Here is a 144,179-nt window from a genome sequence, read left to right as displayed (position 1 = left end):
TAGCCGGCAGAAATCCACCATTTACGCTGGCTTCAAGTGCCGGCTACTTCACTGACAAAAATATAAATTCAAAGAGAAAAAGATATCTTTTTCAAATGTTTACAGGCAGCCAAGAGACGTATTGTCTAAAAGTACGGTCACGATAAACAAGGGATGAAAAGTCAGTGTTTACCTCGGGCTAAATTTAGTTCACATGAATTCAGGTCACTGATTGGTTGTCTATTTAAAGTCAGAATGCATCGTTTCTTTTCAAAGATAACAAGAGAGACGTTCCTATGGTCATTAAACGATAACAATAGAGACGTTCCGATGGTCATTTACTCGTGGGCTTTTTTTTTTTGGCTTTAAAACGTGAAGACAATCAGATAGGATGATAATCTTATGTTATGGAATAATTATAATATCAGTCAAATTAAAGAATGTGTAGTAGATTATATTGTTCAGAATCTGGAAAACAGTATCTTTTGAAGTTCATTTTTAGCTCACCTGGCCCAAAGGGCCAAGTGAGCTTTTCTCATCACTTGGCGTCTGTCATCGTTAACTTTTACAAAAATCTTCTCCTCTGAAAGTACTGGCCCAAATTTAACTAAACGTGGCCAAAATCATCATTGGGGTATCTTGTTTAAAAATTGTGTCTGGTGATCCGCCAAATCAACCCAGATGGCCGCCATGGCTAAAAATAGAACATGGGGGGAAAAATGTATATTTTGGCTTATAACTCTGAAACCAAAGCATTTAGAGCAAATCTGACAGGGGAACAAATTGTTTATCAGGTCAAGATCTATCTGCCCTGAAATTTTCAGATGAATCAGACAACCCGTTGTTGGGTTGCTGCCCCTGAATTGGTAATTTTAAGGAAATTTTGCTGTTTTTGGTTATTATCTTGAATATTATTATAGATAGAGATAAACTGTAAACAGGAATAATGTTCAGCAAAGTAAGATTTACAAATAAGTCAACATGACGGAAATGGTCAGTTGACCCCTTTAGGAGTTATTGCCCTTTATAGTCAATTTTTAACCATTTTTCGTAAATCTTAGTAATCTTTTACAAAAATCTTCTCCTCTGAAACTACTGGGCCAAATACTTCCAAACTTTAACTGAATGTTCCTTAGGGTATCTAGTTTGTAAATTGTATCCGAAGTTATGATCTATCAACAAACATGGTCGCCATTGCTAAAAATAGAACATAGGGGTCAAATGCAGTTTTTGGCTTATTAACTCAAAAACCAAAGCATTTAGAGCAAATCAGACAACCTGTTGTTGGGTTGCTGCCCCTGAATTGATAATTTTAAGGAAATTTTGCTGTTTTTGTTTATTATCTTGAATATAATTATAGATAGAAATAAACTGTAAACAGCAATAATGTTCAGCAAAGTAAGATCTTCAATTAAGTCAATTTGACCAAAATTGTCAATTGACCCCTTAAGGAGTTATTGCCCTTTAAAGACTTTTTTCACAATTTGTTCATCATGTTGACTTACTTTAAAAAATCTTCTCCTTTGAAACTGCTGTATCAATTTCAGCCAAACTTAGGCTAAATGAGTTTCAGAGTATCTAGTATAAATTTTATATTTTATTTCCTTGTATGTCAAGAAACATAGCTCCTATGGCTAAAATAGAACCTAGGAGAAAATGATTATTTTTTTTGGCTTTTGAAGAAAATAGGACGATCCAAAAAACATTTAAATAAATTGAAAAGCCAAAATAATCATTGATGAGAGATTTAACCAAAAGAATTAAGGTGAGCGATTCAGGCTCTTGAGAGCCTCTTGTTTTGTAAAAATATTGATTACAAATGCTTATCTGCTTTTTTCAAGTGATTGTACTTGCAAGTCTTTACATTAAACAAAAGAAGTTGCATGCCCACTCCCATGGTGGGCCGGTGGACAAAGCAAAATCCGCCCGAGCTGTAGCTGTATATAAGAAATACAACCATGATTTTGAAAAGTAGTTTCGGTCCCTTGACCCAAAATCACATCTGCTCCCATTCTCTTTCTCCCCCTTTCACTTCACACCACACAGGTAGGCACCCTTTTAAAGTTGCTGTGTTGAATAAGTTTTTAAAGCAATTGCTTTTATGCCGTCGCGTATGGCCATCTTTGTGACCCAGATCAAAGACTCCGCCCAGATCAAGCCATAGTATTTTGTTAAACAGGCTCCTGGTCAGTCATTCTTTAACACCTATGTATGTTTTCTAATGCAATACATAGCTTGAAACTTTAAAAAAAAGTTAGTGGATTTAAGAAGTTTCAGAATATGTTCTTGTAGATGTATTTTTGTATTTAAAGGGTCAACCGTTTGACTATCAAATAACATAGAAGTCCGAGTGAAAAAAAGTACATTTTTATAAATGCGATTCCGTTTTCCGCCGTTCGTACGGTGTTTCAACAAAATATGGATTCATTTCAGTTGTTGATTTAGTATTGAAAATTTAACTGAATTATCTCCTAATAAATACGGTTTTTTATGTTTAATTTGTGTTTCTTTAAGAGGTCAGGTGCTCTTGTTCATTCATAAAATTATCGTTCATTCATACATTTATCGTAAAATCAAAATCACTACACAGGTTAATGCGTAGTGTCAAATTATTACCTGTAATCTAAAAATAGACAAACTTTATTTGCGCAAATAATTTAGCGGAACGAAACCCTTGTTGAAAACACATAACAATAAGTTCGTTTTCCTTTTCTGTCAAAACTCCGTAATATTTATCGATCACCTTACTAATGAAATGGACCCGTCCAAACGTAGTAGATGCCAAGTCGGTCCAGATGAAGAGATATTTACAAAATGGAATTTTCTAGTTTATTAATACACAGATTGAAAAAAAGTACGTCTTTTTAAATATCATGATCAAAACTGGGTTTGCATAACAAATGTCAGATGAAACCATTATCCTCGTCTTTTCAGTGAACAAGTCTACTACGTTTGTTGACACTCGACGGTCCACCGTGTTAGCAATTTTATTTCACATGTTTTCGAAATATTAAAGATCATTTTTCGCAATGTTTCCTGAAAATTGATAAATATCAAAGCAACGTAGAGCTGTTTGTTCTTGTTCGTATAATAAAATTGAGAATGGAAATGGGGAATTTGTCAAAGAGACAACAACCCGACCATAGAAAAACATACAACAGCAGAATTAAGGTCACCAACAGGTCTTCAATGCAGCGAAAAATTCCCCCACCCGGAGGCGTCCTTCAGCTGGCCCCTATACAATATATATACTAGTTCAGTGATAACGATTTAATGTCATGTGTGTCTGTGATGACCCCCCTTTTCGGGATTGCATGAGAATTATAGTTATCTCGTACCCACATGCACTTGTTTCTATCCATAAACTATTTATATGGATAATCGACCTTCCTATGGATAGAAACAAGTGCCTGTGCTCGTACCGCATCAGAAGGACACATATCAACTGAGCAATAATGTTTGGAACTTAGTTTTAAAAATGATGACAAAGTAACATTATGAAAATATTTTTATTAAGCTGAAATATACATTTATTCTTTACATGTTTATGTCTTGTAAGATATTTTATTTCTTTCCCGTTTTTTAACATTTGCGTCTGGAATTTGTGTTAATGGTTAAATATAAATTAATAATGAAAATTGTTAAAATTAAATCAATAAAGGAAATTATTGCCAAGGAAGTTACAAACACTACCAGGGGATAATCCATGATGATTTCTTTTTAAGTTATATGTTTCAGCACATGTATATTTGACCCCAACTTTAGCCTGGTAAACGTGTTGTCTCCTTGTGAAATATAAAACATATTAAAAATGACTTTCTGCTAAAGTCTTTTATTTATATAAAGTTAAAACCTTCTTACTTTTAACTAGACAACACTCATGTCAGGTTTAATTCTTGTATATATGTGGATGAAAAATAAAAGTCCCCAAACATTAACATGGCAGCAATTGCTTTTACAGCCTTTAAGGCTTTGATTAATCATGCTTTAGTTTTTTGTTAAGCTTGCCTGCAACTTTAAATTTGTTGCAGAAAACTCGACATAGGGATAGTGATCCAGTGGCGGCGTTAGCTAACTTCTTAAAAGCTTTATATTTTAGAAGGTGAAAGACCTGGATGCTTCATTCTTTGTATATATATGCCTCATGTCACGAAGTTTCCGTCAGTAACATGTCCAATGTCCTTGACCTCATTTTCATGGTTCAGTGACCACTCGAAAAAAAAGTTCAGATTTTTTGTGATGTTGAATTCTCTCTTATTATAAGTAATAGGATAACTACATTTGATATGTGCGTACCATGCAAGGTCCTCATGTCTGTCAGACTGTTTTCACTTGACCTCGACCTCATTTCATGGATCAGTGAACAAGGTTAAGTTTTGGTGGTCAAGTCCATATCTCAGATACTATAAGCAATAGGTCTAGTATATTAGGTGTATGGGAGGACTGTAAGGTGTACATGTCCGACTGGCAGACGCATCTGACCTTGACCTCATTTTCATGGTTCAGTGGTTATAGTTAAATTTTTGTGTTTTGGTCTGTTTTTCTCATACTAAATGCAATAGGTCGTCTATATTTGTTGTATGAAATGATTGTAAGGTGTACATGTCTAGTGGGCAGATGTCATGTGACCTTGACCTCATTTTCATGGTTCAGTGGTCAAAGGTAAGTTTTTGAGTTTTGGTCTTTTTATATTTGGTGTATGGATATATTTTATGATCTTTATGTCAGTTGCGCAGGTTTTATTTGACCTTGACCTCATTTTCACGGTTCATTGCACAGTATTAGGTTTTTGTGTTTTGGTCTATTTTCTTAAACTATAAGTAATAGGTCAACTATATATGTTGTATAGAAGCAGTGTTAGCTGTACATGTCGGCCTGGCATGGTTCATCTGACCTTGACCTCATTTTCAAGGTTTATTTGCATTTGTGTCGTTGTTCTCTTCTTATATTTAATGCGTTTCCCTCGGTTTTAGTTTGTTACACCGATTTTGTTTTTTGTCCATGGATTTATGAGTTTTGAACAGCGGTATACTACTGTTGCCTTTATTTATTGGTCTTTGTTTAGTTATCTTGGTTAATGTTAAGTTTATGAGACAGTTGTAATAAAGCTTTATACTTAGGACTATCAACATAATATCAATGATTAGTATACATGGTATAGAAGGTGAGACATTTCAGCCTGTGCACTCTTGTTTTATAAAATAAAGAAAATACCTTTTTTTTTTATTGATTTGAAATAAGATAAAGTGCACTGCGTACATGTATGTGACATTCTTAAAACCTAAACATATTTTCTTTTGTGAATTATTTTGACAAAATGGATAAAAATTATTCTCATGATGATCAAAGACTCAGTCATTCGTCTCCAAGACTTTTAAGAGAAAGGCAGAAGATTTAAAACGGCTATCAAAATTGTCACAAACTATTAAAGATTTTTTGTTCTAAAAAATCATCAAAAATTTCATTCAAGAAAATGCAAATATTTTGATATATGCATCTAAAAATCATCTACTATTTCAACCGGCATTTAAATAAAAAATTATAATTAAGATAAGAAACAAACAGATCTGAGGGGCAAATGTGTGGGGTGTGAAACAGTGATACATTTGTACATGTTGATGCAGGTGCCACTTAAATCTACAACTACAATGAACTAGACAACATGAATTCCTATAATATTTAAAATTGGTATAGATATAATGACACATTGGTATGATTGTTTTACTAAATGTCCTACAGTCCTACATTTATTGTATCATATATGATGATTTTTTCTGTACCTGTAGTAAAACTATTATCTTCAAGACTTTCAGTTCAAATTCAAAGGTGTTCAGTTCTATTTCTATGCATTCTTAATACTTTCATGATCGGTGATTTTTTTGTTATTTATCTATACATGCTATAAATTTTGTATATAGTCTAATTTTATTATTCTTTAAATTAGGAGGCTATGCGACAGCAGGAGGAGGAGCTGCCCCACCCCCACCACCACCCCAGGGATCTGGAAATTATTCACAATATCAGCAACCAGCTAGTGGATATTCAACTGACAACTATTCATCATCAGGTATAAACATGGCCATGGAGTTTAGAGATTATCATTTTCATTTTCATTAGAGAGTATCATTTTCATTTTGATTAGAGAGTATCATTTTCATTTTGTTTAGAAAAAATCATTTTCATTTTGTTTAGAGAATATTATTTTCATTTTGTTTAGGTTATGAATTAACTTTCTTTATCATGTTTATAATGGTTTTTGAAAATCACCTGCTAAAATAACATTCAAATAACAACTCAAAACAAAATATGCATCTTAATTTTATGGATTGATTATTGTTGGGATCACATTTTATATCTGCATTGTACCATGTGACATCTTCAGGAGCTACATCTTTGTAATACATTTTGTAAACTATGTTTTGCATAATTTATGAATATATATGTTTTAATTTTACATTTGATATACTCTACCATTTTACCCTGTCTCTAATTAGATATAATGTTGTATTAAGGTGGTACCTAAAACTACAGGGAGATAACTCTGTAAAATCAGCTAAACGTTTTAATCACGTTGTGTTGTAAAGGGAATATTAAGCATCCCAATGATCAAAATTAGTGTTTGTCAAACTGCTATGTAACCAGTGTAATTTTTCAGATAAATTGGTTGGTTCAGATGTTCCTTAATTTTTATATTTTTGTCGAAAAGTCATGGTAAATACTTTGTCAAAATTGTATGAAATTTAAATGAGCCAAATTAATTTTAGTTAAAGTGTTGGGTACCACCTTAAGAGGGATGGTATTAATAATTAGGGCTGGTCCAGAAAATACAATGCTAACCTGTGGACAGCAAATTATATTTTTTTCCCATGGGTAGTCAAGTCTTTGACTGATCTTATATATTTCTACAGTACTACAGAAAATAAATGAATTTGCAGTAGTTAGATGATTGAGTTTTTAAATGGCTGATTAATTTATTTTTTAGGATACAATTATTATTCATCTAACCAATACCAAGGACAGCAGCAACCACCACAGCCACCAGTGCCACCCACAACAACACAGAGCCCGTCACAATATTCCACATCAGCAACATCTTACTCAACATCATCATCAGCACCAACAACAACACAGTATTCAACAGCAGCCACACCAACAGACTCACAGTACTCAACATCACAAAGTCAACAGTATTCAACAAGTGGTAGTAACTCACAACCTTACTCTCAGTATAATTATTCTCAATATGGTAATTATACTCCAGAACAATATCAACAGATGTGGGCTAATTATAACCAGTATCAACAAAGCTCAACTACAGGCTATCAACAAGCAGGCCAAACTCAAGCAGTAACGACAAGTAGTACTACTCCTACTCAACAAGCACCTGCCCAGGCTACTGGATACCAGCAACAAAGTCCTGCTAATCCACCCTTACCGACAACGCCCACAACCCCTGGTTACCCACCACCCAGCCCAGCAGGTCAGCCGAGTTCAACACCAGCAGCTGTTCCTACAACCAATGCAAGTACTACACCAACTAGTGGACAACCATACCAACAAGGCACAGGGTATCAAGGATCAAGCTACCCACCAACAAGCTATCAACAGGGAAGTAACTGGTACCAACAGGGACAAGGCAATTATGGGTACCAGTCTAGTTCAGGCTCTGGTTATCAGCAAACCACACAGCAAGGAACAAATCAGCCACCACCACCTCCAGATAAAACAAAAGAACCAACACCAGAAAAAGCTACTTCATCTTATCAAGGATATCAACAGGCAGGAAACAGTTACGGCTATCAACAGTCTGCTCCAGGATACCAGCAGGCAAAAGGCACTGAAAGCTATTCACAGGCAGGAAATTATCAGTCCCAGAGCAGTAGTGGATACCAAACTGCTTCAGCTTCAGGTAATACAGGTTACCAGCAGACACCAGGAGCTTCTGGTTACCAATCAGCACCACCAGTAGCTACAGGATACCAGCAGCCACAAGGTTCCTCTGGATACCAAACAGCTCCAGCCAGTACAGGTTATCAACAGGCTCCAGCTTCATCTGGTTACCAAACTGGACCTGCAAGTACTGGATACCAGCAGCCACCTAGTGGACCTGCAAGTACAGGATACCAACAGTCTCCTAGTGGACCTGCAAGTACTGGATACCAGCAGCCACCTAGTGGACCTGCAAGTACAGGATACCAACAGCCTCCTAGTGGACCTGCCGGTACTGGGTACCAGCCACCTCCTCCAGGACCAACTGGTTACCAAACAGGACAAGGAAGCACTGGATATCAGCAAAGTCAAGGAAGCTCTGGATATCAGCAAGGACAAAGTAACACTGGATATCAGCAAAGTCAAGGAGGAACTGGATACCAACAAGGACCTGGTGGATACCAGCCAGGAGAGGTCAAGGGAAACACAGGATATCAGCAAGGCTCTGATGTCTCTGACTACCAGCAAGGACCTCCTAGTAAACCTCCGTACCAGCAAGGATCTGGTCCTGGAGGCTATAAACAGGACCCTACTGACTATCAGTCCAGTTATCCAAAAGATCCTCAAGGATATGGCACCCAGCCACCAATCAGTGATTACAAGGACAATAGTTCTGGTTACAGGGGTAGCAGTTCAAGTTACCAGCAGGATGCCAGATACCAACAAGGCAGTAACCCACCTGGAAGTAGCTATGACTACCAACAGTCAGGTCCTCCTACTGATTACCAACAAGGACAAAACTGGAACCAAGGTGACACAAAGCCAGGGTCCAGGTGGGGAAGTCAGACTGACACAAAGCTAGCATCTAGATGGGGTGATCAAGGGGAAACAAAGCCAGCGTCAAAATGGGATCAAGTTGATCCAAAGCCAGCGTCTAGATGGGGGAATCAAGGTGATGCAAAGCCAGCATCAAAATGGGATCAAGTTGAACCAAAACCAGCATCCAGATGGGGGAATCAACCACCGGAATCAAATTATGACAAACATGGCCCAAGTCCATCAAATTATCCTCCAGGAAACCAAGGACCAGCAGTACCACCGAGTGCTCAGAAGCCAGGATATGGTGATTATCAACCACCACCACCAGCTAGAGCTACAGGCTTCAAACCAGATAATTTTCCATCTGATGATATGTATGATGATGGTCCACCAGATACAAGTGACAAACCATTTATGACAGGCATGGTCCCTTCACAATATTCAAGAGATGATGATAGATTTGATCGAAGAGGACGGGGAAGAGATTTCAGAGGTGGTCGAGGTGGAAGGGGACGTGGTTATGATGGACCTGATGATCGTGATAGTTTTGGACACAGAGGTGGTGGTCGTGGTGGACGAGGTGGTAGAGATCAAGACGATCGCTTTGATAGAGGCAGAGGCATGGGTGGTGACCGTTTTGCAGGACGTGGTGAAAGAAGGGAATCAGAAGACAGATTTGAAGGTCGAGGCAGAGGAAGAGACTTTGGTGGAGGAGGACGTGGTCGTGGCGGATTTGGACATGATGATGTGGTAAAAGGAGAATTTGATGATAATAGAGGAAGAGGGAAAAGTTTACTTGGTGAGTTTGCAGGTGACAGAGGAAGAGGAAGTGATTTTGGAGAAAACAGAGGGAGAGGTGGAGACTTTTTTGGTGATAACAGGGGAAGAGAAGGCGACCTCATGGGAGATAACAAAGGCAGAGGTGGAGATTTTATGGGAGATGCTAGAGGTAGGGACTTTGGAGATAACAGAGGAAGAGGTGGTTTTGGAGGTGACAGAAGAGGTGACCATAGAGGTGGATTTGGGGGTGACAGAAGAGGTGGTTTTGAAAATGACAGACGAGATGGATTTGAAAATGACAGGAGAGGAGGTTTTGGAGGTGACCACAGAGGTGGGTTTGGAGGTGATAGAAGAGGTGGATTTGACAATGACAGAATGGGTGGATTTGAAAATGATAGGAGAGGTGGATTTAACCCTGACAGGAGAGGTGGATTTGGAGGTGACCGAAGAGGTGGATTTGAAAATGATAGGAGAGGTGGATTTGAAAATGACAGGAGAGGTGGATTTGGAGGTGACAGAAGAGGTGGATTTCATGGTGGAAGAGGGGGCGGAGGAATGAATGAAAGGGAAAGATCTTGGGACAATTCTAGGGACAGAGACAGTTCAAGGGACAGAGAACACTCTAGTTCAGTTAGAGCTTCAAGTAGGTCATTTGGTGGAAGGAAAGACAGTTTTAATGAGAACGAAAATAAGAATAAAATGGACATTGGTAAGGAGGACAGACAAGCTAAACGCAAAACAGAGAATGTGTCTTCTTCTCTTGTTGAAGATAAAAAGTCCCAACCTCCTGTCAAGATAGCTAAAGTTGACCCTCTAAAGCCAGATAAGGATAAGAAAGATGTTAAGGAAGAAAAGCTGGATGACCTGAAGAAAACAGAAGAAGAATTGAAGAAAATAGATGATGAACCAATGGAAAGCAAGGGCAATTATTCGGATATTGATGAAGCAGAACTGGACAAGAAGATTGAAGCCATGAAACAACCATTGTACTGTAAACTCTGTGAAACAAAATTAAACAATGCAACACAAACAAAACAGCATTACGAGGGCAAACCACACATGAAGAAAGTTAGAGCATACAAAAATCAGGCAGCACTGGATGCCACATTGGCAAAAATAGCAGCAAAGAAAACTGGCGTTCCTACTGATGATAAAAAGACTGTTGAAAGTGAAAAAAAGGGGGATGGAGATAAGAAAGCTGATGAAGTCGCTAAAAAAGATGAGAAAGACGAGAAAAAGGATGCTGATACAAAACCAGGGGTATGTCTTGAATTCATTTTGATAAAAGTAATAACTCAAGATTTCAAAGTTTGATTTGGTAAATTGTATGTAAGAAAATAACAGAATATGAATCATAAGACACATAGGGTGGATACAATTCAGACAGCAACTGTTCAATAAAAGACAACAAAAAAGAGCATTGAATGGTCACAGTATTGTTCCAGATGACATCACTGCATCATGCATGTCTTACAAACAGTTTCAAAGATTTAAGAAAATATCAAATTATTTTTAAAAAAAATGGCATTTAATTATTTTAGTTTGATTTAAACCTGTATTGAATTGAGGCTTGTAACCATAATTTCTATATTGACTCTACTGTAAGCCAAAAAATCAGCATAGATAATTAATTAATTGAAGATGTCACCTTTAGTGAGCTAAGGATTTACATCAGATATTACTTATCCAATTCTTTTATAAAAAGTGTTGCCTCACTTGAGGCTGTGGTTGTAAAGAACTGCAATAAAATTGAGAATGGAAATGGGGAATGTGTCAAAGAGACAACAACCCGACCATATAGTAGAATTGGTCTTCCATGCAGCTAGAAACTCCCGCACCCGGAGGCATGCTTCAGCTGGCCCCTAAACAAAAAGGTATACTAGTTCAGTGATAATTGACGTCATACTAAACTCCAAATTATACACAAGAAACTATAATTAAAAATCATACAAGACTTACAAAGGCCAGAGGCTCCTGACTTGGGACAAGCGCAAAATTGCGGCAGGGTTAAACATGTTTTTAGAGATCTCAACCCTCCTATACCTCTAGCCAATGTAGAAAAAACAAACGCACAACAATACGCATTGTATAACTCAGTTTAAGAGAAGGATGAGTCTGATGACAGTACTGAATGTTTTTGTAGGATATAGACTTTCCAGATACTTGTGATATATGTGAGATGGCATTCCAGCACCCCTCAATGGCAGAGGCCCATTTCAAGGGTAAAAATCATAAAAAGAAGATGTTAAAGTTAGAAGGCAAACAAGATGTAGGATTTGAACTTCTTGAGGAAGATGCACCACATATTTCCAAGTAAGAATATTAAAAGAAATGTAGAGACAATAAAATGGTAACTTCTGCCAAATGAAAATGGTTGTAATGTCTCGCACTCAAGAAAATAATGAAGAGCAGAACCCATACTATATACTAAGTAAAGTCAAAATAATGTGGACCATGCAAACTATAAAAAAGAAGATGTGGTATTATTGTCAATGATACAATTCTTCACAAGAGGCCAAATAACACAGAAATAAACAACTATAGATCAATGTACGGCATTCAACAATGAGTAAAGGCCATACCTCATTGTCAACTTTAAAAGGCCCCTAAATGACAAATGTAAAATTTAAAGTCTGGCTGATGTCTGTCTAGTACAAAGCAGGGATTATATATATTCCTATCACATGAACTTGTTCTTGACCAAAATAGGCATTTAATTTGCCACTGAACTTTAAACAGTCATCAATCATAATTTGGATTTTTATGCCCCACCTACGATAGTAGAGGGGCATTATGTTTTCTGGTCTGTTCCTCCGTTCGTCCGTCCGTCTGTGCCTCCGTTCGTCCGTCCGCTTCAGGTTAAAGTTTTTGGTCAAGGTAGTTTTTGAAGAAGTTGAAGTCCAATCAACTTGAAACTTAGTACACTTGTTCCCCATGATATGATCTTTCTAATTTTAATGCCAAATTATAGTTTTGACCCCAATTTCATGGTCCACTGAACATAGAAAATGATAGTGCGAAGTTCAGGTTAAAGTTTTTGGTCAAGGTAGTTTTTGATGAAGTTAAAGTTACATCAACTTGAAACTTAGTACACATGTTCCCTATGATATGATCTTTCTAATTTTAATTCCAAATTAAAGTTTTGACCCAAATTTCACGGTCCACTGAACATAGAAAATGATAGTGCGAGTGGGGCATTCGTGTACTATGGACACATTCTTGTTTAAATATTTATTTTATTAAATAGTCATGTGCAATAAACATATACACTTTGATGCACTATCACAAATTGAAAGTTGATTACCAGTATGGTGTTGATTAAAGTATGATAGAGCACTTTTGACCCCTTGAATTGGAAAATCAAAATGTACATGTACTATAAATCTAGCAAATAACATCATGCAGATTTTTATAAAACGTAAGTCTGTAATTTTATTTTTAAAATTTTGTCTCTTCCAAAAAAAAGAAGAACATGTGGTATGGTTGTCAATGAGACAACTCTCTACAAGAGACCAAATGACATAGGAAATTAACAGCTATACATCACAGTACAGCCTTCAACAATGAGCAAAGCCCATACCTCATAGTTAGCTCTTGTTATATACTAAGAACATTTATTGTTTGTGACAAGTAACCAAATTCACAGTACTCCCATTTTATGAAATGTCTCATAAAATAATCAAGTTTTCTGAAAAATGCCTTTAGAGAAATTTTTTAGAATTGTTTTTGATTAATTTTTGTGGTCTTGTTTTTGTAGGGAAGTAGAAATATTTAAATGTTGTTTATGTAATCATCAGACAATGTTTGAAGACAATATATTTGAACATTTAAATAGTGAAAAGCACAGACAGAAAGCAGGACGTGGTCCTCTGCCTATGTATGGACCTGGTGGGAAAATAACATTGATTAAAGGTAAGGTTATAGTGGTTAGTTACTTAATCCTCTTTCCCCCTCTGCAGGTGTCAATCGAAGAGCTATCTGTAGTGGTAAGGCAAAAGATTTGTTTTTGAACTCAACAATATGTGTAATGCATTGGCATTATTTATTTTCTTGGAGTACACATTTTAGAATATTGATTTTATTGAATAAAATGTTAATGTGTCGTCAATAATGAATGAAATTTGAAGAATCAAAATTATTTTAATTATTAAGTGTCAGAAATAACCATTCCTTGCCCTCTATTATGTGAGGGCCTTACATAAAAAGATAAAATTTGTAGGGTTCAGTGCACTTCTTTTGTGATCCCCCCAAAAAAGAAGAAAATAGTTAATTACAAAAATATTAAGAAAAAACAACAAAAGAACACACCAACACTTCACTCCTTCAAAAACAAACCTGTGATTAAACAACCCTCATGATCAGACCTTAGAAAGATATAGAATTTTATTATAGACAGAGATAAACTGTAAACAGCAATAATGTTCAGCAAAGTAAGATCTACAAATAATTTAACATGACCAAAATTGTCAGTTGATCCCTTAAGGAGTTACTGCCCTTTATAGTAATTTTTTAACAATTTTCATAAATTTTTGTAATATTTTTGTAAATTTTTGTAAATTGTAAATTTTTTGAAAATATTTTTCACTGTAATTACTGGGCCAAGTTCATTATAGATAGAGATAATTGTAGCAACAAGAATGTTCTGTAAAGTAAGATCTACAAACACATCACAATCACCAAAACACAATTTTGTTATGAATTTATCTGTGTCCATTGTTTAATATGCACCAAGGTGAGCAACACAGGCTCTTGAGAGCCTCTAGTTTTTAAATCTGAAATTTAATGATTTATTTTTAGAAGACTTATAGAACTCTAATGGGCTATACATGTTAATGTCAGAGAGAGTAAGACAGTGGATTATTGCTGATGAAATATAACAATGTTATAATCATGGGATAAGAAATAAAACAAATGGTTACCATTCCAGTTACTAAAGACGTTAAAATTCTGATTATAATCTAACAAAACATACTGAGTAAAAAAATCAGCAGACAGTTAAAGGTTTACACAAGGTTTACACTTCACTTTTTCCAAGGACAATTGTTCTGTGTAGATACCTTTTGAATAAACTATAAAAAAAAAAAGATCAATAGATATAGGAAGATGTGATATGAGTGCCAATGAGACAACTCTCCATCCAAATAACAATTTAAACCTTTAAATTTTTTTTTTTATATTCACATTCAAGTTTAAACAATCAACAGATACTGTATGTTTTAAAGAATTTTAAATTATTTTTTAGATGATGGACCAAGTTTGCTTGGCCCAGGTCCACCTTTAGGAGGGCATGGTCATGGCCCAAGACCACCAATAAATAAGGGTCGAAGACCACCATCACTTTTAGATATGGATGAACCACCTCCTAGAGCTCTGTTAGACATGAGACTTAACAGAGGTGGTCCTAGGAGACCTAGTATAGAGCCTGGACCTGGAATGATGGATAACCCTCCATCTAATAGGTCTCCATTGTTTGATGGCCCCCCAAGGCGATTTGATGGACCAAGGGGTCGTGGTGGTTTTGATGGACCTAGAGGTCGTGATGATTTTGATAGACCTAGGGGTCCTCCTGGATTTGATGTACCTAGGGATTTTGATGGGCCAAGAGGCCCTGGGGGCTTTGATGGACCTAGAGGCCCTGGGGGCTTTGATGGACCCAGAGGTCCTGGAGGCTTTGATGGACCAAGAGGTCGTGGTGGCTTTGATAGACATAGAGGACGTGGGGGCTTTGATGGACCAAGGGGACGTGATGATTTTGATAGACCTAGGGGTCCTTTTGGATTTGATGGACCTAGAGACTTTGATGATTTCGATGGGCCGAGGGGTCGTGGGGGTTTTGATGGACCTAGAGGCATGTTTGATATGCCCCATGATAGATTCCGTGAACCATTCAGGGAAAGGCCTCCTTTTGATCTTATGGAAGTGAGCGATGAAGAAGTGGACCGTGACCCAAATCCCTTCAGGAGTTTGGAGAGAAGAGAAAGAAAATCCAGAAACTTTAGAAATGATGATGTGCCATTTGACCGTCGCAATCGTAGAGGTCCAATGGGTCGTAGAAATTCAGCAGATGAAGAAATGTCATGATTCATATTGTAATCACAAACATGTATAGTTGAAATCATTTTACTGTTTATAGTACCATTCATTTAGACATCTGCCATTAACATACATCTCAGGTGACCATTGTCCAAATGTTAACACTGCATTCAAAATGTAAAAAGAACAAAAATAATTTTCTGTTTGAATGGTTGAATTGATATGGGAGGTTTTTCATCTAATCACTTAGAATTTTAATTCAATTTCATGGTTTTATATTTTTGTACAGATTTTTCATGTATGTTTGACATAAACATTGGCCCATTTATTTCCCAGAAAAAGCAGCTGCAGTCATTAAAAGGTTTCATTATCTAAAACACATCTTCATTTGAGCAGTGTTAAAATGGTCACTTCTGTCATGTCAGATATTTTTTTGTTACTGTATTAACATATTTGTCTCTTTCCCACGGAGTATCAAAACATAATTTTATTTCTTTTTATTCATCATTGTTACTAAGTATTGTAGAATTCCTTTGGGATACTATATCATAGTACCCCTCGGATACAAAGTATCCTAGAATTCCTGGGTAGTAGCAAACTATAATTGTCACATTATGAGAGAAATATTTACCAATAAAGCTGGAATAATGTACTCTTAAAGTTGGGATGTAAATTTTGGTTTTCTTCAAACTACAAAATGAACTAGGTAGATAAATGAATCCACCTTATCAGATATAGTTTGGTTTGTCATTACCAGAGATATGAGAACAATGTATTCAAGTAGTTGATTAAAAAGTCAATCTTTCTCATCTGCAATTTGGCTAAATCTGACTCCTTCTACTGGTATGCAGGAGTGCTCTTGATATTAAAGTATGACATCTTTTTTTATTTCTTCATCATCGAACTAGACTGGCATCAAATTACCTCATGTGTATAGATTGTTCTATGGCATTCTCATATTTTCACCCCTTGGTCTGTGGTATGTCTGTTAAATTTATTAAATTACTTTCATAGCCTATATAGTTTTTATGCAAATTTATGGCTATTCAATTAACTTGGATGTAGGAGGGAAGGAAGGGATCTTTAAATTCCATCAACAACAAACATTCTAGGAGTAATTTTACCCTTAATAGTACATTTATTCCAAAAGCCCTTGAGTTCATTTTTAATTCTTTTTCAGTTTTAGTCCATAATTAAGGGCATACGATACAGTATTGAACCTGTATTTACAAGTTGATGAAAATTTGCATATAGGCTATTTTTTACCTCATTAAACCAAATATGTAATAAAAAATATACCTTCATGTGCTACTTTTTGAGTAAAATGAGTTCGAAATTTTGTATATTTGCTCAAAATTCAGATATGTGTCCGTATTTTCTTTTTCGAAAGAAAGACATAACTTTTTTGTTTTAAAAGATAAACACAAAATGGTTTTTGTTAAAATAATCGGTAATTTCTGTATTTTATAAGTATCATTAAAAATTATGCAATTTTTATTCCGAAATAACTCTATATTTATCAAATGTTCATGAATAGAGGAAAAAACATCATTTTTTGCTGCATGTTTATCAAAATAAAAAAAATTGCGCTATTTACAGTTTTATAAAATTTGGGTCACATAATCTCCTTGCAAAATGAAACAAATTGCTGTTTTAAAAAATAGGGGTCCATGCACTCGTTTTCAAGTAAATCAGTTTTAATGATAAAAATCAGTCGAAAAATGCATCTTTTCCCGATATGTCAGAGTTTGATGTCGCGAAAATAACATTTTACGTTAGCAACGTCATTACATTCCCTGTAACTGTATCGTATGCCCTTAAGTCCATAGTACCTTTTTCAAAGTTTTTGTGACCATAATGATGTCAATTATCCAGGTTATTTTTAGGGTTTATTTTGTATTGAGATAGTGGGTGTGTAATAATGGTCAAGGGATATGTTATTTAACTATGTGTAATTTTGAATAATTAATTATCATTACAAATTGAGGAAATTACATCTATTTTGTGTTATATATAGTAACAAAAGAATTCAAGATTTAAAAGTGGGATTTTTGGTGTGTATGTATTGGTTGAATTTACAAAGCTGATAAAAATATTTTTGTTGTTTGGTTTCAACATAGTTGTACATTGTGTTATAATTCTGTTATGATTTTAATTAAGCTGTATTTAATTGATGCGTTATCACAAGTTGATATTTACCTAGTAGGCAGTAGGCTGAAGGAAATATTAATTTAGAAATATCTGTAATGAAGGCATCTTGTATCCTCCAAAGATATGGATATTTATTATTTTTTATGTGACTGAGCCATAATCTTTTTAATGCTTGACCATGTTATGTGTATAATTTTGAATTGTTTCGGTGAATATATGGTTATTTGTAAGAAAGGTATATATATGTGAGACATTAAGAAAGAAATGTTCTTATTATAAGTTTTTTTTACTATTTAAAATAGCACATAACTAAGATGGTTTATCATATGATAAGGGTCATTCATCACCATTTTTTTCATTTTGTTTTTTAATCTTTGTATTTAAATTAAAATTTTAATGAGGTGTAAATCAATGTCTTAAATTTAGTTTGAACCTCCATTTACAGTTTGAACCCAAAATTGTATAGTGCTTAATCATAAGAAACCATAGATGCATGGTTATGTAATATTAAAATTCACTTATTATTTACATGAAAATGAAAGAACATGAGGCAGATACGTGTAAGGCAGTAATCAAAGTATATATATAACGGTGGTAAAAATGATCATTTAACTGGAAAACACTGAATTGAATAAAAATACAACATAAACCTTGAATTTATTTATCAATTATCTCTCAGCTGCAGGTCAATTCTATTTTATTTTAACCAAGAGCAAAGCAACATCATATTGAAGGTACCATTATAAAGATGAATGGTCTTTCTCTTAAACAATATATATTTCCAAGTGTTTGTCTTTCCCTGATTTATGGTTTTTGTTGAGCCTGCAACTTTTGTTGCAGAAAACTCGACATAGGGATACTGATCTGTCGGCGACGGCTAACTTCTTAAAAGCTTTATATTTTAGAAGGTGGAAGACCTGGATGCTTCATACTTTGTATATAGATGCCTCATGTTACAAACTTCCATCAGTCACATGTCCATTGTCCTTCACCTCATTTTCATGGTTCAGTGCACGTGACTACTTCAAAAAAAAGTTAGATTTTTTGTAATGATAAATTCTCTCTCATATGTAATATAATAACTATATTTGGTATGTGCCTTTCTTGCAATGTCCTCATGCTCGTCAGGCAGTTTTCACTTGACCTCAACCTCATTTCATGGATCAGTAAACAAGGTTAATTTTTGGTGGTCAAGTCCATATCTCAGATACTATAAGCAATAGTTCTAGTATATAAGTTGTATGGAAGGACTGTTAGGTGTAAATGTCCAACTGGCAGGTGTCATCTGACCTTAACCTCATTTTCATGGTTCAGTGGTCAAAGTTAATTTTTGAGTTTTGATGTATTTTTCTAATACTATATGCAATAGGTCAACTATATTTGGTGTATGGAAATATTTTATGATCTATATGTCAGTTGTGCAGGGTTTATTTGACCTTGACCTCATTTTCACTGTTCATTGCTAAGTGAATTAAGTATTTGTGTTTTGGTTTGTTTTTCTTAACTTATAAGCAAGAGGTCAACTTTATTTGTTGTATGGAAGAATTGTAAGCTGTACATGTCTGCCTGGCATGGTTCATCTGACCTTGACCTCATTTGCATGGTTCATTGATCAATGTTTAGTTTTCTTGGTTAATGTTGAGTTTATGTGACAGTTGTATTAAAGCTTTATATTTAGGACTATCAACATACATTTGTAATATTGATGATTAGTAAAGAAGGCGAGACATTTCAGCGTGTGAACTCTTTGTTAATTGGATACCTTCTTACTGTTTTTTTTTTTAAGATTTATTTTTCTTTAGATAGTATCTTTTATAATAACCAATAAAGCAACTTTGGTTTAAGTATTTAACATTTTTCAACAGTTCTTGAACATTAGAACATGTTGAAAGAATTATACCTGAAATGACATCTTTCAAGAAAATCGATAAATACATGTATGGTTTATTTTGTGAAATGAACTTTAATCCAGGAAATGGATATCAAAACAAAAGGTTAGAAGCACTTCTTGCCGTTTAATAGAAAAAAAACATTCAATTTTTGTTTCTTAAAAAAGTTGTCTGTCCATTTTGAATTGCTCCATTGTAGGTCATCAATACCATTCTCAAAACTGTGATCTTGAAAATAAAAAGTTATTAAAAACAAAAATTCATGTACCGGTACTGTTTTATTTTCATGTTAAGTGACATCTTAAAAACAATATTGAGTGTACATTTATCTCTGTATAATTAGAAACTGAAATTTATTTGTATGAGCATGTCCTCAAATTTTAATAAATAAACTAATATATTTGTACATTGTTCAAAAATACAAAAAAAAATCTTGAATTTACCAAAATCTGTTTTTTTTTATAGCCGTTTGGTATGAGGAAGTGATTCCTTTTACATATTTGTGCAACTGTAAGTGAAACACAGGACAGGAACAAAATTATGTGTAAAACAGTAAAAGGACACTAACAGTGCAATAAACATTTAAAGTGACACACATTGCCATGGCCAAAAGAAGAGTTATGCTGGAAAGACTAAAGAAGTCCTAACAAATACCACTCAAGTTAGAACAGTTCAAATCCAAACAGATTTGGTGCTTTGGATGGTTATTGGTTTCTGCTTCACCTCATTGCTGTTTTTATTCTAATAATTTTCATTATGTACAATATTGCATCTACCATTTTGTAAAACATGAAAAGTAGGGAAAAAGTTATTTGGATCATTTGCACTAGATGTGGATATTATAGTTTGGTAATTTACATAGTTCCTCAAGTCAGAGACATACCTTAAGCAATAAGAATGATTGATGTTAATCTGTTTGGTAATTAACCTATATTTCTTTGTATATGCAGCATTAACGTCCTGTTTTGTGAGTGTTTTTAGTGTTACCGTCACATAAATACAAATGGGAAGATAAGCTGTGTTTGATAGTGTTTTGTTTATGTAATTGTCACAATAAATACAAATATGGGTAAAACAAGAGTTGTTTGGGTGTGTGTTGTTACTCATAAAATACAAATAAGAAAAGAGATTTCCCACAATAAATAAATATTTATTTTTGTTGAAATGCCCATAGAACATTTGTATACAGTGAGTTGGCAATATTGCTATATCCTCTTTGTTTAATGCTGGTTAATATTATCAACATGGTCTTTATTTTTTAAGATGTATGCAATGTTTTGAGCCCTCCATTGGTTTAAGTTTAGCTATAATGTTAATTTTGTTTGTACCCTGTTATTGGGATTGATAAAACATACGAGAAAGTCAAATATGCCTTACGATGTCACACAGAAAAAAATGCAATCAGAACACTTTTACCTACATTAGCAGGCATAGATCATTGAAAAGAAGTTTCAAACCTGCATTACAAATTCTTCTACATTCTTCAACAAGGGCCATTTTATCGTAAAACTTGTACACTTCTCAGCAAACCTCATGGTCTCATTTCTAGTTATACACTGAGGTATATCATATATTTATATGCAGCTTATTTGATTGAATGATTGTCAATATCTAATTTCAATCTTTCATATTGATACTTGTTAACCATTTTTATGATACACCATTATAAATTGTCATTTAAACCTGATGTAAGATCTCTGTTTTATTGTACAACATTGGTTAATAAAGTGTTGTTATTATATTTTAGTTACTTTGCTTTTCTGTTTATTGGTAAATCAAGACTTGGGATTAAGGAATGGAAGAATAGAAAGTCGCTTAAATTTTCCGAGTTTAGAGTAAATTATTTTGCAACTTCTTTCAAATTTGTTATGGCATACTCATGATCAGTTCATATTGGCATGTTTTATTTTTACATTGAATTTTAGGACTTTTAAGGGTCTCATATTAATGGGAATTCAAAATAATTTTGCTTTTGGGACAGAATCAGTATGCATAATTTGCACCAATGTAAGCTTGTGCTCCGACTTGCAAGTATTTGAAGAAAACTTCAAATGATTTTATTGTTGTGAAAATTGCTGAAGGAACGGTTTGGCAAAAATAACAAACCTTATAATCGAATTTCAATAGCGTTATAATGTAACATTTTTTGGAACTCCACAAGTGATCTCAATTCTTGGTTTATTTTAAAATCACATAAATAAGTGCTAGAAACAATTTCTGACATCACAGTTTATGACAAGAATAACTCATAACCAGGACTCTATATGGCCAGCATCATGATTTTTCACTCGTGTGAAAAATAAGCAGTTATGAACAAATGCAGCAATGTTGTAAAGATTGAGTTCCTTGTAATAACATTGACATTATCAGTCTGGAAGAAATTTACCTTTAATGTTGCTGCTGATTTTGTATTGAAATAGAAGATAAATAAATCTCATCTTGGCTACATTTAAATTTGTTGATCCTTTTATAGGTTTTAATAGTTATCAAAGGTACCAGAATTATATTTTAATATGTCAGACGTGCGTTTCGTCTACATAAGACGCATCAGTGACTCTCAGATCAAAATAGTTATAAAGTCAAACAAGTACAAAGTTGAAGAGCACTGAGGACCCAAATTTCCAAAAAGTTGTGCCAAATACTGCTAAGGCGATATATTCTATTAAACCTGATAACAACGATTTGTCTTTGGTTGTAGAGTGTCGACATCTATATCAATAATTGGCCTGTCAACACTGAAGTTGTTAGTTTAAACCCCTTGTGAGACAGTTGCAATCATGTTGGAATTTTGATTGATGAGGAGTGCCAGTTTTTCTGCCGAATGTTGTTCGTTCTCTTCTGATATTCCGCTTCTTCAAATAAAACTGGCAGCCATAAGACAATAACAATCAAAACCAAGGAGTAAACAAAGACTCACAAAACCAAAGGACATTATCATGAACAGTTATAAATGATAAATAAGAAACAACACGAACTCCACTAAAAACAGCGAGTGAAATCAGGTGCTCCATAAGGGTAAGCATATCCTGCACCGTATACGGCACCTGTCGTGTTATTTCAGTTCAGTTATGATGGAAGGTTATTATGACTGAGGAAGAATATCAGATATGATTTCTGACACACTTTTGTCATAATGGCCAATCAGCTTATGATGGCGACCGTAAAATTTCTATTATGACCTTATTTTGATTGATTCATAGCCCTGTCTTAGCCAAAAGTGTTGAAAGTGGCATTAACCACCAACAAACTGTCATCAAAATATAGGTATATAATTTTAAATATAACAAGGATGATTCCAAGCCAAATATTCTAAATTTGAGAATAGAAGTTTCTTTAATTTGTATGGAAAGATATAGTGGGTGGCTGTATGACTAGGCATGTAATTATAAAGAAATAACATAACAGTACTTCTACTGTTGAACTGTATTAGGAGAGTTAATGATAATCTTCATACCATGAACTGAAAAAACCAACAAGAGCCAGCATTCTCGAACTGACGTGTAGTAAGAGTACTCTCACGTGTGGTAATCTACACACGCAGAACAATTGGTTCTACAATGAAAACCGTGAGAGGATCTTCAGGTTGTGCATGAGTGGAGCAATTGTCACCGCTTCAAAAGGTATGTACATTTCAAAATCGCAACTTTCTAATTTAACTGATCAAAATATTAAAAATCAGAGAATGCTATATGTGTGTTGAATACTTTAACGAAGATGTACATGGAGTTAAACTCCTACAAAATCAGTTGCCCCACGAGAAATTGGCGAAAAAAGTGGCATTTAAATTTTGAAATGGTTCTACCAACAGATAGATCTACAAGTTCAATTTTCTTTCGGACAATGGGTATGCATGTCGTTTTGGGCGGCGTGAACGCTGTCCGAAGTTGATAGACGTCTTAATAAATCTAAAACTACAAATTATCATTATTTCATTTGTCAAGGGATTGGTTCTAATTGAGGACTTTGTGAATGCGAGAGGGGACGTGAAATCATATCTTTATGAAATCAATCCCTTTATATGTCTTCATAAATATATCCAAGCTATGAGTCGTTGATATTGCTTAATAGTTAAATTGTTCATGGAAATAAACATTTTAAGGCAATTCGTTTGTAATGATAGCTTTCATTGGATGCTGACAATTATTTTTAAGGGGTAATTTTCACGTTTTACCGGTCCTTTTCAGAGAACTTAAAAGAAAAAGGTGTCAACAATTTTGTTTTCTTTCTACAAGTAAAACTTAAAATTTACCCTATCTGCATATTTGGAGACAAATTTGCAATTCATTGGTTAGACTGTTTATTTATATAGAAAACTTGGTGTATAAATCAAAATAATTAAATAAATATCAAATTTTGTGTTTTTAGAGTCATTTTTTTTTCACATAAGTCATTTAAGGGGATATAACTCTTTTCGTAAAAAAAAATATACTCGGCTGATATGGAAAATTTTAATTTTTACTTGTAGCAAGAAAACAAAATCATTGGCACCACACTTTATTTCAAAATTCTATTTTATAGTTTTTTTATGCACACAAATGTGTTTTTTCATGTACACTTTAAGGCAATCTCCAACGGCTCAAAGCTTGGATATAAAAATATGACTTCATGTATCCTCACGCATTCACGACGTCTTCAATCAGAACCGATCCCCTCACGCACGAAATAATGAAAATTTGTAGTTTTTGGATTTATTAAGACGTCTATCAACTTCGGACAGCGTTCAAGCCGCCCAAAACGACATTCATACCCATTGACCGAAAAAAAAATGAACTTGTTGATCTGTTGATAGAACCATTTCAAAATTAAAATGTCACTTTTTTCGCCAATTTCTCATGGGACAACTGATTTTGTAGGAGTTTAACTCCATGTACAACAGTAAATGATACATGTATCTCTTCGTTAAAGTATTCACCACAGCATAGCATTCTCCGATTTTCAATTCTTTGATCAGTTAAATTAGAAAGTTGCGATTAAGAAATGTACATATCTTTTGAAGCGGTGGTGATTGGTCCACTCAAGCACAACCGGTAAATCCTTTCACGGTTTTCATTTCAAAACCAATTGTTCTGCGTGTGTAGATTACCAGCCGTGACTCTTTGATTTCAATTCATTATTGTATTTACGTCTCACCTTATCAATACAATCGCAAAATGCATTTTTTTTATATACTTAAGCCAATCTATACAAAATCAGGTTGGAGAATAACAGCTACAATAACATTCAAATACTTAACTTGACAAACATGAATTATATAAGCATTCTAATCATCACTTTGCTTCGCTTTGATATTTACAACTGCTTCATACGTTAATGAAGAAAGATATGCCGGTGAAATAACTATATTTGCTTATGAAACGTCTGATGAATTTACTTACAAATTCTATCATCCAGTGCATGACAACACCATAAACATCAGCAACTTTTATATCATGAAATTTAGACAAGGAAAAATAGTTTCAAATTTACATTCAAAATTGATGGAATATATAAATATAGTCGGAAATGCCTTTGATTTCTAAAATCCTTATAAGGACTTACGAGGTCCATGCAAATCTCGAAAAGTCTATCAAGCATCTAAGTAATATTAGGATTTCATTTACAGAATTCAGAAAAGGCCTGTACCAGGTCAGGAATATACCAGTTGTTATCCATTCGTTTGGTGTGTATAAGCTTTTGATTTTACCATTTGATTAGGGACTTTCCGTTTTGAATTTTACTCGGGAGTTCGGTATTTTTGTAATTTTACTTTTTTGCAATGTTATAGCGTGAACTGTAGTGGAAAAGTAATGGGCATTTAGAACTGTCAGATTTGAAGTTTTTTTTTATTATCAGATACCGTGACTTACACAGGCAGTTTGATATTTTAACCTTGACATATTTTGCATCAAACTGCTGCATTGATTAAAATGTTAAATCGTAAACAAGACCTTCATACAATTTAATCTACATGTACATACAAAAATGAACGTGAAAATGTTAAGTATTTGTTACTATAGAATTTCGGATTGCAGGAGTGGTTTCTTGTGTGTTAATTATTATTCAAAGGCATTCATATCATTCATAGGTATTGTGTAGATTATCATGATTTCCATAGTTAACAGCACAAAATTGTTATCAAATACAAGTAGTTCGTTTGGAAATTGACGCGATTGTCATACAAGTGAGAGGTTTGACGCTATAAAACCAGGTTAAATCCACCATTTTCTACATTTGAAAATGTCTGTACCAAGTCAGGAATATGACAGTTGTTGTCCATTCGTTTGATGTATTTTATCATTTAATTTTGCCATTTGATTATGGACTTTCTGTCTTGAATTTTCCTCGGAGTTTAGTATTTTTAAGACTTTTTTTCTATGTGTTTTGGCGTTTTGTTTTTGTTGCACTTTGGTGTTCCTGTTGTTCCTTTGGTTTCCTCGGTTTTAGTTTGTAACACAGACTTGTTTTCTCTCAATCGACTGATGACTTTTTGAACACTTTTATAGAACTGTTGGCTTAATTTATACATCAATATCTACCTTAAGTTTGATGTTGAATTCAGTAATTGCGAGCGGAAAACTTGTTTATTTCTGCATTGAAATTAAGCGCAGGTATGTTCTGGGATTGTACCTATCTTCTGTTTGTATTTGACTGTATGAAATCTTTTATGACCTACAGTCACAAATTAATATGTATGGCCGTATCTTTTGGTACGAGATTATTTTATTTATGTTATACGTAAAGATATACAGTTATTTTCGAGTTAAGTGCTGTTTCTGTACTGATTGTATTGTATTATCCTTTGTGTGCACGATCTGTCTACTAATGGAAAAAAAAATGTTGAGGTATCAAGAATACAATTAAATAAATTATTCAGATATATTCAGCGTTTTATTTAATTTTCTAAGTTATCCATTGCGGTTTATTCAGTAATGTTCAGACAATTCAGTGTGTGATGTTGATGTGTAAATGGTAAAACTCAACTTCTGAACCGTCCTAACATAAACCGAACACATCTTTAGGCGTTTATATAAGCGACTGCAAGCGAACTTTTTTAATACAGTACTGAATGTATCGCAGTGGTTAAGTCTGATAATCGACTGAAAGATTGAGAATTACTTTCTAATTTACCGTTCACTATATGGCCATATCTTGGTCAAAATGTGCTTATGTCGTATCATCAAGTCGTTTGTTACTCGGAAAGTTATTTGAATGGCAGTCAGATCATTGGTTCGTCAACTAGAAGTATATAGGCATTAGATGATCAAAAGCTTGGCATATTTCATAGAACCCTGCCTAATATTTGTTATACGAGTGTAGCTACATATAAAACCAGATTTAACCCACCCTTTTCTAAGACAATGGTTATACCTAGTTAGGGATATGTCAGTTGTCTGGAATCTTATGTTTTAAATCATATGAAGGGATGAAATCGAAAACTTTTTTTCGGGACAGACCGTCTCTTTTGTGGAATTGCAATTAACATACATGTAGTTGTAAGAAATAATGACCTTGCATTTGTGACGTAAATTCCTAGATAAATATTAAAATCAATTCAAATATCCCTTCTGTTATTAACAGTAACATACATTTATTGTCGAAATGCGCACCTGGTGCAGAAACATTGGTACCATTGATGTTTCAAATCACAACTATGACCACCATTATTCCTTAAAGTCCTAAGAAACCTCAAATTAAAGAAAAAAATAATGCATATGTTTTTTATAACTCAATGGATAGTTTTCATTATTAAACTTATGTACATATACTTTTTTGTGAAGAACATTCTTTAATTTGTTCATATTTCGAAGAAGTTTACTTTATTTTAATTGCTTCCTTCATTCCAGGAAGCAATTCCCCGACATATTTTCCTTATGCAAAGTGACCTCAGTGTGACCCATCTCGTAAAAATCCAGTGATCGCAATACGCATGGATGTCCTTTAAATAAACTATTATCTGAGTGTACATGTTAAACACGTGCTCAATATCCATGCTTTTTGTTGTTTGTTGACAAACAGGTGACAATCGTTAAACTTCGGCTTCAAAACACGAACTTTAATTACCTGCAATATTTTCACAACAACACTGACCGATTGAAAAAAAAATTTACGATTATACAAAATTTATGCGAAAAAAATGATAAAATCGTGAACAGAAGACTATGTTTATGATGTTTGTATGCATTGGTTCAAAAGTTGAAATAACATTATCTTTCACCGGTCAATCGTTTATGACTTTAAGTTATAACCTTATAATAAATAAGTGCACCAAACAGTATGCGGGATTTACTTGGAATTCATACCAAGCAATGGATCGGTAAAGGGGAGGAGATTCAAGGGTAATAGATGAGGTTCTGGGAAGCATATGCTATTTCTCCAGTAGATCTTTATAAGTCAATTTAAAGTTTGATTACTGTAATGACCATATGAACATTAACCAAAATTTGTTATACTATAAACAACATGCAACTAACAAGTCAAAGCAAAACTGATATAAATTGGTACATACCGGAAAACATCAATATCCATTGTATTTCATTTAAATTAACGACGGATATTTTTTTAGGGTAGGGAGCAAACATAATTAGTTGCTTTATGCCCAGGAGTAAGTGTTTCATCCAGATTTATTACAATAACTACATAACAATACTATATCAATTCGATAAATCAAAAGAAGGAGAGAATACCTTGAACAAAGATAAATTGGATAACGTCAGCAATCGTTCCACAATTCACCGACAGACAACATCCATTTTCCTAATCGTCAGTGCGTTATATGTTATATAGCCAACAATACCATACAAGTTTCCATAGATTATGAAAGAGAGGATAGTTTAATCCTCGTTTTACTAAACAGGGGATCAAATATTGTACAAACAAAAAATGATCAATTTTGTGTAACTAAAGGTCAATTTAGATTGCTCGATTTTTCTCTCGCAGAGTAGGCCAGCCAGTAGCAATATTTAGATATTTCAGCTACAATAAGGATACAGTTATAAGAAATCAAATATTTATAAAATATATAATAAATGTATAATAATACATGGTTCTTATATCACTGTCTCCTCAAACAACACATTACCCTGTGTTCTGTAACGTCTTGATGACGACAGATCCGACAAACTCTGGAAAGAACAATGAGGCATTGTGGGATCGTCAGGTTGAAAAAGATGTGCATGCGTCCATGCTGGAGGCATTCCTTCCTCTGCGTCAAATTCATATAAAGGCTTCTGTTCCAGTTCAATAGGGTGAATGATGGTACTACGACGTCTATAACTCAGTTCTGGGGCCACAGACACGACAGAAACACGTTTCCCTAGTAACCAGTGAGTGCAAATTTTCTTTCCATTCTGAAATATTATAACAGAAAGCATTAAAAACAGCTTTAGATATGCTCAAACAATTTAAGTCCAACGTCATTATAATTTATGATTTTTCAGATTACTATTTGATTAAATATCGAGAACCAAATTTCCGTTTGATAAGATTGTGTGAATGTGTATATCATCAGAGAGTAAAAATATAGTCGAAATTGGAAAGACCATTAAAAGCACCTACTTTGTCTAGAACATCTAAAGGATGTTTTTACAAAACAGAAATAATCTAAATATTTGCATTTAGTTTTGCTTAAAAAACAAATTTTAGTCGGGAAAGATAGTACCGACAAACAGGACAGAAAGGTAGTAGAACACAAACTTGAAGCCAAGAAGAAACGAATGGATTTTGTGTATTTAAAGAAGCCGATACACAGTAGTGATCATTCATTGATTAGATACGTAAACAGAGATGTGGCAGTGAAATGATTGGCGACTGTTTGACTTTCAGTAAAGTATAAAGCATCAAATGTAAAATGAAGACAATTGTAGGTCGGTTTCAGAGGTGAATACTCCGTTCCAATAAATTCAACATTACATTACAATATACCTTTAGATCTATATAACCCCTTTTCTGTGTGTTGTAAACTCGATCTCGTGACAATAGTTTGTATGTATTATCACTAATCTGTATTTTGTTTGCTAAAATGAAAAGAAAACTACATAAAAGTATTTGCAGAACATAATACATTTGGATTCATAAACTAAGTAACTAAATACGGTTTTAATGTTTGAACCAATGTCTGAAAATATTTGACCATAGTTGTAAAAAATATATATTACATTGAACTGTAAAATTATATTTTAATATTAATATCTTCATAGCTTTGCCCTTGCAAATATTACATGGTCTATCTCTAAAACAATCTCATTAAAATCTGAATGTGGTTAAAATTTTATCTTTAAAACAACTCTAGATAGTTTGCTAGGTTTGGTCAATTAAAGTTTTTTTAAGTTTACGATGTAAACTTATAGAATAAACATTTTAACACTGAATTTTTAATGCAAAGGGCCTTTAAGGCCACCGTCTTGAATTATTTTCGAGAAATAAATGATATATTGTATAACAATTATATGAGTCATAACTATAGAGAATTGGATATCGTTTGATCTCAACTCCTTATTATTTTTTGACATACAATAAACACAGAAATAAGCCAGTTATAACTTACGAAATGAGGATTTTTGTAGTGTCTGAACCGTTTTCAGTATACCACCATATATACGGAATCTTGTCTTTGGATGTGTTACAATGGAAGCGCAACTTGAATCTATAAAGAAATAATATATACGATAATAAGAACAAACGGTCCTCAAATGAGTATAGAATTCAGATGTCTTAACATGTGTCGTGTCTCATTATTTCAACAAATTTGTTTATGGCTGTTGATATGTGTTCGCTTTTCTAATGCTTTTTGCTTATCATTTTTCTTGATGTCAAATATATATACCTCGAATTGTTATACTGCATGTAAAATCGTGAAAAGGGGCTATTACCATTAAACTTACCCAATGTCATAATTTGGTCCTGATTTAAAACCTTCTATACTGTCAGGTATAAGGCAGTTATCAAGTAGTCCGTTTCTATGTATGTTGGCGTTTGTTTTTATTGTACTTCAGTGTTTCTGTTGCTCCAGTGTTTTCCGCTAATAGTTGATGTGTTTCCGACGGTTAAAGTCGGATTTTTTCTCTTTATGGATTTATAACTTTTGAACAGCGGTATATTACTGTTGCCTTCATTTACCTACATTGATTTTTTTTGCTAGATCCATCGAACAACAAATAATTTGACGCCCAAATTTGGATCCAACCATTCCGATTTCTAAGGTTTGTTTGTTTGTGTTTCCCTGTCTTATGTAATTTGACCTCACGTTAAGCAAATACAAACGAGCATGGCCTAAATACGTGTACAAGTAGAACAAAACAACAATGAAACAGTGCCTACCTGTATGAATACCAATACGCAGGCGTAATTTGCAATCTGGAACACTATCTATCTCTAAATCTCCACATGAAACACTGACATCTAAAGCCATATTGGCTATATGTGACGCATGGTAACATCTTTGCTCTTCTGTAAAACCTTTATGATAAAACAAAATGGTATTATAATTCAAAAGATAAAACCAGGCGAGTTAATTTTCTTGATGAGGAATGAATTTTCTTTTAATGGGATTTAATAAAAGCATATATAAACTTTTTTTCTAAATAAATTTGCTGTTTTGTGATTGTATGCTTCTTTTTTGCTTGCTCTTCATTTCTAAATTGAAATTATATGTCTCACTATCGATATTTTAAATGTAAAACCCTATAAAACACACCAATAAGTATCAACTAATACACATTGAGACAACAAAAAATTACACTGATTATTAAAAAGTCCAAAAATACACATTTAGAAATCAAAATAACAAAATGAGTATTTGTACAATTTTACCCGTCGAAAATCAAGAATTGTGATGCCTTAACAAGGTAACACGTATTTGACCTTTGAAGGTATTTATTCACACGTTGGCCGTTTTTGACCTTCTTGTGTGCTTTACTTCTTCGTGTGCATGTTTTACTCAGACTATGAATAATAACAAATTATTGAAACAAAACAAAATGGTAAACACTTTTTTCATCAATATAATAAAAACAAAAAAAATGAATACCAACTTTAAATTACCTTAAAAAGAAATCATTAGACAAATTTTCTAGGAATGGTATAATAAAGTACTGTTATCAAATTTTTAAGGAGATATTTACGTCTTTCCTATCAATTTTACTCAGTCTGTTTACCGGATCTTTAATCTGCTATGCATTGAGGAAAGTATAAAAGCTACGTGCATTATGTTTTTCATTACTTAAATTTCGTTGAATATGATCTAAATTACATGCAAAATCGTGTAATTCTAAGAAACTGCCGTTCAAGACAAATCAAATTTTAACAATTTCTTAATTTATCATCGAAAAAATACAGGAAAAAAAACTTTGGATGATGAAATTATATCAATAATTTCCAGTTTTTCTTTAACGATAATCTTTTTAAAAATAAATATTAATCAAGTTACCCATATAAGCATTTTATAAATGGTCACCTGAAATGACTGTGTAGGATGAGGTTCCTTTCGAGGCTATGAAAACATCATAGTAAGACGCTCTGTCATCTATCAGTCGTGTCATATATGTCACAACGTTAACAACTTCGTTTGCTGACAAATAGTTTAACAAACGATTAAAGTTTACAATGTCAATCATCATCACTGTGACCTCTTGATAATAGGGGTCATCAAGAGTGATATCCTCGATTCTTCGATGTACATGTTTAGACGAGCTGCATCGCTCTCCGCGTGAATGTCTCATTCTTATGTCTGCAGGTGTTGAATGCCCATAATTAGTACCGTACCATCTATTGTTAGAAATATTTGTTGTTGAAGACTCTCTATGAAATACTTCATCTGAAAGATTCTCATAATCGGGTTCCCTGTAAGATTTTTTCTCTTTGAAATCAAAGTCAAAATCTAAAGACGAAAATAATTGTCTTGGAATTACGTCTGATAAAGTATCCTTGAAAAAATCGTTTTCATAATTGATTTCTTTTTCTAATAGGTTATCACAATATTTCAAGTCGTCTACAAGTTCAAGTTTACATTTATAAACAACAGCGAAAGCAGCTACAATAATAGAGGCAAACAGTACAAGCAAAGTAATCATGGTTAAATATTTCTCAGCTAGATTGACACGTACTTTCTTGATCAGAATTTCCTGGTGAATCATTTCATGAGTAAAAGCTAGTGCTTGAAGAGACACATTGATAGATAGATGATAATCTATCACATCGAAGCATGATTGGTTATTGCTAGGAACAAAACTGTCAATTGACGGATACTTTTTGATAAAGTCATTTACAGCCTCGATGATAACAGTTGTATTATCTGTAAAGTCTTTGAAAAACAAGGAAGACATGTGACCTTTGGCATAATTCAAATATCTGAAAAAAGAATCCGTTCTATCAAACTCTGTATGAAAACGACAACCCATCAGGAGCAAATAATAACATTCACGAAGAAATGTAGATGCTCTGATTCCTGACGCTATTCTAACCAGCGGATCTTCAATTTCAGCAAATACGTCTGATGTTAAACGGTTTACAAGTTTATTAACACGATGATCTATGACAAGGAAAAATAGATCGAAAACAAACAATGTATCTTCATAGTTTAAAGTTCTCATGGTATCGTTATGGCAATTTTCTAATGTTAAAACGGACAAAATAGTTTCATTGGTCAGAAGGTATCCATGGTAATATTCATAGAGATCAGCCACCATGATAATAACTGTTTCTACTTGTTCTTCCGTCATATGACCATGCATTGCAATTTCAAAAAAAGAGTGCAATTTTTCATTCAATCGGTGAATTGTTTGTATATCAGCGTCAACTGTCTGCAGTAATTTTTTACTCTAAAAAAAATACAATGATAATATAATAATGATAATGATAATAATACCGAGAATGATAATAATATTAGATCATAATAGTAATACTAATGATAATGGTAATAATAATAATCATAATCTTGATAATGATAATGCTGATAATGATAATCTTGATAATGATAATAATGATGATGATGACGATAATAATAATGATATTAACTTTAACAATGTTTATGATGATAATGACAACGAACATTACGATAATAATGATGATGATGAAGTATTTAGAAAATCACTTTATGAACAAAAATATGATAGGGAGGATTAAGGGGTCTTGTTAATAGTAAAACGATCGTTGTAGTCAGATTTGCGTTTAGCTGCCAGTAACTGTGAGTACTAAAAAACGTTACTCAGTAAAAAACTATGGTTTGTGTAAAGATACGCTGCCGTGTCCATTCTGTGTTTTCGTTAGATGATTTCTGTTTACATCGTACTGTAACGTAATAATATTATTTTGGTGTTTTTTCAAACATTGCCATATCAGTGGGAGGTTTAGCTAGCAATAAAACTAGATTAAATCCACCATGTTGTACATAAGAAAATGCCTGTACCAATTCAGGAATATAACAGTTGTTATCCATTCGTTTGTGTTTGATTAGAGACTTTCCGCTTTGAATTTTCCTCGATGATCAGTATTTTTGTAATTTTACTTTTTACATCATGTTAGAACTCGATGTTTCGAAGGTAAACAATGAAGTCGTGAAATACAAGTTCCTTTATTATGTTAGTTTCAAATGAAAGAAACATTATGGAATACAAGTACCCGTTTCACTGGAAAAATATTACAGTATCTATTCTTAAATGGAAAAGAACGTTTGTTCGTAACGGAATAAAAGGAAAAGTGTGCTTGTTCCTGGTAGAATAAAGGTAGTGGAATACTTGTTTCAACAGGAACAGGTATTATAGCCTTGTCTAGTATATGTAGGTACCCATTTACTGTGGCATTTCATCTTTCTGACTTTGTCGTTTCTCGGTGGAGTTATTGTATTGAGAGGAATATAACGACTAAATAATTCGGGTAAATCAATCAGTAAAGGAAATTACAAGTAACACACAGCAACTAAAAAGGAGCGAGACAGCGTGCGTCGAAGGATATTTTGCAAAAACAAAATTTGAGTTCAGTATTAAAAAAAGCACTGTCAAAGTCAGACGTCAATAATTATCAGAATGCTAAAAGGTGTTAGCATGGTTAAGTAAAACTTTTCTTTCTCGCTATAATACAAATTGTTGTTTACACATTTTAGGAATTTTGGTCCTTAATGCTCTTCAACTTTGTACTTAATTTGGCTTTTTTTACCTTTTTGGATTCGAGCGTCACTGATGAGTCTTTTGTAGACGAAACGCGCGTCTGGCGTATATACATAATTTAGTCCTGGTATCTATGATGAGTTTATTTGTATGAGTGATATGAGAAATACTTTTTAATAATAAGTTTCCCCTGTAAATATTGATTTATGATTTTAATCGACACACATCGTCTTCACTGATTTTTTTTAAAATTTTTAAAAATACTTTACTTTATACCGATACAGTTACAGGGGAGATAATGACGCTGCTAACGTAAATTGTTATTTTCGCGACGTCAAACTATGACTTATCGGGAAAAGATTCAGTTTTCGAATGATTTTTATCACTCAAACTTATCTAACTTGAAAACGAGTTCATAGACCCCTCTTAAGGGCATACGATACAGTTACAGGGGAGGTAATGACGTTGCTAACGTAAAATGTTATTTTCGCGACGTCAAACTATGACATATCGGGAAAAGATGCATTTTTGGACTGATTTTTATCATTCAAACTGATTTAATTTGAAAACGAGTGCATGGACCCCTATTTTTTAAACGGCAATTTGTTTCATTTTGCAAGGAGATTATGTGACCCAAATTTTATAAAACTGTAAATAGAGGATTTTTTTTAATTTTGATAAACATGCAGCAAAAAATGACGTTTGTTCCTCTTATCATGAACATTTGATAAATATGTGTTATTTCTGAATAAAAATTGCATAATTTTTAATAATACTTATAAAATACAGAAATTACCGATTATTGAACAAAAAACCATTTGTGTTTATCTTTTAAAACAAAAAAGTTATGTCTTTCTTTCGAAAAAGAAAATACGGACACAAATCTGAATTTTGAGCAAATATACAAAATTTCGACCTCATTTTACTCAAAAAGTAGCACATGAAGGTATATTTTTTATTACATATTTGATTTAATCAGGTAAAAAATAGCCTATATGCAAATTTTCATCAACTTGTAAATACAGGTTCAAAACTGTATCGTATGCCCTTAATTGAAATGCCATTAGGTTTGACTACGCGAGAAGACTATGTTTGTCAATTTTCATTTTTTTTTTAAATTTGATAAATATACAGCAGAAAATGATGTTTTTGTACATTCATGAACATCTGATAAATATGAGTTATTTCTGAATAGAAAATGTTTAAATTTTTAGGATACTTATAAAATACAGAAATTACAAATTATTTAACAAAAAAACAATTTGTGTTCATCTTTTAAAACAAAAAAGTTGTGTCTTTCTTTCGGAAGAGAAAATACGGCCACAAATCCGAATTATGAGCAAATATACAAAATTTCGACCTAATTTTACTATAAAAAAAGTTATATTTTTTATTATATATTTGATTTAATCAGGTAAAAAATAGTCTATATAGAAATTTTTATCAAAATGTAAATACGGGATCAAAATTGTATCGTATGCCCTTAAATAAGACACAGATCAGTATGGATAGCATGCTTGGATGTTTGACAGTGTTTTCTGACAAAAGAAGTTCTCTGGTCCCCCCCTAGGGTTCTATATTATTAGTGCTACACATTGACAGTCAACCTGAGCATTAGGAGTGTAGTTTATTTAATATTTAGTATTTTTGGTTCAAGACTGTCATGGAGGAGACACTTATTGCATTGACTACGAAATGATTATGATTAGAATATGTTTCAAATCTTTGATTTGGACACAGTTTGTAGCTAGTACTTACCGTATTAGCTTTTTCAAGGCTATATATACTGATTCCACAGAAATAAAAACCAATTAATACAAAAACAGAATACAGCATGATAAACATTCCGAGTTTAACGATCTTATTTGGCTGTTTATAGGATCTGGATACTGACATTTGCTTTGAAAGCTTTCCTGCAAAGAAGTGTTTTGATTATTTAGATATGCATGAAGCAAAATAAATTCAACAGTATCAATTGTTCATTTCAAACAAAATTTCCAACGACAATTCTTATTTTGAAATATATTCTAATGTCTATAAATTGTTCTATTATGTTGCTTGAAACTGTATTAGAAGGATGGTTTAGCCAGTTGCACACATGATTTATCACAGTTTTTACACTGTCGCGAAAACAGGCATAGTGTAAAAGTTTTGTTTTTATTTTTCGTCGTCCATAAAATGCATAAAACATATGCTTCTAGACGTAAAGCAAACAAAAATCAATTAATCAATCGATCAAGGTTGACCAATTTACGTTTTTTAAACTACAGTGTCCTTTTTTTCAGCTGTGACGTTTTTAAAAGGATTTCTGTTGCAAAGCTGAAACTACAGGAACATATTACATTTCCTTCAATTCGTGGGTACTATTAAATATGACAACTTTAGCACATCATCGAAGACCTTTTCGTGAATGCCAAAATGATGAATACGTGCATGTAACAATGGTTTTCCATTAGTCAATGTCTATTCTCAAGTTATTTCGGTGTTGACATGAATATCAATAATGTGGCCATTTTACAAGTTTCCTGTTTACAAAATTTTGAATCTAAGGATTTTCTTATCCCAGGCAGAGATTACCTTAGCCGTATTTGGCACAACTTTTTGGAAATTTTGAACCCTCAATGCTCTTCAACTTTGAAATTGTTTGGCTTCATAAATATTTTGATATGAGCGTCACTGATGAGTCTTATGTAGACGACACGCGCGTCTGGCGCACTAAATTATAATCATGGTACCTTTGATAACTATTATTAGTTTTAGCCTCGCTCAGTTTTTTCTTTCCTTACAAACTTAAAAATGTATTTATTTTCCACGATACGAACAGTTATTGTACTCACAGGATATTTGTGTTAGTCTTTAATGGTAGAATTATGAATCTTTTACTGTGTTTGTTGTTCTCGTGGTAGCGTGCTCCAGTCAGATGGCGGATATGTAGAGATCGATACCCTATTGGGTCAAACTAAACTTTAATTTCTAACACTATGGAAACATAGAAAATTCTTTTCTTATATTATAAATCTTTCTACCTTTTTATTTGATCAAATAATTAAGAATATCAACATACCTTCAAGTTTGAAGAGAGTATTTTCTAAATCTTTTCTAGTTGTACTTATATCGCTAGCAGCTGTACTGAATTTCTGTAAATGTTGCATCATCTTGAAGCTGTTGACAAAAATTTTAAAAATCAAAAGATGTACAAACTAATAAAACACTATTTCAATTAAGATGTTGTTTTCATTAAATATCATTATATCCATAAGATACAGTAAAATACAAGACGTACAAGTTTTCCAAACTTCTATTGGTTTTATTTGGTCATGTGAACTCAATTTCGTAGATACAATAATTGGGCTAATAGGCTGAATCATAAGGATCTTCCGAGGTACTTTTTATCATTTCTTTTAACAGAATTACCTGAAAAGTGTGAAATCACAAATTTTAAACTGTAGGTCATAAGTTTTTTTAAACCTTGAGCAATGCCGGATGGTTATTGGATAGATTGACAGATTTAATGTTATTCGATATTAATATTGTATCCAAAACACATCTGCATGAAGATTTCTTTTTTTTAAATTAATGTATCTTCAGCATTGTTATAAATTTCAAAAATAGTTATCAAAGGTACCAGGATTATAATTTAGTACGCCAGACGCGCGTTTCGTCTACATAAGACTCATCAGTGACGCTCATATCAAAATATTTATAAAGCCAAACAAGTACAAAGTTGAAGAGCATTGAGGATCCAAAATTCCAAAAAGTTGTGCCAAATACATCTATGGTAATCTATGCCTGGGATGAGAAAATCCTTAGTTTTTCGAAAAATTCAAAGTTTTGTAAACAGGAAATTTATAAAAATGACCACATATTGATATTCATGTCAACACCGAAGTGTTGACTACTGGGCTGGTGATACCCTCGGGGACGAAACGTCCACCAGCAGTGGCATCGACCCAGTGGTGTAAATAGTTATCAAAGGTACCAGGATTATAATTTAGTACGCCAGACGCGCGTTTCGTCTACATAAGACTCGTCGGTGAAGCTCATATCAAAATATTTATATAAAGTCCAAACAAGTACAAAGTTGAAGAGCATTGAGGATCCAAAATTCCAAAAAGTTGTGCCAAATACATCTAAGGTAATAAATCAACTTACATTTATCGTTACAAAACCGAACTGAACAAAATCAAAACAAACGTTCACTCCAGTCAAGTTTGTATTTGTTTATGTGAAGAAAACTCGGTGTGAGGTAAATACAAAACGGAAAAATCAAACGCTCAAACATATTAAACGAATGGATAACAACTGTCATATTCCTAACATGCTACAAGCATTGCCTATGTAGCAATTAGTGGATAAAACCTGGTTTTAAACCTAGCTAAAACTAAACTCAACTTACCTTTCTTGTTACAAAACAGAACTGAACAAAATCAAAACAAACGTCTCCTACAGTCAAGTTGGTATTTGTTTATGCGAAGAAAACTCGGTGTGAGGTAAATACAAACATGGTCAACGTGTTAATGAAACGGCAGATCATATATTGTTTTTGTCACATTTCGTAAATAAGTGATAACTGGACCCATGTTCGTCTTTATATTTCCTCCTCATGATCAAAACCTTTTGGTATCATGAGTAATTTACATTTTCTATTTCTGTCGTTTCTGTAAAATTGAGGTATGTTTAGTTACAAATTAAATGTATAATTAAATTTTTCTGTGAGTTCGGTATTTTTTGTGTTTTACTTTTATTATTCAATTTGTTATTCCTTTTTCAATGTATCTTGACAATTAACGCGGCAAAACGACCGAGCACTAAAATATTTCGTCTTCGAATACCACGAAAATCGGTCAGATTTTTCGTCACAATGTAATATCACGTCTTGTCTATGAAAGTCAGTTACATTCCAATGGCTCTTCTCAATTGAAGTAATATTTCGTTTGGTTCTCTATGCTTGTTTGCAGCAGTGCTATTTGTTCTTTCGTAGAGAAGTATTTTAATTACGAAAAAAATTAGAAAATAAATGAAGAAGAATTGATCACATAAATAATGGTGTCAGATGATGATGAGAAAAAGTAGTGAATAGAACCAAAGATTTGTACAATAAGACTATACAAAACCTTGCCAGAACCAAAGTACCAGTGTATCAAAATTTTAGAAATTTGAAGATATGCCATTTGTTTTAGAAGAGCTTTCAAGTCGCGGTTTAATATTGTAGAAATGACGGTAATGAAGTTATGTTTTATATATATATATTGTGTCCTAAACGTCTCTAATAAATCTTTTTGAAGAATGATGTATACATAATATTGGAAATGATAAACTGTGTTGTTCTTTCAATCTTATTTTGTGTTAGTTTTTTTTTTTGTGTGATTTTTGCGGGGGATTTATTTTCGCAAATTTTTCTGAAGCGAATATAAATCGTCGCGAATAAGTAAAACTTGGATCTCCGCTTAATTTTACTACATCAAATGAATTTGGAAATCGCATAATTAAATCGCAGCAAAGTGGGCTAGAAAACAGCAACACGAAAAATAAAGTATCCGCGAAAAATAAGTTGATTACCTTAGCTGTATTTAGCAAAACTTTTAGGAATTTTGGCCCTCAATACTCTTCAACTACGTACTTTATTTGGCCTTTAGAACTTTTTTGGATTCGAGCGTCACTGATGCGTCTTTTGTAGACCAAACGCGCGTCTGGCGCAAATACAAAATTTCATCCTGGTATCTATGATGAGTTTATTTACAACCACTGGGTCGATGCAACTGCTAGTATTCTGGATCACATACGCAACTATATTTACTATAAAGTTTATTGGATTGAATTTTCAGACATTCATATTTTCCGGAAATAATCTGGACTTTTCCGTATTTTCACTACCGTTTACTTTCTCTTCCTCACCTGTCTATTGCAAATGGATGCCACGACAAATCTGCTCCTGTGGATATTGTGACAAATCACCGTCAAGTACGTTTCAAATCGATTATAAACTGTTAAATATATATACCGTTAATTCCGTTAACTTGAATTCCACGTTTATTCAACAAATACGAACTGTAATTGTTTATTTCTATGAATTGACCTGAGAATTCTACTTTCGTTTTTGACTTGATATTATTACTGCATTGAACATTCATATATTTCTTTCGTACATATTGTAAATATTGTATTTTTATTTCTTTCAGTTTACCAAACAATACACACTCTGTAAAACTCCTGTACCATTTCTGGTGGAATTATAATCTACAATCTTCACACACAAGTTGTTATTCTTTATAATTTGCCGAGATTGCGATACAGTCCCATGGTTATACTAGCTGAGTCAGGCTCAGCATAGTAAATTGACGACAACCTGTCTTTACATATCCAGACAAGGAACGACAACCTAACAACGTTCATACCTTTACACTGACAGTGGACTACATAACTTGTGTGTACTAAGCAGCAACCCAACAACGTTGAGTCAACATGGATCCCAGTCATGTGGAACAACAAGAAGAGATACAGCCCCCAGAGGGAAATGTCCCAGATCTAGAACTATTACAAAATCCGTCTAATACCACACATTTAGATGAAAATCCCGAGACTAGGCGAGTACGGGATCTTACCGAAAAAGGTAAAGGAGCCTACACAGAAAAACGTAACAAGTTCTGTGAGGAACTAGAGGCCCTTTGGTCAGATATAACAACCCAGTTATTGGAAATCACCACACCTCCCAATGAACTTCAGCAAGTCTTAACAATTCAGGACAATCTTGTAAAAGCCTGTACAAACTATCGTAGGCTCACAGACGAATATCTGGACTTCCTAAAAAGGACCAGAACGTTGGACAGTCAAAAAGACATAGACGCATGTAACCTCACATTGGATCTTCGTCTGTCCAAAGTGGAACTGGCCATGGAATCTCTACACGAGCATCGCCTTGCCCTTACTAAGGCTAAATCAACTAAAACAAGGACCTCAGGCTCAAAGGGTAAGAAAACCTCACACAGCGGTAGCTCTAACGTGTCAGGCATGTCAAGTCTAGCACGGAGGAAGCGTGCCAAAGCAGAGGCCGCTAAATCAAAAATAGCCTTTGTTGAACAACATTCACTTATCCTACAACAAGAGGCAATGTTAGAGGAACAAGCCCTGTTCAGACAATCTGAAATGGAACAGGAAGCGGCACGCAAAAAGTCTGAGATGGACCAGGAAGCTGCACGCAAAAGAGCTATATTTGAACAAGAAGCAGCACACAAAAAGTCTGAGATGGACCAGGAAGCTGCACGCAAAAGAGCTATAATTGAACAGGAAGCCACACTTAAAAAGGCCGAAATGGAACAAGAAGCCGCACGTTCAAATGCTAAAATGGAACATGAGGCAGAACAAGAGGCCATACGCAGAAAAGCACAAATCAAACAAGAGGCTGCACGTGTAAGCCGTGAAAAAGTCGAGCTGAAGGCCAAGTTAAACCTTCTAGAAGCACGCAGAGAGGCTGCAGCCGCAGAAGCCGAGGCTCGTATCCTGGAATACGATGACAGTCAAGCGTTTAGCGATCTCCCTGACGAAAAGGAAGACCCGCTCCAGCGTGTGCAAGATTTTGTCAACAAACTTCCTGTATCAACAGCTGTAAAGGAAGTAACAGCACCTCAAAAGAAAAAGCAATTTCCTGTTAAAATTGAGCTGAGCCACGAAGCACCAGCGTTCGTGCCGTCCGCGGCACTGAACTTGCTGTCACAGACATCTGCTGTCTTACCTTCCGATACTAAGTCACCGGAAGTTACCTTTATCCCAGATCTGGGATTAGTAACCGGCATACAAAAATTAGGTCTTTCAGATGAGAGCCCTACTGAACATCAAAAACAGGGTGTTAAAGAAGCGATCCCTGTCTTACGCATAAAACAAGACTTTATAGAAGAGATCCCTGTTTCACACCAAAAACAAGGCATAGTAGAAGAGATCCCTGTTGCACACCAGCAACAAATCAACTTTACATCAGAGATAACTAGATTCCTTTTACGCAAGGACTTGCTTTTCTCCCGATTAACAAGCTTTAACGATCGGGCAGAGTCATTTCATACTTGGAAAGCAAGCTTCAAGAACGTGACTGATGAGTTACAAGTCTCTGACTCAGAACAGATCGATTTACTGATCAAGTGGCTCGGTCCAGAGTCTGCTAAACACGCCATTAGCATAAGAGCGTCGAACGCTAATAATCCTACCATAGGTATACAGAGATTATGGAAGAGGCTTGACGAGCGGTATGGTGCTCCAGAAATGTTGGAAGCCTCTCTCAAGAGTAAACTTGAAAAATTCCCTACCTTAACAAATAAGGACAACGCACGTCTCTACGAACTGTCTGACATTCTATCAGAAATAGAATATCACAAGGAAAATCCCAAGCTGGGATGTTTGCTAGCATATTTTGACTCCTCGTCCGGGATAAATCCTATTGTTGAAAAATTACCGTACGGACTCCAAGAAAAGTGGACCACAAGGGCTACAAGATACAAGGCTAAATATGACGTTGCCTTTCCACCTTTCACAGAATTCTCTGCCTACATCAGGGAAATCAGCAAAACAAAGAACGATCCTGGGTTCATCTTTGGGTCAAAAGTCACACCAAATACAAAAAGTGCTGCGCCAAGGTCTACGCCTTACCCTAGGACTAAAGTTGGTGCTCATAAAACAGCAGTTGAGCAGCAATCTAGAGACGCCAGCAAACAAGGTCTTTGTATTCTGCACAATACAAAGCATTCCTTAAATGAATGTCGAGCGTTCCGAGCCAAGTCAATAGAGGAGCGCAAAGGTCTTTTGAAAGAAAACAATGTATGTTACAAGTGTTGTGATTCTACCACACATAGAAGCCGGGATTGCAATGCAAGCATAAGTTGTAAAGAATGTGGAAGTAAACAACACACTACCGCACTTCACATCACTAGACCACAGCAACCTACAAGTTCGCAGTCTAGCTCGCCTAAGCAAGCCTACGGCGGGGAGCCTATAGAATCGGCTGAAACTAAGGCAACCTCAGTTAACTCTACCTGTACTGAGGTCTGCAAAGATACATATAGTGGGAAATCTTGTGCTAAAATACTTCCTGTGAATGTTTATCACAAAGATAACCAGTACAAAGTTATTCGCATGTACGCCATCATTGATGACCAAAGCAACCGGTCACTAGCATCGCCCGAATTCTTCAATCTTTTCGACGTCAAAGATAAACCGGAAAACTATACTTTATCAACATGCTCCGGCAAAGTAGTCACTTCCGGCAAAAGAGGAAGAGGTTTCGTCATGGAATCAATCAATGGTAATGACAAGTTTGACCTTCCTGTACTGATTGAATGTGATCATATTCCCAATAATAGGGACGAAATACCTACTCCTGAAGTAACAATGCATCACCCTCATTTAAAAGAACTTAGAGGTAGCATTCCACCAATAGAGGAAAATTGCCAAATTCTTCTCTTAATTGGCAGAGACCTTATAGAGGCACACCATGTCCTCGATCAGCGCATAGGACCACCCAGAACTCCATATGCACAACAATTGAAACTTGGTTGGGTAGTGATAGGAGAAACCTGCATTAACAAGCAGCATGTTCCTCTTGAGTTAAATGTCAAAATAACCAACATTTTGCCTACAGGACAACCTTCAACCTTTCAACCATGCACAAGCAAGTTTGACATCCGGGAAAACTACACAGACCCTGTAACGAAAGACCTACAATCGCCACTCTTTGAAAAAACAAGGGACGATGACAAGCCTGGACAGTCATATGAGGACAAAATGTTCATGAAGCAGATGGACAACGAATTTGTAAGAGACTCAGAAGGAAGTTGGGTAGCACCGTTGCCGTTCCGAGTGCCAAGACAGCCATTGCCAAGCAACAGACAACAAGCTCTTCATCGTGCTAATATGTTAGACATCAGTTTGAATAGAAACCCAGTTAAGCGGGAACACTTTCTTACTTTTATGAGTAAGATCCTGGACAATAATCATGCAGAGCTCGCTCCACCATTGCACGAACATGAGGAGTGCTGGTATTTGCCATTGTTTGGTGTTTATCATCCGAAGAAACCCGATCAGATAAGAGGTGTGTTTGATTCTTCCGCCAAATGTAACGGAGTTTCACTTAACAGCGTCCTGCTTACAGGTCCAGACTTGACCAACGATCTCTTGGGAGTACTGCTGCGTTTCAGGAAAGAAATGATCGCAGTAACTGCAGACGTTCAACACATGTTTCACTGCTTCGTTGTCAGAAATGACCACCGTAATTACCTGAGATTTTTATGGCATAAAGACAATGACCTACAGGAGAACCTTGTCGAATACCGCATGAGAGTTCATGTTTTCGGTAATAGTCCGTCACCTGCTGTTGCTACGCTTGGACTCCGAAAAGCAGCTCAAGCATCAGAACAAGAGTTTGGCAGTCACGTGACTAGCTTTGTTACAAGAGACTTCTATGTCGACGACGGTCTTACGTCATGTCCCACTAAAGAGGAAGCTGTTACGCTCATGAAGGACACACAGCAAGCATTAGCAAGATATGGAAACTTACGCCTTCACAAGTTTGCCTCTAATTGTGCGGAAGTTATGTCTGCATTTCATGCCAGTGATTTGGCTTCAAATCTTAAAGATCTAGACTTAGAATGCGATAGCAAACCCCTACAACGTAGTCTTGGTCTCAGCTGGGACGTAAACACTGATAACTTTTTATTTCAATTATCATCAGAAAACAAACCGATCACTCGGAGAGGAATTTTATCAACGATAAACAGTCTCTACGATCCTCTGGGATTTTTGGCTCCGGTGATTATACAAGGGAAACTCCTATTGAGGAAAATAGTATCAGAAACCGTCGATTGGGACCAACCTCTCACTGATGAGACAGCAGATGAGTGGAAATCTTGGAGAGATACTCTAATTGCTATCGAAACATTGCGCATTCCACGTACCTACGTGCCGTATCTGAGCAAAACCGCCACAAAGGAGTTACATGTCTTCTCTGATGCATCAGAAAAAGCCATAGCAGCTGTTGCATATCTACGCACGACCGACAGTAGTGGTGAACCAAACATAGGATTCATTCTTGGGAAAGCTAAAGTTGCACCAACAAGTGGTCATACTATTCCACGCCTTGAACTATCTGCTGCAGTATTAGCAGTCGAGATAACACAGACCATCATGGATAATTTAGATTTACATATAGACACCGTAAAATTCTACACAGACAGTAAAGTAGTCCTAGGCTACATAAGTAACGAGACAAGAAGGTTCTTCATCTATGTCGCCAATCGAGTGGAGAAAATAAGAAAATTTAGCTCTCCAAGTCAATGGAATTATGTACCAACTCACCGTAATCCCGCAGACTCGGGAACAAGGTCCGTACAAGCCCATGAAATTCACAGCAGCGAATGGTTATTAGGACCAAAACAACTTCTTTCCTCAGAACAGAAGAATTTTGAGGATATATACCAGCTAATAGATCCAGAAGAAGATGGAGAAATCCGTGCAACTGTTAATGTTGCAAAAACATTTTCCACACCTGAGCATAAAGGTATCGGAACTGATAGATTCAATCGATTCTCCAACTGGACATCACTTGTGCGAGCGTTAGCCTTTTTGGAACGTTTCTCTCGTTTACACGGGTCAAAACAGGCATCATCAGTGACTTCTGTGGATAGTTTTTCAAATGCCGAAAATTTCATCTTAATATCTGCACAACAGGAAGTTTATGGAGATGAAATAGATTGTATAAAACGTCAGGAACAAATTAATAAGCGGAGCCCGATAGCTAACCTCAATCCGTTTTTGGATGAACGAGGACTATTACGAGTTGGAGGCCGTATTGTAAAATCGGACTTGAACCTCCGTGAAAAGAAACCATTGATCGTCCCTGGACGCAATCATGTAGCAGCATTATTAGTTCGACACTACCACAACAAGATAAAACATCAAGGTCGCCATTTCACAGATGGAGCGATTCGATCCGCAGGATTTTGGATCGTAGGAGCAAAACGCTTAATCTCATCTATTATTCACAAATGTGTGACATGCCGCAAACTCAGAGGAAAAACTGAGTATCAAATCATGTCTGATTTGCCAGAGGACCGTCTTGAACCTTCACCTCCGTTTACTAACGTTGGAATAGACACCTTTGGACCCTGGACAATTGTTTCACGTAAAACACGTGGTGGATACGCCAACTCCAAACGTTGGGCAATTTTATTCACATGCTTAGTGACAAGAGCTATTCACATCGAATTAATCGAGGAAATGAGTTCTTCGGCCTTCATAAACGCCGTCAGGAGATTCGCCGCTATAAGAGGCCAAGTAAAGATTTTCCGATCTGACCGTGGAACAAACTTTATTGGAGCAATCGACGATTTAAAGATTGATTCAATCAACGTTGAAGATGGACCCTTCAAGAACTTTCTGTACAGTTCTGGTACAACTTGGATCTTCAATGCGCCGCATTCGTCCCACATGGGTGGAGCCTGGGAAAGAATGATTGGTATCACCAGAAGAATTCTTGATTCTATGCTTCTAAATGCAGCCGGAAGAAGCCTTACGCATGACGTGCTTAACACACTAATGGCAGAAGTTTCAGCAATAGTGAACTCTAGACCTCTGGTACCGGTATCAACAGATCCAGAGAATCCGTTAATATTAACTCCGGCTATGTTATTGACACAGAAAACTGACTACGTTTTCACTTCAGACCATCTTGGGGAATTCGACAAACGAGATCTCTGTCTTGCCGAATGGAGACGAGTACAGGCTCTGGCCAGTGTTTTCTGGTCCCGTTGGAGGAAGGAGTACCTGCCGTTACTACAACCACGACGAAAATGGACCGAAGATCGCCGTGATCTCATCGAAGGAGACGTCATTCTTCTAAAGGACAAAAACATTTGCCGTACCCAATGGCCCGTTGGAATTATAGTGAACTCATTTAAAAGTTCAGACGAACATGTCCGAAAAGCAGAAGTGCGAGTAATCGTTAATGGAAAAGCCACAACCTACACACGCCCTATCGTGGACATGATTCTTCTCATAGAGAACACACCTGTGTAATTATATGTATATATTTTGGATTAATACAGTGACATTCACATTTGGAATTATACTTTCTGGAATAGTGATATCAGTTAGATTTCAGACGGGGAGTATTCTGGATCACATACGCAACTATATTTACTATAAAGTTTATTGGATTGAATTTTCAGACATTCATATTTTCCGGAAATAATCTGGACTTTTCCGTATTTTCACTACCGTTTACTTTCTCTTCCTCACCTGTCTATTGCAAATGGATGCCACGACAAATCTGCTCCTGTGGATATTGTGACAAATCACCGTCAAGTACGTTTCAAATCGATTATAAACTGTTAAATATATATACCGTTAATTCCGTTAACTTGAATTCCACGTTTATTCAACAAATACGAACTGTAATTGTTTATTTCTATGAATTGACCTGAGAATTCTACTTTCGTTTTTGACTTGATATTATTACTGCATTGAACATTCATATATTTCTTTCGTACATATTGTAAATATTGTATTTTTATTTCTTTCAGTTTACCAAACAATACACACTCTGTAAAACTCCTGTACCATTTCTGGTGGAATTATAATCTACAATCTTCACACACAAGTTGTTATTCTTTATAATTTGCCGAGATTGCGATACAGTCCCATGGTTATACTAGCTGAGTCAGGCTCAGCATAGCTAGTGGAGTTTTAATTCCTCGATGGTATCACCAGCCCAGTAGTCAGCACTTACATTAATAGTCATTGACATAGTCATATTTATATATTTTAAAACTGTTTACAAAACTTTTGAATTTTTGAATTACTAAGGCTTTTCTACCTCAGGAATAGATAACCTTAGCTGTATTTATACATTTATACACAATTTCAGTATTTTTCTGAATAAAAATCAAAATAAAGCATGTTCTGTATATTTTAACACCCCATTTTTCTCTCATCTATTTTTGTTCTCAAATATTTCTCTATTCTAAAATAGTTTTTTGTCCCAGTATCCTGAGGTTATTATGTAAACACAACTCATAACCTCATACGTTTATACACTGAACTGAACTTTAAAAAAAAAATACAATTATCTTAAGGACTGACATTAGGTGATGATTGGCGATAACTTTGTCATACTTATATTGACTCTCTATGAGGTAGCCACAACTGTGAAAGTAAATGGCAGTCGTGTGTGTTACATAGCCAAACTGTAACTATAAGATAACTGATATATTTCTTATTTTCCACAACGAAGTATCTGATGTCTTCTGTACACTTGTTAACCATGTTAACCTTTTAGACATTTTCATAATTCTAGGACCTACGTGTGTATCATGCATAAATATGTGAATTTATCTAATCAAAGTAACACGCAAAATATATTAGTGAGATACCCAGTCAAAGCCATCTAAGAATAAGGTAAGATTATGTTGAAGGTATCATCCGAAACACGTGTCTTGGCTACAGGAAAAACAGAAAGATTTGCCAGACGGATAATTGACATGTCAAGCACGTGAAAATGCTTGCTAAGTCTATATTTTTTAGTGTGTCTTTCTATGTTGTGATGTTACACTATAGTATTGTTTCAGATATTAGGGAGAAGGCCTAGTTTGGTACCATTTGATATAGGAAGATGTGGTGTGAGTGCCAATGAGAAAACTATCCATCCAAATAACAATTTATAAAAGTAAACCATTATAGGTCAATGTACGGCCTTCAACACGGAGCCTTGGCTCACACCGAACAACAAGCTATAAAGGGCCCCAAAATTACTAGTGTAAAACCATCCAAACGGGAAAAACAACGGTCTAATCTATATAAAAAACGAGAAACGAGAAACACGTATAAATTACATAAACAAACGACGACTACAGTACATCAGATTCCTGACTTAGGACTGGTGCAAACATTTGCAGCGGGATTAAACGTTTTAATGGTATCAAACCTCTTCCCTTTTTCTGAAACCATAGTATAACATCACAACATAGAAAACACACGTTAAAATATCAATTGGAAGGCTTAACTCAATCAAAAAACGTAAATTAATCACTATGAACGAATAAATTTGATACGTTTAATCCCGCTGCAATTGTTTGCACCTGTCCTAAGTTAGTAATCTAATGTTCAGTAGTTGTCGTTTGTTGATGTGGTTCATAAGTGTTTCTCGTTTTTTATATAGATTAGACTGTTAGTTTTCCCATTTGAATGGTTTTACACTGAGTATTTTTTGGGCCCTTTATAGCTTACTGTTTAGTGTGAGCCCAGGTTCCGTGTTGAAGACCGTACTTTGACCTGTAATGGTTTACTTTAATTTTATAAATTGTGACTTTGATGGAGAGTTGTCTCATTGGCACTCATACCACATCTTCCTATATCTATTTTCAGAATCATTCTATCATTACCAATGGTCGACTTTTTGGCTATATCTTGCGATCCTGAAGTTCAATTTCCGTTGACAATAATACTCACCATTTAAACTGATCACACCAACGGAAATTTATGAATTTTGTTTTGTCGTATATGATTTATATAAAGCTTTTATATAACAATGTGTTATTTTTTTCTTCAATATATAATCAGCCACATATTCATTGTGTATTGCAAACGACAACCATTGATTTAAAGGATGTTTTGTCTGTGGTAGAAAATTCTTTATGAACAATCTTTAATATTTTACAGAAAATAAGAGCATCATTGATATACGGCATGCACAGGTCATTACACAGTTAAATAAGTATTCACACCCAGTTGCATGATGTAAAGACATATAGATTAACTTAGTCTGATTTTCAAACCTTCATATGCCCATCCCTAACATCAAATCTAAATTGGCACCCACTTACATGATGGGGTCATCGCACTTTTTCATATATAATGTTACGTATATTTAGCTTTTAATTTTGTTTTTGGTTTAAAATAAAGCTATATAGAGAATGGTAAAAGTAGGGGTTTTACTTTTTTATAGTGCATCTGGCAGGAAAAATAACTTGAAACAGAAGTTAGTTGTCGAGTTATACAAATCTAAATTTAAAGGTAGTTCGACTACAAATGTCTCGAGACAAATGCACGATGCATATGTCACGTTATAAATGGCGTTGTAACATTCAATATGATACACTGACATAAATCACGGGTTCATGGGGATCGTGACATTAGCACTTATGATCATTTATGGTACCTTACTTTCCTTTACTCAACTTTATCCATTCCTGTTTAGGATGATTTCTTTTCTTCTGATTTCTGGAAAACCTATAATTAGGAATTCAATATATAAATAGGAAGGTGTGTTATGATTGCCAAATGAGTTTAATAGCCGTGTGATCCAAATGACATGGATGTATTCACCTATAAGTCACTGTTATGACATTCAAAACAAAAAAGCAATAATCATACAGTATAGTCAGATTGTTGTAAAGATGTCCAGTTGCAAATATTACATGATTATAAAAACACTACCATGTTAAGACTGTTAGGGTGATATTTGGATGAACCTTGTGGGGAAACTGACGGTATTGCACACTTAGCGGACGCCAATACATTTGTGTGCATTTGGGAATTAAAAAAAAATACGTTTGCGCGCAGCTTTTGGTTACATTTATTTTACAGGTAAACTCAGGCAAAAATAAAGGAAATATAAATAAAAGTTAAAAAGAACTTGGGCTTTAAGTGTTGAATATAAGAACAATGTAAGAAGATAAGCAAAGAATTTTGCAATTGAATTGTGGTTGACGAAATTCTTTGGTTTGGCATTCGTCGTGATCCTACAACAGTTGGTGATTGTTTTGCAAAGGAAATTTATGAAGATGTTCCGAATGATTAGCGTTGTGTAAAGTTTGCCGACGATCTAGTCGGAACTTACATTTCACCAGAGTCCATAGTTCCTCCGTCCCGGATCCATTCCATTCTCACCATAACATGCATAATGAGCAATTTACCCCGCACATTTATGTAATTTTATGAACAGAACGTTCCGGGTTCACATTATTAGATAGAGCAATTCAGAAAATACTATGATGGAGAAGTAAACAGACTTTCATTTCTCAAAGCCATTGACTTCAAGTTTGCGACACGTACCGACATGTAAAATTATGTACTGTCAGTACTTTTACTTCAGATTAGATGTATGTTTTAACATTTTTATATGAGTGTATATATGTCTTTGCATAATAAAACGAAATTGTACTTTAAAACTATTGAATAGATTAATAAATAAATAAGTATAATTATCTATATTTACCTGAGTTTACCTGTCAAATAAATGCACGCGCGCAAATGTAATCAAAAGCTGCGCGCAAACGTAATGCACAGATGACAATAACGATCTAAATATGACATTCTATGTCTAATCATAGATACCCGAATCAAGTTAGATTATATTTAGGGCCATTATACTGTTAAAAAAATGTACTGTATGTACGTTTATATAAGAAGATGTGGTATGCCCTGGTATGATTGCCAATGAGAATCAATGAGACAACTCGTCCAATTACTGCATATAATAGTACGGGTTACGTTCTTAAAAAACTGACCGGTAAGTTTTTATATTGTGTTTTAATAATTGCAACTGATCGTTACCACAGAAGCTGAATAAAAAAACAGAGATATATTTAATACAATTACAAAGTTACTAAGCTACATGTATTGTAATTATGTGTAACAGAAGTGTCGGGTGGCTTTGTTGATTGAACAAGTGTCCGGCTCATCCGGACATTCAAAGATTCGTTCCATTAGGAATCGGAGCTCTGGCAAATGAGACCTGAGACTACTAGTCATTAGTCACTAGTTATTAGTAGTCTCAGATGAGACCAACAATATATGTTCAGATACTTTAATATTTTAAATAGAATTATTCTTGTATACATGACGAAGCCAAAGGATCATTTATGTAATTAAAATCCACAAGGCCGGTCAACTTGAGAGAGCGGAGCCATGATTTCCGCAGCTCGGATCCTCCTCTTGGTCTAATTCCGACCCTGGACAAAATGATGTGTCTCAGTTTTATAAGTCTATTCTTTTCACAAGTACATCTTAGTAGATATAGTTCATCCATCAGAAATATTCTACAAAATACCCAGTAAGTTGAAGAAACGTCTACAAAATATTCACAAATCGAGGGTTTAAAAACCCGCAATCATTTTAAATTTCAGACAAAACATAAAAAAAATTAAATTGAAGTCGTCCATAGGTATTGATTCTAACCTTTACACTTAAATTTCCAGACAAATTGACACATCATGAAAAATAAAACTTAAGTGGTAAAATGTGAATTCTCAGTTTAAAATGCTACTGTAGAATTCCGTGAATGCTCAGTTTAAAATGCTACTGTAGAATTCCGTGAATGCTCAGTTTAAAATGCCACTGTAGAATTCCGGGCAATTTTAATTTGGGAGGTTGGTAAAAAATATTTCCATTGAATTGGTATTTTGATAGAACTGAGAAAAACATATCTTGAAATGAGTATTGCTTTTAATATATTGTATAAAACAAATGTAACAACGACTCGCCGAATATCATATATTGTATGCCAGTGACATGTCTTGAAAATAAAAAATGAATCCGGAATTGGATTAGTCCGTTGTTGTACTACACTTATTTTGTCTACGGCGCTTCCTGTTTATATTTCTGGTGAAATTGTGCAACACGTGAAAGAGAAAATTATTATTATGGGGAAAAAGAAGAAAGAAGGTAACCTGGGGAAGATGTTGATCAGAGACAGATTTAGTCACAAAAAGCACAGATCTTCAGGGGACCAGTTTGTAAGATTATAGATACTGATGTCATACATTGTTCGATCCTCTCATACTTTATTTTTTTACACAATTTCATGGGTAACACGAATGACCGAATAACACTGTTATTATCCGAATAACATATGTAATGACCGAATAACACTTGAAATTTCAATATTAACACATTTTAGTGACTTTTAAACATAGATTATTGAATAAAATTATATTAGAAGTGTATTTTATAACCTAAAAATGATTTACAGAAAGCAGGTAAGTTAATATTGATCAATATAAATTTATAGATATCGGGGTGTACATCCAAGATGGCGACCAAGGAAATCGCTATGGAAAGAATAAAAGAAAGATTGCATACAATCCCTCAACGTGTTCATTTTAGACCACCAAATGGAGCCCTCACGCCACGTCAAGGCAATGAACAATGTGAGGGTGGGCCTTTTTTAAAGAAAATATGGAATAGTAAACTGTTTAAATTAGCTTTTGTTTTAATTTTAGTTATTAAAAGAAATATTATCTTTTATCATATTATTATATTTTTAATTTAGAAATGGATGTTAACCAAGCCCCTTTAAAACTCTAAAATTATTTTATAACTACTAAGATATCCTGCACAAGGCACGGGCTTATCTGTCATAGTCCGCGAAAATACTTTATTTAGAATTTTTTGTAAAAAATTTATAACTACTAAGATATCCTGCCCAAGGCACGGGCTTATCTAGATCTGTCATAGTATGCGAAAATACTTTATTCAGAATTTATTGTAAAAAATTTATAAATACATAACTACTAAGATATCCTGCACAAGGCACGGGCTTATCTGTCATAGTCCGCGAAAATACTTTATTTAGAATTTTTTGCAAAAAATTTATAACTACTAAGATATCCTGCACAAGACACAGGCTTATCTGTCTTAGTCCGCGAAAATACTTTATTTAGAATTTATTGTAAAAAATTTATAAATACATAACTACTAAGATATCCTGCACAAGGCACGGGCTTATCTGTCATAGTCCGCGAAAATACTTTATTTAGAATTTTTTGTAAAAAATTTATAACTACTAAGATATCCTGCACAAGACACAGGCTTATCTGTCTTAGTCCGCGAAAATACTTTATTTAGAATTTATTGTAAAAAATTTATAAATACATAACTACTAAGATATCCTGCACAAGGCACGGGCTTATCTGTCATAGTCCGCGAAAATACTTTATTTAGAATTTTTTGTAAAAAATTTATAACTACTAAGATATCCTGCACAAGACACGGGGCTTATCTGTCTTAGTCCGCTAAAATACTTTATTTAGAATTGTTAAAAAATATATTCTTCCAGTTCAACCTGAAAACATGCGCAACAAAACTATACATGCATTATGTATCAAGTGTATAAAACAGCAACGGGAAACAATAAAAGAAACACAATACAAATGAATTGCCTAAACAAAACTATATACTTACTTAAACATGTACTTACCAGTATAACTATATAAAAAATGTACACAATGAAATTGAACATGAACAATATAGGAAAATGAACACAATGAAATTGAACATGAACAATAAAGAAAAATGTACACAATACAAATGAACATCATGAACAATACATACTTACTTACCAATGACTGAAGAAGAAAGAAAATAAAAGTAAGTTATCAACATGCAATGGTTAAAAAAGCAGAATTCTAATGAACTGTTTGAGCACACAATATACTTACCAATAAGTAAAACAGAATTAATCAAACAAAGTAATTACAGTATAAATAAAATACAATTAGATAACACAACTCAGTGTTCTCCCCAAGCCCTTAAAGCAATTTAAGTCACAATTTACCCACTGTTGTAATAATAATGTAATACATGTATAGTATTAAATACACAATCAGTCCTTTTACTTTTTGAAGGTTGTTGTTCTCTCGTTGATCTTTCTTTTGCGTTGTCAGATTTTCTTCCCCAATGCTCTCGGCTTTATGACATTCATCCTGCCATCTGTGGATGTAATTACACGCTTATCTGGAGGAATGTAGCTCTTGAATCTCTTGGTCAATCTTTCTCTTTCTGGCACAGTTTTATTTACCCATGATGTTGCTGTTATCTCGAAATGTTTATGTGAATCAGCCACACGGTACTGACCCCTGGACACCAAAGCACGCTGCAAGTCCTTGAATTGTGTTTCCACGATTTCCTGAATGGTCACTATCAAGTCTAGTAACGGTTTTGATTGCCAGTTTATGGCTGATTTCAGCACATGGTTCAGTGATTCGCTGTTGTTGTTGGTCCAGCCTTGGTCAAAGTAACCTGGTGGTGTCGGTCCCTCCCATAACTCACGAATTGTACGTGCTACACGATTGGAGAAATATCGGTGGAACGAAGCTGACAGTTCCTTTGTTCGTTCCTGAATCTGTTCACACTCCACATCGAAACAAATTTCATCATCGGAATGAACTAATCCTTGGTCACCGAAGATGCTGTCAAGTACAGACTCTCTATCTTTCTTGTCGATTCCATCATCTATCATTCTCTGCTTTATATTACCTTTTAAGTGTCGAATGCACAGGATGTGACCAGATTCGGGGAATGCTGTTTTCATCGATTTTACTAATCCTGGTTCCTCGTCCGTACCAAAAAATAGTTGTTCCGTGTCGGCGTCAATTAATTTCACTCTAAGATGATTGAAGAAATTGCTGAAGTATTGCACTCCCGATGAGCATACAGTTCGCAGAGAGATAGTGAACAAAATGATGAAAAGCATAGCTCTTGAAAATCATTTTGTACATTATTTCAAGCCAACTAATGTTTATCGGTGGAATACGAAGCTCGTGACGGGATACATTTCACTGAAGAGGGTTACCGTGCCTTCTTAGTAGCTTTGAGGAAGTCGGTCAGTTGGTTTATTAACAAAGTTAGCAAATGAACTGAAATATTTTCTCAATGACTCCACGTGCAATGTATTTTATTTAAGAAGAAGAATTTTTTTAACATCGAATGACTAGAAGTTCTTACATACTTTTAATTTTAAAATAGAATTTGCCAGAAGAAAGATTTTTTTAACAGGAAAACTCTGACTTTAAATACCTTTTTTTTTTTAAATAATTTAAAATAATTTTTTTTTAAATAATGAAAAATTCTTGGTGAGACATTGAATATTATTACCCTTTCACAGAAAACTAACATAGGATGTACATATTGTATATAGTTGTAAATATTTATTTGTGTTAGACAGTCACAAGCCTGTTTAATGCAGAGTGTCCATACCGTAATATAATTTCATTATCTCTTAATGATTAATTATGTAATGGGCACGTGTCAGTAAACAACAACCTAATTAACAATATAATAGAAGTGTGAGGTAATGATTATTTTGTTTATTGGAACTTATTAACTCATAATCACTATTAAATCATATAATTGGTACAGAACATTTCACTATTAAAACCTATTCAATGTATGAAAATAAAGGAAGGTAGCAATAAAAAAAATACGTAAATACTAATTTTAGAAGAATGTTAATTGAGTTTCCTTTTATTACTTTTATTTCTGATTTTTTAGTAACTTAAATTAAGTAAATTTAATACATTTTAAATGAAATAAGAAATAAATGAAATATAATAAACTTAGTGAAAGATTGTCTTTTTTGAAATTAAATATTTTATTTTATTCTTCTTGTACCATGTTTTGTTCTCTATTAATAATATAAAAACTCAATTTCACATTTATATACCTTATAATAAACGGTATGTCTGAAATATACTTAAAAAAACTACTTACCTTTCTAGGGCCTTGGCCATGTCATACTTGTCTGTAAAGCAGCAGTCCTTACACAGGAACTTTAGAGACACATCTGACCAGGCCAATAACAATGCATCATCCATTGGGACACAAGCACTGTGAACCCAACGATCACAACAACTGCATTGAATGGTGCAATCAACACATTCTTCATCACATTGAACACACGGATATAAAGCCATTTTGAAAATGGAAGACAGCACAAATGTCTTCATGGTTTTTTATACAAAATTATAGTTACTTGTAAAAACATTTATATTCGCCAATGAAAATCTTTAATTTAGTTTTGAGAAAATTTTATTAGAACAAACATACGAATCATCCATTCAGAAGCTTTGTTTTTATTAAAACAATCAAGTATAATAATTTTTTGATTAAATTTGAATTGAATATGTGAAAATTCTTAATTACATTTTATTTAATGTTGAGTAAATTGTTATGAAAAGTAATTAGTGATTGGAGTAATTGCATTGCTTTGATGTACTGGTTAAATTTTCAAATCCTTTCTGAAAAACAATTATTAAACAATTCTCTGTATATACAGTAAATTATTTAATATTATATTTTCATAGCATTTCCCTTTGAAGGCATATGTAATCTTTCTTTTATTTTTATTCTTTCCATACGATTTCCTTGGTCGCCAGCTTGGAAGTACACACCAATATCCATAAATTTATAATGATCAATATTAGCTTACCTGCTTTCTGTAAATCATTTATAGGTTATAAAATACACTTCTAATATAATTTTATTCAATAATCTATGTTTAAAAGTCACTAAAAAGTGTTAATATTGAAATTTCAAGTGTTATTCGGTCATTACATGTGTTATTTGGATAATAACAGTGTTATTCGGTCATTCGAGGTACCGTTATTTCATTGTATGACCCGCTCATGTATTTTTTCAGATTCATTGTACGATCCTCTTAATATGAGGGAGGAATTACTTGTGAATGGGAACGATGATCCCACTGTTGGCTGACCCAACTCGATCCCCTTTAGTGTCATTAAAAGAAGAGGTTATCATGGTTATTGCTGAAGCGTTTGAAATCAACTGTTTATCAGTATTGGAAGACGGGTTGATTACGTTTACATTTGTTAATATAGAGTCTGAATGTATATCCTATGTATAGAATTTCAGAAATACAAGATAATGATTTTCATTGGTTGCAGTCGAAACTTGCTGCATTCATTCAAAAAGCGCCTATAACATGATCATGTGTAAATGTAGAAAGTGTATGTAAATTATTGCCACATGCTTATTGTGCAACAAGTCTTCACATCCCTAAACCTACAACTATATTTAGTTACAATTTGAATCTTTTTAATCAACTAATAGAAGTTTCTGTGTATGTTTCTTGCACAAATGCATGAATGTCAACGTATATTTTCGTTTCCTGCTTTACCGAGTGTGTAGAATCTAGACGCTACCGTGTGTTTACCGCCAAATTGAAGAGTTCAAGTGCTACCATTGGTCAAGAATAATGTATTCGGAATGGGCGTGACTTTAATCTACTGATAGATGGCGTCTTAATCTGCCAAGGATGGAGAGGAGGGAAGTGGACATTTCATTTTTAATGCCCCATTTATGGACATTATGTTTTCTAGCCTGTGCTTTCGCTCGTTTGTTTGTTCGTTCATCCGTCTGTCCCACTTCGGGTAAAAGTTTTTGATCGAGGTAGTTTTTGATGAAGTTGAAAGTCCAATCAACTTGAAACTTAGTTCACATGTTCCCTATGATATGATTACTCCAATTTTAATGCCAAATTAGAGTTTTTACCCCTTTTCATGGTCCATTGAACATAGAAAATGACAGTACGGATGGGGCATCTGTGTTCTAGGGACACATTTTTGTTTTTATCTAAATTTCCATTTGCTGAAAATGTTATTAAATTATGCAATCAGTCATCTCAGTGGTCTATCTTGTTCTCCGGTCAAGTGTATCATTCTACCTGTTCAAGTGATTAGTGATCTTTAGCCAGAGATCCAGTAGGGCTTTAAAACTATAACAAGGAACCTCAACCTTTTGGATTAGAATGCAATAACCTTAGGAGTAAATGATTATAATTGATAAAAAGAAATGGCGGTGGATAAAAGACGAAAACAAATTTGGACTATGGCGGGTATCATTTGACGATGGTGGAAGATAATTTAAAGATGGCAGGATCTTTAAACAGTGGCGAATGATATTTTTATTGGTGGCAGGCCGCCATCATAAAACTGGTCATGTAGATCCCTGACCTATATAATTCTGTGAAAACTATGTTGGGTATATTTCAATTATTTGAGCTAGATGTATTTGTGTCAATGCAATTATCAAATCAAATATATAACACATTCCAAACATACATGGGGCAAATAGTCAATGATAGTGTAAAAACATAATAGATATCTTGAAGTCAATTTTTGAAAATACTTAACTTCCCTAGAAGGTTATACAGGAACAGTATATATATCAAAAGTAGTGCACACATTTTCTTCTTATTGCTCCTTGCTAAAAAATAAAAAAAATTATAAAAATATATCCAGTTGTTAAGAAATTAAGTTGTTGTACACTTAATATTGGTTGGTGTACTTCATAGAAGATTTCATACAGCAAGAAAAGTGTTGCATGATTATTATAAGAAATGATTTTTAAGTTTAATGTTTTATTTGTTTAAGTTACATACTACAGACTTAAATGATGGCTATGAATGGGGAAGACTTAACTTGCAGTCAGTCACAGAACAAAGTAATTTAGATGATTTCCTGGCTACTGCAGAGCTAGCAGGAACTGAATTCTCAGCAGGTAACCAGTATATATTTACTATTTAATGTACACATGATGTATGTTTATATACTGAACAAAAAAAATAAGGACCACCAATAAATATTTTCATTTCAAATACTGATTTCCTGATCTTACCTCACCAAAAAAAAAAATAAACTTATGTAGCATCACATTTTCCATTTTGTCCTTGTGATCCTTGTAAACTAGGGATTTCTAGAATCAGATGTTCCCCTAATTAATCAGACCATATAAAAAAGGAATATGTGGTATGATTGTCAATGAGACAACTCTCTACAAGAGACCAAAATGACACAAAAATTAACAACTATAGGCCACCATATGGCCTTCAATAATGAGCAAAGCCCAGACCGCATAGTCAGCTATAAAAGGCCCCGAAATGACAATGTAAAACAATTCATGCATGAAAACTAACCGCCTTATTTATGTAAAAAAAAAATAAAAAATATGTAACACATAAACAAACGACAACCACTGAATTACAGGCTCCTGATGTACATGTACAAAATTAGTTCTATCAATAATCATATAGGATTTTCAAAAAGCAGCTTGAAAATTTGTGTTATTTTTGTCAAGTATGGAATTGATATAAATGCTAATGAACATGTGAAAAAATACATACATCAGGATGATAAATACATTATGAAACTTTGTGGGTTATAAACAAGCCACCAATACTGTGGCATTATTTTTGTCGAGCCTGCAACTTTTGTTGCAGAAAGCTCGACAAAGGGATAGTGATCTGGCGGCAACGGTGGCTTGGCGGCAGCGGCGTTAGCTGACTTCTTAAAAGGTTTATATTTTAGAAGGTGAAAGACCTGGATGCTTCATACTTTATATATAGATGCCTCATGTTACGAAGTTTCCGTCAGTCACATGTCCAATGTCCTTGACCTCATTTTCATGGTTCAGTGACCACTTGAAAAAAAAGTTCAGAATTTTTGTAATGTTAAATTTCTCTCTTATTATAAGTAATAGGATAACTATATTTGGTATGTGCGTACCTTGCAAGGTCCTCATGCCCGTCAGACAGTTTTCACTTGACCTCGACCTCATTTCATGGATCAGTGAACAAGGTTAAGTTTTGGTGGTCAAGTCCATATCTCAGATACTATAAGCAATAGGGCTAGTATATTTGGTATATGGAAGGACTGGAAGGTGTACATATCCAACTGGCAGGTGTCATCTGACCTTGACCTCATTTTCATGGTTCAGTGGTTATAGTTAAGTTTTTGTGTTTTGGTCTGTTTTTCTCATACTTTATGCAATAGGTCTACTATATTTGTTGTATGGAATGATTGTAAGGTGTACATGTCTAGCGGGCAGATGTCATCTGACCTTGACCTCATTTTCATGGTTCAGTGGTCAAAGTTAAGTTTTTAAGTTTTGGTCTTTTTATCTAATATTATATTCCAAAGGTCAGCTATATTTGGTGTATGGAATTATATTATGATCTATATGTCAGTCCCACAGGTTTTATTTGACCGTGACCTCAATTATATGGTTCATTGCACAGTGTTAAGTTTTTTGTTTTGGTCTATTTTTCTTAAAACTATAAGTAATACATTGTAGGTCAACTATATTTGTTGTATGGAAGTTTTGTTAGCTGTACATGTCTGCCTGGCATGGTTCATCTGACCTTGACCTCATTTTCATGGTTCATTGGTCTTTGTTTAGCTATCTTGGTTAATGTTAAGTTTATGTGACAGTTGTAATAAAGCTTTATACTTAAGACTATCAACATAATATCAATGATTAGTAAAGAAGGCGAGACATTTTAGTGTGTGCACTCTTGTTTACTGTATATTCAGAAATTTATGTAATGTTTTTATAATTGAGAAGATAAGAGTGGTACATGTATAACAGTATAAGATTTGTTCTCTAATGCAATAATTAATGCTTTTTCTGTTATTTAAGCAATCTCAATTATAAGTGCAAGAAAAGTTCTGAATTCAAAGTAATTAAGAGAGTGATAAATATTTCAGGAAGCTGGCAAAAACAAAACTAAGACTTTGCCAACCCTGAGTTAAGCTCAGAATTACCGGCAGTTCAAATTGATCTTAACTTTTATTGCCTATATTTTGTAGAGAAATTAAATGTAAAGTTTATAGACCCAAATAAGAATTCTGGACTACTATCTCATACTGAGCAAGCTAATGTAGAATGTCTTCATGAACAACACAAGGATCTTCTTAGAATCCCAAGAAGGTAAAGTTTAAATGAGATCCAAAATGTTTTATTGGGTATAGATTTCAACTTGTAGAAATACAGTCAAATGTGCTACATGTAGCTGTCTATAGGATATACTTAAATAGTTTTGAGTTTCAAATACAATTACATAGGCTAACCATTTTTGCTAAGATTATTTACAGATGGGAGACAACACACTTCTTCCTTATTATTTTTAATTTTAAGTGGTGAAAGAATTAAATTTCTAGAATCCTCTTAAGTTACATTTTTATGGAAGCTCAATATGTATTTTTCCTAGAGTAATGTTATACAAAATAAGTATGTGTATGTCAAAAAGGACAATTATGAAAAAAACTTCTGCATGCATTTTTTGAAACTTTTAATTTTTAGTAAGGAAAATTTGGCAAACAGAATAGAGCTTTATTCACATCATAAAAATCTAACAGCAGAAGCTACCTTTGAATTTCTAGAAGAAAATTTAAATCACCTTGTAAAGTTTTAACTCCATCTTCATTTTGTTGTTATACTTGTAATACACCGCAAACAAAGGTTGGGGGGGGGATACATGTATATCTGAATAACCCTATTAGTCGGCCTATCCAAAACATTTTCCTGTGTGCGGCACAGGGGCATAACTTTTTTTTACTGCAGAACTCTAATGGAATGGGGTGTGTCATATATATGTACCAAAGTCAGGTCACTCTGATCTCAACCTTGTTCTATTTTTAAGTAAATCCTTTTCAAATTTGTGTCAGGCTCATACATTGTTGTTATAACTTGTTTACAATAACATGTAAGGTCATCATACTTGCCAAGTTGGTATATATATATATATATGCAGTTGGATCATGGGCTGGTAGTGTGTCATATACATAAAGTTAAGTAACTCTGACTTTGACCCCTTTGATATTATACTGAACCTGACACCTATGATGGTAAAACATTGTGACTTTGACCTTTGACACCTATGATCATGATGATGGTAAAACATTGTGACTTTGATCTTTGACACCTATGATGGTATAACATTGTTTGATGTGTAAACAGTGCATAACTTTTGTCCATAGAACTAAGATTACCAACCTTTGTATGCAGAAGCATCATCAGATTTGGATATGTCAAATACCAAATTAACTCTTCTCTGTAGAACTTGCTAAGTGTGCAGATAATTTATGTATCTACACTGCAGGGATGGGTCGATTACTTTAAAATGTAATCAATTAAATTATAATTACTTTGCTAATAAAATGTAATCAATTACATTACAATTACACCCTTTTTCATATGTAATCAATTACATTAGATTACTTTTCTTTAAAGTAATCATGATTACTTTAGATTACTTATGATTACATTGTATAAATGCAATATCAAAATTTTTTTTATAACTTTTTATCCTCACAAAAAAAGCTAAATTTGGTGATTTTTTTAAAAGCCTTAATTTATTCAAAAATTATTTTTAAAAAAGAATTAATAGGCAAGTACAGTGTAACATGTGTAATTTGATAAAAATAGCTATAGACAAGTGTACATGTCCTTTCTCTATGTAAAAGATATAACTTAATTTTTTCTACAAATTTTTAACCAACTGCCTAATTAACAAAAAAGCTGAACAAATAAGGGAAAATTACTTAAGTATAGTTTTATTGTCTGTTGGGACATAATTGACACATCCATTAATGTTTTTACAGGTGTTAATCACTATTTCCATTTTTTTTTACAAACAATAGGTGAGCTTGGGTATTAAAATTTTATTGTCTTAATAACAATATCAATAAAGTAAGAAATGGTTGATTGTCATTATTTGTTTGAAAAATTTTAATACTTGCTCCTATTAATAATTTATAGAATTATTGTCAGGTGAAAACACAAAACAGCTTTGTAACTTAGGATTTCAAGTATATACATTTCTCAACAGTTTATTGTAATAAAAGATATTTTGTATTGATGAAACTCCTGACGTCACCTATTGTTTACTATGCATATTGTTTGTAATATTATGCCATATGTTTACACTGTACATGTACTTGTTTATACTGATCATGATGATTGTCAATAAATGAAATCTGGTTTTAACTTCCATTTTGAATTAAGTGGGCTCATATATTTATGTCGACAATCAAAGTCAAATTGGAACTAAATGTTTTCTGCATTTTAATTTCAATGTAGTTATGTTAAAGTATTGGGTAAACTTATATGAAATTGGAGTTGATATCAGAATTTTTAATCAAGGAAAAAAAATGTTCAAGGCAAATTCTTGTATCATAAGAGCTCAATCTCACAATGAAATATTGGAGAGGCAATTTCCTTTAGTAAACTGTTAACAAAATAAAACACTTGGTTATATAAAGTTTTATATAGATGATACAATTTATCACATGAAACAAGGTCCCATCATTGTGAATATTAGTTTCATGATTTTTCATTCAAGCTTTACATTTTCTTCTTGTCTATCAAAAACTATTTTCATATATATACAAGATTTGTAATCAGCAAGTAATCATATGAATGTAATCTTAAAGTAATCATGATTACACCTGTTTTTTGCAATGTAATCAATTACATTACGATTACCTGTAATCAGAAATGGCATGATTACACTGAAAAATGTAATCGATTACAGCTGATTACGATTACTGATTACGATTACCCCATGCCTGATCTACAGTACATGTATACAAACCTCAGATTTTGTTTTTGAGTCAGTATAAGTCTGTATAATTGACCTATCAGTAACAAATTCTGAGGTTCTAACATAGAGAGGAAATGATTTTCAAAACTCTCAAAATGTCATTGCCTCAATGTTGAATTTCACAGTTGACTAGGATTGTCAATTTTCCTACCAACAGTTAGTTGTTCTCTTTGAGCACCCTGGCTTCCTCCACCAATAAAAACTGACCACAGTGAAATCACACAATGATGATGAAAGTGGCTTGAAACACCAACCATTCAATATGAATGTCACAGCAGCAACTGAAATGCATCTATGCAGGGTATTAATCGCACTGTGTGTGCAGCCCTAGTTGTTTTTACTTTTCAACTTCCCTTCAGTAGCATATCTCGTTATTTTTTATTGGCACTTGTTTATTTTATTTTCTGATTTCCTTACAGTAGGTATTTATCAATGATATTGCGACAGATATTTAAAGTTCAGTAATTTAACAGGTTTTCACATACAATGTTCACATCAAACTTTCACAGTTATAGTTACTAAATTTTTTATTAAACACATTAAAGTACAAGTGTTATTTTTTGTTTTTTTGTTTTTTTTTTTTTAATAAAACTGTTTTCTCTTGTTATTTGATATACCCCGGTAAGAATTGAAATAACATTATAAAAGTATATCTTAGTCTAACAAAGTCAAATACACACTAAGACAGTCATCATCACTGGTAGTTGATTGTGTTGGTGTCTTAGTGTACAGCAGAAAATAATACATGTCAAAGTTTATACAAGTACACGGCTGAGGTATCAAATTAGGAATACATTCTCTAAGAGTGCAGAAAGTGGTGTTAAACATAAAAAAAATCATTCATTGGAAGGAAATATTATGTACTTGCACAATACAATGGACAATGTCCATGGCTTTCAAAGTTCAGTTCCTAACAAATGTTAATCCAGAAAGCCCTTTGAATGAAACATATCTGCAGTTCTTTTTAGGTAAGACTTGGTTGATACTACTGCTGTTGGACTGTTGCCGATCTATTTTAGGTATAATACAAAACTAAGATTCCAACTTCATCAAGCAAATCTAAACTTATATGGATTTGACTATTTTGTTATGGTTCATATTTGTATTTATATGTTCTTGGCTTTCATATAATGTGCTTTTGAAGTTTCTGATGAAGGTAACTCAAGAAAACCTATATGTTCTCACTAAACTTATAAGTGATATTTTTATTGATAAAGAATTTTTTGGCTAAGGCTTCATTAAAAGTGCAACAGATTGTTTTTGTTTTGTTTCAAACTTCATTTTTTTTTAAGGGGCCAGCTGATGGAAGCCTCCGGGTGCGGGAGTTTCTTGCTACATTGAAGACCACTTGGTGGACTTCGGCTGTTATCTGCTCTATGGTCGGGTTGTTGTTGCTTAGACACATTCCCAATTTCCTTTCTGAATTTTATTCATGAAAACAAGTCATGTTATAGACAAATGTTATACATATAGTCACTTTTTATTGTATCAATGCTATGTTGTGCCTTAATTTTCAGATTTTTTTGTAACAATGCTATGTTGTACTATATATTTTTAGACCACCATGGGATATTAATACTTCCCCAGAAGAGTTGGACAGAAGAGAAAAAGCTTCTTTTCTTGACTGGAGGAAATCTCTGTCTGTGTAAGATATTTATTTTGTATTTGAATGTTGTAGAAGGGAGTTTATTGTTTGGCAATCTAGATCAAAACACTCACCAACTTAATAAATTCTAAAGAACCTTATGTTAAGTTTATGAGTATAAGGACAAATTGACACATAAATTATCTCTAAAAAAAATCTTTTTATAACATACACATATATTTCTTCCCTTTCATATACATTTATTTCTTTCCCTGTATACTTTTTTTTATTGCTATTGCAATTGACCAACACTTACAAAATTGGAGTGATTAGAATATTTCTAGCTTATATAAAACTTTATACTTAAAATGTTACTATGGTATGTTCTCAATGACATTCATTATATCAACATGAAGTAAGGCTGATTTAATTACTAAAGAATTGCCAGGACAGTTTGGTCTACAACATACTGCACTAACCATCAACACTGTATAAAACATTAAGTCTTGATTTAGGGTAAATTATTTTGTAAATTAGTTTTAAAGAATTCCCTTTGAAAAAAAGAAAATATAAATTCTATCTGCATTTGCAGCTATTAGATTTATCATGCAGTTAACAGTTTACTAAATTGAACAAATGTATTTGATATTCTAATGTATTTGTAGGTTGTCTGAGGTAGAAGGCATTATCTTAACACCATATGAAAAGAACTTGGATTTCTGGCGACAGTTATGGAGAGTTATTGAGAGAAGGTATTATTGTTTATTTTGTGTGACTCTACATTTTTAAGTTGCTGTGTAATTTAAATTTGTTCTTCAATAGTTAGGGTTTTCCTTGATTTTCCTCAGCATCTGATTATGTTCATCCTAGGTCACATTTAATTTATAACCCCATATAAAAAATTAGAAATCTTTTGAAATTCAAAAAATGACTGCTCCTAAATTAAGAAAATTTTAGGAAACTAAGGAGCCAACTCCCTCCAGAAAAGTTGACCTTTGATGAATTATACTATTTTTTGAAGTCCTTTTGGTCATATATATATTGCTTTTCAATTCTTTTGGTTGTGTATATCAGTACATTTGGTAGGAATACTGATGTCCCTAGTCAATTAAGTTTAGAGTCCAATGCACCTGCCCAGAGCAAGGTCCAAACTCACAACCTCATTGTTGACAGGCTAGTGTTTGCTGAAGATAAACTACCGGTACTTGGACCACTCAGCTGCTGAGGCACCGAAATATTGTTAAACCATATCTATGAAAGTGATCAATTCAAAGAAAATTTTGTTAACCAAGAAAGTTTACAGCAATGCTAAAACTAGTTTTGTCATGCATCTGTATAGTTTTTGCATAACTATTTCGACTTTATAAGATGTTGATTGCTCATGTGCTTATGCAAATTCAGGAAACCCTTCACTGGTTGTATTTATAATAATCTTATAATTTGTTCCCCGGTTTGAGATTATGCTGAGATGGCAGATCTTTACAAGTCCTTGGTAAGATATTATCACAAAGAGTATTTTAAGATATATGTTGTAAATTGAAGTCAAGGCCTGTTATCACCATTCGTCATTGGCTAGCACATTCATTCCTCACATTTGCAAGATTTTTCAAAGTTGATTTAATAGGTATAGAACCACTAATTCAGGCCCAGTCAGAAAGAACAGACAAGAAAGTAGTACATATTTTAAACGAATTAGTTCCTACGCATAGCTGTATCTTTGTCAATAGTGCGTATATTTGGTTAGTTCACAGAACTGTTGTTGAAAGATTTGTTTGAATAATAAAGAAGTATATGAAATTTTGAAAGAAGGGCACATTTGACCTGTTGTTCAGATCAGAAGTTCCTGTTTTTGTACTTTATCAAACTTCCGGAAACCAGTACACTCTAATATGCAATTAAAGATATATGCTGATTTTTTTCAGCACAAGTCAGCATAAGGTATAGTTTTGACAGGAAATAACTGCCACTTTATTTGAACTTGAGATAAAGTAGCCATTAAAGCTTGAAATTGCAGAATTTAACATAGAAAGCAATGGGTCTATGAATTACTGCTTTTATACCAATAACTCAACCCAATGATTTTTTTTTTTTAATTTCACCACTGAAGCTGAAAACAAGTCTTCTACAATCAACAGTAAAATGGTATTTTTCACAGATTCCTGTGCCTGATAAAAACTTTAATTATCATATAAAACTGTTAAATGTCGTCATATTTTTGTTCAATCCTTCAAATCAGAAATATCTCGACTTATATTTCCTTTTGTCTTCATGGATAGTTTTCTCACTGGCAAACATACCACATCTCAATATTTTAAGATAATCATAAAGAAAATTTAGATACATTATGATAAATAAAGTCCTGGCCTGTTTTCATCTTTGTGATGGATATTTTATATTTATGCTAAATTCAGCAGTGATTTTGGGAAAACAAAATTTGTGTCCAGTACAGGAATAAAGGATTAAGAACCATGTGCTTGACATATGTTGAAGACACTGAATGTTGACCTTTAGATGACTTTTCTGATTGACTTTGTTTAAAAGGTTGATGGCTGATTAAACTCCACATCTATTTATTTTCATGCTTTATGATATTAAAACCTCCTTTAGAATATAACTTTTTAAGTACTGTAGATTCAGAAATTATTGCTTGCATTTATTATTGCTATTTTGTCATTACAGACTGAAATGCAATTTCAATTTTTACGATTTTGAGAAAAGTCCTGTATAATTCATATAAAATATTTCAAAATGCAAATTTAAATTATTGGTTCACAAGTTTCCCACATTTTTCGCAATAATAAAAACCTCGCAATAGTTTCTGAATTTACAGTATCTAAATATATTTGCAGAGCACCAATTAGTTTTAAATTCTTTCCCTTGCAAACAAGATATGAAAAATGAGGATAAAAGCCAATTAAATAGCTGCACTTGTGATATATTTGTAATTCCCTCTGATTTCATAACATGAGTTCAATGTACATTTACCTTATCATTTCTTGTCCAGTTTATAATTACTTCTGGTGGATTCTTCAGTGATCACTAGACCATCACCTTTGTGGTTGCGAGTACGAACCAAAATCCTAGTGAGGTGTGTTTGATTTCTTCAGTGATAACTAGGCCATCTCCTTTGTGGTTGTGAGTATGAACCAAAATCCTAGTGAGGTGTGTTTGATTTCTTCAGTGATCACTAGGCCATCTCCTTTGTGGTTGAGAGTATGAACCAAAATCCTTGTGAGGTGTGTTTGATTTCTTCAGTGATCACTAGGCCATCACCTTTGTGGTTGTGAGTATGAACCAAAATCCTAGTGAGGTGTTTGAATTCTTCAGTGATCACTAGGCCAACACCTTTGTGGTTGAGAGTATGAACCAAAATCCTAGTAAGGTGTGTTTGATTTCTTGAGTGATCACGAGGCCATCACTTTTGTGGTTGTGAGTATGACCCAAAATCCTAGTGAGGTGTGTTTGATTTCTTCAGTGATCACTAGGCCATCACCTTTGTAGTTGTGAGTATGAACCACAATCCTAGTGAGGTGTGTTTGATTTCAGGGTTAATTGACTATGTTTCTAGTTCTCTCCTGTCAACGTGGTTACCTTTAACAGCAAATGACTAAAATACAATACTAGTATTAAAGTTTGTTCCTTTTTTGTGTCTATGTAATTGAATCATTATATTTGAATCTGGATTATACTCATTGCATGATGAAAATAATAATCTTAAAAGTAAATAATTTGATATAAGAAGATGTGGTATGAGTGCCAATGAGACAACTCTACATCCAAGTCAAAATTTGTAAAAGTAAACCATTACAGCCTTCTACACAGAACCTTGGCTCACACCGAACACCAGGGGCCTCGGTGGCCGAGTGGTCTGAGTAGTTACTACTGTAATCACTAGCCAGTCACACTGAGGTTGTGAGTTCGAACCCTCATGTGGGTGCACTCGACTTCAATCTTAATTGACTAGGATTGTCAATTTTCCTATTGAAGGTAGGTGGTTTTCTCCAGGCACTCTAGGTTCCTCCAGCAATAAAAACTTGCCGCAACAAAAAAGCCTAAATGCAGTGGTTAAAAGGGGCGTTAAAACACCAAAAATCAAATCAAATCACACCGAACACCAAGCTATAATTTCCCAGTTTTATTTTACTGTGATATCGTTGTACAGATTGTGGATGCCAGGAATCCATTATTGTTTTATTTTACAGTGATATCGTTGTACAGATTGTGGATGCAAGGAACACATTATTGTTTTATTTTACAATGATATCGTTGTACAGATTGTGGATGCAAGGAACACATTATTGTTTTATTTTACAGTGATATCGTTGTACAGATTGTGGATGCCAGGAATCCATTATTGTTTTATTTTACAGTGATATCGTTGTACAGATTGAGGATGCTAGGAACACATTATTGTTTTATTTTACAGTGATATCGTTGTACAGATTGTGGATGCCAGGAATCCATTATTGTTTTATTTTACAGTGATATAGTTGTACAGATTGAGGATGCTAGGAACACATTATTGTTTTATTTTATAGTGATATTGTTGTACAGATTGTGGATGCCAGGAATCCATTATTGTTTTATTTACAGTGACATTGTTGTACAAATTGAGGATGCCAGGAATCCATTATTGTTTTATTTACAGTGACATTGTTGTACAGATTGTGGATGCCAGGAATCCATTATTGTTTTATTTTACAGTGATATCGTTGTACAGATTGAGGATGCTAGGAACACATTATTGTTTTATTTTACAGTGATATCGTTGTACAGATTGTGGATGCCAGGAATCCATTATTGTTTTATTTTACAGTGATATCGTTGTACAGATTGAGGATGCTAGGAACACATTATTGTTTTATTTTACAGTGATATCGTTGTACAGATTGTGGATGCCAGGAATCCATTATTGTTTTATTTTACAGTGATATCGTTGTACAGATTGAGGATGCTAGGAACACATTATTGTTTTATTTTACAGTGATATCGTTGTACAGATTGTGGATGCCAGGAATCCATTATTGTTTTATTTTACAGTGATATCGTTGTACAGATTGAGGATGCTAGGAACACATTATTGTTTTATTTTACAGTGATATCGTTGTACAGATTGTGGATGCCAGGAATCCATTATTGTTTTATTGTGAAGATGTTGCAGCATATGTACAGGAAGTGAACCCTGAAAAGGTCAACTTTTTACTGGTTAATAAAGCTGATCTTCTGACACCAGAGCAGAGGTATAAATAACATTTTATTAAATTAGTAGTTTTTACAGAAATTGGAGCAAAGTACAAATGTTCAATAAGATGTGAACTTTTAAAAGTTAATCCCAAATTAAGGTTTATTAAACATAGAAATGTGATCATGCTGGTGTGACATAGTATTCTTAGAAACATATTATGGTGAACTATAAAAGTCTATAATATATTTACTGCAATATATTTTAAAATGCTAAAGTAATAAAGATTTTTTGAAGGAATGTACAGATCTGTAAACTCTGTCAACTCACTCACAAACTGAATAAAATAAGAAAAATATTGTCCTTATTAATTTTTGCTAAAAATTGAATGGAATTTAATTATATATAGCTTTATTAAGTAAAAAATTAGGCGAAAATGATTTTGCCAAAAAAAAAAAAGAATGCATCCACAGAATGGATATTTCTGAAACTAAAAGTGACATGGTGCATATAAAAACTTTTCATTACACCAAACATCACTTAACTTCACATATCAGTAAATTTCAATTTTGAAATACATAATTTTGTTGTTGTTTGCAGTGCAAGATGAAGCAATATTTTACATTTATGATTACAAATAGTTAATTCAATTCTCTAAATGGTGACTAGAAAAGGTTATTGATACTAAAATAACAATTAAAAAACCGGAATATATAACTTGATTCATTATTATTCATGGAGAAGTAATTTTTATGGGAAATGGGACCCTCAAATTTAAGAGTTCAACAAATTAATATTTTCCATAGTGTTGTAAGCAGAATTTTTAAATCTAAGACAAAATATCTTTAAAAGAATACATTTTTTCTGCAATCCATGAAAAATTAGTGCAATGAACCTATGAAATAAATGAAACAACAGTGCATAGCTTCCAAATATGATGGTCAAATTATACCATTCACATATTACAAATTGATGTATCTAGCTGCTTGTTTTTAGATTCATTGTGTCATCATTTGGTCCTTTCGAAGTAACTGAATACCATATTTTGTCATTTATAGTACGCAATTATGCATAGAACACACCTCTTTTAATCCCCTGAAAACCATGGAAAAAATGTCTCTTCAAAAGAAAAAGTTTAAAAAAATTGGTGAATAAAAGATAAAAAAAAAACTTTCTAAAAGTCTAAAAATTGTAAAAACTACATAAAAAATGTTGGTATCCCATGATTAGTCAGTTATTCATAGTATATTGTTAATATAAACCTTTTTTTTTTTTTGAAGTTTTTATACGACCGCAAAATTTGAAAAATTTTTCGTCGTATATTGCTATCACGTTGGCGTCTGCGTCGTCGTCGTCGTCCGGCGTCCGAATACTTTTAGTTTTCGCACTCTAACTTTAGTAAAAGTGAATGGAAATCTATGAAATTTTAACACAAGGTTTATGACCACAAAAGGAAGGTTGGTATTGATTTTGGGAGTTTTGGTCCCAACATTTTAGGAATTAGGGGCCAAAAAGGGCCCAAATAAGCATTTTCTTGGTTTTCGCACTATAACTTTAGTTTAAGTTAATAGAAATCTATGAAATTTTGACACAAGGTTTATGACCACAAAAGAACGGTTGGGATTGATTTTGGGAGTTTAGGTTTCAACAGTTTAGGAATTAGGGGCTGAAAAAGGGCCCAAATAAGCATTATTCTTGGTTTTCGCACAATAACTTTAGTTTAAGTAAATAGAAATCAATGAAATTTAAACACAATGTTAATGACTACAAAAGGAAGGTTGGTATTGATTTTGGGAGTTTAGGTCCCAACAGTTTAGGAATTAGGGGCCAAAAAGGGACCCAAATAAGCATTTTTCTTGGTTTTCGCACCATAACGTTAGTATAAGTAAATAGAAATCTATGAAATTTAAACACAAGGTTTATGACCATAAAAGGAAGGTTGGTATTGATTTTGGGAGTTTTGGTCCCAACAGAATAAGGGGCCCAAAGGGTCCAAAATTAAACTTTGTTTGATTTCATCAAAATTGAATAATTGGGGTTTTTTGATATGTCAAATCTAACTGTCATGACTGTGTATGTAGATTCTTAACTTTTGGTCCCGTTTTCAAATTGGTCTACATTAAGGTCCAAAGGGTCCAAAATTAAACTTAGTTTGATTTTGACAAAAAATGAATCAGTTAGGTTCTTTGATATGCTGAATCTAAAAATGTACTTAGATTCTTGATTATTGGCCCAGTTTTCAAGTTGGTCCAAATCGGGGTCCAAAATTAAACTTTGTTTGATTTCATCAAAAATTGAATAAATGGGGTTCTTTGATATACCAAATCTAACTGTGTATGTAGATTCTTCATTTTTATGCCCCACCTACGATAGTAGAGGGGCATTATGTTTTCTGGTCTGTGCGTCCGTTCGTCCGTTCGTTCGTCCGTTCGTCCGTTCGTCCGTCTGTCCCGCTTCAGGTTAAAGTTTTTGGTCGAGGTAGTTTTTGATGAAGTTGAAGTCCAATCGACTTCAAACTTGGTACACATGTGCCCTATGATATGATCTTTCTAATTTAAATGCCAAATTAGAGTTTTGACCCCAATTTTACGGTTCACTGAACATAGAAAATGATAGTGCAAATTTCAGGTTAAAGTTTTTGGCTTCAGGTTAAAGTTTTTGGTCAAGGTAGTTTTTGATGAAGTTGAAGTCCAATCAACTTGAAACTTAGTATACATGTGCCCTATGATATGATCTTTCTAATTTAAATGCCAAATTAGAGTTTTGACCCCAATTTTACGGTTCACTGAACATAGAAAATGATAGTGCAAATTTCAGGTTAAAGTTTTTGGCTTCAGGTTAAAGTTTTTGGTCAAGGTAGTTTTTGATGAAGTTGAAGTCCAATCAACTTGAAACTTAGTATACATGTGCCCTATGATATGATCTTTCTAATTTAAATGCCGAATTAGAGTTTTGACCCCAATTTTACGGTTCACTGAACATAGAAAATGATAGTGCAAATTTCAGGTTAAAGTTTTTGGCTTCAGGTTAAAGTTTTTGGTCAAGGTAGTTTTTGATGAAGTTGAAGTCCAATCAACTTGAAACTTAGTATACATGTGCCCTATGATATGATCTTTCTAATTTAAATGCCAAATTAGAGTTTTGACCCCAATTTTACGGTTCACTGAACATAGAAAATGATAGTGCAAATTTCAGGTTAAAGTTTTTGGCTTCAGGTTAAAGTTTTTGGTCAAGGTAGTTTTTGATGAAGTTGAAGTCCAATCAACTTGAAACTTAGTATACATGTGCCCTATGATATGATCTTTCTAATTTAAATGCCAAATTAGAGTTTTGACCCCAATTTTACGGTTCACTGAACATAGAAAATGATAGTGCAAATTTCAGGTTAAAGTTTTTGGTCAAGGTAGTTTTTAATGAAGTTGAAGTCCAATCAACTTGAAACTTAGTATACATGTGCCCTATGATATGATCTTTCTAATTTTAATGCCAAATTAGATTTTTACCCTATTTCACGGTCCATGGAACATGGAAAATGATTGAGTGGGGCATCCGTGTACTTTGGACACATTCTTGTTGGTCCTGTTTTCAAATTGGTCTACACTAAAGTCCAAAGGGTCCAAAATTAAACTTAGTCTGATTTCAACAAAAATTGAAATCTTGGGGTTCTTTGATATGCTGAATCCAAAAATGTACTTAGATTTTTTATTATGGGCCCAGTTTTCAAGTTGGTCCAAATCAGGATCTAAAATTATTATATTAAGTGTTGTGCAATAGCAAGTCTTTTCAATTGCACAATATTGTGAAATAGCAAATTTTTTTTTAATTAGAGTTATCTTTCTTTGTCCAGAATAGTAAGCAAGAAATATCTAATTGCAAAATATTGTGCAATAGCAAGATTTTTTTTTAATTGGAGTTATCTTTCTTTGTCCAGAATCAACTTAAATCTTTGTTATATACAATATACAATGTATATTCACTTTTTACTACCAACTGATAAATTATAATAAATAACATTCAGTGATAACAAGCAGTTTTTTTTACATCTTAATATTTTATGATGTATTTAAATGAGTAGTTATTGTTGCAAACTCCATTAGAAATTTTAATTGAGATTAGTTTTGGAATAAGGGAAAGGGGGATGTGATTAAAAAAATTGGGTTCAATTTTTCTCATTTGAAATTTCATAAATAAAAAAGAAAATTTCTTCAAACATTTTTATGCCCCACCTACGATAGTAGAGGGGCATTATGTTTTCTGGTCTGTGCGTCCATCCGTCCGTCCGTCTGTCCGTTCGTTCGTCCGTCCGTTCGTCCGTCCGTCTGTCCCGCTTCAGGTTAAAGTTTTTGGTCAAGGTAGTTTTTGATGAAGTTTAAGTCCAATCGACTTCAAACTTAGTACACATGTCCCCTATGATATGATCTTTCTAATTTTAATGCCAAATTAGAGTTTTTACCCCAATTTTACGGTCCACTGAACATGGAAAATGATAGTGCGAGTGGGGCATTCGTGTACTGAGGACACATTCTTGTTTTGAGAGGATTAATATTCAACAGCATAGTGAATTGCTCTAAGAGAAAACAAAAATTTTAAGTTCATTAGAACACATTCATTCTGTGTCAGAAACCTATGCTGTGTCAACTATTTAATCACAATCCAAATTTAGAGCTGAATCCAGCTTGAATGTTGTGTCCATACTTGCCCCAACCGTTCAGGGTTCAACCTCTGCGGTCGTATAAAGCTACGCCCTGCGGAGCATCTGGTTTAATTTTTATTTTGTAGGCAAATGTGGTGTGATTACTTCAATGAGAGAAATATCAAGTTAGCATTTTGGTCAGCCTTAGCAGAAACAGACAGACAGAAAGAAAAGGTAACAATTAATACAAAAATATCATATAGAATATGAATTATGACTCATAGAATTATTATAACTCAGTTTATCAGTCAGAGCTCAGACATAAATAAGTCTGAATCTGCTTTTGACTCATAGAGGTCTAAATTTTTAAGTTTTAGGATTTGTCTCCCTTTAATGCAAGACAAAATACGACTTTAATGAGTCAGATATTGTTAAGCAAGAATTTATTGACCAGAATCAAAAAGTTGCAAATATTTGCTTCCTACAAGTCAATAAGTTATCAAAATTGGTTAACTTCAAGACCCACGCATATTTATAAAAAGGTCATGCATCTAAATCAAATAATGACAACATTGAAAGACAATGCTTTGTCTTCTAAAGAAAAATATGAATGAGAGTCTAAAAAATCGGAGATAATGTTTATTAACCTTACAAGGCAACCACCTGGAACCACACTTAATGAGGTAAAACATCTGTGTTTAGTGTGGATGTTCAATTAGATAATTAAATATAGATAGCTCAAGTCCTTGTGAACTCTCAGACAGGTTTATGCTGTCATAGGTGGTGTACTTTGGCCACCAAGTAAAATTAAGTTTTTACATCAACATAAGTAGACCTAAACAAGTCTGTCATTTTTCGACTTAGATAAGTCTAAAATTGAAAACACATTTTTATAATAAATACATGTTTTGACTTCTTTAAGTCAAAAAGAAAAATCGACATGTTTATGTCTGAGCTCTAACTGGTTTATCTAACAAGTAAAATTGAGAATGTAAATGGGGAATGCGTCAAAAAATAAAAAACACACCAAGAAGCAGAAAACAACCCAAGCCCCTCAAAGGGTCTTTAACACATCGAAAAGATCCTGTATCCAAAGGACTAGTCTTTGTTTTGAATTTGTGATTGACAGAGGCAAATCAAAAAATGTACAACATTGTTTGAAGTACACAAATTCATCAATGGCTTAACCTTGTCAGAATTTTGATTTGACATATATCCGTTCTTAAAACTAAAAAAAATCAGATAAATTGTATATTTAATAATTATATGTATGAACAATAGCCAAACTTTTAGCCATACAAAGTAGATACCAATATAACTTGTTATTAGATATAAGAAGATGTGGTATGAGTGCCAATGAGACAACTCTCCATCCAAGTCAGAATTTGTAAAAAGAAAATCATTATAGGTCAAAAAAGTATGGTCTTCAAAATGGAACCTTGGCTCACATCCAACAGCAAGCTATAAAGGGGCCAAAAAATGATTAGTGTAAAAGCGTTCAAACATAAAAACCAATGGTATAATCTATATTCCAGAAAGATGAAGATTCATCAGATGATAACAATTCAGATGCAGATGAAAGTGATGAAGACGATGAAAACATGTCAGATGAAAATGACGAAGATGAAGTTGATGAGGATGACAAAGATACAAATCAAGAAAAAGAAATGTCACATGACATGTCATGTGATATACAGGAACGTCTGCAAGGTGCATCTGTAACAGACTCTGATCACAAACTGTCAGGTGACAGCAAAAGTGAGGACATTAAATCTAAAAGTCAGAAATCAGGAACAGACTATAGTGATGATGCATCAGTAGATGATTGTAGTCATAGAAACCAACATGATATTTTGAATGGAGAAGAACTTTTGAAAATGTTAAGAACCCTTCATAGCAGTACTAAAGCTACTCCAGATCAAACCACTGTTGGAATGGTATTATATTTTTTATTAAATAAGAAGATGTGGTATCATTGCCAATGAAACAACTATCCACCCGAGTTCAAATTATTCCAATTATAGGACACTGTATGGCCTTCAATAATGAAAAAAAAAACAATGCACTATGGTCAGTTATAAATTGCCCAGACATAAAAATGTAAAACAATTTAAACAAGAAAACCAACGACCTAACATATAACAGTAAATGAAAAACAAATCTGACAGACATGAACCAATTAAAACTACTGAACTACAGGCTACTATTTTTGGAGAATGTGTCAGGGTTAAACATGTTTGTAAGTGCTTAACCCTCCCCTAACCTAAGACAGGGGTATATCAGCACAACATAAGAACAAACTGTTAAAATTATTTGCAATTGGCTTAACTCAAAAGATTGGTACGAGGCACAAAAACACTAAAATAAGTGTGCTTGCAGTTACTGAAAGCCAGTTCAAAGCCAATTACAACTAAATAATAAATCATATTAACCCAGATTAAAAGATAAAGCATTACACATTTAATAGATTAGATGTAAAGAAATCATAACATTTTGAGAAATGGAGGATTCCGGATCTTGTACAATGCCAAAATCTAGGTAAACTTGATCAACAGGATCTAGGATCATAAATAGCAATATATATTTAGTCATGTTTTGAAACAGAATCTTACCAATAAAAACAATATTGATTTACATTTTTAAACAATTTATGAAAAAAGTTATGACAGGCAAGAACCAATAACACCAACTGTGTATTTATGTAATTTATGTAATGTCTGTAACTCACAAAAAACATAAAATATGTATTTTGATTTGTTTAAGATTGGTTACCCAAATGTTGGTAAGAGTTCTACAATAAATGCTATACTAAAGATGAAGAAAGTACCGGTATCTGCCACGCCTGGTAGAACTAAACACTTCCAGGTAAGCTTTCCATATACATACAATAAATGCTATACTAAAGATGAAGAAAGTACCTGTATCTGCCACGCCTGGTAGAACTAAACACTTCCAGATAAGCTTTCCATATACATACAATAAATGCTTTACTAAAGATGAAGAAAGTACCGGTATCTGCCACGCCTGGTAGAACTAAACATTTCCAGGTAAGCTTTCTGTATACATACAATAAATGCTTTACTAAAGATGAAGAAAGTACCGGTATCTGCCACGCCTGGTAGGACTAAACACTTCCAGGTAAGCTTTCCATATACATACAATAAATGCTATACTAAAGATGAAGAAAGTACCTGTATCTGCCACGCCTGGTAGGACTAAACATTTCCAGATAAGCTTTCCATATACATACAATAAATGCTTTACTAAAGATGAAGAAAGTACCGGTATCTGCCACGCCTGGTAGGACTAAACACTTCCAGGTAAGCTTTCTGTATAAATACAATAAATGCTATACTAAAGATGAAGAAAGTACCAGTATCTGCCACACCTGGTAGGACTAAACACTTCCAGGTAAGCTTTCTATATAAATACAATAAATGCTATACTAAAAATGAAGAAAGTACCTCTATCTGCCACGCCTGGTAGAACTAAACATTTCCAGTTAAGCTTTCCTTATACATACAATAAATGCTTTACTAAAGATGAAGAAAGTACCGTTATCTGCCACGCCTGCTAGAACTAAACATTTCCAGGTAAGCTTTCCTTATACATACAATAAATGCTTTACTAAAGATGAAGAAAGTACCGTTATCTGCCACGCCTGCTAGAACTAAACATTTCCAGTTAAGCTTTCCATATACATACAATAAATGCTTTACTAAAGATGAAGAAAGTACCTGTATCTGCCACACCGGGTAGGACTAAACATTTCCATGTAAGCCTACCATATACATACAATAAATGCTTTACTAAAGATGAAGAAAGTACCGGTATCTGCCACGCCTGGTAGGACTAAACATTTCCAGATAAGCTTTCCATATACATACAATAAATGCTTTACTAAAGATGAAGAAAGTACCTGTATCTGCCATGCCTGGTAGCACTAAACATTTCCAGGTAAGCCTTCTATATAAATACAAGAAATGCTTTACTAAAGATGAAGAAAGTACCGGTATCTGCCACGCCTGGTAGGACTAAACATTTCCATGTAAGCCTACCATATACATACAATAAATGCTTTACTAAAGATGAAGAAAGTACCGGTATCTGCCACGCCTGGTAGGACTAAACATTTCCAGATAAGCTTTCCATATACATACAATAAATGCTATACTAAAGATGAAGAAAGTACCTGTATCTGCCACGCCTGGTAGAACTAAACACTTCCAGGTAAGCTTTCCATATACATACAATAAATGCTATACTAAAGATGAAGAAAGTACCGGTATCTGCCACGCCTGGTAGAACTAAACATTTCCAGGTAAGCTTTCCATATACATACAATAAATGCTATACTAAAGATGAAGAAAGTACCTGTATCTGCCACGCCTGGTAGAACTAAACACTTCCAGGTAAGCTTTCCATATACATACTGTAGAAGCAATTTGTTCTTGACTTCTAATTGTTGTTCTCTCATGTTTATTACACATCCTGTAAACATAGTTTATGGGGCTTTTTTGGGAACCACCCTTTTTGTTCATCTATCTGAGTGTCAATCTATCCATGTGTCTTGTAAGTGCATTTTACCTAAAAAGCTTGACGGATATAGATGACACTTAAAACGGTTGTAGAACACTACCTGAGCAAATGAATCAAGAAATATTATCCCAGTGCTATATATTAAGGGCATATGTTACAGTTACAGGGGAGGTAATGACATTGCTAACGTAAAATGTTATTTTCGCGACGTCAAACTGTGACATATCGGGGAAAAGATGCATTTTTCGACTGATTTTTATCATTCAAACTGATTAAACTTTTAAACAAGTTCATTGACCCTTCTGTTTAAAAATGACATTCGGTTTGATTACGTATGAAGATTATTTGTACAAAATTTCATGAAGAAGTCAATAATTGATTGATTGATTGATTGCCTCATGTCCAGTGGCAAATATTTCATGCATATTCAGGACGAGAACAAGTTCACAATAAATACAATAGGAAGGTCTTGTCATAATAGAGGCCATCTGGGATGATAGTCAGGGAATATTGGACTGCTACTGGAAAATGAGGGTATTTTGGATAGGGACAGAAATTTTGCCTTGCAACAGGTCACCTACGGACCCCTCAAAGAGTTTTTGCAAAGGTTCTTATCGTGCAAAGAGCGTGGCACTCTCTTTACACGAGGCATTGGATTTATTGTCCCCTTCTGACCGGACTTGACTGCGAACTTGATTATATATTTTCAGACACTGTTTGTAGAGAAGGATCTCACATTGAGTTATTGCCCTTGTTTATATATTTTCAGACACTGTAGAAAAGGATCTTACATTGAGTTATTATCCTTGTTTATATATTTTCAGACACTGTTTGTAGAGAAGGATCTCACATTGAGTTATTGCCCTTGTTTATATATTTTCAGACACTGTTTGTAGAGAAGGATCTCACATTGAGTTATTGCCCTTGTTTATATATTTTCAGACACTGTTTGTACAGAAGGATCTTACATTGAGTTATTGCCCTTGTTTATATATTTTCAGACACTGTGGAGAAGGATTTCACATTGAGTTATTGCCCTTGTTTATATATTTTCAGACACTGTTTGTACAGAAGGATCTCACATTGAGTTATTGCCCTTGTTTATATATTTTCAGACACTGTTTGTACAGAAGGATCTTACATTGAGTTATTGCCCTTGTTTATATATTTTCAGACACTGTTTGTAGAGAAGGATCTCACATTGAGTTATTGCCCTTGTATATATATTTTCAGACACTGTTTGTAGAGAAGGATCTGATGTTATGTGATTGTCCTGGTTTGGTTTTCCCCTCATTTGTATCGACTAAAGCAGAGTTAGTTGTCAATGGCATCTTACCTATTGATCAGATGAGAGACCATATACCTCCAGTTTCTCTTGTATCCTTTGCTATAAATTTATACAAAACTGATGTAGCACATTATATAATACTTTTATAATGTTGAGATAATAATTATTTTAATACAACATTGTTTGTAATGTTCACTTTGATTGGATTACATCATCAATTTTTAAGGCATCAATTCACAATTGATGCTATGAAATTATAGGTGCAAGCACAAATGGCGTTTTACAGATTTTAAAAGTAATTTTTAACGTTATTATCAGTCAGTTTCATTCGAGAGGAGATAATAATATTGTATTTTAATCTCAGATGGCATCAATTGGTGATTTGATGGTGGTAAATACCTGTTTACTGGCTCTGTTACAACAAATGGAAGTTTTTAACGACCTTGACTGGCTATACAGCCCTTGCACTGTCGGCTTGGCTCTGTTAACAGGTCGTCAGTAAACTTAATTTGTGACCATCAAATCACAAATTGATGCCATCGGAGCTTAACACACTTCAGTTATCTTCAAAATGATCTTTCTAGCAAGGGCATTGGATTGTTATGAAAAAAAATGCCTACAAAGTTTACAAAAACTGATATGTAATGCCTACCCACTTTAATTTGAGGTCATATCGTGCCATGAAATAATTAATTGATGGGATGAAATGATCATTTTGAATCTAATATGAAAATTTAGATCTTTTAGGAACTGAAACATGTAGATCTCATTAAATTACTGCAGCAATCCCTTAAGTGATGTTATTATAACTGCTTAAATATTTTATGTTTCAATCAACAAAACAACACTGCATACCTGATCCTTAGGTATCCATTATCGATTCTATTGATAAAACAAAATTTACAAGTCCTTAGATCACTGTCCTTTTTAAAAACTTATTATAAGTATGAACAGGAGTTGTTTTCATTGGTCAGTTTTGATTTGCTGTCAGATTACAGTTTATGATATTTTTCTTAACTGATGTAAAGGTCTGTCACTATATTCCAAGAAATATAATGGAAGAGATGTATGGTATTAATCTGCCTCTCCCAGGGGAAGGGGAGGAACCAGGGAGAGATCCTACAGCTTATGAACTACTAAATACATATGGAAGTTAGTATATATGCACCACATTTTTTTTCCTCGGCACCCTTCCTTTAGTTTTTCTATCCAAATTTTATAAAACTCATACTCAATACATACTGAGAACCACATTTGAATTTGGACAGTATGTCATTAACTATTATCCCACTTTTTAACATTTTTTTTAAATTTAAATTTTTTTTGTTTCTGCACTTATAAAGTTTGTCCCATCCAAATTTTATGAAACTCATATAGAACCACAACTTTGTCGCATCCAAATTTTATGAAACTCATATAGAACCACAACTTTGTCTCATCCAAATTTTATGAAACTCTTATAGAACCATAACTTTGTCTCATCCAAACTTTATGAAACTCTTATAGAACCACAACTTTGTCCCATCCAAATTTTATGAAACTCTTATAGAACCACAACTTTGTCCCATCCAAATTTTATGAAACTCTTATAGAACCACAACTTTGTCCCATCCAAATTTTATGAAACTCTTATAGAACCACAACTTTGTCCCATCCAAACTTTATGAAACTCTTATAGAACCACAACTTTGTCTCATCCAAACTTTATGAAACTCATATAGAACCATAACTTCGTCTCATCCAAATTTTATGAAACTCTTATAGAACCACAACTTTGTCCCATCCAAACTTTATGAAACTCATATAGAACCACAACTTTGTCTCATCCAAATTTTATGAAACTCATATAGAACCACAACTTTGTCCCATCCAAATTTTATGAAACTCTTATAGAACCATAACTTTGTCTCATCCAAATTTTATGAAACTCATATAGAACCATAACTTTGTCTCATCCAAATTTTATGAAACTCTTATAGAACCACAACTTTGTCTTATCCAAATTTTATGAAACTCATATAGAACCTCAACTTTGTCTCATCCAAATTTTATGAAACTCATATAGAACCATAACTTTGTCTCATCCAAATTTTATGAAACTCGTAAACACCCACAACATGCATACAAAGTTTGAATTTGGGCAATCAGTTATTAAATGTTATAGTGTTATTTGCCTGTTCAAATTGGAAAATTGCGAAGAATGAGTTTGAGCATATGTGCCCCAAGGTACATTTTTTTATTTTACTTTTGAGGTAAGAAAATCTTATAATTTTAATAAACTTTCAAAAATTTAATCAAACTGCTCAGAACAAGATTATAAAATTACAGAATTAGAGAAATATTTATTGAAAAAGTTAGAAGAGGCTGAAGATACCAAATGAGAATAAAAAGTTGAAATGAGACGGCTAAAAAAAGGAAAAATCAGTAGAATCGTAAACACCAGTTTACAAATCATTACATAAAAATCTATAGAATGAGTACCATGAACACCACCAAAGAATTCGTGGTGATCTTGGGTGTAACTATGTAATTGCAATTTTTCTAACAATACTTTTATGAATTGGTTGCTAAAATATCATACAGTAAATAGAAGTACGGTAAATGTTGACATTTTTTTCTAGTTCATGTTACTTCAAAATTAATGATCATGTAATTTCAGCTATGAGAGGCTTTATGACATCAAATGGATTACCTGACTGTCCAAGAACATCAAGATATATTCTGAAAGATTATGTGAAAGTAAGTATATATTGTATTGATCCTAGGTAATTTGAAACATTTTACGGTTTATTTTCATGTATTTTTTTTTTTATCTTGATAGAAAAATAAGCCATTGAAAAATCCTTCTCAAATATTTTCCACTTTATAGTAGATAAAGTATGAAAGAAAAACGAAAAAAAATAAAAAATACTTAAATTTCTGTATGTACACATGAGTAAACGTTATTTAATATTTTTAATACAGATAGAAATGGTTTTATTTGCAGGGTAAATTGTTGTATTGTAAGAATCCTCCAGGAACTGATCCTGAAAAGTTTCAATGTGCCTGTACAGTTATCCCAGAGGATAAAAAGAAAACAGTATCAGCTATGATATTAGTAAGATATTTACATTCACATTTTAAAGTATATAGCTTCATCTAACCTCATGGATATCAGTTGTGTATGGATATGCCTTCCTCTGCCATGGTCCGGTTAATTTCTGTGTTATCTGTCCTGCAGAGCCTCATATTCTCCTCAAAATTAAAAGCATGCAAATGAAACTACATCTCAAATACCAGTTGTGTGTAATAAGTTCTTACTTTTAGTCATAAATGCAGCTTAGCAAAAACATAACAGTTTTAGTCACTGGATATAAAAGTAAGATATGGCATGACTGTCAATGAGACAACTGTTTTAAGGGGACATAATTCTTTGAGGTTAAAGTGACACCACCAAAATTCAAACTTGATCTGTGTTTTGTGGTGATTAGCAGGACAAGTAATTTTTGCTCCATAGACACATTTAAACCTGTTTGCAAATATGTTTGCCATTACTTAATACCACACAGGTTCCTGGAAAATATAGCATTACAATATAAACATTTGACACATGATTTACATCAGAAGGTTGGAGACAAGTCTTAGGCCATTCAGATAAATACCCAAAAGATTGAATGTCTTTTGTTTGAAAAGATTAGATAAATATTGTAAACAGTCATATGTTGAAAAGTAACCAATAACAGTAGAAAAATCAATAAAAAAAAATTTAAAAAATCGGGAAAATTTTCCCGAAATTTCATTGTACTAATGAACTCAAAATCGGGAAATTATTTTGGATGTCATGTTTCGAATTCCCGCATCTGCGCAGAAATCTACAATGTACTTCCTTTTTCCGGTCTTGTTTGTATGAAACTTTGAGTAAAATATATATTTATCAGTCTAGTATAAAATAGGAAGGAACGCAATACCAATTTCATTTTTGTCGAGCCTGCAACTTTTGTTGCAGAAAGCTCGACATAGGGATAGTGATCCGGCGGCGGCGGCGGCGGCGGTGTTAGCTCACTTCTTAAAAGCTTTATATTTCAGAAGGTGGAAGACCTGGATGCTTCAAACTTTGCATATAGATGCTTCATGTTATGAAGTTTCCGTCAGTCACATGTCCAATGTCCTTGACCTCATTTTCATGGTTCAGTGACCACTTGAAAAAAAAGTTCAAATTTTTTGTAATGTTGAATTCTCTCTTATTTTAAGTAATAGGATAACTATATTTGGTATGTGCGTACCTTGCAAGGTCCTCATGTCTGTCAGACAGTTTTCACTTGACCTCGACCTCATTTCATGGATCAGTGATCAAGGTTAAGTTTTGGTGGTCAAGTCCATATCTCAGATACTATAAGCAATAGGGCTAGTATATTCGGTGTATGGAAGGACTGTAAGGTGTACATGTCCAACTGGCAGGTGTCATCTGACCTTGACCTCATTTTCATGGTTCAGTGGTTATAGTTAAATTTTTGTGTTTTGGTCTGTTTTTCTCATACTATATGCAATAGGTCTACTATATTTGTTGTATGGAATGATGGTAAGGTGTTCATGTCTAGCGGACAGATGTCATCTGACCTTGACCTCATTTTCATGGTTCAGTGGTCAAAGTTAAGTTTTTGAGTTTTGGTCTTTTTATCTAATACTGTATGCCATAGGTCAACTATATTTGGTGTATGGAAATATTTTATGATCTTTATGTCAGTCACGCAGGTTTTATTTGACGGTGACCTCATTTTCACGGTTCATTGCACAGTGTTAAGTTTTTGTGTTTTGGTCTATTTTTCTTAAACTATAAGTAATGGGTCAACTATATATGTTGTATAGAAGCATTGTTAGCTGTACATGTCTGCCTGGCATGGTTCATCTGACCTTGACCTCATTTTCAAGGTTCATTGGTCTTTGTTTAGTTATCTTGGTTAATGTTAAGTTTATGAGACAGTTGTAATAAAACTAAGCTTTATACTTAGGACTATCAACATAATATCAATGATTAGTATAGAAGGCGAGACATTTCAGCGTGTGCACTCTTGTTAATAATTCCTTGATATGAAAAAACATTACCTGATGATAGCATTTCTTTGTTAACATTACATATGACATCATAGTCATAACTTAAATAATGTCACAACTAAAATCCCTTACAACAGAACCATAATACGTTACGGTACTTCCGTTTCTTTTATTTTAACAAATATTTAAGTTACAAAAAAATAATGCATACAGACTTCATCCCCATTTACAGGTAATGCCTGCCTCATATTAAATATGCTTAAATATTCATTTACCATAATTTTTCTTATTTTTAGGCTTCAGCTCCTAAGCAGTCAAGATTAGATAGAGAATTTTTTAAAAAGGTATGTGAACACCAAGTGTTTCCCGTAACATTGATTTTATTGTCAAGCCTGCAACTTTTGTTGCAGAAAGCTTGACATAGGGATAGTTATCCGACAACAGCGCAGCGTTAGCTAACTTCTTAAAAGCTTTATATTTTAGGTGGAAGACCTTGATGCTTCATACTTTGTATATGGATGCTTCATGTTACCAAGTTTCCGTCAGTCACATGTCCAATGTCCTTGACCTCAGTTTTATGGATCAGTGACTGCTTGAAAAAATAGTTAAGATTTCTTGTAATGTTAAATTCTCTCTTATTATAAGTAATAGGATAACTATATTTCATATGTGTGTACCTTGCAAGGTCCTCATGCCCATCAGAAAGTTTTCACTTGACCTCGTCCTCATTTCATGGATCAGTGAACAAAGTTAAGTTTTGGTGGTCAAGTCCATATCTCAGATACTATCAGTGTTCTCCCCAGAAAGTTTGGATAGCATCACATTTGGCGTAAAAAAAATAACTGTATTTTTTCAATGTCAATTGTCGCGTCGTGGCGATGCTCTATTTCCTTTATGTTATATATGTTTATAATTCATAACTGAGAAACCCAACTATTACTTAGTAATGAATGGTTTATTATAGTGCAACCTGGATACATACAAAACTAAATACCTAGTACAAAAAAGAATTGCTTTTTATATTAAAAGTGAAGAGAAATTATCATAAATAGCAATACAATTTCAATTTAAAAACTTTTTTCTTTATCATGTCTATGAAATTCATTGTTTCATGGTACTCAATGAATTAATCCCAGTTGTTTCTAATCTTTACATCAAAATGAAATATATTTTTAACAAAGTTATCTAACAAATAGTCTGCTAATGCGTAGTCGTCTCTATTGGTATATTTTTTTTTGTCTACTATCCATTTGTGCATCTGTAGTCATTATTGTGAAAATGAGGGGTTTTTGACATATCTGGTCCGGTTCCTATCCATAGTTTACACAAAAAAGTGCAATGGCGGCCGAAGAAAAACTAACGAAAATGAGCCCTAAAATAAACAATGTCTGACAAGAGATTGTGAATGAATATGATGTACAATGTATTAAATGGATTAAAAATAAAACTAAAGCCAATTATGATCACTTTCTAAAGATGTATAAAACTTATTTAGCTCAAAATTAAATTTTTGCTCTCGATACTAAGACAAGTAGTACCGAAAGAGAAAGAAAGTATTTTTTGGAAAGTGAACAACCAAACCTCTTTTTTAAAGAGAAAAATCGTTTCAATTCGTAATACAAAACATATATTTTATGATTTTGTGATTGCATTTTTCCATGTCGAAATTGGCAATTGCAGACCATGTGGTATTAGTCATGTCACTAGTGTCAGTTTGGGATCTTCGCATTCAGGTTGAAGTCAAATGCACCTTGTGACAAGGAGGGATTTAACTCACAACCTTAGTGTTGACAGGCTTGTGATTACTACAGATAAAATACTAAGAGCAAGCAAACTAATTGTCAAAAAGTATATCTTGGTTTCATAGCTACATAATTGTTGAAATGTTTGTTTATAATTTCAGAGTCAACATAAAGCCCATTCCATGGGAGTGACAGGAGTTTCAAACTTTGCCCGAGTACAGGGAGTTACACAGATTAGTTCAGACTCAAATATTGCTTCACCTAGCAGTAGTAGTAGCAGTGTACAAACTTTGAATGAAAAACCATGGAAAAAACACAACAACACAAAGAAAAGAGAAAAGTTACGCAGAGTTTACAAGGATCATGATGATGATTAAAATGATTTCTGTGATTACATAAATAAATTTTATGGAAAATACATTTTTTTTTATTATTTATTATTGATGGTGAGTATATAAATAAAAAAAACAGAACAGAATAGTGTATTTGATATTGAGAAGTTGGAATAATTCTTAGGAAGCATTTAACTTTATTTAATGTCTCTGAAAACAGTAAAATTGAGAATGGAAATGGGGAATGTGTCAAAGAGACAACAACCCGACCAAAGAGCAGAAAACAGCCACAGGCCACCAATGGGTCTACTTCTGGACCCTAAACAAAATTGGGCACTAGAACAGTGAAAATGGATGTCACACCAAACTCCAAAACATATAAATGAATTAAAATAAAAAAAAAACCTACTAGACAAACAAAAGTCATAGTCTCCTTACTTGGGACAGACGCCAAAATACAGTGAGATTAAACATGTTTTGTGAGATCTCAACCCTCCCATATACCTCTATAGCCAATGCAAAATAAATAAACACACGGCAATACACACAGTAAAACTCAGTTTGAAAGAATTCTGAGTACGATGTCAGAAAAGGTAACAATCGAAACTAAACTAAATGATTATGAAACATAAATTACTAGTAAAAAACTATATACTAGTAGTTACTGACTTGTATTGCCAGCTCCAGTCCTCAATTAAACTGATTGAAAGATTGTGTCTGCTTCACATGAAAATCAAGCACAATCTCTCCCTTTTAGGGGTTTACAATCATAAAATATATGACAACCCATATGTTGTTCAAATCTTTCATTCTGTGCACTTTTTTCATTCATAAGACTTTCCTTAATCTCTGTAAATGTTTACTGTATTTGTGGTCCACAAGTTTTCTTTCAATTTTTACAACTTTTCTGGGAATCAGCAAAACTTGAATATCTTTTACCACTTCACCTAAGTTTACAAGATAAGAATTTTTAAGCCAGCCATTGTTAACTCACCTTGTCATCATTTTTATACTCCTTCTTCTTAGTATAAGCCTCCTTTAATTAGGAGCACCTCCAAATATATATACATGTATATGGAATTTTCCCTTAACTTTAAAATTTAAAAGGTAAAACAAAAAAAGTTCTTTTTCCAACAAATGTACAGCACTTATAAATAAACTGTGTAATGCATAGCATATCAACATGGCCCTTTTTATTACAAATTCAGTGTAAACTCCAGTGTGCATGTAAAATATTCTGAAAAGGATCGGTTTCTTAATTTCAAAACTATTTGTTTTTTTCTGCTGATGGTTGTTGGTTCTTTCCAGACCCTCCACCTTCCTCTACCAGTAAAAAGTTATGGACACTATATAACCAGAAGTGCTAAAAGTTGTGTAAAACAACAATCAATCAATCATTGAAATTATTGATGATTAATTGGTTAGAAGCATTTGATTTTGTTCAGACATCTTGAAGGACTTCGACTGAAATTTCATACTTTAGTTGTCTAGGTTTTAATGTAATTTTCCTTTACCAGTCACAATTGACGAATGTAAACAATGTTTGGCTTGTGGATTGATTGTATAGAGTTAATGCGATATAGGATATATTGCCGAAGTCATGTTTTGGTTTATTTTATGCTAATTTGAAATAGCCATGAGTATAGGAAGTGGTGTTTAACACCCGCCATCAATCAATCAAATGTTCTAACAGTTGATTCATACCCCTCTTTAAGGGACGACATCAAAAAATAGATGTAGGATAAAAAACTTAAATCGAATAGTTTTGGGGTGGGGGGTCAACATTGCTGCAAGTTTTGTTAATCTAAAATCGATTTTACATATATCCATATAGGTAAATCAATTTTTCCCAAATTAAGTTAAGAGGGGGGTAGGGGGTCAGCGAAAAAACTATGTGAATTAAGTTTTTTATCCTACATTGAACTTTTGATGTCGTACCTAAATTAATTACAAAAAGTCAACACTATTGGTATACTGAATGGTTTGGAGGGATAGATGTCTGTCTCCAATGCATAAACAAGATTTACATATATGTAGCTTAGTAAGGTTCCTCTGCGTCTGTTGTCTCTTTTCCAGTTGTTTTGTATTTTTTTCAATAAACTAGGTTTATCCTCTTAATATTAATTTGGTTGTTTGTATTGTTGTAGGATTGCTGTCTCATCAAGTTATTTTACATTTACTCTTATTGATATTAATTTCTGACATAAAGAGTGATTTCTATGAAAACAATATGAGATTCATTATAGGCAAACTTATTTTATGAAATGAAATGTAAGAATATACATTTTTAATAAACATATCGCATAATAATGAGACAGTAAAACTGAGAAAGTGTTTACACACTAGAAAGCCTCTCTACTACAATATTACAGTTGGTTTTATGGGAAATGAACTCAATTTGCATTTAAGATAAACATACATGTATAAAAATACTTTCAAGTTGTCATGTAAAATTTCTGAACTACAACTGAAAAGTATCTTATGCTTAAAATTGTCAAGAATCTAAAAATTGTGATTTGATATGTCAAAGAATATTAAAGATAATAAGGTCTTCACTACCAAATTCGTCAAATAACATGAATCATTAATTTTTTTCAAAAGATAACCACATGCAGACTAAAATCATGTATGTCTCGTTCTGATGTACATGATACTTGCAACTAAACTCAAAACACCACTCTATCATTATCATCATCATCTACCTTGGGTCGGCTTCTCAAGTACTATATGTATAGGTGATATTTCAGCTTGTTCACTCTTTTTTGGGGGCTCTCAAACCTACATATATATGCCTAATCCGACACCTGAGTATTCCAACATCCTGCTTCAACCAACACATTTTCATGGTCCCAAAATATGCTTATCCTTGCAGAGTATTCCGACACCCTGCTTAATTCGACATATTTTACTGGTCCCTCAGTGTGTTGGATTACATAGGTTACACTGTAACATTGATCGATGGGTGTTTTACCCCACTTCAAGCACTATTGTTTTTTTTCTTGGTGGTCAGTTGTGGTATTAAAGTATAAGATGTATGTTATATTTCAATTAGTTTGTAATCACTTGATATTGCAATGGGTATCATTTTAGGGTGTTTGCTATAGGACCTTTATCTGAAATGTCAGTGTTTGCCTCAGTGTAATCGAAGACTGAAATTGTTTGTTGAGTATATTTGCTTTCTTAGATGGACTTGAATGCAGGGAGCCTTCACTTCGCAGAGGGGTTATGCCGGTGTTTTCGTTTTCCTGGTTTTTAATGTAAGAATATAGTTCAGTTTTTTAAGCATGGTTGACCTGGTTCCCTTATTTCAATATCAAAAATCATATTTTGATATATTGCCAGTACGAGTTTCTCATTTCTTTGTAGAGCCACTGGATGTTAAGCAACCAACAATCAATCAATCTAGAGCTTGGTTATAATTTTTGGTATTTTTTTTTATACTTATGACTTTTTTCTTTTAATTTAGTTTGTTTTACCTGTGAATGAGCTTTTGTTGGTTATTTATCCAAGATATAGATGTTGATTAGTTACCAATACTTTTTGTTTGAATATACTTAGTAATAGATTTTTGGATGTTGATTTTTGAAAGTGTTCCAAAGTTCATCAAGACTCATTATTTTTATCTTGTTTCAAAACTGTTTGTAGGTTTCAGTGAGGTACTTATTTTTCTATTTGCTCCCACTTTGACTTTTTTTAGTTTAGTACTGTATGAAACTGTTGTTTATTTTGCTGCAGGGCTAAGTTAATTAGTTTAGTACTGTATGAACCTGTTGTTTACTTTGCTGTAGGGTTAAGTTAATTTGTTTAGTACTGTATGAACCTGTTGTTTACTTTGCTGCAGGGCTAAGTTAATTAGTTTAGTACTGTATGAACCTGTTGTTTACTTTGCTGTAGGGTTAAGTTAATTTGTTTAGTACTGTATGAACCTGTTGTTTACTTTGCTGTAGGGTTAAGTTAATTTGTTTAGTACTGTATGAACCTGTTGTTTACTTTGCTGCAGGGCTAAGTTAATTAGTTTAGTACTGTATGAACCTGTTGTTTACTTTGCTGCAGGGCTAAGTTAATTAGTTTAGTACTGTATGAACCTGTTGTTTACTTTGCTGCAGGGCTAAGTTAATTTGACTGTAAACAATGTTGTGAACACTTGCTCCTATTGGTGGTTAAGTTTGGACTCTACTGACAAATGAGGGATGGTCATATATAACAGGTATAAGGTTGTGTCGTTTCTTGTTTATGACCTATGTTAAGTTGTCATTTAGCTATGTCGAAGAGTTGTTGCTTTCGGCAATCCTCGGTAGAATCCGCTGCTCTCCTTGAGGGTACGGAATCGACCGAGTTGAGACGAATGAGAGTTGTTGGTGTACCAGATTTACTATGTATGGCTGCTGATGTTTTCAATTCAATATGGCCAAGGTTGAAATCGCAACGTACCCAGATATTTAAGTTTGTTTGCATAGAACTCTGTTGAGTTAGATACCTAGTTGTTCTATGGATTCTCCTTTATCTGATGGTGGTCGATAGTAAGTGTGTAGGTAAAGTGATTTTTTTTACCTTCATATGATTTTTTTTTTGCCCACAGATTTTCATAATTTGTATCGAGGTCTTGATCGGTAGCTGTATTTGTGATTTGTGTGAATGTGAGCTGGTTTGAGATATAGTCTATGAGGGGATTCACACTGGTTAATTTGTCTTCTCGTAATATTGTTAAACAATAGTTTGATTCGGTTACCAATCCATTATTATTGTCACGATGAACATCTCTTATAGAATAGAAGTTCCTTCAGAATATAAGTTTCAAAAGGAAAAAATATTCTGGAATATTTCCACAGGAATAAATATTACAGGATATGTTCCTAACGGTTTATATTAAAGTTTCCATTGGAACTTCTGTTAAGCGGAACAAATATACGTTGACATTATGACATATCGTATAATTATTTAGCCACGTTTCAGTTTTGAAATATATCTCAGATAACAGTTAACAACACCTTGAAAAGGGCCATAACAGGTTAACAGAAAAAGGTATCTCCCCTCGTCAAAGTTGTATGCAACCTAACAGCACGATCTAATGGTTAAATGTATATTACCGATTAATAGGTTTGAGTCAGCCTGGGTTCGAATGGAAATGCGTACAACATTAGTAGGAGACGGTGACTGGACAAGTAAAATCACAAAAATACTCAACTCCGAGGAAATTTCAAAACGGAAAGTCCCTAATTAAATGGCAAAATCAAATAAAAAAACACATCAGACGAATGGACAACAACTGTCATATTCCTGACTTGGTACAGGCATTTTCAAATGTAGAAAATGGTGGATTGAACCTGGTTTTACAGTGCTTAACCTCTCACTTGTATGACAATCGCATCAAATTCCATTATATTTACAACGATGCGTGAACAAAACAAACATAATAGGTAAAATTGTCAACATAGGGTTTAGTCTTAGATGCATGATTTGTTTTATTATAGTTGTAAGTGGCTTTGAACTAGCAGTCAGATAACTGCGAGTACTCTCAGATCTGTTCCTAGTGTCTTTTTTTGTCGGAATGTACAAGTACCCGGCCACGTCCACTTGTATTTTTGTCCATCTGATGAGTTAAGCCTTTTTCAACTGATTTTTATAGTTCGTTCTTATGTTGTACTGTTATACCACTGTCCCAGGTTAGGGGGGGACTGGGATCCCGCTAACATGTTTAACCCCGCCACATTATTTAAGTATGTGCCTGTCCCAAGTCAGGAGCCTGTAATTCAGTGGTTGTCGTTTGTTTATGTGTTACATATTTGTTTCTTCGTTCATTTTTTTTTTTTATATAAATAAGGCCGTTAGTTTTCTCGTTTGAATTGTTTTACATTGTCTTATCGGAGCTTTTATAGCTGACTATGTGGTATGGGCTTTGCTCATTGTTGAAGGCCGTACGGTGACCTATAGTTGTTAATGTCTGTGTCATTTTGGTCTCTTGTTGACAGTTGTCTCATTGGCAATCATACCACATCTTCTTTTTTATGTTTACAACAGTCACCAATACGTGCATATCATAAGATGCTGACCCTACGCATTCTTATACCTCAGTTTCGTTCCGTTTGGTATTCATGTGATTTTCCTTTAACATTGATTTTTAAAAGAGTTCTTTTGATTAGGTAACAAATAGTGCATCTTATCAATGAACGCACCTGAGTGACATTGAGCTACATTTGGTAGTCAGCTGTTATCAGAGTTCATTTATTAAGTCTTATCTTGTATATTAGAAATTCTGGTAGGTACATTGTATTTTGAAAATATATATAATTTCAATATTGAAATTTTTCACTTTCAACTTAGCATTTCTCATTTCCAAATTGATATTTCTTAGTTCCAACTTATTTGTTGAACAATTTAAACTTCAAACTAAGAAATGTCAACCTAGAAGTGAAAACGTCAAGTTTGGAATTTAGAAAAATCAAGTTAAAAGTTAGAAAAGTGTCTAAATGGAAGCGAAAAAGTCAACCTAGAAATTTGAACTGACAGCTTGAAAGTAACAATGCCAAGCAGAAACTTAGAAAAAAGTAAAATAACGAAAAAAACGAACTACAAGGAAATTTATAACGGAAAGTCCCTTTTCAAATGTGAAAATCAAAAGCCCAAACACATCCGAAAAGATAACAACTGTCATATTCCTGACTTGGTACAGACATTTTTTTATCAAGAAAATGGCGGATTAAACCTGGTTTTATAGCTAGCTTAACATCTCACTCAGGGGCGTAGCTGAGTTGAAATAAAGTGCAAGCATATATCGCCGAGAGGAGCGAGGCGAACATTTTTTGAGCCAAGCGAAGCGAGGCGAAAATTTTTTTGGACCATTTTATGATGAAAATGATAAATACCCTATCTGTTTCTTACTATACCATATTTCAAGAAACGATAGTAACATCCTAGTGGGTTTCGTAATTTGGAAACCCGGGAACAGATAAGACACAAAATGACAAGCAAAAACTTTCAACATTGAAAACCAACTACAGATGAAAAACACGGACCCCGAAAAAATGTGGCGACCTCCGGTGCTCCGAAGGTAAGCAGGTCCTGCTTCTTGCAAGACACCCGTGGTGTTTCTCACGAGGGTCATTTTAAAATCAAATGAGAGGTTTCTACGACAACGGTAGAAGGTCATTTGTAACACAGATACCCTAGGTGAATCAATAGTCTTTTGGACGAAATGACAATGGGAATACGAAATGTTATTTTCTTTGCAGTAACGTCTTGTGAAAACGATGTACATGGCTCATTTACATCTTTGCTGGGCGAATTAGATAAAACGTTTTGGCTTTCGTTATCCGCTGCCTTCTTGCTAAAATAAAAATCTAGCTTCTTCATTTTTATTTTGATTTCTACCGGGGTTAAACTTTGTGTCGTGATTGTAGTTGCAAGTACAGACACCGCCAGACACGATAATCCGGAAAGACTAAAGACTATCCGAAATTCAATTTCAGGATTTTTTTTTTTTTTTTTTTTTTTTGTGAAAAACATGTGCAAGCAAATGATTTTTTGCGTAAAGGCAGCTACGCGCCTGTCACTTGTATGACAGTCGCTTAAAATTCCATTATATTGACAACGACGTGTGAACAAATCAAACATAAACTGATTAGGCGGTTAGTTTTCTCGTTTGAATTGTTTTACTTTTGTCATTTCGGGGCTTTTTATAGCGGACTATGCGATATGGGCTTTGTTCATTGTTGAAGGCCATACGGTGACCTATAGTAGTTAATTTCAGTATCATTTGGTCTTTTATGTGGAGTTGTCTCATTAGCAATCATACCACATCTTCTTGTAACATATAATGGGTTAAAATGTCAAAAATAGCATTAGGGATACAAGTAGTAGAGAGAGTGACGTTTGAGGCACCCCCAAAACACAGGGCGCTAGGGCGCTGACGTCATATGCGCATGCCCCGCCCCCAATATGATATATGGGCATATACTAGCCCTAATGACGTCAGCGGAAGTAAGGAAGATGAGTCTCGACGGATGGACGTAGGTCATATTTGGTCATGACGCAACCATGAATCATCAGGATGCAAGATCAGGACATGACTCACTACATGACAATACCATGATGTACGTATAAAAATTCGAGAAGTATTTTTTCTGTTCGTTATGATGTTTTATGCAACCACAAAAACGCAAGACGCTAAGGCGCTGACGTCATATGAACAGTATGACTCACGTAGATCTTTGCCAATTCTAGTATGAAGGGCTATATATCAAAACGGAACCACCCGATGTCGGATTATGACTCTTGGACCACCATATGATGAATTCCATATATGGAAAGCGACCACAATACCCTATGACCATATATGGAAATTATGACCATATTTGGTAAGAACCTTATTTTCACTCAAAATAAACATACATGACCATATATGGAAATCGACAAAACAACCTATGACCATATATGGAAATCATGACCAAATTTGGTAAAAACCTTATTTCCGTTGAAAAATCAAAATAAAATACATGACCATATATGGAAACCGACCAGATACCCTATGATCATATATGGAAATGATGACCAAATTTGGAAAAAAACTTTTATTTTCACTAAAATTCAAAATAAACATATATGACCATATATGGACAGCAGGTCACGTGATCGTATCGAGGAACGTTAACTCTGGTACAAAACAAGGGAAGCAACTCTGTATATATATATCTCGTGGAGTGACAATTCAACGAGGCAAGGTCACGTGATCGTATCGAGGAACTCTGATACAAAAAAAAAGGGAAGCAACTCTTCATGATGTGAACATCAATCACCGATTCGGGGCAAATAGAAAAAATACCAACGCAGATGTCAGTTTCATATATATTTATTACATTCATTCGTACAATGCAAGCAGTTTGTCGTCGTTCTTTGTACACCGCCGCGGACTGGAGGAGCATGCGTGTGGCAGGGAGGAGGAGGAAAGGGTCTCCAAGGCGAGGAGGCTCGACAGCAGCGAGGATACCTCCGAATACGACACGGACGAAGACGCACTTCCCATGAGCGACGCGGAACTAGAAGAAGCGTTGGAAGGGTTACCGGTGGACGTACGTTGTGCCGAAGAGTTACCCGCAGACATCTCGCACCGACCGATGACCTATGTCGTCAACACGGATACCTGCGATGGACCGGGGAAGCATTGGGTGGCGTTTCACTTTCCATCCACGGGACCGGCAGAATTCTTCGATTCACTCGGACGTTCTCCGGAGTATTACCATCGTCGCTTCAGGAACGTGTTCATCGCCAATGGACCTCAATACAGATTCAGTACGACTCAAGTGCAACCGGGATCATCCGATACGTGCGGACTCTATTGTGTACATTTCGTGAAGATGAGATATAGAAACATTAGCATGGAAGACATTGTGAAAGATTTTTCCCCTAGAGACTTGATGAGTAACGACGACAAACTGCTTGCATTGTACGAATGAATGTAATAAATATATATGAAACTGACATCTTCGTTGGTATTTTTTTTCTATTTGCTCCGAACACGATACGATTAATCGGTGATTGACGTTCACACCATGAAGAGTTGCCTCCCTTTATTGTACCAGAGTTCCTCGATACGATCGTGTGACCTTGCCTCGAACGTTGAATTGTCAATCCACGAGAGATATATATACAGAGTTGCTTCCCTTGTTTTGTACCAGATTTCACGTTCCTCGATACGATCACGTGACCTGTTGTCCATATATGGACATGTATTTTATTTTGATTTTTGAGTGAAAATAAGGTTTTTACCAAATTTGGTCATAATTTCCATACATGGTCATACGGTATCTGGTCGGTTTCCATATATGATCATGAATTTTTTTTTTTGATTTTTGAATGAAAATAAGTTTTTTACCAAATTTGGTCATGATTTCCATATATGGTCATAGGTTGTTTTGTCGATTTCCATATATGGTCATGTATGTTTATTTTGAGTGAAAATAAGGTTTTTACCAAATTTGGTCATAATTTCCATATATGGTCATAGGGTATTGTGGTCGCTTTCCATATATGGGATTCATCAAATGGTGGTTCAAGAGTCATAATCCGACATCAGGTGCTTCCGTTTTGATATATAGCCCTTCAATTTCCTCGTTTCCTATATGGCCGGCGTGCATTCGGTATGACTCATGGTATTATCATGTAGTGAGTCATGCCCTGATCTTGCATCCTGATGATTCATGGTCGCACCGCGTCATGACCAAATATGGCCGGCGTGCATTCGGTATGACTCATCTTCCTTACTTCCACTGAAGTCATTAGGGCTAGTATATGCCCATATATAATATTGGGGGCGAGGCATGCGCATATGACGTCAGCGCCCTAGCGCCCTGTGTTTTGGGGGTGCCTCAAACGTCACTCTCTCTACTACTGATACAGTAGTCAACTTTACGTTATAATCTTAGTCACTATATAAACAGACAAATACATGTATGTAGAAAGGTCGGATAAACCTGGTTATATATAGTTAGCTTAAACCTCTCACTTATAAATATGACAGTCACAAAGAAATTAAAGATGCCAACTCTGAACTGAGAAACGTCAAATTAGAACTGAAAAATATCAATGTTGAAACAGAAAATGTTGTTTAAATTGTCATATGAATAACCATTTGTAATTCGTTCTTTCCTCTGTCACTTAATTTTTGTATGTGATGTTTAGCTGAGCTCGTCTATGAAGTGGATCATTGATCAAATATCTTTATTGGGAAAAAAAAACAAAACAGAAATATGTCTCCTTTTTTATTTTTATTGTAAATAAAATTGCACACCTTCTTAATCCAAAGAGTAAAGATCTGCTGAGTGACCATCCCAACACTTAGCTTGGCCATCACACTTGTGTATTTTATATGTATGTGTGTTTGCGTCAAAGCTTATCTCAAGTTGATGAGAATGTGAGTTATCGGTCGTGGTTCCTACTGTTACTGTAAGGCCTTTAGCCAAATCCTGCATGTCCTCATAGTCAATATAAAACTCATGGAAATGATGACCAGGTGGGTCTTGGTTTGTGACAGATGTTCGGAAGTGTGAGTCAGCTTGTGTTATTCCAGCACCAGCAAGTGCACTTGGTTTTTGCTCAAGATATCCACCCAAATTTTTCAAGTGATTCAGAACGTCTTTAACCGCGTCAAGCTCCTTTCCAATTTGGTTACCTTCCCGAGTGACGGGCATGACGGGATATCTAAGTCGAAGTTTTCCAACGCCTGGAATATCTGGGAGTGTGATACGTTGACCGGAAGACACTACTTTTTTAACAGCACCATGCCTGTCGAGTACACCTACTGCCCCTCGGTCAGTATCGGCCTTATCCTTATCGACGTTTGTACCATGGAAGAATTCGACGGGTGTTTTATAGAAAAGTTTAAAAGATGTACCATTATATGCTTTATCTACTGTTGTTCCACCGTTCCTTTTACCGCCTTCAACGATTGTTGCTTGTCCACGACGGTCTCTCCTGTCTACGTATTTAAGGTTATGAGGATTCCAACTAAATAAAGGAGTCAAATAAATAAGTTCTAATGGAATAGCGTAGGAATACCTGACTGCTTCTGTTTTACATTCCTTGTGGTGAGTATGTTCATTCTTTGCACAGTAATGTATTTTCATTGGTGCTACCTTTGGGTTAGACGTCTGAGCAACGAACAAGTTACTATCTGAAAATCCACGATGAACATCTCTTATACCCATAGCTCCCTTTCTATCGTGTTTGAATCGTCGATGATAGTAGGCGGTATTTAGAAGAGTGGCATTTACCTTACGAGGATCTAAAGTATCCATTCCAAACGTATTATCGTGTAAGACAGCTCCATAGTTGTCTTTTCCTGGGATCTCATTCATAATTTTATCGAGAACACCATTATGATAAGAAGCATCTTTAAAGTTACCGAATCCATCTTCCCATTGGAAATGATTTTCTCTTCCAAATTTTCTAGCAAATGAAAATCTTGCTGCTCTTGTATGTGCATATCTTGTCAAGTTCATTTTGTGTCCAATTCTTCCTGCCATATCATCAACTGGTTTAAGTGTAGATAAAGGTAGATCAAATGACAATGGATGGCATGATATCCTATAGTTCCATTGCGCATACTCAGGAGTTCCGTTGATCATATTCATGATTGTTGTTGGGAGGTATGAGAAATTCTCTAGGTAGTGTTTTCCTCCAGTGTAAGATGTAAATCGAATCTTTTCTTGTAAGTCGAACCAGCTCTCAGCATCGATGGAATGACGATCGCTTTGAAATGGTTCGTCAATCGACTTTGTACTTGTTGTCCATGTACCCTCTAAATAACACAAAACCGGTTTGAAGTATGGTCTATAGTCTCTGAAGTTATGATTTTGAAATGCAAAAGCACGGAAATAGTTTTGCATTTCATGAACTTGTTCTTGTAGATTGGGTTTGGCCAATACGGATGGCGGTACCGCAGGGAAAGGAATTTCGTCCTGTTGGTTATAATTTTTAGAGGTTTTGCTGGGCATACGCAATTTGTAATCATTATGTCTTGTTCTAAATTCTACGCCATTCATGTTAGCAATAAATTCTCCCATTCCGACAGTTCTGTCGTAATTTGAATGTTCATGGATAGAGCAGACAGAGTTATAACTGTGGGTTTGTGTGAAATATGATTTTGTACCATCATTTGTAGTACGTATCTGTTTGATTCCGGAATCGGCATCGGAACGAGCTCTTTCTCCGATTGAAAGTTCTGTTAACATGAGCTGTCTAGTAAGATCTTCTACCTTTTTGGCAAGCGTTTCAAACTGGTGATCAGTCACGGCTGACAGGGTTCCTGTGACCAGCAGGGAAATTGCTAGTAACAACCTCATTATGAGTTCTGAAAAAAATATGAATTGATATAAGAAATTCAAAATGTGGCATTAGTGCCAATGAGACAACTCTCCATCAAAGTCAAAAGTAAACAATAATAGGGCACATTTAAATATGAGGATAAATAAATTGATATTGAGTATGTCACGTATCATGTACATTTTGGTGTATGCTGGCGATTCCTGTCCAATGGTTCGTTTCTCTACGCTCAATATCAATAGTATCGAGCATTTAACGTCTTTGAATACAGCCGTTTTCTATTAACCTTTTTATACCACGTGACCGACCCAGGGAGAGGTTAGATGGCACACATCCCTTTATTTTATTGATGTTTAGTTTAATCATATGATATAGAGAAGCGTTACAGCAAAACGCATTGAGTGCGTAGGTAAAGTTGATATGTTTGATTAGCTTGCTTGCTAGTTGAACCGTGAAGTCATTATTATGTAAGGTGTACTACTCCCCTTTAAAGGTAGACTAGTCCGACAAACAACCAATCTATATCTGCATGTAGGACTAGACTACTCTGAATGAAGGTTGTATACCTAATGTAATAATTATTGCACAAGTCAGCTAGCAAGCTAGCTAACCAAAGATATTATATTTACCTTCACACTCGAGGCCTTTTGCTGTAAACGAGTCCGACAAGTTTACAGCAAACTGAAGGCAGATACACAGTATGGAGCTACGATATGTTGTCTAGACGTGAGGACTTGGATTAGGTTTACAGAATAATTTCATGATGGGACTAATTTACAGAAAATTGGGGAAAAAAAATAGAAAGTGTAAAAATAGAGCAAAAAGAAAAGAGAGTGGTATGGTGCTCAAATATAACGGATGGAGAAAAATGGGCGAAAGAATATAAGAATAGAAAAAAATGTCTAAAAATTTAAAGAATACAAAAATGATGCACCTTCTATCCAGACAATCCTAGATTCTTAATGTATTTGAAATGTGAGTGCAAATTCATGATGGTTTTGTTGTAAATGCCACTGCTAACAATTTATTAGATACGATGAAGATGATTGTTTCTTTCAAATTTATATGCATGCATGAATCGGAGAATTTGTAATTTTGATTTATATATGCTGATGTATTACTTGTACACAAATGTCAGTGGCAGATCCAGAACTTTTTATAAAGGCTCTGACTGACCTAAAAAAAAAAGGGGGGCTCCAGTCATGCTTCAGTGATTCCCTATATAATCAACCAAATGTTTCCCATTAAAAGGGGACGGGGCCCTCAGAGCCTTCCATGGATCCACCCTATGAATGTATTCAATAAATGAGGAATAATGAAAAAATTATAAATTCAGACCAGCCCACCAATGTTTGCACTACTTATTTTGAAAAACCAAGACAACTAACAAGATAATATGTATAAATATAAGACGAGATAGCAACCCAATCGTCAAAATAAAATCCAAACTTATATTTTATTAAGATTTCTTCAGAGGTAAATATGTACTATGAAAATTGAAAAATAAAATAGATGTTTCTTCCTTTAATTCCTTAAAATTATTAGGAAAGCAGGATACACCAAATTATCGTATAACACGATATCTCTCCACTCTCGGTGGCAGTGAAATATGAATTATTAAATGTATCACTCGGCAAACCTCGCATTTTAAATTTGAAAATATAATTTTCTTTGGAGGATAAATAGCGTAGCACACTGGGAGCAATAGTAGTAAATGCATCAATAATTCATTGAAAATAAGACAAAACTGGGACTAATAGATAACTGTATAAGTTCTATTATATAAAAATACAATAATACTTAACTGGATACCATTGTAAATGAAAGACAAACAAATGAAGAATGTATAGAGAGATTTGAGTATGATACCTTCTTTATTAGGAGTGATACTGAATGATATTAGTTTGAATTAACTAATTTCATAAAAATACCGAACGTCAGTGGCAGATCCAGAACTTTTTATAAAGGCTCTGACTGACCTAAAAAAAAAAGGGGGGGGGCTCCAGTCATGCTTCAGTGATTCCCTATATAATCAACCAAATGTTTCCCATTAAAAGGGGACGGGGCCCTCAGAGCCTTCCATGGATCCACCCTATGAATGTATTCAATAAATGAGGAATAATGAAAAAATTATAAATTCAGACCAGCCCACCAATGTTTGCACTACTTATTTTGAAAAACCAAGACAACTAACAAGATAATATGTATAAATATAAGACGAGATAGCAACCCAATCGTCAAAATAAAATCCAAACTTTAGGCTAAAACATCCGGAGTGTAAAAATTCTCCATTAATGGACAAGCCCTAAATCGTCATTATTCTAAAAATACTGTACAGTAACAAAACTATTCTAAAAATTACAATTTTACGTAATTTTGAATGCGCAAGCATTGTTTGCCTAGTCTGACAACAGTATATCCGGCGTAAGCTATTAGTTTAATGCTCTATATTTTGGGAGGTAGAAGACCTAAATAATTTATTATCGCTATTTTGTGCATTTTTCTTTGATCTTTTTTTGTGATAATTTTTCATGTCATGCTATTCGCTTGAGATGGAAAATTATCGCTAGAAACTAAGGAGGCACGTGGCATTGCTAAGGACATGAAATTGACATCGTCGTCATATGTAAAATAGCAATAAACAGATTAACATCATTGGTCATCTCAACTTGATTGCTTTTCTCGCTTTCGCCGTACTGGCTCAAGCGAGAAATTCAATCTCGTTGAGATGATCAACAATAATCTATAAATATTTTCATAAAGTCACATGCCTTATATTCTCGATGAAGCATATGTCTGTTGTCTATGACCTCATTTTCATGATTCAATGATTGCGTTTATCTAGTACTAGATTATTTCATTGTGTTATTGCGATTTACAGGACAACTGCGATTACTTCTGTTCAAGGTGAGCATGTTCGTCAATTTTGGATTAACTTACCTTGACCTCATTCAAAGATATGGTGATCAGTGTAAGTCTTCGTGATTAGGCCCGTTTCTCATGTAATGTAAGAAGGTCAACCAATTTTAGCGAATTGAATGTTGTAAGTTATGAAGTTCCATATGTAAACTTGACCTCAATAGAGTTTGTTTACATAAACCTAGTTATGCTAGCTAATGTCATTATATGTGCCAACTGCTTATCTTATTTTGAAAACGTTGTGTTGCTTTGACTGTTGCTCATTATATTTTATTAAGATTTCTTCAGAGGTAAATATGTACAATGAAAATTGAAAAATAAAATAGATGTTTCTTCCTTTAATTCCTTAAAATTATTAGGAAAGCAGGATACACCAAATTATCGTATAACACGATATCTCTCCACTCTCGGCGGCAGTGAAATATGAATTATTAAATGTATCACTCGGCAAACCTCGCATTTTAAATTTGAAAATATAATTGTCTTTGGAGGATAAATAGCGTAGCACACTGGGAGCAATAGTAGTAAATGCATCAATAATTCATTGAAAATAAGACAAAACTGGGACTAATAGATAACTGTATAAGTTCTAGTATATAAAAATACAATAATACTTAACTGGATACCATTGTAAATGAAAGACAAACAAATGAAGAATTTATAGAGAGATTTGAGTATGATACCTTCTTTATTAGGAGTGATACTGAATGATATTAGTTTGAATTAACTAATTTCATAAAAATACCGAACGAGCTTTTGTTAGTTTATCAGTATTTTAGAAAATAAAATAAAATGAGAGTTGAAATCAAGCTAGATCAGGGGCGGATCCGGCCATTTTCAAAGTATCAGCTTCGAGTCACAGTATAAAGAACATTGTTAAGTGAGTAGAGCCAATGAGGTAAAAAATGCTCCCATAATGCACCGTAAAGCTGATATTTTCCGATATCAATCTAATAAAAACCAGTTGAGATTGTATTGTTTGTTTTTTCATGATAGAAACGATACTTTTTCTTTCGTTCCTTTGCCAACCGGAAGAGAAAGTAATAAACTCGGGTTCTTATTGACGTCAGTTCAAACATTACCTTTGACGTTATATGTCTGATTTTATGAACATCTGACATGGATGATAGTTATCAAAGGTACCAGGAATATAATTTAATACGCCAGACGCGCGTTTCGTCTTCATAAGACTCATCAGTGACGCTCATATCAAAATATTTATAAAGCCAAACAAGTACATAGTTGAAGAGCATTGAGGATTAAAAATTCCAAATAGTTGTGCCAAATACGGATACGGTAATCTATGCCTGGGATAAGAAAATCCTTAGTTTTTCGGTATAGGGAAAACGGTACTATTTATTCTGCCATAGGCGACAATGTTAACATTTTCTAAATTTACCACTTTTTAAGATAAAAACCTGGATAAAACAGTTATATGTTGTGTTAGTACTTTATTACTCTGTTTTAAAAATTAAAGCCAAATAGTATCATGACCAACTTCCAACGGAGCTTGTTTATGTTATCCATGCCCACCGTCATTTTGCACCAAATTTATGAAATTTTGCAAGTCTTTTCGAATAATTCTCTAGAAAATATTTCAATAGGTTTTAAAATTTATATTGTAAATATACACACTGCAGTTATTCATAGATAAATAAAAAATATATTGTACCCTTACATCCAATCACAGCGCTCCTAATTTGACTTCCTTCACCTGCCTTGGGTACACAAAAGGCCAACCTAATGCTGGGAAAATTAAATACTACCGTTTTCCCTATAAGGCAGAGTAAAGATAATAAAAGAGAAATATCGCACTAGATCATGTCATGAAACATATAATTATCAAATGATTTTTAGATAATGTGCATGCAACTTTTGATGATTATTTTTTAATGACCGAAATGCGGTCTCTCGATCTGGAGGCCCCCTCATGTTTGTTCGCAAGTAATCATATAATCGCGATTTTTTTTTTGCCAATAAGATTCAATATAATCACATGATTATTAATTATTGTTTTAAACAAGATAATCAAATTATCAAAAATACAGACAGTCCTAGATGATCAAATAATCACACATAAATGATCATGAAATATTTGGTCTGGTAATCAAATAATCACCTAAAAAACAACCAAGTAATCATCGCGGAGGACATTTTAGCGCATTGATAGGACATTTTAGCGCATTGATAGGACATTTTAGCGCATTGATAGGACATTTTAGGGCATTGATAGGACATTTGAGCGAAAAATACCGGACGTTTTAGCGCCAAAGTAGAACCCATTTTAGCGCTTGATTTTCAACACAATATAAACATAATTATGATGTCTATCAAAATACAGCATTATTTGTCTAAACAATTTAATCAAATGTTAAAAGTTCGTTCCTGTCTGCAATTGATATACTAGAGAACGTACGTAATGGGCTCTGCCTGGACATACCCCTGCACAATACTGTTGAATTGCGTTAGGAACTGTTCTTTCTCTTTATCTTGTCTAGATTTTGGTGCACATTCATCTATACTTCGTATTTTTATATATGGTGTTGTTTGTAATTTGATATAAGTATATAAAAAAGTAAAAAGCTGGGTTACAACTATAACATTGCTCATTATTATGGGTATGGAACTACTCAGATCCATTATTAGTTCGCTTTGAATTGCACTGATGTTCTGCCCAAGTCTAAGCAAATATTATTCAACCAGGTAAGTTTTCGCCAAAATGGGCTATCGAAAATACATGTGAACGGATTAATTTGGCACTAAAATGGGCTTTAATGTCAGCGCTCAAATGTCCCCTAGTAGTTAATTTATTTTCGCTAAAATGTCCTGCGCCCGTAATCACATAATCAAACATCCCTTGAGGAGACTCCTTCTAACAGATGCCATCAGCCATAGTTGCCATTTTAAAGTCAAAATAGCATAATTAGATGAAAGCCAGAAAATTTGACGTCATGAAATATTTTTTTATAGTTATGTTATAACTGGAATAATTTATTAATACACAAAAAGTAAGTTGCTGGACCTCAATAGTTGAGGGCTAAATCGCAGTGCATTATTTCTTAATTTACTTTGTCAAATACTAAAACTGCATTGGTTTAAATGTTCGCTATAATTAATTTGAACAATTTTCCTTAATGTATTTCAATCATTCTATAGTGAGATACTATGTAAATTGGATTTCTATCTACACAATATAAAAAAGAAGAGACCAAAATTTCACGGAAAGTTTTGTTAACTTACTGAACTGCACTATTTTTTCGCACTTAAAACACACCCCAAAACCCAAAAGAATGTCAAAATGGAATAAGACTAAACAAAAATATAATGTTTTCATCCCTGTTTTTTTTACCATTTAATCTGCATAACTAGGCAGTGGTTGATCTTGTGATGCCTTTTTCCGAGGAACGCAACAATTATATTGCCTTTAGAAAATCATGCAACTGTTTTTCAAGTCAAGACAAAAATATACTGGAAACTTCAAGTTGTCCATACTAATACAGTTGTATGCTGAAGGTGGCTAAACATTTATTGTCAACCTACCTTATGTGTCGCCTATCTCGTATTGCCGAAAGACTGCGTAGCAATGTGAGGTTACAGTGTCATTTATAAGATACCATATTTAAGTCACGTGGTTCCAAGGCTATTCTGGTCAATTTGTAGGATATTTCACCAGTTATTCGGTTTATTGAGATTCTGGTTAGTTGTAAGGACCAGAACTTGACTCTATCCTACAATAAAACATGAATGATAAATTTGATTTGAAGGCATAGAGAAAAATACATGCAAATTGCCACATTTCAAAAATGTGCTTCCAATTCCATTGTTTTGGTTAGTACAGAACAAGAAATAAGGTGTTTATTTTAAGATATCAATTGAGTCGCAAATGAACTTCTTCTATTTAATCTTTCTTTGAAGGGATAATTTTTCGCTTTTTACAGTTCAGATATTATTCTAACTACTTATAACAAACTGTGAAATATATCAACACTAATGCTAAAACCCAACTACTGAACAATGACCTCATTTTTTATATCTGTTTGGTCATTTGTTCTATTCTCTAGCTATTGTGTAAAAAAGCTCTTCATAGGTTCACAACATCCATCCATCATTTTATGATAAAAGCAATTCGTCAAGTTATAAAAAAGAAAAAAAAAATAGATTAAGATAAATATTTTAAGGGTTGGGCTAATAGTGTCATTTATTTCTGCCCCTCAAATAAAAAGCAAATCAATCAAATAACATATTTTTCAGATGGTCGCATGAAATAATTGTCAATATTTTTAAGTTTTGACTTTAATTTTGGCTTTTGGCAATCACATATCTCATAAATAAGGAGAAACCATAGCTTACAAAAATACTCATTATAATTGCTTCATTTTGGTTATTTTTCATTAATATTTAGCTTTGAACAATCTGTACCAAATAGTAGTGCAAACTTGGTCTTAGATCGAGCATCTATATATAGATATACGATAACAAATGCAGCAATTCATAAACCCAATGACTTATAGTACAAAAGAAAAACGGCACGCTTAATCTACAGTTTCCCATTTTCGCCGGCTATATGGACGTTCATTGTGGATGGGAAAGTTTGCAGAAGTCATCACTCATCCTTTTCCTAAAGAGGAGAGGATCTATATTTTCTTTTCATTGCCGTAAATTAAAGCGATAGTAGTTTGCCGATGTTTAATATCATAAATCTATTAATATGAAAATCAAGATTACTAGTACTACAAACTTAAAAGATGGATTGTATGAGTGATGTTTACTCAATGTTCAGTATCAATTGTTTACTGGAATTTACAGGATAACAACAACAAAAATTCACCCAAGATACAATGCTTACACCTTTGTACTCTAAACACGCGGTTCCTCCACAACTCGTCAGTTCTGTTCAAATCAAAAAAACGTTTAAAGGCCAAATGCAGTGCAAACTTTATATTAAAGTGCATCGAAGACACCAAATTACAAAGGGTTTACATACAGCGTATGTAATCTATTCCTGGGGTAAAAGAATACTTCGTTTATCGAACAATTAAAAACGTTATGTGAGATATTTTGAAACTTTCCCCATAATTTGTTTTAAATCATTGGTATTGAACTATTTTAAAATATCTTAATGTTTTGTCTTAACTTTCACATTGTCACAGCTTCATGTTTTCTAATACTTTTATGTCGTTTTTCTTATCTATAATAATCCACCATTACGTATATAGTATATGCTTGATATCATCAAATAAAAAACATCGTCTTGCACATGCATGAAATATTTGCCACTGGATATTAAGAAACCAACAATCAATCTCAAAATAAAACACATGAATTCCATCAGAACTTAAGCAATCATTTGGGGGAAATTAAATGCTTAGCAGCTAGATACAAATCGATTTATTTTTGTACCGCATGTCTTTCGATGCAAAATAATATATACATTTGGCACCTCAATGTTAAAATTATCTCACCACCATTGCTAGGTCCTGAATTATGACCTGCAATTTGAAGAATCTGTGTGATATGATGGAAACAATATTTGTATTAAGGTCCCTCAAAATGGTTTCTTGTGGAGAATTGTCTCATTAGCAATTATTCCACATCTGCTTTTTTCTTTTTATAAAAAAAGACTGTAGACAGGAAATGTGAAGGAAGTTATGGGCTTTGCTCATTATTGAAGGCCGTACGGTGACCTATAGTTGTTAATTTCTGTGTAATTTTGGACTCTTGTGAAGAGTTGGCAATCACATCACATCTTCTGTTTATATAATTAAGCCTTAAAAGCGGCACAACAATCCCATCAAGATCAGTAATAGTTAGATATTTTTTGGCACTGCTAGACCATTATGAGTAGCCAAGGTTGTTAACCAACTCCGTAATAAATCTTAGATAAAGGTGTATTTATTAAGAACGAATTTGAAACGTTTCCTGATAATAGATGCCGAAATGGAATCTGGTCTATGGGGATGATGTTGGAAACTAGCTTTAGTATTTGATGTAGTCGGTTAATGTACTACAACACCTGAAGTTGTAACATCAGGTGAAAAGCTATGGTACCAATACATGATATATTGGGTCTGAATAGTGTGAAATAGTGAATCGGAATTTGGCTCACAGTTCATTCACATACAAGTCGACAGTCCCATACAATAAACATTATGACATTTTACTATTGTGCTAAATCTCGTTCCAGCTCAATAGTAAAGTGTCACATAATAACGAATTTCAATGTTATGTATAAGTTCAATAACTATAGTCCTTTCCTCAGTTCTTTCCTGCTATGCAATTTTCCTCATTCATTTTTGTTTGGTCTCGTGCACATTCATTCAAAAATATGCAAATATGAACATGCACACAACTGGTGAATAACTGGACTTAACAACTTGGTCAGTCTAGACGGTACAGAATATTTTTTTTTTTTGTCTTCAATATTTGGTCTAGAAACCTAGTTTCACATTTTTATCTGGAAGTCATTGCGCGGACAAATAACAGGTGCTTTTATATACAAATTTTCTTGTTCGACATTATCAAGACATGATAAAAAAAGAATGCCAAAATTGCCAATAAATATAAAGCTAGAAATTGGCTTAATTAGTATTTTGAAATAAATAAAAAATAAAAATATTTTGGAAGGAAATACATTGTATCATAATGAAAGAACACAGACAGACTGTTTGTGTTTTAATTCACACCATATTCTTTCTCATTTGATTCAATGTGATAGTTAATTTCTTTTTCGAGTGGAACTAACTGTGGTGGTTTATTTATTATGATATTTATCAGAATAAATCAAATAAAACTGAGAATGGAAATAGGGAATATGTCATGGTATACAACCTGACCAACGAGCAGGTTATTACAAAGGTTATAACAAAATAAAATAAATACTTCCAAGTTTTCATATCCGGGTCCAAACCTAAACTACTCCTCACCAATACAATGATCTAGAAAAAATATAGAAAAAGTAGCAGTGCTATGTTAAAACTTTGACCATTAGCAATAGATATAATACCAAATATTTACAATTGCGATGGTTTTATTTTATCATACTGTCTGTATATTCCGTTCTTCGATTATAATATACATAAAGCACTTGCGTATGGTATATCTATACCACTGGTTATTCTGTGCTCTATTTAGTAACAACTATACTGACTTGTTCGGCTGAATACAATCATCCACAAATAGACTGATCAACCAAAGTACATAGTACATAGCATAATGCCTCGTTCACACGTACCTTTAATTCGAATTGAATTCGAATCAAATGCGAATCGAATTCGCTAATCGCGTTCACACACTCTTCTTTTTTTAATTCGAATTGATTCGAATTGGTAAATTCGAATTAACTAATTCGCATTAGAAATACGTTTTTGTTAATCCGAATTAATAGTTAACGTCGTTAGGACAGTAAAGCGAATTTGACGCGCATTCCAATTCGAATTAGAATTGACGTAAGGACGTTAAACGTTTCGAATGCGAATTAAACTAATTTGAATTATGCTGAGTTTACACGTAATTCGAATGTGAACTCAGCATTAGTACCAAGTAACCTACAACCTCTTTGTACCAATAAACTTCTACAATAATGCTGAGTTCACACGTAATTCGAATTTGTTGTTGTTATATTACTTTATAAACGTCTTTTGTTTACATGTGTGTAATAGTAGATTAATTATGTTTTATTCATATTGTTAACATTGTATGTAGAGAGCCTTATTAAAAATTGGTTTAATCCATATGAGTTACTCTCTTTAAATAAAAATGTTATTACTTATTATAATTATTCGATTCGCATTAACTAATTCGCATTCGAAATGTTTAACGTCCTAACGTCAATTCTAATTCGAATTACAATGCGCGTCAAATTCGCTTTACTGTCCAAACGACGTTAACTTTTTTAAAATTCGTATTAACAAAAACGTATTTCTAATTCGAATTAGCCAATTCGAATCAATTCGAATTAAAAAAGAAGAGTGTGTGAACGCAGTTAGCGAATTCGATTCGCATCCGATTCGAATTTAATTCGAATTAAATGTCCGTGTGAACGAGGCATCATATATTGCTAAATGAAGAAGTTCAATAAGTTTTGAAAAATGTGACTCAAATTTTTCTCTACAGGTATCACAAATCATATGTAATTCTTAACAATGGAAAAAATGTAAATGTTTTCATGCTTTAACATTGTTAAAAAAGAATCGAGGAAGACGATTATTCAATCTAATTGGAATATCGATCTATCGTAACACGATTAATTTGTCTTATTAAAATATCGATCTTTCGTAACTAGATTAATTTGTCTTATTAAAATATCGATCATTCGTAACTAGATTAATTTGTCTTATTCTATAAAAGAATAATATCGCCATGAATCAAAATAATTCAAACAAAACTCGGAGAGGAGATTTTACAAATTCGGTGGACATATTTTCAACCAGACCATAGGCATTTTGAAAGTCTCCAATGTTTTGGTGAAGAAAGATATTTTCTTAGCTTACAGAAATCGTCTAAGAGTGTTTGAACATACCGAAGTCACAATTATGTGTTTAAAATATAGATCAAGCACAAGTTGGGCGTATATCATAGACACATGATCTGTTTTTCAATCCAAAGTCTTTGTGATGAAATTATTAAACGATCTCTGGTTCAATATTTACATGGCCTACCCCAATTGCTAGTAATAACATCATGTTTTCATATATAAGTAGGGTTATGGTTTAAATAGTAAATGGAGCAGGTTCGACTGGTCCTCCCGTAGCACCTGGGATCAGCCTTGGTTGGATTCGTGTTGCACAGTCTTCAGTATTCTATGCTGTGTTTTGTGTAATGTTGTTGTCTGTTGGTCTTTTCATTTTTTTTAGCCATAACCTTGTCAGTTTATTTTCGACTTTGAATGCCTATTTTGTATCGTCTCTCGCATTGACCATAACAACTATTTAAGACGTAACCTTATAGCCTTAAATATGAGCAACACCAATACTGTAAAGTCAGCTGTAAATAGCTCTGGTATGACAAAATGTGAAACAGTCCAAACGAGAAAACGACGAAAACAATGTCTTTAAAACAAAATAAAGATTGAAATACATAAGAACACAACTATATTTCCCCATATATATATATGTGTGAACCTTTCATAGAGCTATGGATACTATTTGTTTGACATGTATGTACTTTTACCTTATATGTTGTATACCATATATATATATATCTGACATACTTTGCGGATCCTAAAATGAAGATAAGCTTTGGCTAATGAGGTTATCTTCTGAAATAAATACTATTTATTTACACTTAAGATAATCGTACATACGGTGGTCTCGTGGTTGCGTGCTCGCCTCGAGAGTGCAGGAGGTTTTAGGTTCGATCTTCGGTTGGGTTAAATCGAATTCTTGAAAATCTTCATTTCTTACTTTACCACTAGCCTGACTAGGCACGTGACAAAGAGTAAGGGGAAAGACGGCAGTCATGATAATGTTTCCCATGACTGCTTACGGATAAATTGTGATAATGAAAGTTGTTAACTAGCAAGTCGAAAATCTGCATCAGGGTGACCGCCAAGTAAAAATAAAAAAATATTTATATGCATATCAAATCCTGATATGCATGTAATAATTGCCGCTGGACGTTGAGCACATATCCACCACCATTATCATGTGAAATAACCACATTGCTGAGATTTATTTTAGTGAGTTTAAAACAAAAGAAAACTCGCGCGCTCTATCGATTCACTTATTCTTATTTTTCACGTGTCATCAACTCTGTGTTGATTTTTCATTATTTTCCAGATCCGGTAACTTCGGTAACAAACTCGACAGTTAATAAGCTTGCGATCAACAATCTCTGAATGAAATATTATCTGTCGATAATAGGTTTTAGATTCGTAAAAATTGAGAAGAAAAACGAGCATAGAGGACTTAGTTTAGTATATATATGCATGCATTGTTTAAATGATTTCCTAAACATCTGGATAACAAGAAACTCGTTTCATATAACTTTAAGTGCCAAGTTCATATGCCATATTTCTTTTAGATAATATATGTTGGTATTCCATTTGTACTGAGACGAGTTGAGCTATTCAAAAGTTAAGTTAAGGTAAATATTATGAATTTTGGACATTAAACACCAACCAAATATTCCGGTTAACATGTACTTCTTCACATAGTTTATCATTAATCACATTAACACACTAACACACTAACCTCATAAACATTGCTTATACGGTAGGTGAATTAATATTACAAATGTTAATAAAGTCAATTCAAAGGCAAAGTTCAGATAAGTAAGTATAAAGGCCGATCAACCGGACAAACGTCAACAAACCGATATAACTTAAAATAACAATGTATCTAAGTGGACATATAAATAACAGCTGAAGTAAACAATCCAACTTTTTATTTTAATTTTATAACATATATTTAATGGGAGCATCACATTTAACGAGTTCCGCGCAATTTGGTTTTCTACACAATGTAAAAATTGATGTGCAAACGAAAGGCTAGTCTGCGTATCCGCGCAATTTGGTTTTCCTCACAAATGTGAAAATTGCTACATGCAAACGAAAGGCTAGTCTGGGTAACTGAGACGTGCAGGGAAATTCTTTGCTCTTTCTCCGTTAAAACAAGCGTCTAACTGACTAGACTCAAGCTGGCAGCCACTTTTAGCAGCCAATCAAGATAGCAGCCACTTTTTCCCAGCAGCCAATTTTGATGATATGTCTAAAAACCCAAAAACGATAACAGACTCGAACGTTCCAAAAATCTCAAAATCTAAGTTAAATGTAATTTAAGAGCGGAATTCGACAATTTCACGGCTTGTAGTGATTCTCAAAGGATTTCAGTCCGTTTTAAATACCAATAATGATAGCAGCCACTTTTTTTTCAAAATTTTAGCTACCAATACGATATGTATTAATTTTTAACGTCTAAATGACCACAGATATTCAGCCTTCAGTGAACGTTGAACACACCAACACAAATGACGTCAGTAACTGAAAGCACTCACTAGCTTGATTTCTAAATCCGGCATATTGGTGTCAATGTGTATAGAAATATCTAGTTTCTTCATAACTAATATATGTACAGTTAGCCGCCGGTTCGATATTCTATATCCAACTAGCTGTGAGCAGTCGGTTCAAAATTCAAATTTATTTGAAAATCATAAAAAATGAGAGTTAAGAGGAGTGAAAAAATAAGTAGGAAATCGTTTTATGACCCCTTCAAGCTGTCGTAAATTCTCGTTGTCCTCGAATATAATCCCTTATGGAAGTTGCATAATTGTCTTTATGCAAAATATGGTTTTTATTAATCAAACAACATTACGTATTTTATATACTATATTTCTTAAAACAATAGAAATATAACCTTAACACTAGAAACATGTAAAATATATCAATAGAAATATTTATGGAAAGTCCCCACCTCTACTCAAAAATGTATACTAAAAATCTACCAACTTTGAACTACAACAATTTCCGAATGGGCCTAACTCCCAAAAATTCATTGCAGAGTGGCCTTCCCCAAGTTATTACCTTTCATTTGAGCCATGTCCGGTGTCGAACTTTACCGTACAGCGCTGGCGAGGCTTACCGAAAGAATATAGGGTGTATACATATTTTTTTCCTTAACAGCAACTTTGAACCCCAACAATTTCCGAATGGGCCTAACTCCCAAAAAATCATTGTAGAGTGGCCTTCCCCAAGTTATTACCTTTCATTTGAGCCATGTCCGGTGTCGAACTTTACCGTACAGCGCTGGCGAGGCTTACCGAAAGAATATAGGGTGTATAAATATTTTTTTCCTTAACAGCAACTTTGAACCCCAACAATTTCCGAATGGGCCTAACTCCCAAAAATTCATTGCAGCGTGGCCTTTCCCAAGTTATTACCTTTCATTTGAGCCATGTCCGGTGTCGAACTTTACCGTACAGCGGAACCAATGAAATATGTCCTAATTTTTTTTTATATCCATACGATCATAGCTATTTTGAAATTTCCTCTTTATTCAAATTCGTTTTAGCTCCTGTCACCTTGTGAATTGTTGTCGATATGGTCGAGTTTTTTTTGACAGTTATTAGCGTATTTCAAGACGTGTCCATTCACAGTTAAAACTTTATGCAAATTGGAATACCATGACATATCTGCCACTGCTGGTGGACGTTTCGTCCCCGAGGGTTTCACCAGCCCAGTAGTCAAAACTTCTGTATAGACATGAATTTCAATTATATGGTAATTTTTAGACATTTCCTGTGAAACTATGATTTTTTTTTTGAAAAACTAAAGATTTTCCTATCCTAGGAATAGATTACCTAATCTGTATTTGGCACAGCCTCTTCGGAATTTTGGGTTCTCAATGCTCTTCAACTTTGTACTTGTTTGGTTTTTTAACTATTTTGATATGAGCGTCAATGATGAGTCTTATGTAGACGAAACGCGCGTCTAGCGTATTAAATTATGATCCTGGTACGTTTGATAACTATTTTGTACTACTGACTCGATGCCACTGCTGGTGGACGCTTCGTCCCCGAGGGTATCACAAGCCCAGTAGTCATTACTTCGGTGTTGACATGAATATCAATTATATGGTAATTTTTAGACATTTCCTGTTTACAAAACTATACATTTTTCGATTAACTAAGGATTTTCTTATCCTAGGAATATATTACCTAAGCTGTATTTGGCACAACTTTTTTGGAATTTTGGGTTCGCAATGCTCTTCAACTTTGTGCTTGTTTGACTTTTTAACTATTTTGATATGAGCGTCAGCGATGAGTCTTATGTAGACGAAACGCGCGTCTGTTGTATGAAATCATAATCGTGGTACGTTTGATAACTATATTTTATCTTTGATCTGTGAAATTCGCTACGTATAGTTTTAGTCGTGTGTCTCCTGTGAAATTGGATTGATGAGTGCTTATATCCACATGTCTCGTCAAGGTAGGCCATTCACGATCGTCCGTAATCCACTGGTGTCAATTTATTCATAATATCGAATCTTTATATGGCGATACAGTTATTTCGTTTTTTGTTGTTGTTCAGCCTGGTTCATTTGTTTGGGTTCTTATTTCCCTTCGTAATTTTCAGTTATATCTTTACTTTCACGTAGACAATTTTAAGAAACTTTGATGAGATAAGCCAATGTAGAACTCTTTTACTATCGCTCCTAAATACTGGTCTTGTTATTCCTATGTTTTTTGATTACATCCTTTTAGGATCGTATTTCGATCACTGCAGCCATTAATTCCAATTCGGTAACGTTATTTATTTTAAAGGCGAGGCGCACCACGGTCCTTTGCGATAACAATTATCGACACTGTCCCTTTATTCAAGTAAACAGAAGCTCCATATGCTTTCTAATTTGCATCAACAAAAATGTGAAGAATAATTTCGTTAGTTTCCTCGTCATGGTTTGCAAAATAGTATCTCTGTCATTTAGGGTTCAATCTATAAGATGTCATTCTTCACATCATCTATGAGTTTTTAATTTCTTTCGGTAGTGTCTCGTCCCATACTTATCATTTTCCCCAATTTTTGGAATAAGTATGTTTGCTCTAGATAAAGGCAACAGTAGTATACCGCTGTTCAAAACTCGTAAATCGATGGACAAAAAACAAAATCGGGGTAACAAACTAAAACTGAGGGAAATGCATTAAATATAAGAGGAGAACAACGACACAACATTAAAATGTAACACACACAGAACCGGACTTAGCATTAGACAAAATCCGATGAGAATAACAGATATAACATCAAAACCAAATACATGAATTTGGGATAGAAAAGTACCGTGACACGTCTTATAGTAATGTGAATAGTAATGTGAATTCAAACTCAAATATAAGAGAAAACAAACGAAACAACGTTAAAATGTAACACACACAGAAACGAACTATAATATAACAACGGCCATATTCCTGACTTGGTACAGGACATTTTTTATAACCTCCCGCTCCAATGGCAATGATAAACACCACAGGACCACAACACAAACAAACAGAACACACCAGACAAAGAAACACATGAATAATAGCTAACAAAAGGCACCAAGTTTAAAATTCAAAAGTGATCGATACGAGTAGTCCTAACGGATCACGTAAAAGTATACGTTTTGTCATTTGTGTGTTTTTGTTTAAATGTTTCGTTTCGGAAGCATTGAGTGTATCTGTATTCTGTATTCCATTGTATACTTAATATTGTTCGTCTCCTTGTCTGTATCTAGTACTTTTCAGTTCCGGCAAAATATCCGAGTTTTTCGCTGTTTGACCGTAGCCGTAAGTTAAAGCCTCCCTTTTTATGTAACTCTCTCGATTCATTGAAGAAGAATCAGTGTGGACTACTACAATACTTTGTTGGTAATAAAACTGAATCATTCGCAGGGATGTTAAGGTCGTTTCAAGAAATTTCCCATTTTCATACACAAGAAAAACTCATATATTGAACTCAGAGTTCTCATCAGAGTGAACGGAGGGAAAAGGGTCTATTCTGGTTTACATTCCAAACTTTTATTTATATAAAAATATAAATAAACTAGTGTCACGTGACTTCGAACTGAAGTAAAGACATTTTCCAAAAAAGACAAAAGTGCAGATGCAAGATGAAATCGGATCGCCCTGATTTTGTTCTCCCTGTGATCAGGGTAACTTATTATACTAGAAAAGTGCTGTCACTTGTTTTTTATTAGAGGTTTTGTTAATTTAATTTAAACTTGTAGCATTGGCTTTCAACAACAGTGATATTACGCTCACTCAGTCCGTTAGAGGCCTTACAGTGGGGATGTAAATAGAAAAAAAGAATAAAGTTCATGCAGGTGCACGAGAGGAACAAAAAGAAGTTTAACTTTCAAATCCGCACACACGATTTAGTCCTCTAGTTATTTGTTATATTTGATTAGACGTATAGCATTTCTTGCGACTGGTTAGTTTAAATGTGTATACTAGAAACAGGTACAATATGACAACTGGGCGTTACAGTCGAACGTTCACCTAATCTGACACAGTCAATTGATTACCTGAGCGCACCAAGAAATAGTCATGTCCACGCTGTCATGAAAATTGTTCTATTTAACTGCTGAATATTAGGAGTCCATGCTAGTAAGTCCTTTATCAACATATAAGTCTTCTTGAAGAGTTGTGTAGTGGCGATATGAGATATATAGAAATAAAGCCATTTTAGTCAACAATTTAATAAAATATAGTTTCGACTTCCGCCTTTACCGACGTCAGTGACGTTCCAAAGTAGACAAACAAAAGTATATTAACATAGGAAAGTAATTCGCGCTATATTCACGTTATTCATTGGGCGCGCAAAAGAAAATGAACATAATAATCAAAAAATCAATTTTCCAGTTACCACTTAATTGCTTTTAAAAATGAAATAATTCTTAACATTGTTCATGTGTAGTTGCGGTTAAAAGTGACAATAACTTAAAACTCCTCAATATTATATCAATGAAATTTTACGTAACTTTCACAAGTTAATTTTTCGATTTATCCTCTCGTGAATTCTTTCATTCGTTCTTACTGATGCTTCTTTTTCTGATAAAGTACGACATGTGCTTTTTTCAAAATTAACATGATCGATAGAATCGTTAGTTACTACAAAGTCAGTTTTTCCATCCACTTCAGTTGGATAGAGTTGAACGATGGGTCGCTTTGTATGTCCTGTACTTGTTCGCACTACGGAAGATCTTACGTGTCCATCGTTTTCCGTCACCAGTTCCTTGGCAATTGCTTGTTTCCATCTGCTTCTTAAAACTTGTCATTATAAATATGCACGACATCACCAGTCTTGAATGCTCTCTCGTTTTTTCATGTAGTCCGATGACATTCTTGTAATGACTTGAGATATGCCTTTTCAAACGGTTCTAAAATTGTCAAGTACTAGTATGTTTCTCTATAGTAAACTTATGTCATGGGTCGGTCATTGATAATTATTTCAATTTGTGTGTTGATAGGTTTGAAGGGTCTCCATAGTGACGTACGACCCACCAAGTGTCCTTCTCAAACACGGTTTTTCAAACAAATATAGCGCTCTTAAAATGATCCATACCAATGTGAGCGTCGTGGTTTGAACTTCATTGAGGTTCCGATTTTTGCAAGCCTGTCCTTCAAAAATGATGAATTTGTAAGTTTCTCTATTCTGTCGGATGTTGCTAGGTATGTTCACGCATTATCGGAAATCACTGTACGAGGAAGACATTTACGGCTTGTAAATCTTCAAAATGACTACAAATGATTCTTCTGTAAGGTCAGGTATTACTTCAAGATGAACGGCACGTGTTAAAGCACACGTAAACAGGCGAATCCATGCGTATTTCTAATTTCAATGTCTTTTCGTAGTATGCATGGGTTCTACAAAGTCAATTCCAGTGTCTGTAAAAGGTAATGGCGTTCGGTTAGGTGCTATGTATGGTTAGCTGACTTTTTGACAAGTTATACATTTGTGTAGAACCTTCTCCGTGTACTGGCGAATACACGATATACAGTAAGTTTGTCTTGTCTGATCTTTCATGTCCACCCAGAACAAACAATCGAGTAAGTTGGTGGCCCCTTTGTTTATAAATAAGATAATCTAGCAGTCTGTTTATGAAGCGTTGAGAATCCTCCATCCACAACGAATAGTTCCAGTTATATCAAGAAATAGTCTTAAGTATACAGGAGATACAATCTTTTGCTGGTCTGTAACTTCAAGCTTGCCAATTTCTGTCGAGTATTGTCCTGCTGACAGTTCATTATCCATAGTTCCACGACATGTTGTGATTCACTTGTTACAAGCTAGTCGGATTTTTCTGTGATTTTGGAATTTCAGAGTGGGTACGTATACAAATCTTAGAATAAAGACGATAACTCCGATTATTTTGAATAAAGTGTTCAACCGAGTATAATCCATAATAATGTCAATTCCTTCTTCATTTACTCTGTTACTTACTTCTTTCGTTGTTGGGTCGTAGTTGTTTTCGTGTTCTACGAATGATGATCATAAAGCACTATCTGTGAGCGTTAACATTCATGCCAGCCCTTTTCCTCATCGGTTAGCCATTCGGATACGTTAAACCAGAGTGCGTTAAGTACAACTGTTCCGCAGTCAGTGTTCGAGTGAGTTAATCTGTTGGATTCCGCTGAGTGTCCGTCACCTCGAATAATTTCATCTCATACTAAAAACCAGTAATCTGCTTCAATGAGTAGTGATATTGTTGGAAATCACGCCCAGAAGAGAACGTTAACGTAACGTGGCATTATTGTATATCCAACGTCGTTTACTTATGACGTTATCTTGTACTTCAGTCATCAATACTTTTACGATGATTTACAAGGAATGAGAATATCAAAATCTCCGTTTAAGCAGTTTACGTTATATCAGGAATTGGATTACAGGGAGAAACTTACCAGAAAAAAAAAGTGAAATAAATATGACACCGTACTATAAAAAACTGTGGTATACGTTTTAATGTTAATGATGGACTTTAAAGGTAATTTCATGTTATTAATTTTAAGGGAGATACTTTGATGATTTTTTAAATTTCATGGACCGGAGAATGTTGGAAATCACGCACAGAAGAAAACGTTAACGTAACACGGAATAACTGTATGTCCAACGTCGTTAACTTATGACGTTATCTTGTACTTCAGTCATCAATACAAATTCATACAGTTTATTACAAATGCAGTTTTAATAAAACCACTTTGCGATATTGGTACCGTGACCAGAAGAAGATGACTACAAGGCTTAAATCTATTCGAGCGGGACACAGAAGCGCAGTTTCTATGATTTTAAGAAGATTTAACAAGAAGAGTGAATTAGAAGAGAAACCGGAAAAGGACGAGTTGGAAACAATTCTTGATACATTAAAGGAAAAGCAAGATATATTATACTTTTTTTCGCTTGTGACTGGGTGGTAAAATTATAATCCTCGTGAATAGGACAAGCTGTTGATAATTACACGTTTATTCAAATGTATCGATGGAGCAATTTTTGGAACAATTATTACTTCCATTGAAATTCTTTCTGTTCTTTCGATCTCTTTCTCCAGGTTCCATACCTAATCTTCTTTCCTGACGAAATGCAGAAATTGGATTACTTTCTATAACATATAAACACTTATTGTGAAATAAATGAGTTTTGTGTGCCTTCATCCAAGTGTGAAATGTTAGTTAAACCACTTTCGTCATGGTATCACTCGGGCTACGGCAAATTTTGATAGACTTAGATGCTGTTGGAGCAGAATGAATAGCGATGTTCTTTGTTTCTGTACTAAGAAAATCTCTATTCGCCGGTTATGTTAGGCTTGATTAGGTTTTATCTTCATTCGAAGTGGGATTTCTATTTTGTAAATTATTACTGCAAATGCTGGTATGACGTGTCTTACTTATCGGCAACTATATTGTAACTTCTATCCCAAAAACCTAAGTATATAATTATCGAAACTTTTAATTTTATTCCTTGAAGATTTTTGTGCGAGCCTTTATATTAGTGACCTTGTATTTGATTTCCTGTTACCAACAATCCTGTTGCGATAATGTCGGTTTCAATAGGATTGGCATTAGTGGCCTCTCGTATACAAATTTCTCTCTTTACTGCTTTGTGTAATCTTGAGATATCACAATCACTGTGACTTGAGTAATGTTTTTTTCTGACCAAACATGGAAGTTTTTTTCAGTATTATTGGTATCAATTGGCATCCGTACTAGTCTTGATATCGGCAATTCCTCATAGTTCACGTGTATAACTTTCTATCGTATCACTGAACAATTTTAGTCCTTTGATTGTGTGCTCTGATGCCGGCAAATTTAGCAAGTTTTGCATGTATATGCGTATACAATTTTGTGTTGTTGGAAAATTCTCTCGTGTAGTATTTGTATTGCTTGGTTATAATTTGTACTTGTAATTTGCATTCCAGATATACAGTGGATAGTTTCTCCGTAAAGTTGCAATTTTTGATAGCGCAATATTTGTACGCCACTCAATGAAGGATTTTCATGTACGACAGAATGTTATGTATTCCAAAAGGTTGACAATTCTAGTACATTTCCGCCAAAAGGGGGAAGGTTGGGTTTAGGCAATTTGTTGTCATGATTTGACATGTCTGATTGGCTTACGCTCCTTTGTTTTGAGTCGAAATTTATCGGATTTGAATGTTCTTCTACGCTGGGGTTAGTATATATATGAAATATAGTACTTGAGCGTTTAATGCGGATTGATTTTTGACAGACGTACTTCTTTGAGAGTACTTCTCAATTTTCGTGAACGCAATCTGTATCTCTAACTCGTATTTGTCAACTTCTTTAATGTCGTCGTCGATTTCTTCTTATTGTTCAAAAATTTTGATTGTCTTTTCATTAAGATCAGATAATGTCTTTTCATTTGTTTTGATAAGCTCCGTTATAGATTTCAGTTCAGCAACATCTTGTTACAATTCTTCTGTCGGTCGCCTTTTTACAGTAGTTTCAGGTTCTTATCCCCGAACATAAATTCATTTGATTTGTACTGATTTCGTATCATTTATTTCCTTTTGAGGATTTCCTAAATAATGAATGGTAGACACGTAAAAAAATAATTTAACAGCAACTTTGAACCTCAATTCCCAGAAGGTTCTAACCCCCAAACGTAGATTTCCTTGCACCTTGTTCTGATGTATGACCTTTTAATTATACCATGTCCTGTTGCGACTTTTGCCGCACATAACCGTTCAATTGTGTCTTGGAGTTGAAAGTTGCTTTCAAGAAGAGAAAATACGTATACACCCTACATTCTTTCGGTAAACCTAGCCAGCGCTGTACGGTAAAGTTCGACACCGGACACGGCTCAACTGAAAGGTAATAACTTGGGGAAGGCCACTCTGCAATGAATTTTTGGGAATTATGCCCATTCGGAAATTGTTGGGGTTCAAAGTTGCTGTTAAGGAAAAAAATATTTATACACCATATATTCTTTCGGTAAGCCTCGCCAGCGCTGTACGGTAAAGTTCGACACCGGACATGGCTCAAATAAAAGGTAATAACTTGGGGAAGGCCACTCTGCAATGAATTTTTGGGAGTTAGGCCCATTCGGAAATTGTTGGGGTTCAAAGTTGCTGTTAAGGAAAAAATATGTATACACCCTATATTCTTTCGGTAAGCCTCGCCAGCGCTGTACGGTAAAGTTCGACACCGGACATGGCTCAAATGAAAGGTAATAACTTGGGGAAGGCCACTCTGCAATGAATTTTTGGGAGTTAGGCCCATTCGGAAATTGTTGGGGTTCAAAGTTGCTGTTAAGGAAAAAAAATATGTATACACCCTATATTCTTTCGGTAAGCCTCGCCAGCACTGTACGGTAAAGGTCGACACCGGACATGGCTCAAATGAAAGGTAATAACTTGGGAAAGGCCACTCTGCAATGAATTTTTGGGAGTTAGGCCCATTCGGAAATTGTTGGGGTTCAAAGTTGCTGTTAAGGAAAAAATATGTATACACCCTATATTCTTTCGGTAAGCCTCGCCAGCGCTGTACGGTAAAGTTCGACACCGGACATGGCTCAAATGAAAGGTAATAACTTGGGGAAGGCCACTCTGCAATGAATTTTTGGGAGTTAGGCCCATTCGGAAATTGTTGTAGTTCAAAGTTGGTTGATTTTTACTATACATTTTTTAGGAGAGGTGGGGGCTTTCCATAAATATTTCTATTGATATATTTTACATGTTTCTAGTGTTAAGGTTATATTTCTATTGTTTTAAGAAATATAGTATATAAAATACGTAATGTTGTTTGATTAATAAAAACTATATTTTGCATAAAGACAATTATGCAACTTCCATAAGGGATTATATTCGAGGACAACGAGAATTTACGACAGCTTGAAGGGGTCATAAAACGATTTCCTACTTATTTTTTCACTCCTCTTAACTCTCATTTTTTTATGATTTTCAAATAAATTTGAATTTTGAACCGACTGCTCACAGCTAGTTGGATATAGAATATCGAACCGGCGGCTAACTGTACATATATTAGTTATGAAGAAACTAGATATTTCTATACACATTGACACCAATATGCCGGATTTAGAAATCAAGCTAGTGAGTGCTTTCAGTTACTGACGTCATTTGTGTTGGTGTGTTCAACGTTCACTGAAGGCTGAACATCTGTGGTCATTTAGACGTTAAAAATTAATACATATCGTATTGGTAGCTAAAATTTTGAAAAAAAGTGGCTGCTATCATTATTGGTATTTAAAACGGACTGAAATCCTTTGAGAATCACTACAAGCCGTGAAATTGTCGAATTCCGCTCTTAAATTACATTTAACTTAGATTTTGAGATTTTTGGAACGTTCGAGTCTGTTATCGTTTTTGGGTTTTTAGACATATCATCAAAATTGGCTGCTGGAAAAAAGTGGCTGCTATCTTGATTGGCTGCTAAAAGTGGCTGCCAGCTTGAGTATAGTGTCTAGCTGAGAAGAAGCAAATACCAATGTAAACATCTTAGATTTGACACTAACGCCAAATATAGTAAACCTGTTCAGTATCGCAGAAAACGTCACCAACATCGAGCGTAACGTCTTTTTTTTGGCGGCCACTTCGATATCAATATATGGAAAATTGCAAAGCTGAATTTAAGTCCTCTGTCAATCTGAGAAAGGAGGATTTTTCCCCGGACGTAATGTTTATGTTCCCCTTTCGCAAGTCTCGCTTATTTTTCGTGATGAAAAAATTCCCTTTGAAAACATTCATCCTGCATTTTGCCGTTTTAGACAAAGAATTCATTTTCATCCTGGTTTGGAGAAGGTTAGTATTTTCAGTTCTCAATAGGCAAGAATATTCATTTCTAAAATCCTTCTGTCTGAATTTATCAGCTCCCCGAAAATCAGTTGAAAAGGGATCAACTCATCGGATGGATACAAATAGAAATGCATCTAACAAAAACAAAAAAGACGTTGACGGGTACTTTTAATAAATCCCACACCAACAAGACACTACGTTCATATCCGAGAGTTCTCGAAGTTGTTGACAGTAAATAAACACTTATAAAAAAATAATGCATCTGAGACTGAATTATCAACCAGTACACATACAACATCCAATAGTAAAGACGTCATATACAGTCAGAGAAAAACACGACCTTGTGCAATGCCAAGATACAGGTAGTAGAGCCATGAATGTGCATATGTATATATCAATAATATTTAGTTTTATTATGATTTAATGATAACGAAATCAATATTAATGACAATAAAAAGAATGTTCAAAGATGTTAATTCATTGTTGAATTGGTAAACTTTTAGAATATATTTTTAATTTCTGGACTTCAAAACCAAATCTTTATATCTATGGAAGAATTTAGCGAAGGTTTAAAGTAATTTGTTGTTACGAAATCCGAATTTATAATTAACCAGTAAAACATAGAACACGTTCATTGAATTTCAAAAGTTCACCGTCTTTAATAGGAAAATTCACAATAGGGAACGAAAAATCATCCTTTTTGTCGTAAAATGTAGCGTACAGTTTCCTGTGTAAAACTGAAATACCGAATATAGGAAAGAACACTAATGACCATTTATTATTTTTTTTATTTATTTTAAGAAAGTTCCTTTGGATAAATTTCGGCAGTATAGACAGAAAATTCTTGATTATTTAAAGAAAAAATATCATCAAGATAACGGTAAGTGTTTTAAAATTGATGAATTAAATGCAATTTATACGGGTCTTTACTGAACTTAAACTGTAATGCAAAGCAGTACAAGAACAAGTCTGATATTAAAGGGGCGCAATTGGTGCCTAAATGAATACATACAACCTGTCGATTTTGTTTCCGAAACGTACATTATTAATATCAAGGAAATTAACAGCTCATCACACCTCCAGTAAGTATCTATAAGTGTATGTTCACTTGTGTTAATATGTCTTTTGGTTGAGTTAAGCCATTTCATTTAATATTTTATAGTGCGTCTTTCTATGTTGTGATGCTAACCTATTGTTTTAGATCAAGGTGAAAGTTTAAATCCGCTGCATTTGTTTCCACATGTCCTAAGTCAGGAATCTGATGTTCAGTAGTAGTCGTTTGTTGATGTGGTTGATAAGTGTTTCTAGTTTTTCTCGTTTTTTATATAGATTAAAATGTTGGTATTCCCATTTGAATGTTTTTTTCACTGGTCATTTTGTGGCAATTTATAGCTTGCTGTTCATTGTAAGACAAGGCTCCGTGTTAAAGACCACACTTTTCTGGCGTATAAAATTATAATCCTGGTACTTTTGATAACTATTTACACCACTGGGTCGATGCCTCTGCTGGTGGACGTTTCGTCCCCGAGGGTATCACCAGCCCAGTAGTCAGCACTTCGGTGTTGACATGAATATCAATTATATGGTCATTTTTATAAATTTTCTGTTTACAAAACTTTGAATTTTTCGAAAAACTAAGGATTTTCTTACCCCAGGAGTAGATTACCTTAGCCGTATTTGGCACAACTTTTTGGAATTTTGGGTCCTCAATGCTCTTCAACTTTGTATTTATTTGGCTTTTTGAACTATTTTGATCTGAGCGTCACTGATGAGTCTTATGTAGACGAAACGCGCGTCTGGCGTATAAAATTATAATCCTGGTACTTTTGATAACTATTTGACCTATATTGGTTTACTTTTACAAACTGTGACTTGGATGATCAGTTGTTTCATTGGCACCCTTACCACATCTACTCATATCAATTTACCTCTCTCATTAGTGAAGAAGGCTTTAAATGAGTTGCAGCAAATATATTTGCATTCAGTTTTACAAAATGACCATTTGATTAGATAAGAAAACTTATGTTTGCTTATGTTAAGATTGTGTGGACGAGTAGTGCAGGAGTGAAAAGTCAAAACTGTCAACAGAATAAAAGGACCATCAAACGTACGTAATTTATCTAAAACATCCAAAGATTTTTTTTTCAATATATTTTATTACAAAAGTTAACGATAAATTCTTTGATAGAAGTTTAGACACGTTTGTTTCACTACATGCGCTTTCGTAATTAACATATACCCATCGGAAAAGGTATTTATATTGCTTATAAATTTTGATGTATCTAGTCCATAAAAATTTTCATATGAAATCTGCATTAGAATTGCATGAGTAACATATGCAGGCCTTCATAACTCAGCAGTGTGTCCGTCACAAAAAATATCACAAAAATACTCGGAAATTCCAGACGGGGAAGTCAATAAACACTAACAAAATCAGCACTATCCACCAAAAGGAACAAATGAAAAACAACATTTAATCTGACCATCGCATTTATGGATAGTGTACGTATGAGTGTGTTGGTCAAAAGATACTTCACTACTATGGTCATATGAGTTGTCTGTTGTTGTCATAACAGTAATTTTGATACATTTTGCTATATAACGATTTATTTTTATTGCAGTCCTATTTTCATGATAAGTTTATTTTGACTGAATGTGTCCTTTCTTCAAATGGACTGTGATTATTTGTAAGTTTTGTGACCCCTTTTTTATGACTCCTTAATATTTGTTGTAAAGGGAAAGAGCTTAAATTGGAATAACTCTACTCTATTTACTGTATGTTTTCAAAGAGACACCAATATCGTTGGCAACGTCAAAGTTGTTGATCTGAATAAATGTTAAAATAAATTTAAAAGACTAAGCTTTGAGTTTATCACAACATTTTTGGGTGAAAAAAGTATTTGTTCAAAAAGTTCAATGACTTTCTAGAACATTCTATTGATAAATAAAGGCTACAGTAGTTTAAAATAAATCGATTGAGAGAACACAGATCCGGGTAAGAAGTCAGGAATCTGATGTTCAGTAGTTGTCGTTTGTTGATGTGTTTTATAAGTGTTTCTAGTTTCTCGTTGGAATAGTTTTACACTAGTCATTTGGGCCTTACTTTGACCTATAATGGTTTACTTTAATAAATTGTGACTTGAATGCAGAGTTTTCTCATTGGCACTCATACCACATCTATCTCTATACACAAACTTAAACTGAGGAAAACACACAAACTATAAGAGAAAAACAACGGAAGAACAGAAACACAGAAGAACAACAAAACAAACGCCAATGCAACATATATAGACACGAATTATTTTATAACAACTGCTATACAAGAATTCCTGACTTGATACATGACATTTTAGGAAAAATGATAACACTCTAGAGATTAAGTACAAGGCAGGACATTTTAAGAAAAAACGATAACACTCTTTGGATTGAGTTGATGATTTTTTTAATTAACTAAATTGCCATAATATTATAGAAAGACCTATTCAAGCCTGAATAGTTCAGCAGTGTGGCCATCCCAACATTTATCCTGGCCATCGCATTTATGAATAATGTACTTGTGTGTATGTTGGTCATAAGATACTTCAATTTTATGGTCATGTGAGTTATCTGTTGTTGTCACAACAGTAATTGTATGACCTTTACTTAGATCGATCATGTCCTCGTTGGGAATGAACATTTCGTGAAAGTGATGGCCTGGTGGATCTTGGTTAGTCACGGATGTACGGAAATGTGCATCTGCCTTAGCATTACCGCCTCCAGACAATGCACTTGGTCTCTCTTGAAGATAAGCTCCCATTGTTTCTAAGTGGTTCAATACATCTTTGACTGCTTCTACCTCTTTTCCAATCTGACTTCCTTCACTTGTTATTGGCATGACTGGGTATCTCATTCTGATTTTTCCAATTCCTGGGATATCAGGTAATGTTATACGAACTCCTGATGATAGGACCCTTTTAACGTTGCCATGTTTGTCAAGTACACCAACTGTTCCTCTTGCAGTATCTGCTGCGTCTTTATCGACTGTGGTGTGTGCGGTTTGGTAAAACTCGACCGGAGTTCTGTAGTACTTGTTAAATGATGTACCATTGTATGCTTTGTCTTGAGTAAGACCGCCATTCCTACCATTTTTTGTTACTATATTTGCTTTTCTGTGATCGGAAATGTGCTCTATATTGTACGGATTCCAAGTCATCAAAGGATTCAAGTATATGATTTCTAGTGGAATTGCGTATGAATATCTTACTCCTTCTTCTTTGCAGAAAGGTTTGTGGGTGTGTTCATCTTTACCACACCATTTAATTTTCATCTCGGCTACATTTGGATTTGATGTCTGAGCAACAAACAGATTCCTATCTGAATATCCTCTGTGGGCGTTGAATGTCCCCATGGCCCCTTTCCTTTCGTGTCTAAAGTACCTGTGATAATATCCAGTATTAAGTTCCGTTGCATTATGAACTCTTGGGTCTAGTATTCTCTTTCCAAATGTGGTATCGGTCAACTTTGCTGGATAGTTGTCTTTCCCTGGAATCTCTGACATGACCCAGTCAAGAACACTGTTGATTGAAGTTCTTCTATCAGGAAATGAACCATATCCATTTTGCCATTCATATTTGTTCCTGTTTCCATTATAATCAGGAGCCAATACAAATCTTGCTGCTCTCGAATGGGCAAATCTTGTTATATTCCATCTGTGTCCAATTCTAGCCGCCATATCGTCAACAGGCTTCATAGCAGATAATGGCAAATCTTTCTTCAATGGATGACAAACTATTCTGTAATTCCATTGTGCATACTCGGGTGTTCCATTTACCATGTTCATAATAGTTGTTGGCAAGTATGAAAAGTTTTCTAAGTAGTGTTTTCCACCAGTATACGATGTAAACCTTATCTTTTCTTGTAGGTCGAACCAGCTTGTGGCATCAATATGATGGCGATCGCTTTCAAATGGTTCATTTAGTGTTTTTGTATCGACGGTCCATGTTCCTTCCAAGTAACATAATACAGGTTTAAAATATGGACGGTAGTCTCTGAAGTGAAAGTTTTGGAAGGAGAATGCTCTAAAATAATTGTGCAATTCCTTTATTTGTTCCGGTAATGTACGCTTTTGAAGCACTGAAGGTGGAGTAGGTGGTAATGGAATATCTTCTAGAGCATGATAGGCCTTCGTTTTTCTATGGGGCATCCTTAGTCTATAGTCATTGTGTCTTGTTCTAAATTCTACACCATTAAGGTTAGCAGTGAATTCACCCATACCAACGGTTCTATCATTGTTAGAGTGCTCATGAATAGAACAAACTGAGTTGAATGTATGAGTTTCATCAAAATACGATTTTGTACCATCAGCTGTACTTCGGACCTGCTTGATTCCAGAATCGTAGTTGGATCGTGTTCGTTCTCCCATCGCCAGTTCTGTTAACATAAGTTGCCTTGCCAAATCTTCAAACTTTCTTTCAATGAGCGAAATCCTATGTTCATCTATTGCTGCATAAGAAGCCGAGACAACCAAACAAAATACCATTAGGTACTTCATTTTGGAGACCTGAAATTTAGTTAAGAACATAGGATTAGTATAATACTAGTAACAAGAATAGTTAATTTACAAATGTAACGGGTCATATTGTTAATTTGTTTGTGTGGTGCATGTGTGATGAAAGTGCAATATGTCTAATTATATCTTATGTTTAACAACGTAATTTGTCAATACAAAGTGCAAAAACCAAACAATGTTAGAAAATTTCAACATAAACAGCGAAAAAACAAAACGAAAATAAAAACACTGAATTCTCAAAAAGTTCGAAAAAGGAGATGTCCATAAAAAATGACAAAATGAAACGCTATAAATCAACGAAGCTATCAACGTGAAAAACAACCAAACTGTCTTTACTTTAAATTTGAAATGCAGAAAAATATGTAGTTGTGAATTACGCTAGTGAAATTTTGTTGCTTAGCGTTGTTTATGTTTTATATAACTAAACATAGTAAAATGGAACAACTTCATATCATGAAACCACAGGATTTGTGAAATTGTTAGATATGACTGAGATATTTCCCCTTTAATTTGTATTATTGAAAGAAAAACATCCTGCATTTAAATGCATTTTATAAAAAAGACTACTTTACTTGTTCTGGAGTGAACGGGGAATATATAAATAGGATTAACACTAACTATGTTTAAAGATAGATAGTGTATATCAGACAAACCATATCAGACTTATAATTCATTTCTACTGAAGACACATTTAGCACTGAATCAGTTGTCATTACTTTTTTTCACAATTTAAGATTGAAACAATAACAGGTTATGTTTTGCATCCCTTTAATATATTAATTTAAAAGGGGAATACTAATTATGAGATAAATAGGATGCTTCGTTTAAGTTATTTAATTTTTTCTAAAACCTTTATCCAAGAGAAATTAATAGCACAGAACTTGTTCTGACAAACTTATTGAACGTGAAAATAACTGAACATTTACGCGTCCCCGAAGGTATAATGAGCTCAGTAGTGAGAACTTCTGTACTGACATGATTTATAACAAACCTTTATAAAATTGTCTTTTATAAAATTAGAAATTATTAAGAAACTAAATTTTCAACTCCCCCAGGCAAAGTTGAGTATAGATTGATTTGGGTATTTTTTTTTAGGTATTTTTGGGTCATATAGCTCTTTAACTGTTTCGGTTCTTATAAACCTCGGCTTTCAAACATTAAGCTTTGAGCGTCCCTGATAAAGGTAAATTTAGAAGGGCGCTTCGGACGCATTTAATTATAAACGCGTTGGGTTTTGTGTTTTTTTTTTTACAAAAAATTAACAATCTAGAATATAACTTACCGGAAATGCTGGATTCTTAATAGTGTGTGCCTACCTCGGATATCTACCGAAGAAATGCATGTGGATGTCTGTGAATGGATGAATGTATTTATACAAATTAAAGCTCGCACCTGTCGCTAATGATACCAACAATAGATAGGGAAGATAAATTTTTGTTTCAGCTGTATATGGTACTTGATTTGCACTCGTCAAAAGTACATTTCGCCAACAAAGAGAGTAAAGGTCATCTTTAGAACATCTACATGCATGATTATGTAATTCGACATTTTTTATTATATAAAAGAAGAATTTTCGTAATAATCTATACTTAATAATACTATATTTTATTGAATTATAATTATTTATTATCATTCTGTTATTGTGCTTCGACATTTATGTCTAGAAAGCAAGAAGTAGCGATCATAGATTCCGGCGTCGGCTTCAATGCCGTCAATGTTTAGGTTCAGTCAGTGTTAATGTGTTTATGGCATCGAATGCTTTGTCAAACCCTCATGGATTTTTTTTGTCAAATTTGAAGAGAAGCGTGTTAAAGATCCATAGACAGTATCCAGAGCAAATTTTGAAAAGATTTATTTTCATTTTCCATATTCTTCTGTTAAATGGACTTAATTTTTTTATAGTTAACTTTTAGACTCAGCCGTCAATAATTTTGTCAAACCTTCATGGAATTTTATGTATTTTACTAAGTCAACATTAAAATTTTACATTGACAGCAGCAATCGTAGGCGAGACACAGTGTTCCAAGTAATTCTTTATGATTTTGTATTTAATGCTTTTTTGTTTTGTGGCCATGAATTGTAACAATTTTGATATTATAAATATAAAATCTATTTTAACAAGAATGTGTCCTCAGTACACGAATGCCCCACTCGCACTATCATTTTCCATGTTCAGTGGACCGTGAAATTGGGGTAAAAACTCTAATTTGGCATTAAAATTAGAAAGATCATATCATAGGGGACATGTGTACTAAGTTTGAAGTCGATTGGACTTAAACTTCATCAAAAACTACCTTGACCAAAAACTTTAACCTGAAGCGGGACAGACGGACGGACGAACGAACGGACAGACAGACAGACGAACGAACGGACGAACGGACGCACAGACCTGAAAACATAATGCCCCTCTACTATCGTAGGTGGGGCATAAACATACATCAATGATGCTGCTGCAAATGGTGGTCATTTGGAAAAGATAAAAAAAAGAAAATGAGTCCATAATTTAAACACCATGGGCTGTTCGCACTATCGCATTTATGTTTAGTTCATATTATGGAAAGACACCCTAGTTTGGCAAAAATATACCTGTTTACATCGTAATGTATGTCATTTCTTAATTTCATGCTGCTGGCACCACAACTAACCTTAAACCAAATTTTTAACCTATCGTTAATAAATAAATCCTAAAATGAGATGGACGGATGGATGCAAAGACCGAAAATCCAGCCATACACAAGGCAAAGGGTTATATCAACAATGAAAGCTATGTTTAAGGGCGAAACATATGACCGCTATGTTTAAGTGATGAGGTGATATCACCCATGAAAGTTATGTTTAAGGGTGAAGGGTAATGTCAATCATGACAGCTATGTTTAAGGGCGGAGGGTGATTTCAACCACAACAGTCATATTCATTACAGGAGGGTGTAATGGATATGTTGTAGTGTCTTGGTAGACAATTACGGTATATATTTCACAGACTTTACTGTTGCTTTTACGAAAAAGTGCGCATATAATTAGAAATAAAAATTACAGGTTGAAGGAACCTTATTGACAAAATACTGAAGGACGCCTCCGGGTGCGGGAATTTCTCGCTACATTGAAGACCTGTTGGTGACCTTCTGCTGTTGTTTTTTTCTATGGTCGGGTTGTTGTCTCTTTGGCACATTCCCCATTTCCATTCTCAATTTTATTATGATGAAGAATTTGGAAAGTTTAATTTTTTTGCAGGATATCAAAGGACTAGGAAAGAAAAGGCATAGTAAAAGACAACAGCAGCAGTCGTGTTGCTTGGGACACATATATACATGTATTGTTTGTTATAAAGATATGGTAAAACAATTTACGCCTTATCGTATGAGAGTGAATTAGATATGAGTTCTGCAGATTCTCGAACATAATTAAAATTATTGATTGCGATATTGATTAAAAAAAAGAGGGACGAAAGATACCAGAGGGACAGTCAAACTCATTAATCGAAAATAAACTGACAACGCCATGGTTAAAAATGAAAAAAGACAAACAAACAAACAACAGCATACACGACACAACATAGAAAACTAAAGAATAGGCAAGGGGTGATCTTAGGTTCTCCGGAAGGGTAAGCAGATCCTGCTCCACATGTGGCACCCGTCGTGTTGCTTATGTGATAAAAAATCCGGTAAATAGTCTAATTCGGTAGGTCACATTCATGAAAGGGAAGGGGATTGTAGATACGACGTAAAAAACATATCCGATATCATTTGTGAAACGGTTAATCCAAAACGGTCAACCAATTCGTGATGGCGTCCGTAAAATTTACGTAGGGATGATTTCAACATTCACTATATTGACTATTCGGGGTGTTGAATAGAAATGACCACAGTTCAGTTTGTGAAAGATGCTTCTTTTTTAAATGAAAAGAGTATTTATAAAATAGTATTTTTAAAGACAAAACGCGCGTCTGGCGTACAGAATTGTAATCCATGATGATTTAAGAAGATGTAGTATGAGTACCAATGAGACAACTCTCCATCCAAGTCACAATTTGTAAAAGGTAAACCATAAAAAGTACATTCTTCAACACGGAGCCTTGGCTCACACTGAACAACAAGCTGTAGCGGTCCCAAAAATAATCATGGTGAGTGTCATAATTCTAAATTAACTGTTTATAAATATTTTACTTGTTCGAAATACAACGGATTATCTATCCTAGGAATATATTACCAAAGCTGTATTTGGCAAAGCCTTTTAAGATTTTGGGTCCTCCGTGCTCTTGAACTGCGTACTGTATTTGGAATATTCATACTTTTTTATTCGAACGTCACTGACCATTCTTTAGTAGACGAAACACGCGTTTAAATGTGCCTAATTGTAATCCTGGTATCTATGAGTTTCTATGTTACGCTGTTGTAATCAAGAAGATAGTATGCATACTTGATCGATAATTTTTTTTCACATCTGTAAAAGGTGAATCTGTCAATAGAAAAAGTGATCAAACATATTTAATTGAAAACGTTTTAAACTTAGTAAATAGATAAACTTTTATTTTGCTAACAACAATATAATGAATCCCGCTTCCAACTGGACATTGACTTTTGGGGTTCAAATCACCTTCAAATACAAGTATCGATGATCATCGAGCTATCAATAGGCATTGCAGATTATAGTACAAAGTAATTGTTTTTTGTGTTACATGACGGAACCTAACATTGAAACTGTAATGCACTACGAATAATTTATCGATTCAAAATTTGAATTATCAAAACATACCGATTATTTGATATACCCATGACTTTCAAGAGAAAAAGTACTGTGATAATATTTCAATTTAATAAAGAAATAAAAAAAAATATAGGTATGCAATTAATATGAATAATAGTTTTCTTTCCAATCCATAAGCTTTTAAATGTGAAAATGTGAAAATGCTATAAAAATTATCTTCTTTCAATTACGATATGGAAAAGTAAAGCTAAAATTGGCAATGCATGCTGATTAAGCGACAGATATTACGAGATAAAACAATTGCGTGTGTAATGTCCAGTTTCTAATAATCAATCGGAGAAGATATACACTTTTCACATTTATAACTATTAAGATTATAAATTGGAGATAAAGAAAAATAGTAAAAGCGCTTTGTAGTCAAGTCAATCAGTCAAATCAAGTCCAAAATAATAGTCTAGTCCAAGAGTCCAATCCATGTGTCAAGTCTTTGAGTACAGCGTAGTACAGTCAAATTTTACACTTTGCTGAAAAAGTATATATTGATAAATAAAAAATTAACAAATACAATAAGCGAGAAAAACACAATGGTTTTAATTTAATAGACGAATGTCTTCCTGTGGCAAAATTGACTTTGATCTCACAACTCTTCAACTGTTTCGGTTCTTATACATCCTTTGCTTACAAATATTCGGCTTTGGGCGTTCCTGAAGGAAACGAATCTAGAAAAACTCTTCTGACGCATGAAATTTATAGTGTGTTGTTAATTTTTTACAGCACTGGGTCGATACTTTTACTGGTGGATTATCACTCCTCTATTCCTCATGGTATCAACAGTACTTCGGTGCTGACATCAGGGATAGGGTAATTGAAAATGTAATGGTAATTAAGTGTAATGCATTACAATTTAGGGACAAAACTAGAACCCCACTCCACTACATTGGTTAGGCAATCGTTTTTAACTGAATCGTAAAGTTAACCTGCCAATCGGTTATGTATCAACTGTATAAATTGAACAGCCGAACTAACAAAGAGCCAATATGCGTCAATTTTGTCAAAATAAGCTAAAAAACCAAAGGTAAATCATTTGATTGATTGATTCGATCCACAAACATTCATTCTTATACAGGTAAACGCATACTGGCTGCTAAAAGCTAATTATTATTTCACTATTTGCATTTCATTATTAATTGAGCAAAAAAAAAAAGATATTAGATTTTTTTTATACATCTCGTAGCTAGTGCCCCTTTAAAATAACCCTATATAAACATAAGTATAGATAGTGAAAACGTGCAATTGGAATTTTTATTTAGGTCTGTTTGATTTCAGATTATATGTTAATCATCGTTTTTATCTGTATATTAAGAATGGGTTTTTGTTGATCGAATCAGTAAACCAAATGATTTACCCTGGTTTCACTTTCAAAGTTGACATTCATTTCCTTCTGATAGCTGAAACGTCAAATGTATGCGTAACCCATCCCTATCCTAAGGGGTTAAATTGCAGGTCACATGATTGTTTTAACCTGGTCGAATAATTTACTTTCAGGTGAATAATTCATCAGCGATGCCTTTTTTTCTTATTTTTTGATAAAAGTTCACTTTCAATAATGAATCATTAAGATGGATTTTTTTTTTATCTCGTAGCAAATGCCCTCTTATAATTGATATTCTACAAAACATACGTTTGTGGAGGTTAAACTTTTATAAATCTTAACCGTGTTCGAACCAAGAACTACAATCATTGATAAAAATCATAATAAAGTAATCAATATGATTTTTATAAATGATTGAAATATTTTTTCGAACCTACCAGTTAAAATCACAAACCCGATAACTGTGAATTCATTTATTTTCGTGGATATTTAATTTCGTGGCTTTGCTAAAGTTTACATACAACCATAAAGACAAGGTGTTGAACATTCAAATTTGTGGTTCACATGAAAGTTCGAAATCCACGAAAGTTGGTATTCAACGAATAACACTAAATCAGAAGGCGATAAAAAAAAAAAACAAAACAAAACAAAGAGAAATATTACAACCAAAATTCAACTATAAAGAATATAAAACAAGAGATGATTGAAGCATTTCAAATTAGATAATAGGAAACAACAGGAGCTGATATTATTCTAAAGAGTTGTTGAGAGTCAGATAAGAAAAAATACAATACTTATTAGTTATCTCTTTTAATTCATTAGAACAAATACTTTAAATATACTAGAATTTAAGATAATGTTGATATTTTAACACTTCAATGATTACTTTGATTACAAGTTAACAGATTTTGATATAATCTATTAATTAGCCGTATAGTTGTTAATGTTATATATTTACAATAGTAAATAAAGGATTGTCACAGTTAGCACCCTTTATTTTGTCTCATTTAATATTTTTTGTGCATACAAAATGTAAGAAATTTTATAGCTAACTGAACGTAATAAGGATAAAGAATATAGAAACAGTGATATGCAAATGAAAACAAAAAAAGTTGACTCTTCATACAGGTTTATATTGCAAATTGTAAAATGTTAAAAGACCGGTGAAGTATGAAGTTTTCATTACAATAAAAGGCATAGATTTTCTTTTATAGTGTTGTACTCAAACTTAGTGAAGGTTAACTGAAGGGACGAGTATCAACCTTTCCCAGACAATGGTAGACAGTGGCGTCCTCCCCGATGGACTGTGGTATCCACAGCCCTGAAGGAGTAGAACTCCTGTACTGTCATAGCCATTTTGAATGTCTGTCATATTGATATTTCTCATGTGGATGGGAAACAGTCGTATACAGAGGACTCACTGGGAGAGGAGTACGTGGGAATGGGTATATGGCTAGGGGTATAGGGTAAGGGTATAGGTATAGGGTGGCTAGGGGTATAGGGTAAGGGTATAGGGTATGGGTATAGGTATAGGATATGGGTATAAGTATTGGGTATGGGTATAAGTATAGGGTATGGGTATAAGTATAGGGTATGAGTATAAGGTATAAGGTATATGGTAAGGGTATAAGGTAAGGTTATAGGGTAAGGTTATAGGGTATAGGTATGACTTAGGTGTTAGGATTAAGGTTAGGGGTTAGGGGTTAGGAGTTAGGATATATGGTATAGGGTTAGGGTAGAGTGGGCAGCGTAGTGCGTGTGTGAGAGAGACAGACAGTGTGTTTGAGAGAGGTGTTTGAGAGAGAGAGAGAGATTGAGTGAGTGAGAGAGAGAGACTGAGTGAGTGAGAGAGAGAAAACAAGTGAGTGAGAGAGAGTGAGTGAGAGAGAATAAGTGAGAGAGAGAGAGAGAGAGAGTGAGTGAGAGAGAGAGAACAAGTGAGAGAGTGAGAGCCAGGGTGTGTGTGCGTTAGCGAGTGTATATGAGAGACAGTGTGCGTGAGCGAGTGTGTATGTATGAGAGAGAGTGAGTCTGAGAGAGCGTGAGAGAGGCAGACAGAGGGAGACACATACAGGGTCTGTTTGTGTGTGTGAGTGAGAGTGACAGAGTGTAGTGACAGAGTGTGTGAGAGAGACCGTATGTGAGAGATAGCATATGGAGAGAGTAAGCGGGGCGAAAAAGAAAAGTGAAAGTGAAACGGAGAGAAAAGGGAGACTATGTGATAGAGAGATAATGAGTGCGAGTGAAATGAAGTGAATGAGAGAGAAAATAATTACTTTTGATAAAGTATTACGAAAACAAGTAATTCTTCATGTAATCGATTACATTTGAGAGTAATCGTGCCAATCCATGGCATTCCGGGTACAACATTCAAAGCAAGTAACGTTTATTGTATTGATGCAATCGATCTCGATTATTTTGAAGAAAATACCATTCCCTCATTTTTCTCTTTTTTAACCATGACTGATCTTCTTAATGGGGATGTGAGAAATCGGTTAACTACTGTTGCCTATAATGATACATGTATACGCCGGAAAAAATTCAACAGGTTAAAGTTGAAGCAATGATAACAGAATCCAATCGAATTATGTAAGTTTAATAAAGAATAAGCCACATCGTTATAAATAACAAGGGTAAATTAGGAAAAAAATCATTAGTTTAATTTGGTTAATCATGTTCAAATAAACAATTGTTAACTAAACGTTTTGTAAGGATAACAAACACATATATGACACATATATGACTTTATTATTCCACACGTTATTATGTTATATTTTGATTGGCTTATCACGCACTCAGCTATGTGTTATATATAATAGTAATTACATAATTTTGTTCTTTAGTTTGATTTAATTTAGTTCTTTTCCAAAGCTCATGATGTTTTTGTAACCATGGATACCTGATATTTGAAAGTTTAGACAAAAAGGTTCTTAATGAATTTATCAGAAACGATATCAAGTCCAGATAAGCAATCTCCTATGCAGAGTTATCGGTCCTTGCTCTCTCTCTCTCTCACAAGGACCGATAACTCTGTATGGGAGATTGCCACATAACCTGTCAATCTGCATTTTACGACATCCAATATGTTGCTATTTGAAATCAATGAAGAATGTAAATTATCGTTTGTCTGAATGTCGTCGTCTGTTTAATAAACATCACAACATTTATAGCTTTGTAGTACGTTTTATTTTTGTTTAATACAAGTGAAGCCGTAAAACTTCTAGATTATATGATTTCCATCCTTATATTAAAAAAACACATACTGACATACACAATATTTTCTGCGGTTAAACATAAAACATAAAGATTTTGCTAAAAAGGGTTGTATACAGTCATGTGACATCAGAAAAATAAATTTGTCGTCATGATTAAAATCGTAAAACTTTGGGTTAATTGCACTTGCTTTCAAATATAGACCATATCGCAGATCTGAATAAAATTCACACTGCATTAAAAAATGTTTTTCGTCTTCTACACAATCAACTGTACAATATTTACATTTTCTGTCATTAAGAAGAGAAAGTTCAATGGCAAAGAAATGATATACTCAACGGATGCTGAAATAAATAGTTTTCAAACTAAACATGCTAAAAGGGAAATACAATCCGTTAAACTTAAATGAACATTAAAGCAATAAAATGTACAGTTATACCTTACTCTACCGAATTTTCAACTTTGGTAATCATTGGAACCATGAGCATATAACATTGTCATTGTCTTCACCATTCGTCTCAACTCGGCAGATTCCGTTCTCTCAGTCGCGGATTCTACCGAGGATTGCCGAATGTGTCTTCACTTGATATAAGTACCTATATTCATATATTAGTAGTATAGGAAGCATTTATGACTAATAAAATTAGGAAACATTGGTTATCAAAATGTTCTAATCGAATAAGATAGCTGAGCATTTCGTTATGTTAGACAACTGCCTACCCATTTGTATATACATGGCCTTAATTGGAATATTGACAGTCAAGTTCAATGTGACTATCAATACAATACAATACAATATGCTTTATTTCAAAAACACTCAGTCACATTGACATGTGAAACAAGAGGTAAATTACAAAATACAATCACATAAAATTAAAGAAATAAATAAAACAACCTAGGAATGAAATATTTAGAAAATTACCTTACTTTATATTATAATATTTATTATAATATTTTTGTTAACTTTGAAATGAATAAAGACACATTTTTAAGTACGTTAATATTAGTCAATGACAGTAGTCCTTTCATTTTTGCTTCACTTGGATATTTCACATAGTACTCTGGAATATGCTGATTTCTGATATTTTTTACTAATACAGAATTACATTCAAATAAATAATGGTATTCATTGCCAACTGCAGTTAAACACAAATTACATGTCCTCTCTTCTTTCGGAATATTATACCATCTTCCCAGCTCTACTGGAATTTTTACATTGCAGCATCTTAATTTTGAAATATATTTACGTTCAAATGGTGATAATTTTAAAAGATAGTTTTCTGAGCCAAAGATTGTTTTAAAAAGTCCATAAAATTCTCCTCTGGATGAATTGTCAATTTGACTATGCCATTGTTGAATGAATGCATCCTTTAGTTTTTCTGTCAGTACGATTTTAAATTGATTTATATCTAATGGTGATTGCTGAGTCCAAATATAGCTTAGGCCGGCATTGTCTAGGATCGATTTAATATAATCCATCCATTTGAATTTGTGATCATCTTTTAAGTTGAACATAATTTGATAAAGTATACTGCTAAGTTTATTTTCATTGTTGAGAAGTTTGTTCCAAAAAGACACCATTCTACATTTTATTACGGTATCTATTGGTGTACGACCAAGTTCTCCATATGTCATAAAATTTGGTGTCGACGATCTAATTTTCAACACATTCCGGCAAAACTGTAGATGGATTTTTTCCAACATGTAATTGTTTCCGAATCCCCATATTTCACATCCATATGTCAGAATTGGAAGTACAAGTGCATCAAAGAGTTGTAATTGTAAGTCGACAGGTATTGAGAGGTTACGTATTTTTGTATAAAGACTAAAAAGAGCTTTCTGTGCTTGTTCGCTTAGACGTTTCTTCGCTGCAAATGAACCATTGTAATTGAAGGTTAGTCCTAGATATGGATAAGAATCCTGAATTTCAATAGACTGGTTAAATATTTGAAACTTTGGTAATGTTCTTGATTTCCGTTTGCAGAACACAACAACCTTTGTCTTCGATAAATTAACGTTTAACTTCCATCGGACACAGTATCAAAAACATTTAAGGTGTGTTGCATTGATGCGGCCGTTTCAGATATAATTATAGTGTCGTCGGCGTACAAAAGAACGAAAAGTTTAATATATATATGCAAATGATTGTGGCAAATATTTTCGATAACTTGCAAGTTCTGAACATCATTCTCAGCAAAGAAAGACTCCAGATCGTTTAAATAAACAGCAAATAAAAAGGGGGATAAGTTTTCTCCCTGTCTCACTCCAATGTTACAGTGAAAAACGGCTGACACTTCGTTCCCATTCCTTACGCAAGATTTAACATCACTATACATACTATATATAACTTTAAAAATTTTCCCAGAAATATTCGCCTTTTGTAATTTTATCCATAAAGATGTATGAGAGATTGTATCAAAGGCTCTCGAAAAATCAACAAAAGTGCAAAAGAGTTTTTTTCCAAGTGCTTGATAAATTGATATTAATGAATGTAATACAAATATGTTATCCAATGTACTATAACCTTTTCTGAAACCTGTTTGAGCCTCGGAAATCAGATTGATCTCAGTTGACAGTTCGCCAAGTCTTTCGTTTAAGATAGATGTAAAAGTTTTCCCAATACATGACACTAATGTTATTGGTCTGTACGAGCTAGGATCATATATAT

The 144,179-nt window shown here is 34.0% G+C and overlaps 5 protein-coding genes and 2 long non-coding RNA genes across 8 annotated transcripts in view; 4 read left to right on the top strand and 3 right to left on the bottom strand.

Moving 5' to 3' along the window:
- Window positions 1-18,340, top strand: part of LOC143056376 (uncharacterized) — a 22,337-nt gene extending 3,997 nt beyond the window's left edge. Inside the window, exons 2-6 of one of the 2 annotated variants that reach the window (XM_076229468.1) lie at window positions 5,924-6,046; window positions 6,962-10,767; window positions 11,651-11,820; window positions 13,343-13,419; window positions 14,750-18,340. In XM_076229468.1, the coding sequence (XP_076085583.1) occupies window positions 5,924-6,046; window positions 6,962-10,767; window positions 11,651-11,820; window positions 13,343-13,419; window positions 14,750-15,588 (5,015 nt within the window). In that variant the 3' untranslated portion in view covers window positions 15,589-18,340. Of the gene's footprint in view, window positions 1-5,923; window positions 6,047-6,961; window positions 10,768-11,650; window positions 11,821-13,264; window positions 13,420-14,749 lie in introns of both variants that reach the window. The other variant, XM_076229467.1, reaches the window with a different exon arrangement.
- Window positions 18,341-28,559: 10,219 nt separating this feature from the next.
- LOC143056445 (uncharacterized) lies at window positions 28,560-37,815 on the bottom strand. Its single transcript, XM_076229528.1, has 7 exons — window positions 37,722-37,815; window positions 36,416-36,570; window positions 32,011-33,373; window positions 30,876-31,013; window positions 30,103-30,201; window positions 29,481-29,572; window positions 28,560-28,906 (listed from the first exon to the last, which is right to left on the bottom strand). The coding sequence occupies exons 1-7, from the start codon at window positions 37,810-37,812 to the stop codon at window positions 28,607-28,609; spliced, it is 2,238 nt and encodes a 745-aa protein (XP_076085643.1). The 5' UTR covers window positions 37,813-37,815; the 3' UTR covers window positions 28,560-28,606.
- A 2,615-nt stretch (window positions 37,816-40,430) lies between these two features.
- Window positions 40,431-40,906, top strand: LOC143056533 (uncharacterized). The gene is made up of 2 exons (XR_012972393.1): window positions 40,431-40,618; window positions 40,837-40,906. It is a non-coding gene; the product is annotated as an uncharacterized LOC143056533 (long non-coding RNA).
- A 3,564-nt stretch (window positions 40,907-44,470) lies between these two features.
- LOC143057720 (uncharacterized) lies at window positions 44,471-48,286 on the top strand. Its single transcript, XR_012972801.1, has 2 exons — window positions 44,471-47,998; window positions 48,217-48,286. It is a non-coding gene; the product is annotated as an uncharacterized LOC143057720 (long non-coding RNA).
- A 4,982-nt stretch (window positions 48,287-53,268) lies between these two features.
- LOC143057110 (large subunit GTPase 1 homolog) lies at window positions 53,269-89,291 on the top strand. Its single transcript, XM_076230349.1, has 15 exons — window positions 53,269-53,427; window positions 59,863-59,989; window positions 62,077-62,197; window positions 66,430-66,516; window positions 67,122-67,208; window positions 71,553-71,696; window positions 76,418-76,505; window positions 77,807-78,208; window positions 79,035-79,136; window positions 82,044-82,187; window positions 83,127-83,250; window positions 84,758-84,837; window positions 85,085-85,195; window positions 87,426-87,473; window positions 89,033-89,291. Exons 1-15 carry the CDS (start codon window positions 53,335-53,337, stop codon window positions 89,246-89,248), a joined length of 1,974 nt encoding a protein of 657 aa, XP_076086464.1. The 5' UTR covers window positions 53,269-53,334; the 3' UTR covers window positions 89,249-89,291.
- Window positions 89,292-99,901: 10,610 nt separating this feature from the next.
- On the bottom strand, window positions 99,902-108,579 carry LOC143057072 (uncharacterized). The gene is made up of 2 exons (XM_076230302.1): window positions 108,479-108,579; window positions 99,902-102,047 (listed from the first exon to the last, which is right to left on the bottom strand). Exon 2 carries the CDS (start codon window positions 102,037-102,039, stop codon window positions 99,991-99,993), a length of 2,049 nt encoding a protein of 682 aa, XP_076086417.1. The 5' UTR covers window positions 102,040-102,047; window positions 108,479-108,579; the 3' UTR covers window positions 99,902-99,990.
- Window positions 108,580-130,094: 21,515 nt separating this feature from the next.
- Window positions 130,095-133,622, bottom strand: LOC143057608 (uncharacterized). Its single transcript, XM_076230939.1, has 2 exons — window positions 133,506-133,622; window positions 130,095-132,214 (listed from the first exon to the last, which is right to left on the bottom strand). The coding sequence occupies exon 2, from the start codon at window positions 132,203-132,205 to the stop codon at window positions 130,154-130,156; it is 2,052 nt and encodes a 683-aa protein (XP_076087054.1). The 5' UTR covers window positions 132,206-132,214; window positions 133,506-133,622; the 3' UTR covers window positions 130,095-130,153.
- Between the last annotated feature and the right edge of the window lie 10,557 nt (window positions 133,623-144,179).

Source organism: Mytilus galloprovincialis, chromosome 13, assembly GCF_965363235.1.
Source record: "Mytilus galloprovincialis chromosome 13, xbMytGall1.hap1.1, whole genome shotgun sequence".
NCBI classification, from domain to species: Eukaryota; Metazoa; Mollusca; class Bivalvia; order Mytilida; family Mytilidae; genus Mytilus; species Mytilus galloprovincialis.
Note: the sequence above shows the minus strand (reverse complement) of the source record. Positions and strands in the feature narration are given on the sequence as shown.

What these genes read in the sequence shown, in the direction of transcription:
- LOC143057110 (XM_076230349.1), top strand. Translation starts at nt 53,335, where the DNA reads ATGGGGAAAAAGAAGAAAGAAGGTAACCTGGGGAAGATGTTGATCAGA. An exon ending in CAGACAGACAGAAAGAAAAG is followed by an intron (nt 76,506 to 77,806) that starts GTAACAATTAAT and finishes TCTATATTCCAG; the next exon opens with AAAGATGAAGATTCATCAGA. An exon ending in ATATACCTCCAGTTTCTCTT is followed by an intron (nt 82,188 to 83,126) that starts GTATCCTTTGCT and finishes ACTGATGTAAAG; the next exon opens with GTCTGTCACTATATTCCAAG.
- LOC143057072 (XM_076230302.1), bottom strand. Translation starts at nt 102,039, where the DNA reads ATGAGGTTGTTACTAGCAATTTCCCTGCTGGTCACAGGAACCCTGTCA.
- LOC143057608 (XM_076230939.1), bottom strand. Translation starts at nt 132,205, where the DNA reads ATGAAGTACCTAATGGTATTTTGTTTGGTTGTCTCGGCTTCTTATGCA.
- LOC143056445 (XM_076229528.1), bottom strand. Translation starts at nt 37,812, where the DNA reads ATGATGCAACATTTACAGAAATTCAGTACAGCTGCTAGCGATATAAGT. An exon ending in TACTCTCTTCAAACTTGAAG is followed by an intron (nt 36,571 to 37,721) that starts GTATGTTGATAT and finishes ACTTCTTTGCAG; the next exon opens with GAAAGCTTTCAAAGCAAATG. An exon ending in ATCCTACACAGTCATTTCAG is followed by an intron (nt 31,014 to 32,010) that starts GTGACCATTTAT and finishes TTTATCATAAAG; the next exon opens with GTTTTACAGAAGAGCAAAGA.